At 39.5% G+C, this 101,233-nt stretch overlaps 2 protein-coding genes across 8 annotated transcripts; one reads left to right on the top strand and one right to left on the bottom strand.

Moving 5' to 3' along the window:
- Positions 1-1,404: 1,404 nt before the first annotated feature.
- Positions 1,405-2,897, bottom strand: LOC124802415 (gem-associated protein 6-like). Of its 3 annotated transcripts, none has more exons than XM_047263174.1 (3): positions 2,860-2,897; positions 2,509-2,626; positions 1,405-2,434 (listed from the first exon to the last, which is right to left on the bottom strand). In XM_047263174.1, exons 1-3 carry the CDS (start codon positions 2,888-2,890, stop codon positions 2,077-2,079), a joined length of 507 nt encoding a protein of 168 aa, XP_047119130.1. In that variant the 5' UTR covers positions 2,891-2,897; the 3' UTR covers positions 1,405-2,076. The 3 variants fall into 3 exon arrangements, with proteins under 3 accessions (XP_047119130.1, XP_047119131.1, XP_047119129.1); XM_047263175.1 differs by lacking the exon at positions 2,860-2,897 and adding an exon at positions 2,822-2,840; XM_047263173.1 differs by lacking the exon at positions 2,860-2,897 and having other exon boundaries at positions 2,509-2,853.
- A 125-nt stretch (positions 2,898-3,022) lies between these two features.
- On the top strand, positions 3,023-87,790 carry LOC124802416 (transmembrane protein 62-like). 5 transcript variants are annotated; one of them, XM_047263178.1, is made up of 15 exons: positions 3,023-3,324; positions 3,408-3,519; positions 3,596-3,733; positions 12,861-13,075; positions 13,409-13,647; positions 23,554-23,709; positions 23,791-23,938; positions 39,007-39,129; positions 39,232-39,313; positions 52,065-52,193; positions 69,331-69,452; positions 69,551-69,606; positions 69,691-69,912; positions 74,364-74,431; positions 87,427-87,790. In XM_047263178.1, exons 1-14 carry the CDS (start codon positions 3,100-3,102, stop codon positions 74,428-74,430), a joined length of 2,034 nt encoding a protein of 677 aa, XP_047119134.1. In that variant the 5' UTR covers positions 3,023-3,099; the 3' UTR covers position 74,431; positions 87,427-87,790. The 5 variants fall into 5 exon arrangements, with proteins under 5 accessions (XP_047119134.1, XP_047119136.1, XP_047119133.1 ...); XM_047263180.1 differs by lacking the exon at positions 74,364-74,431; XM_047263177.1 differs by lacking the exon at positions 87,427-87,790 and having other exon boundaries at positions 74,364-81,407.
- Positions 87,791-101,233: the final 13,443 nt, after the last annotated feature.

Here is a 101,233-nt window from a genome sequence, read left to right on the forward strand (position 1 = left end):
TCCTTACTTTCCACGTTGTATAATAATGATCTTATTACCATAGCAGTGGGTCACAACTGGAGTCACTCAACTCATACAAATAGCTGGATGTGACAATTTGCGGGGATGTGAAATGGAATGATCACATAGGTTAATATTAACACTTACAGAAATCTCCTCTCTCGAGCTTGAATGTTGTTATTTATGTTGTAACACATTTTGTCCAATCAGCAGTCAGCAATTAATTACAGTGACTGAAAGTCAGCAAAATACAACCCCTGCCAGTTACCACAGATGTTTCATTGGGCTCTGTTCAGGACTTTCCTCTTCTAGATTCTGAAGAGTGATTTCTACAGTTTTTTTCTTCTATAAGTACAAAATTTGTTGTATTCCAAAACTGTTGTTAATCTGAACAAGGGAAAGGAAAAATCGCAAATTATGGTCGAAAGTTTGACTTCTGCCTCCACAATTTAGGCTTGAACAGTAACAAAGCAAACTATTTATTTCTACCTCCATACAACAATGACAAGACTAATTAACACTACTTGTATGTAAGCTTTTGGGTTCAGAGGCTGCGGTTGATGTAAGATACTATTTACTGACATTTTACACTCTGCAGGAGATATCTGCAGAGAAACACTGTACAGTGGAAAAACCTCAAAAGGTCCCAGCTTTATGGGCCATTATGAGCTGTACCCAGGGTATTATTATTGATCATGTGATGCTAGTGCATCTCTGATAAGTGACATAAATTTTGATTGCTTGTCCCTAAAGATGTCTCCTGCAAACAGGGCTAAAATATCCACATGTACGGAAGCGAAACATGGATGATAAACAGAATAGACAGAAAAGAATAGCAGCTTTTGAAACATAGTGCTACAAAAGAACACTGAAGATTAGATGAGTAGATTGCATATGAACGAAGAGGCTCTGAAAAGAATGACAAGAAGAGAAATTTGTGGCACAACTTAACTAAAAGAAGGCATCGGTTGATAGGATACATTCCAAGACACCGAGGGATTGTCAAGTTAGTATTGGAGGGAAGTGTGGGTGTAAAAAATCATAGAGACTAACAGATGAATATAGTAATCAGATTCAGAAGGATGTAGGTTGTTGTAGTTTTTCACAGATGAAGAGCCTTGCAAAAGATACAGTACCATGAAAAGCTGCATCAAACTAGTCTTTGGACTGAAGACGACAATAACAGTAACAACAACAAATAGTTTTTACACTGACCACACCACACAGGCTGGAAGTTTGAATAGAAGTAAGCACTGGCTGTGAAGGCTTTTACTGTATTAATTTTTTATTATTATTAATCAAGTCAGTCAAACTGCTACAAGCACACGTGAGATGTAAAGTATACTCTTAGCAGTTGCACACCAATCTACCCGATAAGATATAGGGTAAAACAAAGCCATTTGCTAGAAAACAGCAGCTTCTATTTCACCATACAGAACATTTGCTCTACAAAAGAAAATTACGTGTATCACAATAGCATAACCAAATCTGATACATTTTGAACAACCAACAGTATATTCTTTTTACCTTGAAAGTTAGTCAACAATCAAGAAAAAAGGAGGTACAGTTATTAAATTATCGTCAACCCACAAGGACACACAAGTAGTAAGAGGAAACACAAAATAAATACTTAGTAGTTCAATATCTACAGTAACAAGAAGCTCTACAGCAAATTAACTTCACAAGTCCACTGCCACAATGCTGCCAGCAGACCTTACACTAGGTGCAGTGGCTTGCAAATGAAACATTCATCACTACGCATATGGCAATCAACATGTTAACCTTGCACAATCCAAATTGTATGTATTCACTATGAGTATTAACCAAAGAGTAATTGCCAACACGTTACAATGGCTGAGCATCTTCAGAGTTTTCTAATAGCATGCGTACAGTAATATCAAGGACCACACTGGGGCTACAAGTAATGCATCCCAGTGAAGTTACTTCAAAACTTGAGACATTAGAACATTGAATAAACGCATATTTTAAAATTCTTTCACAGTCTACAGTAAAAATAATTTAATGACAACATCTCATCTTTTACACCTGTTTCGCTGTTCATACTAAAAAGAGCGTTCATGTTCCCAGATCGTAATTATCTGGCATAGATAACATCAGTTTCTGTATGCGGTCCAATATAATTTCATTACTGCTTAAACAGTTATCCACTCCGTACGGTGGGTGTATTTCTACAACACTCCCAATTCGTAAAATCTGGCCGTCTTCTTCTACTGGTGTCCTGTTCTTTTTTAACCAACCTGCCAATCTTCCCTTACGTCGCTCGATTTCACCTGATGGCATTTCTTCATGCTTCTTTAAGAACACGTCAACTGGTGCTTCCTCACAACTTTTTTTCATTTGCAAAGACTTCACAGCATGTCCCATTATGATATCCATACTCAGTTTGTCTTCATTTTTATTTACGAGAACAACGCTGAAGGAAATAAAACTGAGATTACTTTCAACATAGATAATAATTACAACGAAAAGTAACTGGAGTTATCATACCTCTCGGAAACAGGATCAATGGTATACAGTGTTCCTTTATGTAAGTCGCCTTCTATGGTTTCCACTTCCACATATTTATGGACGTAAGACCGGAACTGAATCGGATTGTTTACGAATACTGCGTGAGAAAAATCACACTTGTTTTCACCCATAATCGCGCCAACTCGTTAAATGCTAATGCTACAAACACTCAGGTTAACCAACATGTGTAAGCGTGTAAGGCTTTTCTTTCAGAAGTATTGAAGTCGTGGTTGTGAGGTTTGTACTGATAATTTTAAATAATGACACAAGTATTGACAGATTAATTACTGACACATTAGCAAACACTTAGACACAATATCATATCACTACCACGAAATTCAAGATATCTTAAGCCAAGCATAATTTCATAGAAAATCTACCTACGATAAATGAAACAAAACAACTACTTGCAGGATGACAACATTAAGACTGCGGACATGCTCGGTATCATTCGTATATACTATACAGGTGTTGGTCAACCTGATGGTGACGGAGATTGTTTCAGTTTCTGTGTATACTGTTGTAAATAAAACATAGAATACGTAGGAAACTCAGAACTCACAAGGAAACATGCCCGTGTTACGGAAAGCTTTAGTGGCAGTTGTAATGGTCCTAATTTTTTCTATATTCCTTTCTAATCTTGTTAGTGTCATAACTGTAGATATTGACCAAGTTCTCGAAAACAACAAATTCTCATTCAAGTCCAGGCGGCTGAAAGACAAGGAAAGAGGTGGCACGGATACTGACACTGTAATAATAGGGAACTCGTCCGAAAATTTGATGTGGTTTTTGCAGGTCTGTATTAGGAACGTTAATATGGGAAAGTAATTTACTTTCTTAATTTTAACTGAGAAGGTCAATGACTTTGACGATTACAGGTGTCAGACATACACATTAGTATTTTCCACGATGAGACGCGGGTCACGGAATTTAAAGAGTTTTGTGATATTACAGTTGATGCCATTAGGCCATCAGTTGTATTGGCATCAGGTTTGTATAGTTAATGGCGACATGTAGTTGGGACTTCGCTTCGTATCTAGACTTTTACGAATGATTTTTGTTGAAGGTGATCTAACAGATGCCAAATCGGAAGACAACATGGGATCACGCCAGTATGTAAAGGAATGGATGGTATACAAAAATGTTTTAGATGAAACTAAAATAAACGAAAAGACGGTGTGGTTAGATATCAGAGGCAATCATGGTTGGTTTATAGATTTCTATATCATTTGACTCTTAGTTCCAGATGCCTAAATAGCGTATCTACTCGTATTGAATTCCTTGCCTATCTGTGTTTGCTGCATGCTGCTTCTCAGCACAACGAACTTAACCAGTTTTAATAAGCAGTTATCTGGCTTATGATGTTCCTTCGGTCTTGGTGCACGTATGTTTTTTGACCATCACTTTGCATTTGGTGTAGTAGTCATCAGAGAGTCAGTATATAATGTCACATTTTAAAGTTGTTTTTTAGCTTCTTTCTCATGGTATGAGAACAGTTCCTAACAATACGGTATGGTTTAACACTTATTTTTCCATTGCTAGACTCTGAACTGTAGTTGTTCACTGTTTACCTTACACACTTCTTTTCTTGCCTTAATAGTGAGGTGGTATTCTGCCACTGGTTGATGTTCGATTTGTCAGGAATTGCTCCATGTAGTTCATAAAGGCTAAGCTGCTATTTAATTCCCTTGAAAATGACTAGTTATTAATATCAGCTGTATAAGTTACAAATAAGAAGATAAAAATGAAATTTGTGTATTTAAATGTATGTAAGAAGCCAATTGTAATTAAGTAAAACTTAAGAATAGGGTAGGTGCTGCTATTTACATGTTAGATTGGTTTGTTGGCAGTGCTCAAAATTATGTGAGGATCCAAGACATTGTGTTGACAGCTGATCTTAAGCAGGCCTACCTAATGAGAATACAGCAGGCAGGCAACACATTTAATAGAGATAAACCAAAACCAATCATTTGTATAATGACCTATCAGATACTTCACAGTATCCATGGAATTTGAGAAAGAATGGGTTTTGTTCTTTATGTACAACACTTTAATCTAAAACCACTAAGCAATCCTGTAGAGGAAAAAGAATATACTGCACTAATTAATTTAGCTATTCGCACAGATTATTGTGGGACTACTCGAATATTTGGTTCTCGAATGTGTCTTACCTGGCTGCCTGCTGGACCCGGGCCCTCAGTGTCCCACGTGTCCTAAGCAGTACTTCCTGGGGAACAGATTGCACCACCCACCTCTGATTGTACCGATCCCTTGGCCATTCGAAACTGGACTATGCTGTGTTTCATTTATGCATCTGTGTGTCTGTCCTCCTTATGCCATCTAAATACAATCCACCACCGTGGCATTCGTTTCGCAACTGGTGCGTTTTACAGTAGCCCAGTTGAGAGTCTCTATGCAGAAGCTGCTGAACTACTGTTGTCATACTGGTGTGATGTTATCCTCAGTGTATACTCATGCCGTTTGTCTGCCATACCTGGCCACCCATCCTATGCCTCTGTCTTCAATGATTCCTTGGACCGCCAGAATGGACTGCGTCCCTCTTCTCTGCTACCTCCAGGAGTTGCCTTCAGCTCTTGTTCCGGCAGCTTAACTTCACACTACCTGCCACTTTACCAATGAGTGTGAACCTTTCACCATCTTGGCTTCATGCGTCAGTGGCCCGTGTTCACCTTGGACTTCATTCACCTCCTAAGGAAACTACTCTTGATCTTCGCACAGAACTTAGCAATAGCACGCTTGTGTACACTGATGATTCTCAGACTGACCATGGTGTTGGGTGTTTCATTGGCACTGATGATTTTCGGTATTGGCTTCCAGAACACTGCTCAGTATTTACAGCAGAGCTCTTCACCTTCTATAAGGCCACCCAGTACATCCAGCGACACAGGCTTTTCAAATGTGTCATCTGCTCTGAGTCTCTTAATGCCCTTCAGAGTCTCTGTGTGCTGTACACCATCCATCCCTTAGAGCAACAGGTCCAAGAAATCTTCCACTAGCTCACTCTTGAGAGAGCCACTGTAATGTTTATATGAGTTCCTGCTCATGTTGGTCTGACAAGAAACAAGGATGCTGACGCTGCTGCCGAGGCTGCAGTCCTCCTGCCTCAGCCTGTTAGTTCTTCCATTTCTTCCAATGGTCTCCATGTTGCCGTCTGTCAGCAGGTGGCATCACTTTGGCAACACCACTGCTCTTCCCTTCATGGGAACAAACTCCAGGGATTTATACCTCTCCAGCGACCTGGCCAACCACCTCTTGGCCCTCTCGCCACGAGGAGATCATTTTAGCTAGGTTGCGTATTGGACACTGTCGTTTTAGCCGTCACCATTTGTTAAGTGGTGATTCCCACCGTTTTGTGCTCATTGTCATCAATCTTTGATGGTTCACCATTTCCTGACTGAATGCCCTTTTTTACCACTTATAATCTAATATATGTTTGCCGTCTGAGTTATCGCCCATTTTAGCAAATGACACACAGGGTGTCGATTGCATTTCACTTTTTATGCAGTATAGCAATATGACAAAAGACGTTTAATCTTTAGTTCGAGACCTCCATTGTCTTTATGGCATATTTTGTGGGCTTTTCTCCATGAGGAAGTCCTTGTTCTTAGCTCTCTTTCCTTCCATCAGTTGGGCTCCTTTTCTGCATTAGTGTTCTAAGGTTCTGACATGGGTTGGTGTGATCTTAGTTGTTCTTGAACCCTAAAACAAAACTGGCTTAGTCTGGCTTTGGACTGGGTTATATGGCAAGTCTGGCATGTTCCCATCAGAATGTGTGCTTGAGGATCAGCGCCATCTGAGTAGTGGCACCACAGTGGTTAATAGTAATGTTGCAGCAGCTACTATGTTTCCATGGTAACATCAGCTGGTACCAATACAGTGTGCTTCTGTACATGCCCTAATCTCTCTTATCTTATTCTCACCATCCCGTAGCTAAGATATATAGTGATGACAACAGAAAGAGTGCACAGTCTGTGTCAAGTCCAAGTACTTATCCAACAGGGTTTGTGAGAATCAAGCCATCTTTCTTCCAAGGGTTCACATTTATGTTCCCCGTACATTTCTCTCACCGTTTCATAGGGGCTATACCACCATTTTAAGATCTTTGTTGCGCATCTCTCAATTTGTTCAATGTCTATTATTGTGCTTACTTGATAAGGTCTTGGTCGCACTAGTGGCTTGTATGCAGTTTTCTTTACAGATACACTGCACTCTTCTGACAAATTTAAGTCTGTACTGTCAGGGTTCTTTCTCTTACTGCATTGTCTTGCATTTATTCACATATAAAGACAACTGCCAATCATTACACAGAGTGGAAATTTTGGTCAAAGACTTTCTGCATTTCCATACAGTCGTATGACAATGATACTTTCCTGCAAATAACAACATGTTCAGTGAATAGTCTTGCAGTGCTGCTGATTTTATCTGATACAACATTTATATACACGGTGAGCACTAAGTCTTGCCCTGATTATAACAATTTATTACAGAATAACCGTTTGACATAATAATTTACATTTGATGCCATTACATGAATAGTGTTACCACTTTTTTAAAGAACACTTATGTTAGTAAACCTCAACTTGTGCTCCCTTGATAGCTCAGAGAATGTCGAGGCAGTATTCCAGTTCCTGCCAGGTGTTTCATAACATTTGTTCTGTCACAGTATCCACAGCAGCTTGTATCCTAGCCTTCAGTTTGTCGATGTCAGCAACTGGTGTGGTGAAGACTTTGTCCTTGATATAGCCCCAGAAAAAGAGTCAAGGGACGTAATGTCTGGAGAGGGGAGTAATGTCCAGATCGGTGGATTGGAAGGAACGGTTCAACACCCTGGCCACCCTGCTCTCCAGACATTATGCCCCTTGACTTTTTTTCTGGGCTGTATCAAGCACAGAGTCTTCATCACACTAGTTGCTGATGTCGACGAACTGAAGGCTAGGATACAAGCTGCTGTGTGTACTGTGACAGAACACATGTTACGAAACACCTGGCAGGAACTGGAATACCGCCTCGACTTTCTCTGAGCTACCAAGGCAGCACATGTCTTACTAACGTAAGAGGTCTTAAAAAACTAATAACACTAACCCTTGTAACGGCATAAAATGTAAATTATTATGTCAAACGGTTATTCTGTTATAAATTTTTATAATCAGGGCAAGACTTCGTGCTCACCCTGTATATTGAGAGCTGTGGAATTCCTATTGTGCTTCTTTTACACACACTCAGTGATACTTTTATTTCTGTTCCAACATTTGCCATCCTATATAACATGCTGGGTTCTATTACTCAATCGTTCATCAAGCCTATCATATCTGTCAAGATACTCTGTATGATTGTGTATTGGTTAGTTGTCAGCAATGTGGTGCAGTATTTAATGCAGTCTTAAATGAGTCCTGTACTTGCAATTTTCATCATCTTCCGGGACAAGGTCATCACCTGTTCCATTAGCATAAGGATGACCATATACATAAAGTGTGTCATCAATCTAGATATGTGTAGCCACAGTTCTGTGCAGAGGGATATGAAGGCCTGCATCCATTCGAACATACAATGCCACACACAGACACTGCCTCTTCTGCAGGCATTATCATCCTGACTAATGGATGATGATTGGTACTGGCTTCTTCTCAAATCAAAGCATACCTGCCATCACTTTACAAGATAAAATCTCACTTCAGTTGGTATGTAGTTCAGCATGCTCCTGAACTGAGCAGATGAAACTTCACATGAGGTTGCCACCTTACATACATACATACTTTTGGCAAACCTTTTGCACAAGGCAAGTTCAGAGAGAAGAAATAAAAACTGTAAAATCTGCCTGTGACAATATTTCTGCCAGTGAAGCTAAAGCTTTTTTTGTGGCAACTGGACTAAAAAAAATTGTAGGTTGCTGGGGCACACTGTGAGGAATAGAAAAATAGTTAATTTGGTAATAGAGGGAAATGTGGGGGACAAAAACTGTAAAAGAAGACCAATGCTTCACAGCACTAAACAGGTTCTACTGGATTTGGTTGCAGTAGTCATGTACAGATGTAGAAGCTTGCACAGGATAGACTAGTGAGGAGAACTGCACCAAATGTGTCTTCAGACTGAGGATGAATGTTTAAACATTTGGCCAATGCAGTCCGATCACACTCTTATTTGCAGTGCACTACCATCACACACCACCCAGAAAATTCAATCCAAATCAAGTCAGACTGCCTTCCCTCACTCTGCATGATCTTCCAAATTGCAGATATCTGCCGTGTACAGAGAACACAAATTTATCACAGTAGCACTGATTTTCATGTGATAGGTTTCTGCAGCTCTATCACAATAAAACCTATTGCCAAATGTTTTCCTAAGCTGTTGCAGTTTTTGTGATTTTTCTGTAATTTATGGAAACCATTTTATTACTTATTGCTTAAACTCACATCTGCTTGCGTAGTTACATTTCCACTTTGGTTTCAAGTATGTGTGTTGTTATTCAGTTAGCTTTCTTGCCCTCTGTCTTTAACGCTCATCATTTATGTCTGTAGCATCTATATAGTGTTCTTTGCATTCTTTCTACACAAGCAAGCCCAAATGGCCTAAAACTGAGACAGTACTCACTGTGTGTACGGAAACTTGGATGGAGTGGCATAGCATGTCTGGTCCAATTGGATTTTTTTGTACGTCCAAAATCCACATTACCAAGCCTCACAAATCCATCTGAGTTTCCCAGCACACAGTGAATTAAGGGCTGCTAGATCGCTAGTGTGTTCAGTTGTTAAATTACTTTCTCCTAAAGTAACAGTACAGCTGCCTGCCTATTAATAATGAAGACATTTTATATACCTGGCATTTCAAAAAGATTCATTAGTTTCCCTAAGAGTATGTATTGCACAAGAATGAAAATAGAAACTTGATGTGGATTTTAACTTATGCACAGGACTACAGAGTTTCTACTTATAAAGGAACCTTCCAGTTTTGTGAAGGTACATCTTTTAAATGCATGCACATATAATCTTTGGAATACTTTTTTTCATTTAGGGTCAATGTTTTGATTTATCTTCCACAAACACTCAATGAGCATAACAGTCATCCAGATATTGTAGTAAAACTTGTCCCTTACTTGTACAAGCGTGAAGTTACTGCATTCACTGCTGCTGTTATGTTCCATTGCAGTCCACCAAAGATTGTCAGAAGGGGAGGCACGTAGGTGAATTCTTAAAAGAAAAACCTTGCCATCATATCAGACAGTCTTAGAGGCCTATGTTGGAGTAAGAGGTCTTTAGGCCTCTTATAGCTGATCCAGCACTGAAGGACTTAATTGTTAAGATGTGTTTGCATGCAGGTATCAGTGCGATGGTACATAATCGTGTTGAAAAATGAAATTTTTTGCATCATCTTGCCATTGTGGAAGAAGCCAGATCTACAACTTTACTTGGTACGCTATTCATGTAACTGTTTCTTCTCCACAAAAGAAAAGGCCATAAATATTTTCTCAAAAAATGGCTCTGAACACATGAAGCTATGGAAAGTCTCTCTCGTGCTCAACTGTGGTATATGGGTGTTGCGTTCCCCATAGTCTGAGTTTAGTTTGTGGCTGTTCACTTTTCCACTTTAATGAAACATAGCCATATCAGTGAACACCAAAAATTAAAGGCAATTGTTATGTCCTATCTCCACACCCAGAATGCATGTGCAAAACTGCACTTATTTTTATCACCATCATTAAGGACTTGTAGCCGTTGAATCTTGTATGGTTAGAAATAAAAACATTGCCTGAAAACACACCAGATAGACATGTGAGGGATGACTCTCTCTTGGCTGGCACGATGACTAAAACTTCATTGAATGTGCTCTGTTTCTTGAACAAGCATATTTGGGAAACCTGTAAAATTCCTCATATAAAAGCAACCAGTGTCTATAAACTACTGTTGCTGTTATCAAATACTTTGATCTCTGGAGGAAAAATTGCAGCACACAGTTGTAACTGAATTGCACTTGTTGACATGGAGAATGCAACTCTCATTTTCTTGTGCTGTTGTCATTATCCCACTTCAGTGCACATTGGGCTAAGAAATAGTGATCCAGCTGCACCATGTAGATCTCTAATGGCAGTAAAATGGAAGGCAACTTAACAACTGCTGCCGATGTAAGCATTTAGTTGTGGTCGTAAGTTAAAATTTACTCCAAATTTCTATCCTTGTTAATGTAAATTCTGTAGTCTTATGAAACTGTATGAATTTTTTGAAACACACTTTATTATGGGTGATATTTTACTTTTATTCTTGTTTTCTGAGATTGACCCATTCGATGATGATCTGGTGAGCATAGTCAACACCCATTCCTTCTTGTACAGGTCAACAACTTTCAAATAACCTCAAGTGTAAACAAACCAAGTGTCAGAAAAATAGCCAGAGGAATAAAACAACCTATCTCCGTCCCCACACCGTATGTGGATAAACAAAAATTACTACATGATTCTGTTGGCAAACAGCTTTAGTGACACAAACTCTTAACTTAAGCAATGCACAGTTACTGAGCATACCATTACTGCTCTGTCAACTACAAATGAGAAAACAGCTGTGGCAGCAGTTTACATTTCTGTCAGTTCAGTTAGCAACAATAATGATTGAAAGGAATAATTGTGAGAAGCAAGAACATTTTATATATATTGTTTATGATTTCTTAATAATTTCTTGCAAACCTTTTTTAATATTTAAATAATTTAAAGTTTTATTGCAGGTTTTTCGATATATGCCTACATTTATATGGTGTTGTAAACAACACAGAATCAATTGGCAGCTGTCAGGAATTATCTGATAAAAACCTGAGGTGAAATACCTGTAGGGAATTTCAGTTCATCATAGGTACATCCATGTGTGATCTACCAAAATGTGGCAGTCTGTCTCTCAAGTAGGGTAATGGCTTATCTTGTATTTGTATCCTTTGCCCTGATGATTAGGGGTGGCAGTTTGGAGCAATGTAATGTACTTATTCACATCCATTTGTAAATACTTTCGCCGATCAGCAGGTGTGAGTAAGAGTTCTCGAACCAATTTGAAGTGACTCAGCTTCCTTCTAGCCGAAAGCGACATTTTCTGTATTTTCCTTTTCAGTTTTCTTTAGAGAAATATGAATAACATTAGTGGCCAAATTAACTGATTCCTCCTCAGTCGTAATCTTAGCCATTTATTGAGAAGATTTCACAGTCACAAAATCACTGTGAACCTGCAGCGTGACTCAGCCATTTGCGAGTGTTGTCTAATTTGGAATCAGAATAAATTCACTGCTCCTGTATAGTGGTGTTTAGTTTCATGCCCCACTGGTTTATGTCTTTCTCTCATTCAGAGAGACTTCTTATTTTTAACCATTCTTTTTGCTATCTCCATATACACTGGCTTCTTCATATTTGTTTTTAATTCGTGGGGAAGTAGTGTAGTTTTAGTGAACTATTCATGCCCAAATGCAATTTACTAATGTTTCGCCAATTAAATGGTGATGGATGTCCGTCTTGTGTACATTTTCCTATCTTGATTTTGGCCCACTAGAAGCATAATGAAATTGCAAAGTAGTTCACACCATGAATTATTACTATTATTTTTAAGCGTATGTGTTGTATAAAGGTCTGCCTCATACTTGATTAGTCAGTGTGATGTACAACCATACAGAGGACCCAGGTTTGATTCCTGGTAATGCCAGGCATTTTTCCTTGATGGGAGGACTGGAACAGGGTCTACTCAGCTTTGTGATCCTGATTGAGGAGCTGCTTGAATGAGAACTAGTGGCTCTGAGGTCTAGAAAGCCAACATTTGCTGAGAAAGCCCCCCCTTGCCCCTCCCGCCTCCCCCCCTCCCCCAATATTGCATCAAAATTACTTCACTTGTAAATTATAGATTGGAGCAGTCAGTTGTCCTTTTTAAATTTTATTGTGCAGATCTAGATTTCAGCTAGCCTCTAGCCGAAATCTAGATCTGCACAATAAAATTTAAAAAGGACGACTTATCGCTGCAATCTATAATGTACAAGTCAATATAGCACTAAGTGCAACAGCTTTCTGAATGGAAGGTAACCTGAAAATGACTTCATATGACAGAGGATGACAAAGTGTCTGGTCAACGTTGTGCAATCCTGTGAGCTTGATTGTGGAATGCTTTTGTTTCTTATTTTATTTATTTGTTTTAATGAAGAGATCTGGGCCTAATTTCAGAGCACTTAACATATTTGCCACATTTCACTTAAGAATGTTACATACATCAACTACGTCTGTTACTTAAATAGTCACCTCAGTATAGTTCTTTCAGAGCTATGAGTTTCATATTTCAAATAATATACATCTGTTACAGATAATTTTAATGTCCCAGGCATACAGTCAGCTAGAAATTACTATCGGAACTATTCAGTACAAGGACCAGCACACCCAAAGTCTTACTTATACCGACTGAGGCACAACGGAGAGACATATTCATTTATTGCAATGGATGCATGCCTCGATCCTGGTCCCCGACGTCCTTTCAACTTCATCGGTGTGCTGTCTGCCGAGGAGATATCACATGTTAAGGTTAGCTGTGGTTTTTTTGTAAAATTGCATTTTAAACGTATAACTGTTTCATTTTGGATCAGAACCATTTTTCATTCTTCGTTTCAAGTATTGTGAGTAAAAGATCTTTCAGAACAGCTATCTGAAAAACTCATGTGTTTATGGAAACATTAATGGCATATAAAATTAACTGGGGTGCTACATCTGTATTGAAATAATATTATATGTATTGCATGTTTGTTATTAATAGTCAGAAAAGAATTTAAAGTGGTAGATTGGCATTACATTTTTAATTTCAGGAAACTTTCTGATCATATCTTTACATATTTCTCATTTCACATCCTACTGCAACAGGGTTTGGCAGAGGAAGCATCCGCTACTAGTGATGCGGTGATATGGTTTGGTCACTATCCAACATCCTGCATTTTAGCACCATCGCCAGGTGCACGAGCATTGATTGGTGGACCACCTCAATCTGTGGCGTACCTCTGTGGTCATTTCCATATGTTGGGAGGTGTTGTTCCAAATATGTACACAATACAAAATGATGGCTTTCTAGAACTTGAACTAGCTGACTGGAAAGATAATCGCATGTAGGTATCCCAAAGTACTGAGAAATATTGTGTGCAGAGTCATTTGTACAATATTTGTAGTACCTCTCGTACTACTTAAACTATAATATTTGTTCATAGTTCATTAAGTGTAAAGAATTTAGTGAAATGTATTGTTGCTATAGTGTGGCACTCACCTCCATGCTGGTATACATTTGTTTATGTTAGCACAAGAGTTGGTTTATAACAAGCAACAGCAATCCAAAAATCATATGATAAAATATTAAATACAAGTGTAGAAAAGAAACTTGTTTGTGAATTCTGTTTGTTTCACTTATCCTTGTTTTTAACTTTCAAGCACATGAACAATGACTGCAAGAATTTTGTTGCTCATAAACAAATGGTCTTACCTGCCATGTCAAAACCTAGTTTGATATTTTTTAAGATAGTAAATTTTACATACAGAATTTTAGAGGTTCCTATGACCTGGGAGTTACTCATAAAAACAGGTAAATATTTTTTCACACATTTTCTGCTTAAGAAACTATCTTACATGCAGCTTTGAATTTTCATGCTATGCAACTCCAAGCTACTACATTATACTGGCGTTGTAGCTCAACTAAGGTGAGGGATTGTGTTGGGTTGAGTGGGAAGAAAGGTGTCACGGAGAGAGGAAAGGGTGGCTGGCAACGTGAAGGGAGACACAGCAAGTGGATGGAATAGGAATGTGGCATCAGTAAGTCAACCCTGGAGCAGCTAAGGAGTTGTATGTATCACACTGTGTACAGTGGAGTGGAGGAGTGGATTGTAAGGATGATTTAGAAACAGGGAGGGAGGGGAGAGAGAGAGAGAGAGAGAGAGAGAGAGAGAGAGAGAGAGAGAGAGAGAGGAGGGTGAGAATGTAGAGAAGTAACGTTTGGGGTGTGAGGAAGGGTGGGGGTGGAGGGGCAGGTCAAGGGCTGAGAGAGATTTACGCCAGGAGAATTGCACCTCGCAACACATCTGTCAACCCCACAGTCTTACAGGACTCAACTCCAATCTGAGCTAGACCTTGTCTCACACTGACCTCCACCTCTGTCCATATGCCCCCCCCCCACCGCCACCAGTCTACACATTGTCCATTCACATCTTCCTCTCTATGTTCACCCTCTTCCGCCGTTCTGTCTCCTTCCCAACTCACTTAATTGTGAGCATGCAGCTCCCCCTGCCCAGCACAAGAGCAAGCTTATCTCTACCACGTTCCTATCGTATCTACTTGCCAGATATGCAGTGAGTGTTTCCATATCATGAACTACTGAAACAAGAGTGTAAAAACAATAAACTCAAAATACTCAATGCAAATATGTGTCAAATTTTTATTAGTAGAGTGGAAAAGTGTCTGCTAACTTAGGTCCAGGTGGAAGGAAACACAGATTTTGGAAGGACAAGTGAATAGCCGTAAGCAATGTTTTGTTCATGTAAAGAGGGTCATTTCAAAAATTCTGCACAATGTAAGATTATGATTAAATTTTTTTTAAATTTTTTTTTTTTTTTTTAATTTCTCAAAATGACTTTACAGGTCTTCAGTGTAATCTCCAATGTTCTGATTAATAGCGTCTCATCATTTCAGCATGTCTTTTATTCCCATTAGGATGCATGTTCATTGATATCTTTGATTGTGTTGGTCACTGCATCAGAAGCCTCTTCAGTCATTTGATAAATTTCCCTTGGAGTGGTTTCTTGAGTTTGGAAACAAATCAAGGTCTAGTTGGGCCATTTCAGGACTGTAGGATGGATGGGGAAGGTTTTCTCATCCATAATTCTGTGAAACTGTGCATATTTCCTAAGCAACACACAATTGTGTGTGGTAATGAAGAATCAGCACTCCAACTGGAAAGTGTAGGACCTTGTGGTGCAAAACATTTCACAGAAAATCCACATAGTATTACTCCGTTACAGTGGTGCCCTGGGACACTTTATCTGTTGCTATCACTCTATTCTCGTTGTATATCACAGTTATCACCATCTTGTCTTTCACTGATGGTGATGGCATTTTTTGGGCTGAAGAGAATCAGAATGTTTTCAATTCTTGCTCAAAGTCTCAGATCCTGTTTTCATCCCTGGCAACTGTCCAATTTAACAACTGATCTTCCTCTGTCTCATAGCATAGAAGCAATTGTGTGATTCTTGTGCAGTTTGCTTTTTACTCTTCACTCAGATGATAAGGAAGCCACTTTGCAGTGACTTTTCTTTTCTGTAGTTTCTCAGTTAAGATTCTGAACATCAAACACACATTTGCTTCATTTGTAATTTCTTCACATTTTTTGTCGGTCTCCTTGCAAAACATGGTCAGTAATGATGAGGAATGAAATAAATAGGAAGAGCAGGCAAGTTAAGACGAAATGGCTGCATGAAAAACGTGAAGAAATCGAAAAAGAAATGATTGTCGGTAGTACTGACTCAGCATACAGGAAAGTCGAAACAACCTTCGGTGACATTAAAAGCAAGGGTGATAACATTAATAGTGCAGTGGGAATTCCACTGTCAAATGCAAACGAAAGAGTGGATAGGTGGAAAGAATACATTGAAAGCCTCTATGAGGGGGAAGATTTGTTTGATGTGAGAGAAGAAGAAAAGAAGTTGATTTAGAAGAGATGGGGGACCCGGTATTAGAATCAGAATTTAAAAGAGCTTTGGAGGACTTAAGATCAAATAAGGCAGAAGGGATAGATAACATTCAATCAGAATTTCTAAAATCGTTGAGGGGAGTGGCAACAAAACTACTATTCACTTTGGTGTGTAGATTGTATGAGTCTGGCGACATACCATCTAACTTTTGGAAAAACATCATCCACACAATGCCGATGATGGCAAGAGCTGACAAGTGCAAGAAATATTACACAATCAGTTTAACAACTCATGCATCCAAGTTGCTGACAAAAATAAAATACAGAAGAATTGAAAAGAAAGTTGAGGATACGCTAGATGATGATCAGTTTGGCTTTAGGAAAGGTAAAGTCATGAGAGAGGCAATTCTGACATTGCGGTTAATAATGGAAGCAAGACTAAAGAAAAATCAAGACATGTTCATAGGATTTGTCAACCTGGAAAAAGCATTCGACAATGTAAAATGGTGCAAGATGTTCAAAATTCTGAGAATAACAGGGGTAAGCTATAGGGAGAGACGGGTCATATACAATATGTACAACAGCCAAGAGGGAATAATAAGAGTGGACGACCAAGAACTAAGTGCTCATATTAAAAAGAGTGTAAGACAAGCATGTAGTCTTTCACCCCTACTGTTCAATCTGTGCATAAAGGAAGCAATGATGAAAATAAAAGAAAGGTTCAGGAGTGTAATTAAAATTCAAGGTGAAAGGATATCAATGATATGATTCACTGATGACATTGCTATCCTGAGTGAAAGCGAAGAAGAATCACATGATCTGCTGAACGGAATGAACAGTCTAATGAGAACAGAGTATGGATTGATAGTAAATCGAAGAAAGACGAAGGTAATGAGTAGTAGTAGAAACGAGAACAGCGAGAAACTTAATATTAGGATCAATGGTCATGAAGTAGATGAAGTTAAGGAATTCTGCTACCTAGACAGTAAAATAACAAGAAGTGACGGACGGAGCAAGGAGGACATCATAAGCAAACTAGCAATGACAAAAAGGGCATTCCTGCCCAAGAGAAGTCTACTAATATCAAATATCGACCTTAATTTGAGAAAGAAATTTCTGAGGATGTTCATCTGGAGTACAGCATTATATGGTAGTGAAACATGGACTGTGGGGAAAACCAGAACAGTAAAGAATTGAAGCATTTGAGATGTGGTGTTACAGACGAATGTTGAAAATTAGGTGGACTGATAAGGTAAGGAATGAGGAGGTTCTGTGCAGAATCGGAGAGGAAAGGAATATGTGGATAACACTGATAAGGAGAAGGGACGGGATGATAAGACATCTATTAAGACATAAGGGAATGACTTACATGGTACTAGAGGGAGCTGTATAAGGCAAAAACTGTAGAGGAAGACAGAGATTGGAATACATCCAGCAAATAATAGAGGATGTAAGTTGCAAGTGCTTCTCTGAGATGAAGAGGTTAGCACAGGAGAGGAATATGCGGCGGGCCACATCAAACCAGTCAGAAGATGATTGCACCCCCCCCCCCCCCCCTCCTGCCGAAAAAAAAAAAAAAAAAAAAAAAAAAAAAAAAAAAAAAAAAAAAAAAAAAAGTGGAAGCATTGTCTGTTACAGTTTTTGGCCACTCAATCCATGGTTTGTCTTCAGTACTTGAGTGGCCTTTGCATTTATGGGAAGTCCACTATAACACTATACTTTGATCCAGTACACTATTCCTGCACACTTCGCCTAGAGCGTTGTGAGTTTTGGTAGGCGTTATCCCTTCAAATTTCAGTGTTGATATAAGACTGCTGGTCACTAGCTAAGATTTGACTTGAGTCATTTCTTCCCTCCATTTCAAATTAGAATATCTCACTCAAAACAAGAATTATTACTAAATATACATGGTGGTAGCTGAAAATGTGGCTCACAGCTTACATTTTTCACATGGGTATCATTCAATAGTTCCACAGTTACAGATGCTTGTGCACTTTGTGCAGAAGTTTTGGAGTGGCCTCTGTATATGAAGAAAAGTGAAGTACCATATTTAAAAGCAAAGCAGTGTTTTATTGCAAATGATATTGTGGCTGCCTTTGGCTGTAAATTTATTTGTTTATAAAAGCCAGTATTGTAATTTTGGATGTGTGGCCATTATCAAGTGTAATACTGCAAAATTGTGCTTTAGCACACGTCAAAACCAAAATAATGTCTGACGTATGTGCATATGGACATGTGTACAAGTCGGACATTTTTTAAGGCTTTGACATGTGCTAAAGCACAGTCTTACAGTATTCCACTTAATAATATCCACACAGCTGAAATAACAATTGTGGCTTTTTACATAAATAAATAAATTTACTGTCAGAGGTGACCATGATGTCATCCACAAAATTTTATGTGGCTGTGAACCCCAGCTGTGTGAATTTAATCAATACTGCATTACACCAGAAAAAAATCCACTGAAGACCCCTTTAATATACAAGAACGAGTAAGTCTGGAACATAAATAAATACTGAATTGCAGTCAGAAAATGTTGTTTGTATTTATGAAATGAATATTTATATACTTACTGCAAAAAATGACCTCTCCTAAAAACTAGTTGATTATAAACACATTTTGTGCAGTATCAGATGCTTCACTTCCTGGTTTCTTGTTTGAAAACAGCTTCCGTTTTTAAATTTTCAGTTGGCCACATTCTTATGACATCTATTATAGTAATAAAAACTAATGAACTTTTCATTTCATTTTCTGGTTTTCTGGCTCACTAATTTCCTGTGGCATGCGCAACTTGCTGGCTATATATTACTTTGCCTAATGTATTATACAACCAAGTGTATGTCTACAAATTATGCATAAAAGTAGTACTCAACAAATTATATCAGATTATCAGATTATATATTAGTACTTATATGTAATCCATATCACTAAAGAATACAAACACCGTAATTTTCTTAATGAAATTTGTTGTAAATAATGTATACCTCTTTTTCAACCTCCATCCATTTCACAAATTCAACACAAGTAGTAAGAGAAAATTTGCATGAGACTTAAAAGTACTTACATTAACCTCAAAATGTGCCACAATTAAAAAAAAAATTTTTTGGATTATTATACACCACACTGGGGGGGGGGAATGGAAAGGCAGCTTCTACAGCACAATGGGTGAAAACAAAATACATTTGAACTTTCCCAGAAATACATAAAAAGCCTGTTAAGTAAGAAAGATGAGCTTCTTACATCACAAAAGCAAACAGAAAAATGTAGAGGTATTCTTACAGATTAGCTATGCATAACAATATATCATTCAGAAGGCACAAAAATTGAACAGATGCATCTTCATTGATACAAGTTATTGTCCCATTACTGTAGACATAATATAAGGGAGGCTATATTTACAGGAAATGTGGAATGATGTCTCAGGGCAGAGCCCTTAATGTAAATTGCATGAACTGCTCTTTGAGTGCAGTACTTCGGTACAGATTTAAAAATATACAGTATTATGATCTGGCTGCATACGGATGCCACAACAGGAAATATTTTAAACTTAATTTAGCAATTAGGTATAGTATAATACTGACTCAGTAACACTATTGAGGGAGACTTTACTCAGCAGTCAGTGGGAATAGTTTACCTTGGATTCACAATTCCGAATCTCTGCCAGTGGATGTCTCAATAGAGGCAGATGAACTGGCATGGGTAGAACAGCGGAAATGTGGGAGAATTATCTTGCTGAACTGTTAAGTAAACCGTGTTGTCTATCCAGCTGATAGGGTCATGTTGTTGTCGTTCAGCAGTGTAGATTTATTTGAAGTTGTCCAAAATTTGAAGCCTTGCACTTAGCCAGAGAAGATTTCCTTTGATGAGCTTTGTCGGCTGCTTATGCTGTATTTCAGCCATTGAACCTATGTGGTATCAGACGGTTACAGCTTAAGTAGCACCTGCCATGTAGGGCACATGTTGTGTCATATGGGTAGACCTGCTGATGTCAAGTTGCAGTAAGCGGAGCAGTCCGGTGGTCCTGCAGAGTTAGGCCATCGCAGACCTAGCCTGGTGCTCGTGCTGAGAGGTGTCGTGTTCAGTCACTGGCCATCCATGCCAGCCAGGTGCTGAGTTATTGTCATGTACATATCCCTGTGCATATAGGCACTCTACTTCCCATAGTTAAATTCGTACTGTGAGTTGGTTCCATTCACAGGGTTCTGTTCCCCAGTTGTCGCCTAGTCACCAGCGCACCAGTTGTGTCAAGTTGCAGCATTGTCGTGTTTTCTGCAGATACTAAAGTGGTGATAGAGGACAATCTTAAGTGTGTGATGCCCCTGTTCCATGGCCCCCTCCCCCCCCCCGCCCCCCTGCCCCCCTCCCTCCTGCCCCCCTCCCCCACCCCACCCCCATAGAGTTCACAATAGCCAACCTTCGACCTGGCATTTCTGCAATGCTGACAGGAACAGTTGTGCCTATAGAAGAAGCAGATGCAGGCTTCAATTACCCAGAATGTAGACTTGCTTCACGCCCTTGCCCCATGGGGAGGGGGGAGGTGGTCAGTGGCCCAGCTTTCTGCCTCTGAGGCCATTTGCCAGCTTTGGAGAGCCTACAGAAATGTGGGAGAATTATCTTGCTGAACTGTCAAGTAAACCGTATTGTCTATCCAGCTGATAGGGCCATGTTGTTGTCGTTCAGCAGTGTAGATTTATTTGAAGTTGTCCAAAATGTGAAGCCTTGCACTTAGCCAGAGAAGATTTCCTTTGATGAGCTTTGTCGGTTGCTTATGCTGTATTTCAGCCATTGAACCTATGTGGTATCATACGGTTATGGCTTAAGTAGCACCAAAAGTGCTCTGGGCAGTCGTATGCAGTGTGGATTACATGTTTACAAGGTATCTGGTACAAGTGTCATTTTGAGCATTCCAAATGTGCTACCACTTATGCAGGCTCACTAATTCAGGATGTAATTGTCAGGTTAGCTCCTAATCGTGAACTTCAGAGTAAGACATTGACCTTGTGTGACCTTCCTTTAGCCCACATTTCCCAAATTGCGCAATCACATGAGATTATGGCAGTGGCGAGGGACATCCTTTCTGATAATTGGCAGGTGGATGAATGAGGTGAGTGTGGTAAACAGCCATCTGTGCCCAGAGGGATACCCAAGGTGCCTCGCCTCCTTCAGAGTCACCTTGTATTGCTGCCATTGATGATGCTTTTGGAGAGGCACTGTGGCATGGCCTGTCCTCGTCCATAGTGAGCTTGGTGAGTTCATGCCACTCACAATGTAGTTACGCCAGTGGTGTTTTTTGGGTCCTCGACATCATTCGCCCATCATTCGTTGGGCGAGCCAGTTATCCTGCCCCCATTGTCATTTGTAATTAAGTTCGCTGTGACTTCCAGCACATGGAGGCCATGTGTGTGGTAATAGACCATTTTGTAACTGTTTGTGACAGTCAATGGGCCGTGAGTCAGTCCTTGGATGCCTCAGTGTTCTCACTAGACTCTGGGGCTGCTCCTGACACCCCGTGCATGTTGCCCTACCATATTTTTCTGACATTGATTGTGGATGGGTGGCTGGTCAAATTTCAAATAGATCTAGGAGCCTCAGTGAACCTCATTAATTTGGATGTAGACAGGACCTTGGGGTATCTGGAGTTGCAATGGTCATTCTGTCAGGTTAAGTCTTACAGTAAAAAGTGCATTCTCTTGCAAGGACGATTTTCCATCTCTCTGTGTTTTTCTGTTTTCTGCTTTCAGATTGTAATTGGAGTGCATTTAATGCATCAGTCCACTTCCTTTTCATGATTTAGAATCCTTACTGCTGTCCTATGGCCTGCTGTGTAGGAATACCTTAGGCAAGGCTGAAAATTTTGAGACAGATGTTTTTCTTAAGCTGTCGGCAGTTGCAAAATTTTGCCTTTGCTTTTGCCTTTACAAATGTCTGCTTGTGTCTGTGTATGTGCGGATGGATATGTGTGTGTGTGCGAGTGTGTACCTGTCCTTTTTTCCCTCTAGGGTAAGTCTTTCCGCTCCCGGGATTGGAATGACTCCTTACCCTCTCCCTTAAAACCCACATCCTTTCGTCTTTCCCTCTCCTTCCCTCTTTCCTGATGAAGCAACCGTTTGTTGTGAAAGATTGAATTTTGTGTGTATGTTTGTGTTTGTTTGTGTGTCTATCGACCTGCCAGCACTTTCGTTTGGTAAGTCACATCATCTTTGTTTTTTTTATATATCTTTCTCGCTAATTCATTTCTAGTAGAACTACCATTTTCTGTGATCTTTCCAAGGCCTCTCTGGATGATACAGTTCTACTAGGGGGACTAAAATGGTGTGGGTTTAAAAGCAAGGATGGAGTCATATATTAATAGTAGAAAACATTGTGTCACATTAACGAATGATACAACAGGAGTAAAACTGAATTCAAAGTAGAGAAACATCAAATATGGTGCCATGCTTGGTTTGGTGCTTGGTCTAATCCTGTTCTTGGCTTGCACAAATGATTTACTTGGAACATTGGAGGATCTTTAAAAATTGTGATGTTTGCTGATGATGCATATATACTGACAAAAAGGCCAGACACGTCCATATCAGACACAGGAGAATAATGCTTAAAACTGGTTCTCAGCAGACAGCTTAACATAAATATTACAATGATTAGAAATAATATAATTCCAAACAAACAAAAACAACAAGAGGTGCTAGAATTGGAGATCAACAGGAACACGCTGGATGAGGCTCCATGTCTGATGTTCTTAGTCATCTAGATGGATAACAAACAGAGATAGCACCAGCATATGAAGAAGGTAAACAAAGTGCTCCAGCTGACTTTTATATGAATCTGCTAGCGTACTTTGAATACTTACACTCAGTATTGCACTGTGGCATAATCTTCTGGGGGAGTGCAGCTAAGATAAAAAAAATAGTTATTCTACAGAAGTGTAAAGTAATAACAGTAATAATATTCTGTACAGCTGATACAATAATAATATTCTATAAAGCTGATAACTGAAATCTTGCTTAGTCGCATGAGGAACTTGAGGATTCTTACACATAAGTGCCAATACATGTATTTCATAGTATATGTGTGGGTAATGAAAAGAGTGAAATTAGACTGAATTATTTTGTATTAATCATTACAAAAAAAAAAAAAAAATCCACATTTTCCTTCCTTTATAGTATTATTTCACTTACAAGTTGTCACTCTGCTTTTTTTTTTAAATAATTTGACATCCAACTTGTTATTTGCAACTTCACGGATGGCAGTAAGTAGACTTTTTGATTACTTTCACATGTTTTTGTTAACTCGTTGTCAGGATTCTTTCCTGAAAGTTTGAAATAATTTCACTACAATGTTGCAGATATCGTTTAGGTGTTATGGATCATGGGTTGTTTTCTTTTGTTGATGTTGTGCATCGAGACTGGCCTGTTGTGTTGGTTACCAATCCAAAACATCTCTTATACACACTACCAGGAAGAGAACCATTAGAAAGGATACACACTTCAACACATATAAGGCAAGACATTTATACCTAGAAATTATGATGCTTAATAATTTTGTTGTTACATTATAACTATAATGCATTTTGTTATTTCAGAGTATTAGCATTTTCTTTGGCACCTGTTGAAAAAGTACAAGTTACATTGGACAAGGAAATTTGGCAAGACTGTGTACACATAGAGGGCCCATTGTTTGTTGCCAACTGGAGTCCTGACAAATTTAACTCTGGAATATATGAGATAACAGTAAGTCAGATGTAAACTAAATGTATCTGAAGTATAGACAGGATTTATTATTACTGTTATAACAAACTGTAAGTTTGTAATAAGTTTGGCTCTTTAAAACAAATGTTTTGAACTTTTACTGTCAAGTGTATCTATCAACTGCAAACACTGGATAAATATAAAGAAATAAAAACAGAGTTAAATGAGCAAGGCTCTGTAGATATTGTTAATTGTAAAAATATGATTGTTGCAGTTAATTGGGAGATGAAAAACTAGCAACCATTTCACCCCTCTTGCTGTTGGGGATACTGTGTTAGTCCAACACGGGGCTCTTGTCTCATTTCCTCTTTGTGCAGTTATCACTGTCAAATCTCCTCCCTGGACAGGAATTTTTCTAGTTATAGAGACAGTTAACTCTTAACTCATGTGGTGACTCTTCTGTAAAGTATTCTACGAGGTGTGGTCTCTGGGATGTCTATGTTTAAACTGAGATTTAAAGTATACATCATTTGAAAATTTGAATTTAAGTTATCAAACAATGGAAACTCAAGGTAGGAATGTCAACAATGTAGGAAAATACAGATAGCTACTTATCGAAAAGAATACACATCAAGTTGTAGACAGGCACGATAAAAAGACACTCACTTATAGCTTTCAGCCGCAGCCTTCATCAGTAAAAGACACACACATATGCACCATTCACACACACACACACACACACACACACACACACACACACACACACACACACACTTGCAAGGAAGCAAGTACACATCACCTTCACACGACCGCCAACTCCAGCACCTCGGGCCTGGCACAGGCATTGGCGGTCTCGTGTGTGTGTGTGTGTGTGTGTGTGTGTGTGTGTGTGTGTGTGTGTGTGTGTTGCTGATGAATGCTGTGGCTTCATTGTTGATTTTATTGCACTAAATAATTTGTGCAGTATATAATATGTTTTTGTGTGGTTTCTTGAATATCATACTAAACATACTGTTACAAGTGAATTTTACATTCAGAGAAATTGTATTAGCTCTGTAGCAAGTAAATGTTCACACACAACTGAATTCCAGACATTAAACATGTAAATAAAACTCGCACCTCCTAAGTACATCTACATCTACATATATACTTCAGTAGCCACCAAGTGGTGTGTGGCGGAGGGCACAATTCGCGTCAAAGTCATATTTCCCCCCTTCTGTTCCACTCGCAGATCGCGCGAGGGAAAAACGACTGTCTGAACACCTCAGTACAATCTCTTATTTCCCCTATCTTTGAATGGTGATCATTGCGCGATTTGAAAGTTGGTGGTAATAATATATGCTCTACATCCTCGGTGAAGATCAGATATCGGAATTTAGTGAACAGCCCCTTCCATTTAGTGCACCATCTATCTGCAAGTGTGTCCCACTTCAAACTTTCTATGAGATTTGTAATGCTCTCGCAATGGCTAAACGTACCAGTCACGAATCTTGCCACTCTCCTTTGTACCTACTCAGTCTCTTGAATCAGACTCAACTGGTAAGGGTCCCATACAGACGAACAATACTCCAAGACTGGACGAACTAACGTATAGTAAGCTATTACTTTTGTTGAAGGACTGCATTGCTTCAGGATTCTACCAATAAACCGCAATCTAGAGTTCGCCTTACCCGTTACTTTTGTAATCTGATCATTCCCTTTGAGATCATTTCGAATAGTCTCACCCAGATACTTGACGGACAGTACTGCTTCCAAAGATTCGGCATTTATTTTGTACTCGTACATTAATGGGGACTTCTGCCTTGTTATATGCAGTAGGTTACACTTACTAATATTGAGAGATAACTGCCAGTCATTGCACCACACATTTATTTTCTGCAAATCCTCTATTGATTTGTTCACAACTTTCATGTGAATCTACTTTCCTGTAGACTACAGCATCAACGGCAAACAGTCTAAGGCCACTGTCAATACCATCAACCAGATCGTTTATGTAAATTGTAAAAAGCAGAGGACCTATTACGCTGCCCTGGGGCACACCTGAAGTTACGCTTGTTTCTGTTGAAGTCACCCCATTCAGGACGACATACTGCTCCCTGTCTGTTAGAAAACTTTCTGTTCAACTGCATATGTCATCGGATAGACCGTAAGTGCGCACTTTTTGTAGCAAGCGACAGTGAAAGAACTGAGTCGAATGCCTTTCGAAAGTCGAGAAATATGGCATCAACCTGGGAGCCGGTATCTAGAGCCTGTTGTATACCATGCGCAAAGAGGGACAGCTGTGTCTCGCATAACCGCTGTTTCCTAAAACCGTGCTGGTTTCTGCAGATGAGCTTCTCCGAGTCTAGAAAGGCCTTTATGTCTGAACACTAAATATGTTCCATGATTCTACAACAAATCGATGTCAGTGAAATTGGCCGGTAATTGTGTGCATCTGATTTTCTACCCTTTTTATAGAGTGCTATTACCTGGGCCTTCTTCCAGTCCCGTGGAACTTTCTGCTGTTCCAGTGGTCTCTGATAGGTGATGTATAAGAATGGTGCTATATTTGTAGCATAGTCAACATAAAATCTTACGGGTATACTGTCTGGACCAGATGCCTTCCTGGCATCTAAGGATCTTAACTGTTTTACAATCCCAGATACACTAAACACTATGTCAGCCATCGTTTCATTTGTTCAATAATTGAAAGGTGGAATGGTTCTGCAGTCCTCTACCATACTACCGTAAACGAGTTTTTGAAAGCTAGGTTTAGAATTTCGGCCTTCTGTTTATCATCATCAGTTACATTACCCGTACTGTCAGCAAGAGAAGGTATTAAATTATTTTTAGCGTTTATAGATTTTACGTACGACCAAAATTTTTTGGGGTTACTTTTAGAAACTGCAGATAATATATTGCTTTCAAATTCGTTGAAAGAATCTCTCATTGTCCTTCTGACAGCTGCTTTCATTTTGCACAATTTCTGTTTGTCAGCGGGGCAGTGACTACATTTAAAATGACTGCGAAATTTTCTGCTTTCTCAGCAACTTCCTAATATGTTTGTTGTACCAAGGTGGATCCTTTCCCTCCCCTGTACTTTTGCTAGGCACACATTTCTCTAGCACATGGTGGACAATACCTTTAGATTCCGACCAAAGATGCTCAATATCTTTGTGTCCTGCAGTGAATGCTTGGAGCTGACTATGAAGACATTCATTAATGACAATTTTATTTGCTTTCCCAAACAAGAAAACTTTACACTGTTTTTTTGCAACTTCCACTGACAGAAGCCACAATGACATTATGGTCACTAATCCTTTCTTCTAGATTAACTTCCTCCAAAAGATCAGGTCTGTTTGTCACCAAGATATCTAATATGGTCCAATCCCAAGTTGTTTTTCTAACCAATTGCACAAGGTTGTATGTTGAGAGTGCTCCTAGAATAACTTCACATGAATCTTTGCTTCTGCCACCTGTGATAAACGTGTAATTTTCCCAGTCAATGGATGCTAGATTAAAGTCTCCACTTATAACTAATGGATAATTTGGATATTTACTTCCTATGTACTCAAGACTTTCCCTGAAACATTCTGCGATGTTTGTTGCGGGTGCTGGTGGTCTATAAAAACATCCTAATACAATTGTCAGTCCTTGTCTGATTGACAGCTTTATCCAGACTATTTCACAGTATCGATCTCAACTGTGTTTAAACAGCTTTTAACTGCAATGAACACACCATCTCCCATAGCATCAGTCCTATCCTTCCTAAAAATTGTCCAATCCGAGTCAAAATTTCACTGCTTTTTTATGTCTGGTTTCAACCAGCTTTTGGTACCTAATACAAAATTGGCATTGCTACTCTTTATTTTGGAGTTTAACTCTGGGATTTTGCTACAGACCCTTCATCCTTTGGACTGACCTGTTTAGGCGAACTAACAATTTTTACAGTTGGCACACCCACATCAGTGCCATGAACTGGTAATATTTCAGGCCAGCGGTTTGTTCCCCGTGGGGAGGAACCTAATCTAAAAAAAAAAACCCTTTTGCATGCCACAAGTACTGTGCTACCCATGTAGCTGCTTCCTGTGTGTAGTGCACCCCTGATCTATCAAGGAGCATCCTACAACCTTCCACCCCATAGCGTAGGTCAAGGCATCTACAACCATTTTCACCACAGTCGATGTAGCCTCTGGTTTATATTCTCCACTTGACTCTAAACCAGAGGACCCTGGTCCACCCTGGGTACGATGCTGCAGATCTTCAGCTTGGCTTCCACTCCTTGAGAGATGGAGGCCCTTTCACCAATTTAGCCAGCCGTCGAAAGGACCCAAGGATTTCCTTGGAACCTCGATGACGGGCATTGTTGGTGCCGACATGTGCGACAATCTGCAGCTGGCTGTAGCCTGCACGCTTCATAGCCGCCAACCTCTTCCACATCCCGGACAAGCCCCCCCCAGCAAGCACACTGAGTGAACGTTGGACTTCTTTCCCGCCCTAGGCTCTATGTTCCTGCGGGGCTCCATGACCCGCCTAACATTGGAGCTCTCAATAACTATAGTTCAATTCTTTTATCTTGGCATCTCGCGCGTGCCTGCCCAGACACAGGAGATTGCTGCATTGCCAGTTTCAAATGACGCACGCGCCAAAAGAAGCAGCGCCATAGTATAGTAAGTTCGCAGACTTACGTTTAGGGGGAGCACGCAGTTTATGAGGTAAAGCCACCATGGCCGCATTAACCCTTTCGCTGCTACAGAGACGTGCTCCCTGCATTCACTGTCCCGCTCGCCTGTGCAGACACATGGTGTTCCGACTACTTTGACACACTTATCATTCGATTTCACAAAAACTATTTGGCCCAAAAATTTGATTTTTACACGTCTTCTTGACTGATACCTTCCCCCTACAAATGACTTAATTTTGTTTCGATGTTCAATGCAGTTATTGTGTAGCATTAAATGTAGTAAACCATTGCACGAAATTTTGAAGAGTTTGCAGAGGTAAAAGTCCATAGCGTATACTTTCCGTAATTTCGATTTTAGTTGCCACAATGTTGAGAACGAAATGTGGACAAGATACCTAAATTTCATATACAATTTACTGTATAACAATATCTCATTTAAGTACCAGATAGGTGTCATATGTAATATTCAGAAATATTCCGTCTTTCGCGACTGTAATAAAAGTTTTATTTATACCAGAGTCATTTCACTTTTTTCTTAAAAGTTCTGATTAAAACAAAGTTGGTGAAGTACACAAAACTGAATTGTGGATGTAATAAAACATAGAAACTAAAATATGTTGTCAGTGAGCAGGGTGTATATGACCCGGGACAACCAGGAGATCTGGGAAAAACCCGGGAATTTTTTCATCCGGGGAAAAACCCGGGAATTTTTCATTGTTTTAGTTTTTGGTTACATTTTTGTAATTTTGACTAGTAAGAACCAATACTCTAACAAAGAATACTACTGTATCTCGCTACTGCAGAATAATACTGCAGCAATAAAACACGAACGAGAGAAAAAACGAACATAAAACCTAAGTTGCAAAGGAAATACGCAATATACAGGAACAAAACACAGTGCTTATATGAGCGTCTGCCAACAGCAAAATGTGTCAAGGCTTTAGGAAGACTATGCAATGTTTTATAACAACAAATTGCCTCCGATGAGCGTGACATCACAACTGTTTACATTAGATTCGTTTGAGCGGTTGCAGGCGAGTTTATGCGCACATGCAATTGAGTCGTGTATGAGTAGTACCTTATCCCACTTCTCGCTACAGAAGTGTGGCAGTTAGCTGTATAAGCAATAGCAGCAAACAGCCAGATGATATCCAGAAAAAATTTACTGGTGCACCTGAATAAAGCCGAAATGGTGAATGACAATCGCTGTTTTATGTGGTTGACTGGGTTTTCAAATCATCAGCGTTGTTATAATTACTAGCGAATTCCATAGATTCAGGCTACCAGAGAGGAAATAAACGATTAACAGGAATAACAGGCAACTAAGATTACATGTTGTCTTCTCCGTGTATCCAAGAAAATGAAATTTTGACAGAAAATTTTTGACCAGACCAGTACACTACAGTCCCCAGCTAGCAGCCGCTAAAGTTCTATTCTGGGAGTAATGCGGAAAAACGCGTTGTACAAGCACTTAATATCGCCTAACCGGAAAACAAATGCGGGACAACTAAACCGGTGATTGTGGCAGGATTAGTGAGGTTAACCAGAGAATAAATTTTGACACTGGCAGGAATAATTACAGAATTAGTGATGACAAGATTGTTTGTTAGAATGAGGAAGGAGAAGAAACGGAGACTGTCACAAATTACGGAAGTATATGATGATTCAAAATTTATATAAAAATTACATACTACTACTTTTCGATCTCATGCTTCAGAAGCTAGAAAGTATGAATGAAATGTGAAACTATTTCCTAACATAAAACTTTTTGCTTGTAGTAGGTCTAATGGGCTTTTGATGTTGGTACTTCCTGAATTATATTTTGTCGTGTTATAAAAATGACCATTTGTGCCAAAACAGTCTCGTTTATTAGGTGTGTATAACAACTGCTGCAGTATTAGGCAGGCCTATTTCATTTTATCTAGCAGACAGTGACAAAATACATGTAATCAGATCGAGAAACCACACCAGTCTTGGGAACTATTTGTATTAACAGCTTTTCTGGTATTAGACGGTTTTTCATGTAGCAAAACGTTGACAAACTTTGATGGCATAATAGAGTCTTTCCCAGAAAGGGAAGTACGCTATATAAAGCTGTGGCAAGATTAGAGAGAAAAAAAAGCTGGGACTTAAGGATTGAAGAAATGTGTGCTGTCTTGCTTGTCTCTTGTCTTTACTCGTTTTATGTATCCTATATATAATTTTATGTCACACAGAACAGCAAGTTATTAGCTAATAGGCAGTAAAGACTGCAAATTTTCTCAAGAGTTCTTGTTCTCCCGGTTACAAATAATCCCATCCACTATTAATTGCGAGATTTTTTTTAAGCGGGGCTGGATGACAAAACGGCCGACTGCAGGAGAGGCACCACCAAACATTTTAATTTCCACTGTCCTGAATACAGTTTGATGGCACCCATTGCAAAATATTACACGTTTGAATTCCACAGAGCAAAATAGAGAGGCATGTGATGGAAGAACGCTGTGTGAGGAGGCGTGGCACTGCACTTCGGCACACTTGTGACCAAATAACATGTCTTACATTGCCTTGATCATATATGTTTTATGTATCAGACACTTCATAAAGACGTGCGCTACAGTATGTAGATATTTTTGAAAAGTCGATTTTTTAAATTTTTGGCGTCATACCTCAAACGCTCGAGGGATGGGGAGTGCCACTATCTAATATTGGCCCGGTTCGGAAATATTGTAGATCCAGACCTGGTGCAAAGAGCAGTCTAAGTTGTAGTGGGGAGGTGGTAGCCTCCACATGACCCGTGTTTACGTTAAGTAATTTTGCTGTTTCCTCTTCATTTATTGCTCTCACGTCAAATGAAAACAAAATGGATTTCTGTGGTCAGGAGCTATCAAGTGAATTAAAATACATGCTCATAATTATGGAAGGCTAAAATAAGTTATTAGTTTCAGATTTTAGTTTGATTCTACCTTTCTGACAGTGAAGCGTTAATCGCCTTGCAGAACAATGAAGTTATCTTTGTCGGTTTGTTAAAGAAATTTGACTTTTATTAATCTTTTCTGCGGAGGCAGTCAATTTACTTGAAACGAAGTGTTTAATTCCACACTATTGCCTAGTTTCAACTGCTCGCTACATTTCAAGTGCATGTTTTCATCGTCTAGCACGTATGGCATTATGCCATAATAAAGAACCAAACATGAGATAATGCGGTACTGATACATCTGAATCTGGACATACGAATGTGCACTTTAAGCCGAATTATGCATTTAGTAGGGTTCACAAAATTCCCATGCCCTTGGAGTATCCTCTAACGTCTTGTTTCTTTTATGACATAATGTAAGATCTTTTAATGTTTTACACGTACAAACGTACGGGCATCCTGCGTCATCATAGCTGCGCAAGCGCAGCGACGCCTGCCATCTGGCGCAACTGCTAAAACGAATCTAACAGGTCGCGGGAAAATATTCCGAATGATTGTTTGAAAAGTATTACTTTCAAGTAAAGCAAATTTCCTTTTACACAAGATGAGAGCTGTGCGCGAATGTCCGATGAATTTCTTAACTCACAGAGCGTTTGACTCTCATTCTGAGAATGACCATTTAGAATATTTTCGAGCCCAGAAGATCAGACATTTATGTCGTTAAAAAATTTGCTGGCACATTTCTGTGATGTATCTTGAAGTGTAACACACGCAAAAAGATCAACATTACGTGTCAAAGCCTAGCTTCTCTTGCAGCTTATTAATCTTAGAGACCAAAGCTTTTCTTTTCTTGTAGCAAACACAATGTATATCAATTTAAACCATTAACTTTTCCAGCTTGTGTGTTCGCGCTACTTAACAGTGATGTTGTTATTGGCTGACTACATCGCGTGTCCTGTGGTCTGAATATCTACTGTCATCGGCTGGCGAGATCGCTTGACATGAGCTACGATCGGCTTACAAAAGCACATCGCAATCTTGATCTCAATCCTTCGGAAAGTAACATGGGGTGTTTGGTAGAATTCCAATGTATACTTTCGTAATATGAAAATACGCAGCGCACATGTTGCTGCACATCAGACATCTTTCCAAAATGTGTTTTTTCCCCCTGAGTTTAGTTTTCTAAAGTGTTGGGAAATTCTACGCCAGTGTGTAAAACCACAACCATTGAAAGGATTGATAAGTTTTACAGTTCCGAGGAAAAGTAGACTGTTACTTAACACGGAAAAAGTGTATTTTCATCAGGGAGAAAGTGTATTTTTAACCGGGAAATCCGGAATTTTTTTTTTCTTCGTGCACATATACACCCTGGTGAGGCGCATGGCGCAAACAATTTGTGTTTGTCACAATGGACAGCAAATACTTGCTAAAACATAGATCAGTCAACGAAAACACTGAATATGGTGATGTTGCCAAAGCAGCGAAGCAAAGAATTGTGTCAGACAATCAAGTAGCTCGGCAACGTACGAGCCAAAATTCTTATCTAAATAATACTTTTAATACTGTCGCAAAAGAATATATCTCAATATGAATAGTAAAACAGTGACTATGGAAGAGAAGATATACAAACAAAACAGATAACATGAATATTGTATGTGTGCCTTTTCATTGTTTTTAATTGCTGTGAAAAGAAATATTGGAGGACAAAATTAGAAGAACCGAAAACTTATTATGATTGAGACAAAGCACTAGAAATTTCAAAAAATTACATTCAAACGAATAAAATTCATGAAGTAAGACACTTCGGCATTGTTTTTAAATAAAGAAAATACTAAGCACCGAACAAGGTTTGAACTTAGAACTTTTCACTTAGCAGCCAAACACCGTAACCATTACACCATCAGAGCTCATTGTTCAACAGAACTCCTCGACGACTCTAAAATATCACACAAAATACCGACAAACACTGTTGGTATGACTATGAATTGCTCACGTTTCGTCGAAGTACAATAGGAAATAAACAATTACCGCTGTTCTTTATGGCGAAAAAACGGTTCATGAGAATGAAACAAACACCTTTCCTCGCTATCGCCTGAATTAGGAAGCTTATTGCTTGTTTAGTTTAATTAATTAATAGAATATAAAGCAATTGGTATAAAGAATGCTTTTCCAAACTTTCTGTAAAAGAAAGTCTGCTATCAAGACATTGCTTTTGTTCTATTACCTTATTTATGACTGAACGTTTCTAAAACTGAAGACACTCATCCGTGCTCTGCACTGCAGTTGAGCTCTGGCAACGAAGCTCTCTGTTCATTGGCTGACTGTGTTTTGTGACGTCAGATGCACAGAACGAACCTAAACTCAGCCGCCGTCGAAAATGACGCGCACTATAACAAACCCCTACCCCCACGTGCCTGTCCGGACCTTGCCGAAGGAGTGGCCACTATCCTGGCAGAAGGTGCATTCTGATCTGGCTCAGCCTCCCCCCCCCCCCCCTCCCCCAGCATCATACAGCACACTGAATCTATTAGCAAAGTGCATGGGATTTGGCAGGAGCCTGCGTACCCCGTGCAGCCTTCGCCTTGAGGCTCGAGACCTCGACACAGTCTGCCACCCACACTGAGGTGAGAGTGGGCTGGCTGGCTCAGTCGCTCCTGAGGTCGGCTCAGTGACAGAGATCTGTGACATCCCCCCCTGCACATCTAGTACAGCAGAGGCCGCCCCAAGCACCCCATCCCCACCGCACCTCAAGGAGCTTATTGATTGTGGCCAACAAAGCTTCCAGCTGTGTTTGGACTGTGACCAACTCCTGCTGCATCCGCACACAACAGACACAGTCCCTATCCATCTAGCTAATAACTGATTTACTATTAAAAAACTTAAGGAAACCTACTGCCACACAAGGTTAACAGCTGCACTCTAGTTGGCAGAAAGGACACTCAATAATGAAAATAAAAATATATGGTTGAAGCGAGATCTGGTGCTTATTTTTCTGCTAGGAGCTACTTAGTGAATACTAAAGAATAAGACAGTGACCTACAGCAAACTGCTAGGGGCTATCTAGTGAATATTATAAACGAATTAAACAGTGACCTACGGTAAGCTGCACCTACTGATTATCCCCCGTATTTGTAATTTAAACATGCGTTTACGTACACGCGAAAGTGACCTAATAAAACTACAAAAACTGCTACCTTAACTGTTCCATGTCTGAATGATACTAATAAACATAAACACTGGGCATTGTAGACTTACAGATGCAGGTACAAACCAAAACTTTTAGCTAACCATAAGAGTTCAGAATGAAAGCACAAATACGAATTCTACTTTATAGGAACTGATGGGCTTACAGTACGTGATCACTAAAGCCCACAACAAGCTAAGGTATTTATGCAGATGGCAAAGTGAGTCTTAGCTTTCTGCTAACTAACCCGTATTAAAGAAGGGCTCAGAAGTTGTATTGTAACACTGATTTACTCAGATATTGTAGTGTAATACTAATTTACCACGTATTTTACATTTCCTTAACTGTTAACGGTCGCAGGTTGCGCTAGTCAAACGTATACAAGTGAGGTTAGAAATCACTGTCAGTATCACTATTCATAATAAAATGTGTAAAAACTGCTACCTTCAGTGTACCGAGTCTAAATGACGCTAATAAACGTGAATACTGAGTATTGAACACTAACTTAAGCTGATTAACCCTCGTATTGATAATGTAAACAAACTTTTATGTTTATGTGAAAAATAACCTAATAAAACGTATAAAAACTGCTGCCTTCAATGTATTGAGCCTAAATGACACTAATAATCGCAAATACTGGGTATTGTGCACTGAATTAATTGATAATCCTGCGTATTTAACATCAGTTAAGAATGTAAACAAACGTTTGCGTACTCCTGGAACTGTCCTAAATAGAAACTTCGCTTATCTTATTCAGATGCAAATAAAAACTGAAACCTTTATCACATGTGTCTAACACTAAAGCATGTAAATACTATAGAATAGACAGCAAAAACAATTAATTACTAACTAAATTACTTATTTTGTAATACAGCAAGTGAAAAGCGCTCGTAGCTGGCGTCAGGGCTGCCTCGTGACCACAAAAGATAGTCTGAAAAACTGACTTTCAGTGATGAGGTCTACATTTTTCTTTACAACCGTTTAAAGCACATTTGATTTTAACCAAGACATTAAATGTTTTCTTGGAGAACCAGAAAGGTGCCCATCACCATTGTCCTTCAGTTCTTCCGCTGCATGCTAGTGATCACCAGCTACTGTAAAAATCACCATCTTTTTTGTGTATTTCTTGATCTATATCGCTGACATCTTCCTCCTCCCACCGAAGAATAATTTCATCAAATGTAGGATCATTAAAATTGACACATTCCTGCGAACACTTTTTGTAGTATATTGAAGAACAGCTATGTAGTTCTTGAGGAACTGACAGCAAAAATGTATAGTGGTGGTGATTTAAGGAGGGTAGGTGGGGGAGGGGGTTATAGAAGGAATTCCATTGCCGTCTGAAAGACCACTCCTCATGAGTTATGGGTTAGTAATTTTATTTTAGTGAATAGTGCACAGATTTTTAGGCTAACTTCTCTAACTTTATTTATTTTTCAGTGACAACTGTGACACTTTTGCTGCTAAGTCTGATATACAATCTCTCTATCTCTCTCTCTCTCTCTCAGAATGTATGCTGCCGTCATCAGCTCTCACAGTGTTCTTTGTCATCTCTAGCCATCATGAACTTCACCCAATACAGCTGATGATTTGCTTTCTTGAGTAGCAAAGATTTATTATTATCATTTTTTTTAAATTCTGATGCTAAATTTCTCTGCTGAACTGTGAAAAATCCTTGGGTGTGATATCTGAGGATTATGGAGACCATTCAATAGTACCCTGTCTGCTGATAACTCCATATGGTGGGGGAACTCCATCTTGTTGTTGTATCAACTTTTCCTGAGCTGACTGAATATGTTAAAAAAGTGGACTATTTTCCAATTCTGACAACACTTCTTGAAGCTTATCTAGGTCATTTATAAAATTGAGAATCCCATTGAAAAATAAGGCCTGATTAGCCCACCACTGAAAATTCCTGCCCATATGTGCGTATTCACCCTGCCATTTGCCTTAATAGTCATTTAATCATTCCGAAGAATGTTTTTGTAGAACTTTTGATAAGCTTCTTGTCAAATTGTGTACAATGTGCAGCATTCCATATGCATGTCTGGATCATCTCCATTTGGGTCTTGAAGTAAAGTAGGCATACATTGTCTCCGTTTCAGCTTTTTCTGAATCCTTTGTGAGCTTGTTCTTGCTATTCCATACTCCCTGGACACTTTTCTTTGAGATTTAGTCAGCGACTGCCTAAAACATTGTGTGACAACATTAAGATTCTCTCTTGGAGTAACAGACTTTGGTCTGCCTGGGCGATGAAGCTCCGCTACCAACCCAGTCACTTTATCTTAAATTTAATGTGCAGAGACCATGTCAAAATGGAGGATAGATGTTTGGAAAATATTCCACAAATGAATCACAAGTATCACTATAGTTAGTCATGTTTCCACAGTATTTGCAAAACAAATACACGGAGTCAACTGACTTATGGATGTTGCAAATCAGTCAAGTTTACAACTGACTACCATTACACTAGGCTAAACGAAGTATAAGGCTTGCTAGTGACTACTGACTGATGGCCCACCTGTATATAGTTCCTTCATTGCATAGGTAAAGAAGAAAAAGAAAATAAGAATTAAGAGGGAGATCACCTCAAATCCTAGATTAGGAGAGACAGAAGGTGCAAGAAGAGAGTCAGAAATGACAAGATTTCATCATGTTTTTCAAATCACACTCTTATCTAATAAGACTTATTTCGGTGGGTTGTTGGTAGGTGCTCATCTTCTTTCTGTGATGTTGTTATCATAAAATGGTAATCTTCATCAAATGTCTGACATTTGGTGAAATTAAACTTTGAAACCTGAAAGAAGAATATGGATAAAAGCTAACAGCTTCTAGATGGATGCCATTCACTTCCTTTTTAACTTTTCCAGAATATAAGTTAATGAAAGTTCCCACATATTACTTTCGATACAAAACAGATACTGATTGAACAGTTTTCTGTAAGCAATTGCAAAGCTTCCTACATGCTTCGGTGTTTTTATGGTGAATCATTTTTAATTCTTTTTATTCAGTTAACTTACTTTTAGGTACTTAAAATCTAAATTTGTCTCAATTTTTGTGTCATGTTTACTGGTTGTTTCAGGTAACATCTATTTTTGTTTAACAAAATGTTGTTTCTCATTTATCCATGGGTTTGACTTTCCTTTCTTCACTGTGTTAAAATATCACTTGTTCTTGGTAGGTAACTTCTACAGGTGATGCAGGTACCCAAATAAGTCTTATGTCTATGTTTGTCAACTTTTTACAGGAAATCGGTGACAATTTGTTATTGAAAAACACTATAATGATTGGGATCACATTTGTGTGTGTTTGACATATAATCACACAGGTGACTTTGATAATTATTGAAAACAGTGCCTGACTGAATATTAGTGACAGCCTGTGTTGTGCTTAATATACGTTGGGGAAAATGCTAAGCCCAATCATGGTTGGTTGGTTGATTTGGGGGAAGGAACCAAACAGCGAGGTCATCGGTCCCATCGGATTAGGGAAGGATAGGGGAGGAAGTTGGCTGTGCCCTTTCAAAGGAACCATCCTAGCATTTGTCTGAAGTGATTTAGGGAAATCATGGAAAACCTAAATCAGGATGCCAGACGCAGGTTTGAACCATCATCCTCTTGAATGTGGGTCCAGTGTGCTAAGCACTGCACCACCTTGCTCGGTAAGCCCAGTCGCACTGTAGTTGATGTTCAGTACTGAACTGTATGTTTGCTACATGAACTTTATTTTAGGTGAGAGAGATGCAAAATCACTACATTCTATGAGATTAAACCTGTTCCAAAAGCCCTAATTTATGTATGTACTTAATACACATGAATTGGAGTGGGAGAGGGGGGAAGAGAGAGAGAGAGAGAGAGAGAGAGAGAGAGAGAGAGAGAGAGAGAGAGAGATGCCACATTAGACAAATGTGGTTTACATTAGCTATTCTGAATCTCCAGGTACGGTTCTCAAGCGTCTTGACGTATGTTAACAGGCAGTGGGGTACAAACCATTTACACAGTTTCAGATGACATAGGGCTTAGAGTAGGCTAGAGAGCGCCTAACCTGGACTACAAGCAATGGCCAACAGTTCTGTTTAGAAGTTAATTGCACTTTTATCTCAATTGTGATCTGCAATCTCCATTAGTTTAGAGAGGTACAAGGACAGATTAGCAGCCTTTTCATAATTCCTGGAAGAAAGAGAGTGCATTCTTTAAGACAGTGAAGCCCATCTTTTAAAATTATTTTGTTGAATAAGTATTACTTGGGTCCAGAGTTTACAGCATTGTATTGTGTGCTTCTGATGTTCACTGTGTCTCCCATAAGCCATGTGAACTAGAATTTGTTGCTACTTTTTGCATACTATAGTTACAATTTTTCTGCTCCAGGTTTTCGTTAGAGACACAGAAGGAAGAGAAAAAGTGATAACTCAGCCATTCTCATTGGATGGGTCCCGCATCAGTTTCAGACTTCTTCCAAGAATAGCATTAATGTGCAATGTCAGTGTTGTGGTAAGACTGACTTCATTGTGCATAGTTGTGTTGTTGATACAAGCAATTTAAAATTCATTGACTATGAGATTACAAGATAACAGAGTTTTGATTTTGCTTCAGTTTCAGTTCTTGTTTGGAGTCAGCCTAGTGATTTGTATTGTTCCCCTCTGCGCTGCGAAAATCTTACATGTTCTAGTCAAAGGTGAGTTTCTTTTTGCCAAAAAAGTATGCTATTGCTATTGCTATTGCTGTTGCTGTTGCTGTTGCTGTTGAGACATATGACTATTGTGTATATGACTATTGTGTGTTTCTACTTACAGAAAACGAGGACTACACAGGAATTAAGTCTGCAAAACTATGTCAGTTAAAGAACTTTGTTTCTTGAAAGCCTTTCAGAGACTCTTTCTGATGCAATTGTGCAGGAGAGGAATTAAGGTTATGTCCATCATCCTCATTTTTTAAATTTTTTTCCAACTTCTTCATCTCGCAGGAACACTTACACCCAGAGTCCTCATTTATTTGTTGGATACATGCCAGACTCTGTCTTTCCCTATGGCTTTTACCCTACACAGCTCTCTATAGTACCACTGGGGTTATTCCTCTGTGTCTTAGCACATGCCCTGTACCTCTTTGCAGTGCTTTCCATATGTTCATCTCCTCGTGATTCTGCAACAAACTCCTAATTTCTGATCTTATCTGTCCACCTAATTTTCAGCTTCCTTCTATAGCAACACATGTCAAATGCTACGATTCTCTTCTTTTCAGGTTTTCCCACACAATTGACTGCCATATACTTTCAGTCCATAGTGTGTTCTCATTACAGTGTTCATCCCATTTAACAGATCCTGTAATTCTTCCTCACTTTCACTGAGGATAGTAATGTCATTAGCGAATCATGTCATTGTTGTAAATAGTCTTCATGGGTTTGCCGCCAGATCATGTTGTGCAAATTCCACAATATTTCCTCGGAGCAACTGTCTGACATCTTCAGGTGGTTCAACATTGCTGGTGGGTAGGTACGAAGGATGGTATCTGCACGTCGACGCCCTGTTTCTAGAACAGGTGAGCAAAGAATGTGCAGGTGTGAAAATGGTGCATGTGCAATGATTTGCAGATAGATGGTGCCATATGTAAATGCCCTCTGCCAAAAATCGCAGAGCAGCTCTCGTGTGCGTGCACTGTTTGTTGCATATGCAAACAGTGCAGCCAGACGTTACTCACCAAAGACTGTACTAGACCAATGTTATGAAGGGGTCTGTTATCGAAGAATCTTGATTTTCGCATCGTGATTTTATAGCAGCCAATGCAGGGTTCCAGGCTGTGCTCAGTTGAAATTCCACGTCCCTGTTGATGAGATTATTGGCTGTACGGTATGTATTGCTTCCTTAATGATGCAATGCTGCGGATAAAACTTCCCTCTTTTCATAAATCATGAGGTCCTGTCTGTATTCAGACATTGTTCCACAATTGCTGACTTTTCTGGTTGACGAAGACATGTATGACACTGATGTTCATTGCAGTGTTCTTGTACTGTGTGACATGCCTGACCTATATATGCTGCCCCACATTGACAAGGAATTGGCCTGAAACCCAGCATTGGCTGCTATTAAATCATGATGTGAAAATCAAGATTCTTCGATGACAGACCCATCATAACATTAGTCTAGTATGGTCTTTGGTGAGTAACGTCTGGCTGCACTATTAGCAAACACAGCATACAATGCACTTGCAAGAGAGCTGCTGTGTGATATTTGGCAGAGGGTGTTTGCATATGGCACCATCTATTTGAAAATCATTGCGCATGTGCGATTTCTGCATAAAAAAAAAAAAAAAATATATATATATATATATATATATATATATATATATATATATATATATATATATATATTTCTTTATTTCAGATCCCAAACCAGACATACATGTGAATTGTCTGGTAATTATTATCTAATGATATAATTTAATTTCTTTGGTTCACACCATAAGTAAAAGAAATGTTTAAATCACACACACACACACACACACACACACACACACACTCTCACTCACTCTAAACATTACTTTAGTATGAAAGATTTCATTATTTGCATTATTTCGCATCAATTACATCTCACCTTCCTTGCCAAATCTAATTATTTGTAGCGTCTATTGATTTCCCTCTCATCTACAGTGTTCCATAAAACAAAAGTCCTGGGGAAATTTTAAATTAATTGATTATCCAACAGCCATATGTACCTAAAAACTTCTTCCCTTTTCAACATTTATAAATTCCAAGGTGTAAAGTTTGCTATATCTGTAAGTTTTTATTCCTTTAAATCATCTCCCACCTGGATATAAATAGTTTCTATTGTGAATGTTGTTTTATTAGTGCATTTTTGTTAACATGAGTATTTAATAAAAGTAGTCATATTTACTAATAGTGGAAATCATCCTCATTCAACATAAGTATCAACATAAGTCTGCTTGTGTCTGTATGTGTGGATGGATATGTGCGTGTGTGCGAGTGTATACCTGTCCTTTTTTCCCCCTAAGGTAAGTCTTTCCGCTCCCGGGATTGGAATGACTCCTTACCCTCTCCTTTAAAACCCACTTCCTTTCGTCTTCCCCTCTCCTTCCCTCTTTCCTGATGAGGCAACAATTTGTTGCGAAAGCTTGAATTTTGTGTGTATGTTTGTGTTTGTTTGTGTGTCTATCGACCTGCCAGCGTTTTTGTTCGGTAAGTCACCTCATCTTTGTATTTATATATAAGTTTCAAAAAATATGTACATATGAAAATAAAGAAAAATGAGCAAGTAACACATGAACTTAAATTAGAATAAAGAGAAAATAATAAAGATAAGATGATTTTATTATCCCCTGCAGTGTTGGGGCCTTCCTTGCCTGTTGTAAGTGGCGGCCAGTAGGAGTCTTTTATTGGGTCAAGTTTTTACCTTGGTCTTGTGACTGCTTTTGGACTTTTTTAACACTTTTTTCCTCACATTTTTTGACTTTTTAAATTGTGGTCCCCTTTTTGGCTCTGATCTCCACTTTCCAAATTTTACCGATTGTGGGCGGTCTGGGAAGGACACCTTACTATGGTGTACTACCTCTCCATGTGCGCTGTTACCTATTGCAGCTACCAGTGAAGTGGATCTACCTCTGCATCCAAAATCCAGCATGGTAGCCAGTCTGTCATGGTGGATGTTTTCATGTACCCTCTCGGTGGTAGCCCCCTGACAATGCAGGGATTGCACTGCCAAAGCAGTCCGCAGCTCGTGGTCTTGCAGTAGCGTTCTCGCTTCCCGCGCACAGGGTCCCGGGTTTGATTCCCGGCTGGGTCGGGGATTTTCTCTGCCTCCAGATGACTGGGTGTTGTGTGTCTTCCATCATTATTTCATCCTCATTCACTCGCAAGTTGCCGTAGTGTCGTTGAAGAACTTGTGCGGCGGCCGAACCGCCCCGCGAGGCGTCTCCCGGCCACCAATGCCATACGCTCACAAGACAACACACACTGCCAAAGCCTAAGTTGTGACCTCCCCATGTCAGCCAAGGAGTAGGTGCCTGTCGACTACAGGGGGAGGGGGCATGGGGAGAGCCTCTGATCAGAGTGTGTGGCATCGGGATGGATCATCTGCAATAGAACGGATCTAATTTAATGGTGGCTGAACCAACATGGCCATCTCATCAGTCAGGAACAGTGATTTTAATACATAAGTTTACAATCCTACGGTATTTCCATCAATAACCACACACAAGATGAGAACCAGGCAAGGAGAAATGAAAGTAGTCAGTTTGTCGAGATCTTGCTTTGTTCCTGTACTGACAGTGGCTCTTTAGCTTCAACGCAGTATATGTTTTTCGTTGAAAATATTGAAGATCAGTTTGGGGAGGTTGCGGTAATAGGGAAGATGAGAAATGGACCTTTGCTGATCAAAACATCACACACCGACCAATCATGGGCACTTCAGGCATATGTCAAGTTAGGTGATATGTCAGTTACCATTTCTCCTCATAACAAGCTCGATAGAATTCCATTGGGACACAACACTTCAAACTGATGAGGAGGTGGATACTAATCTGGCATGGTGTGGAGTCCATTTCGTTTGCCCCATCCATAAGGGACCCAAGGATAATAGAGTGAACATTGGAGCTCTTATCCTAGCCTTTGATGGTAATATTTTGCCTGAGAATGATTTATAGGTGTAACCTCAGGCCTTACTTTCCTCCTCCAATGAAATGTTTTAGGTGCCAAAGATTTGGATACATGTCCTGCCACTTTTCTAATGAGGCTATCTGTAGGGCATGTGGACGGGCATCCCGAGAGGGCAGCCCTTGTGACCCACCCCCTCAGCATGTCAACTGTCAAGAACTGCACCATCCTCATTCACCATGATGCTCAATGTTCAGGAGGAAAAGAAAATTCAAGAGTATAAGATTCTTGACCGCCTGTCTTACCAAGATGCAAGGAAAAAGTTTGAAAGACTTCTTCCAACTATTATGGTCTCTAATTTTGCGACTGTCATGTCACAGTCCACACTTCACGCAATGGCAACATCTCGCAAGACACCTCCACACCCTGGTTGTGTTCCAGGGCCTGCCCTCAAGTTGGGGGAGGTAGTATCAGCTCCTTCATCCCCTACACCTATAGCACTGGTGGTTCCCGCACCATTGGTGTGGCCAGAAATCCTGGACCACGACCTGGGAGCAAAATAATCACACCCATATTTTCCATTTGCCAATTTCTCAGACCTGACACTAATGCTCCTTCAATGGAACTGTAATGGGTACTATCGACATTTGAATGACCTCAGTCATCTAATGGTTGCCTATTCTGTAATTGGCATAGCGCCTCAGGAAACATGATTTACGGCAACACACCTCCCTGCTCTGGAAAATCACCACCACTACTGTACCAATCATGTTAATGTTGAGAGATTGTCCAGTGGGGTCTGTGCCTTCATAAGCTCTGATATATTCAGTGAGCAGGTGCCCCTTAACCACTGTACTAGAAGACGTGACCTAACTGTCAATTCAGATGACAATGTGTAATGTTTATCTAGCCCCAGAGTAGATTATCACGAGCTGTTAGAGTTAGTGGCTCCCTGCCTTCTTCCTCTTATTGGTGGACTTTAATGCCCATAATCCTTTGTGGGGCAGCAACGCTATATCTCACAGAGGCCAAGCACTAGAACACCTTTCAGAATTGGATGTCTGGCTGATCAACACTTGAGCTGCAACCCATTTCAGTGTGGCCCACCAAATATTTTCAACTATTGATCTCACAGTTTGCAACCCGAGTATCTTACCCCTGATTCAGTGGCATGTCCATGGGGATCTTTGTGACAGTGACCATTTTCCTATCGTTCTCTCCCTCTCGACTCACAGATATCTAGAACATGCTCCACGTTGCTCGCTTCGGAGAGCTGATTGGCAGGCTTTCTCCTCTGCAGCCACTTTTGCAACTCGTCATGTGACAGATATCGACAAATTGATACAGGATACCATTGATACTATTACTCATGCAGCAGCAGCAGCAGCGACGATACCCTACTGCTCTGGCTCATTCCAGTGACCGCCAGTACCAATGTGGTCTGAAGATGTAGCCAGGCAGAAGCTGGTGTCCCACCGCTGCGGGTCAGACAACAGCAGCTCCTGGCAATTTATGCAGTCACAGTCTATCAGATGCCTACCCACCCGTGTCATTCAACACAACCAACAGTTCAGACTGTTGCACATTGCCCAAAACTGGGAAGACCAGCTGGGATCCGACTCTGTTTTATACTGAAAGACCTCTAACAGCCTCCGTTAGTCTGTATTCCTAGAGCTCCCTCTCCTCTTCCCCTGTGCGCTGGATGGACCTCTTTTGGACCCTCTCTGACACCTATTTCTTTCAATCCTCCACAGTTATTCTAATTTGGTATGCATCTACACAGATGGATTGAAAGTCAACATCAGGGTCTGTTACGCTTTTGCACATGCAAGGGTACATGAGAAGCACTCTCTGTCAGCTGCCTGCAATGTATACATTGCTGAATTGGTTGCCATCACTCAGGCTTTGCGGTACGTCAAATCCAGGCCAAGACAAACTTTCTGATCTGTAGTGATTCGGTGAGTTGCTTAAAGGGCACAGTCCTGTGCTGTCCCAAAAACTTTTTGGCTGCAAACATCTAGGACCTTGCTGACCTCTACAGCTGTGGGAAGACAGTGAGCTTCATCTGACACAGAGCCACATAGGCATTCCAGGAAATGAACTCACCGATTGTCTAGATAAAGGCGCAACTACAGGAGATCAACTTGACGTGTGAATACTGGGCGCAGACTTAAGATTACAACTCCGACACAATATTTTGAAGCTCTGGGAATTGTAATGGTAGGCTACTATGACCCAAAACAAGTTGAGAGTGATTAAAGGGTCCACTAAGGTGTGGCACACATCTTTGCAGTCCTGTCGGAAAGATGCCATTGTGTTGTGCTGACTACTCATTGGCCACACGAGACTTGCTCATGAATTTCTTCTTCCTCGGGAGGATCCTCCTCACTGCAGCTGCAATAGTCTACTGACTGTAGCACGTGTTCTTATCGAGTGCCCCCTCCTGGTTTATCTGCAGCACGCTCTCAGCTTCCCTACCTCACTACCTCAGATGCTTGCTGATGACATGACAGCCACTACCAAAGTGTTGCATTTCTTGAGGAAGAGCGTATTTTACTCTGACCTATAATACTCTTCCACTTCCAGTATTAGGGGTGGTTGAGGGGCAAGAGTCTTCCTCTGTGGCAGGTATCCACCAAGCAACCACTGATTCCTGTCTTCCCCTCTCACTGTGTTGTGCTTTTAGCCACCTTTGTGCAAGATGCTGACTGTTTCTCTCTTTTCTTTTACCTGTTGTACAACTGCTGTTATGCCCTTTTAAACTTTTTGACTTGCTTATATAGTTTGAGCAGCCTAGTCCCCATCGTTTTCACTTTTTACCTTTTGACATGTTTCTCTCATGATAAGGAGGGACCCCATTGTGTAATTCCATAAACATGTAATCATCAAGAAGATTTTATTGCAGAGTATTTACAGGATAAAACTGTAGTTTTAATGTACTGCTGTCCAGACATCAGAAACACACCAATAATGTATAGCAAAGAAATATAAATTAAAAGAGAAAATAAATAGATAACTTCCCAATAAAGGAAGGGCAATACAAACTATTCTGCATAGGATGGGATATTTCTTTCCTGCTTTCACAACCTCAGTTCTTGTTGCACATACTCAAATCATTTATTTTCTTGTAATATCTTTTGCTATTTTTCTTTGTTACATTTCATCACTTTCTCTTATTTATTCCTATCTTACTCAATGAGTCTTTTTTTATTTTATTTTATGCATTTTGCTGATTTCTCTTTCATTCTTTTTAGTCTTTCTTATATTTCATTTCTCTTGGACCCTGTTCTGTTATTGTATTGAAAAGTTAAATGTTGCAGTTTAACACTGAATCTGATATTCTACTATTTGTCATTAGTGATTTCATTGCTATTGTTACAATCCAGTCTGACTGTGGCCTGTACGCTTCCATTATTAATGTCTCATTTTGAATACCTTGCCACTACCTAAAGTATACATATACATCAAACCTGAGTGTTGTGCAATCAGTGGCAGTCTTCCTGTAGTAGCCACCAGAAAGATCGCGGGAGGCGCACATTGGCACGGCGCGTCACGGACGGTAGTTGCCGCAAGTAGAGTCCCGTCCACCAGAGGGCACGTGAGAATTCGGACGCCACCTCTGCCGGCATGACAACAACAACAACAGCAACTCCGGCAGCACGGGCCGTGCCCAGTCAGTTAACATCGGGCATGCCTAGGACACAGTCCCGGTCTACGCTAAGTGAAGTGCGACGTAAACGTGAACAGTGTTACTACACAATTGGCGACGAGTAGGGTCGTTCTTTCGCGTGTTGCTTCGTTGTTCCGGTTTCGCAGCTTCTCCACGGCATGGAGGATTTGGTGTGAGTTTTGGTTGCACAGCAGACGGAACTCATGGCTACCATGAAACAAGTGCTTCCGGCGTTGCTCTCCACGCCGTCTGCTCCGGTGCCGTTCCCTCCTCCCTTTCCCCCGTATGATGAGACGGCGGAGGATTGGGACGCATATGAACATCACCTTCGGCAGCATTTCCAGGCATTTCATGTGGCCGATGTGGAGGTATGTCGTGCTCTCTTCTTGTCTTGGATATCTCCCTTGCTGTATCAAGTTTTGCGGCAGCTAGCGCCGTTGCAGGAACCCTCGTCCTTGTCTTTTGACACATTGTGTTCATTGCTGTCTTCATATTATCGCCGCCGCACGCATGTTGTGGCGGCTAGGGTCGAGTTCTATCAATGCAAGAAACAGCCCCATCAGTCTTACCGGACGTGGGCCGCTACCCTGCACGGTCTTAGTCGCAAGTGTCATTTTGTCACGGAGCAGTCGCGAGAGTCGTACGCCCACGTTATGGTACGCGACGTCATTGTTCGTTCGGCCCCTGATAGGGAGGTCCAGCAACGGGCCCTGCAGTTAGAAAACCCTTCCCTCGAGGAAGTCCTGTCCATTGCTCAATCGTATGAAGTCTCTCACGCAGCAGGTCAACAGCTGGAAGCGTGGTGCGACGTTGCGGAGGTCAGAGTGCCCCCAGCATTGGGCTGTTTGTCGCAAATGTAATAGAAGAGGTCACATTGCTAAAGTTTGCCGCTCAGCCTCAAAAGAATCGAAGGAAGCAGGTACAGAGGACAAGGACGTTGACATTCAGGAAGTTTCATCGGGCCAGGCTCCCGACGCATCGGCACGCAAACTCTTTATCGAGGTGTCGGTTCAGTCGCGCCGGTTACAACTGCAAGTCGATACGGGCGCGGCAGTTTCGTTGTTGAATGCACAAACTTATTCCGACCTTGGATCGCCCCCGTTGGCGCCAGTTTACCGGCGTCTACGCGGTTATGGTAAACAGTTCATTCCCCTACTGGGTCAATTCACTACCGACGTGACTTACAAATCAGTCACTCGGCCTATTACTTTTATTGTTGTCAGTGATGCGAGCTCAGCTAACCTTTTTGGCCTGGATGCCTTTCAAGCTTTCGGTTTTTCTATCGCTTACTCCATACAGTTGGTCTCCGAAGACGTTCCCTATCAATCATTGGAATCTTTGATCTCCGACTTTCCAGATATTTTTGAGGAGGGCCTGAGGCGTGTTTAAGATTTTGAAGCTCACTTAACGTTGAAGGCATCGGCTTGCCCGCGTTTTCTCCGTGGGAGGCAGATCCCCTTGGCTCTCCGCCCTCAGGTAAAGGAAGAGCTAGACCAGCTGACAGCCCTAGGGGTCGTTCTTCCCATTTCTTCCAGCGAGTGGGCTTCGCCCCTCGTTATTGTAAGGAAGCCCTCGGGAAAATTAAGTCTTTGTGGCGATTTCAAGGCCACCATTAATTCCCAATTGGTGGTGGACACCTATCCTTTGCCTCGTGCTGATGAATTGTTCTCCTCCGTGGCGGGAGGCCAATATTTTTCGAAAATCGATCTGTCGGATGCTTACCATCAGATACCACTTGATGAGGACCAAACGGTTGGCGGTCGTCAACACCCCGTTTGGCCTTTCCCAATACCAGCGGTTGGCCTTTGGAATATCCAGTGCCCCGGCAATATTCCAGCGTTATCTTGAGCATGTCACGTCGACAATTCCGCATTGTATTAATTACCTGGATGACATAATTGTCACAGGCCGCAGCACGAAGGAACATTTGCACAACCTTCGCACCCTCTTTCTCAAATTCAGGTCTGTGGGCTTGCGTTGCAACCTGCATAAGTCAACCTTCTTTCAACCATCCATTGAGTATGTGGGCTACACCATCTCTCGGCACGGTATCCAGCCATTAGGAAGTTTGGTCCAAGGTATCGTCAACCTTCCTCAGCCCGCTTCGCTGAAAGAGTTACAAGCTTTTTTAGGCAAGATAGCCTATTACCACCGGTTCATTCCCAGGGCTTCCACTATAGCCCACCCCCTGTACTGCCTTCTGCACAAGGGTGTTCCTTTTGATTGGTCCCCTGCATGCGAGCGAGCGTTCACCTCGTTGAAGGGCCTCCTCACGTCAGCCCCTTGTTTGGCTGCTTTTGATCCCCATAAGCCGTTGGTCCTGGCTACTGATGCTTCGCAGTATGGGGTGGGGGCGGTCCTGACCCATCGCAATGCAGATGGTTCCGAGCAACCACTGGCATTTGCGTCTAAAACGCTTAGTCCCGCGCAGGCCCATTACTCCCAGGTGGAAAAAGAGGCTTTGGCCATTGTCTACGCTGTTACCAAGTTTCACCCTTTCTTGTATGGCACGAAGTTTCAGTTAATCACTGACCATAAGCCGTTAATATCGTTATTTGGCCCCGCCTCTCAGATTCCGGATAGGGCGGCCCACAGACTACAGCGGTGGGCCTTGTTCCTCTCTAAGTACCATTATGACATTCATTTTCACCCTACAGGACAGCATGCCAACGCCGACGCTCTTTCCCGTCTTCCGGTGGGCCCGGATCCTACGTTCGATCGAGAGGAGATTGTGTGTTTTCATTTGGATGTGGCATCCCGCCAAGCGGTTGATGGCTTTCCGATCACTAGTTCTCGAGTCGCCAGGGAAACGGCAGCTGACCTGGTTCTCCGGCAAGTAGTTCACCTCATTCAGCAGGGGTGGTCATCCAGCCCTCCGGGCCGGGCCTCGGACCCTCTTCATAATTATTTTCTTCTACGGGACCGCCTCTCGGTCTTGGACGGCGTTCTCCTTCTGGCTACCGATGATACAGCTCCTCGTGTGGTTGTTCCTGCAAGTTTACGACGAGAGGTCCTCACGTTATTACATGCGGGGCACTGGGGTGTTTCCCGTACTAAAACCTTGGCTCGCAGACATGTGTACTGGCCCGGTATTGACAGAGAAATTGAGCACTTGGTGGCCGCCTGTTCCCAGTGTGCGAGCCAACAAGCATCTCCCAGGGCAGCGTTCTCTTTATGGCCGCCGGCAACCCAAGCATGGGAACGTGTTCACATTGATTTTGCGGGCCCGTTTCTCAACGGTTTTTGGCTCATTGTCATTGATGCTTATTCCCGATTCCCATATGTGGTTCGCTGCTCCTCAACCACTTCAGAAGTTGCAATTCAGACACTAGCAAAAATCTTTTCTGTGGAAGGTCTGCCAATCACCCTGGTCTCGGACAATGGACCGCAGTTTATTTCGCAGACCTTCCAGGATTTTTGTAGGCGCTTCGGTATTCGGCACGTTTGCTCTCCCCCCTTCCATCCACAATTGAATGGGGAAGCCGAGCGCATGGTGCGCACAATTAAGACGCAGATGAAAAAGTATGTGCACGAATTTCCTGCGGAGGAAGCATTGACGTTTTTCTTGACGGCATACCGGACCACACCAATGGGAGAACACAGCCCCGCAGAGCTCCTCCATGGGCGTCAACCTAGGACTCTGCTGCACCTCCTCCGGCCTGGTCCTCGCCAGTCTTCACAAAATGGAGTACCTGGCTTTCCACTGGGTATGTCGGTCTGGGCCCGTGGGTTTGGTCGCAATCCACGTTGGATACCAGCGGTGGTCCTGCGCCGCAATGGCCGCCGGCGGTACGTCGTCACCAAAATCAGCTACGTCCACGTTCGGGCACCCATCCTCCGCCCTCTCGGACACCGGCTTCCCCATTGCCGGCACCTGTGTTGGTTTCACAGGGGACGTTGCCTCCTCTCCCCGCTGTGCCTCTGCCGCACTGCGATGGTTCTCAGCCTTGGCAGCCTCCAGTAGCTCCAGCACCGGCATCGCCATCGTTCGAGATGCCCCAGCGAGAGCCGGCCCCCCTAGCAGGCCCGGTTTCTCAGGAGGTTGGTTCACCTGGAGTCGTCCCTTCCCCTTCATCCCCGCCACTGGGTCTTGCCCCTCCCGGGGTGGAACAGGATCCGGAGTTCGACAGCTTGTCGCCCGTTCTGTCCCGGGTTCCGGTTGTGGGACGACAGGGGCCTCTTCGTGTGGGTCACTTCCAGCCGTATTCGAAGGTTCCGGCTCGAGGGTTGGCAGATCCCCTCGACTCCGGTCATCCAATGGATGTGGAGGTCATCGCTCCTGCCTGACGCTCCACCTTCCGACGCAGTGGATCACAGTGGCTTCACCCCCCGAAGGAGGAGGAGTGTAGTAGCCACCAGAAAGATCGCGGGAGGCGCACATTGGCACAGCGCGTCACGGACGGTAGTTGCCGCAAGTAGAGTCCCGTCCACCAGAGGGCACGCGAGAATTCGGACGCGACCTCTGCCGGCATGACAACAACAACAACAACAACAACTCCGGCAGCACGGGCCGTGCCCAGTCAGTTAACATCGGGCATGCCTAGGACACAGTCCCGGTCTACACTAAGTGAAGTGCGACGTAAACGTGAACAGTGTTACTACACTTCCCTTAGAGTGTCTCAAAGTGAATCCACAATCAGTTTCTGCCTCTGTATCGGTCACACCAATCTGATTCACGGATACATCCTGTGACATCATGACAGTTGCCCATATCTTGTGGAAGTACCACACCTACACTGCTATGCAGTGATCTTCGCAGATGTCCAGTCACTCCCCAAAGTCCAAGATGATAATGCCAGAGTAGATTGTATAATTTTACACAATGTGCTTATTATTATGCTTCCCTTAAAACCCCATAATCCATGATCCTTAGTATTGTTGCTTTATACAGTGAAAATAATCTATACTTCTTGACTTTATGTAGTATTATATCAGCTTCTTCTCCAAGTGCTGGTACCGTGGTAATAGTTTTAACAACAAGTGAGTCAGTCTTTTTGTTTATTTAGTCCTCATATTTTGCTTTCTTCATGATCATTTTGTTTATAGGGCTGGAATTTCTGTGAGAATATTGATAATCTTGATACCCTTTAACATTTCCAGTGTTTTGTTTAATATTAGCACAAACAGTATTTATGGTGTGCTTACCTTTTCCAGCTCGCAGAATGCGTAAACCCACATGGAATGCATGGTGTTTGCGTATATGGGTACAGAAGTTATGGGTTTTATCGACTGTAGACCGAATATTCTATCCTTTGGTGATTTATCCTCTGTATTTAACTGTTGGTAAGTCCATGTATTTTTCTTGAAGTAGGAAAAGCCAATAGATTCATGAGATTTTTTTCTGTAAATATAATAGACAACATTATTGCTGTACATTGTAGTGATGCAGTGTAATTATTTAATAATGATAACACTGGCCAAAAAAAAGTTTTTTTTTTTTTAATATTTCCTGCACTTCATGAGTCAATTCCTATTGAGTTGAGAAAAATGAATATGACAATGAAAAATTTTCCTTAGCTCTAGTTTCTGTGTTACACACCAGGTGGAAGTACTATTAATGGATTAAGAGAAAAAGATAGATTTTAATTACAAATTGTAACAACTTTGAAAGTGTATTTGATTTTTTTTTAAATGGTAGTTACATTTTAAGAGTTCTAAATTGCTGGAAGAATACCTCAGAGACAGTTGGGTCTGAAGAGAATCATGTAGTGGCTGAATGAGATCGTCATCTTTTAGCTTGCCTCTTGTAACGGAGTCCTGGAGCATCCCTACAGAAAGACCAACAGTAATCTACAATCATTGCTTTGTTGCAGTGGCTCTGATATCTTTCTTCCATAACAGAAATGTCCTGATGGAATCTTTCTCCATGTTCATCTTCATCACTGACAGCTCCACAACAAGAAGGGAAAAAGTCTAGGTGGGAGTGGAGAAAATGGATTTTATGGGACATGTTGCATCCAATGTTGTGGTATTTTTGCAGGAGCATTGTCAGCATCTGAGCGTAGTTATCATCTCCTTTGTCGCCAAAAAACCCACGAACAACTCTCTTGAAACTAACGACCTCAGATGTTAAGTCCCATAGTGCTCAGAGCCATTTGAACCAACTCCCTTGAAGGCTTCCCAAGCTTCCTTTTCTTTCCCATCCAAAACTTGATCCAATGCAGGATCCTTTACAAGTTCTCCAATTTGTGGCCTGATAAAAATAGCCTCCTTAACTTTTGCAGAATTTCTCCCTTGTGTACTTAAAGGCTTGCCGTCCTTGGTTTGTACCTTTGACAAAATTTTTCATCAAATCCAGCTTGATATACAGGGGTAGAAGAAGAACATCTTTTGAGTCCACGAGAGGCTCGACAATGACATTTTCTCACTAGGGCTAAGATTTCTTGCAGGCCGTTGTGCTTAATGTAATGTGGTTTCCTATCCCTACTGTCTCACAAACATAAGAAGCAGCAATCTTTTGCATGCCCCTGGTGCATTCCTAATAGTATGGCAGTGACTTTTGGATCACCACACATTTTCCATTTGTGTTCATGATATTTGATTGAGTCAAGGGGGATTGTCATATTTGCATACGTCTCCTTCATGTGAACTGCATGACCAACAGGAATAGAAGCAAGACGGTTGCCATTGTGAAGTAACACAGCTTTTAAAGTAAACTTGGAGAAGTCTATGAATAGCCTCCATTCAGTTGGATCGTGGTTCATCCTCAAAGATTTTATCAAGCCATTAATGTGGCAGCAAACTACAAGATTGTTTTTCTTCTCCAAAAAGGGAAGCAGTTCCATTTGACATTTTCTGTATTGTGTGACTGAGACATCACTTTTGATAAGATTCCATTTGACAGATCTCTAATTAAATCACTCAATTCCGCTTGACTCAGTTTGTGAGGTTTATCATTTTTGCCCTCAAAATCAGGGTCATGGGATGTGGAAGGCTTGTTTGGTTCTTCTTCTTCTTGTTCCACACTGTCTTCATTTTCTACTTCAAACACACAATTTTCAGGTGGAGTAGGAACTTGTAAACTATCCGAAAGCAGAATGGCTCGATTAGCAGATCGGAGATCGGAGTACTGAATTGTTCTTCTTGTCTTCATAGACAATCCTGCCTTTATAGGTGGAATCAAGCAGGCTTACGCCAATCCATAGGCACAACAAAAGCCATAGATTGTTTCTAATTTTTCAGCCATTCTCTAACTGAACATGTGTTGCAACATATATGTGGAGCCCAAGATTCATCCTGGTCCCCTGTTTCCTTACCAAAATAATGCTGATAGGCAGTCTTCACAAGAGATGCCAGGTTGTGTTTCTGTGAGGAAAATGTTACTTCACCACAAATGTAACAAAAATTATTCACCTTATTTACACATTTTCGTGGCATTTTTATGAATTTTCCACTACAAAAGCACTCTCAAACCAGAAATTCTGCTTTAATTGCAGCAGAAACTATATGAAACTCACAGTCACAGCAACAGTATCTATGTTGATGACTTGCGAACAGCTTAAGAGCATTTGTGTTTTGTTATTAGACAGGTGTACCAACTCTGAAAACAAATTTTCGTCCAAACTGAAAATGTTGACTATAAAAATGAAATGTCACTTTATCTCCAAAGCAAGAGCTAATCTGTTATTTTTATGGTGATTTTTTAATTCAGTAGATGGAACTACATAAGAATTAACTATTTTTGAGCATGAAACATTTACATTGTTGGCTAGTGTAATTATTTTATGTCAGTAATAAGAAATGTTAATATTCTGAACAGTTCCTGTACTAAACGTGTCAGAAGCCACTCAACAGATGCTAACTACCTTGTAATGAAGTTAGTCAATACTGAAAAATTAAATAACATGCACCATCTCATCAAACTGAAAACTTTGAAAATGTGAAACAGCAAAGTGCGAATATTACTATGAATGAAACCAGTCTAATATTGGAAATAATGTTTATGCATTATGAAAATTCTTGCACAAAATAGAGTGATAGTCCCTTAACACACTACAATTTCCACAGTTCTCAACCTCATTAACAGTCGGCACAAATTTTCCCAAGCAAAGTCTATTCACATTCAGTAGGCACGTATTCCAACACATGTTACTGTACAGATAATACACAGTTCAAAACAATTAGGGGAACACTTGTAGCAACATCCTTTATGTTAAATCTATTTTGGTACAGGAGCAGCTTGAGATCTCTGCTTTCAATGTAGACAACAATTAAAATCATTTGCCATCTATTGGCTGTACTTTGCATTACATTGTCAGGTGGGAGGAAGTGAGTACCAGTGTCCTAGTGTCTTGTAATGATGTAGGCAGATGGCAGTTGTTGTTTGCAGACATTGTATTGAGCCAAACACATGGAAGGCAATATCTTAATGCAGTGTAAGTTGCAAGAGCAGTCTTTTTGATCCAAAAAGGATGGACTATCAGTCATTTTGCTGCAAATGCCAATGCCTCCCTGTGTGTCATCCATAGGCTGTGGGCGTGCTACAGAAGACAGGTCAGAACACAGTGCGAGTTGGACAAGGTCGCCGATGCATTAAAATCCCATATGAAGACCAATATCTAACCATCTCTGCATTTTGGCGTTGCACAGATACCACCAGAGCACTGAAAGGCAATCTCAGAAGGGCCACTGGAGCAGATGTATCCAATCAGCCTATAATGAACAGATTATGAGAAAGTATCTTAAGATCCTGCTCGACACAGAAATGTCTTGCAGCTCACCTTCAGTTCTGCTGTTTTCATGTCACCTGCCAGCTTCTTCATCACTAGCGAAACATATTATTTACAGACAGGTCCCAATATCCTCAGATGCAAAGTGATGGCCATGCTCATGTGCAGAAGCCCACAGTGAGCAGTAACTGCCAAATGTTGTCCAGGAAGTCAACATATTCCCAAGGTTCTGTGATATTGTGGGGAGGCTCCAGTGTTGACAGCCATATGGATCATATTGTCTGTGGTTGCCTTACCATCAGACAGTACAATAAACAGATCCTTGTGGGCTATGTGGTGGCTACTGCATGTGGTGATGGCCCTGAATTCCTTCTGATGCCAGAGTCTAGGTGGCGGGTGCCAGCAGGGATGTCTTGCGAAGCCTGGACATTGAAGTAATGGAATGCATGGTGGTGAGTCCCTACCTAAACTCCGCTGTGCATATTTTGCACATGTGACAGACATGTTTGTGGTCGTCCTGTTCCACCACAGATTCTCCAAGAACTCTCATGGGCTCTCATTGAAGAATGGTAATGGATACCAAAGGATGACTTCTGTATACTTATAAGGAGCATCCCATGTAGGTGTCAGGCAGTGATAAACACTCATACACATTATTGCAGCTTTCAATGTTCAATGAAGAGCACCCAGGGTGACGTTATGACTGATTGCACTTTGTTTTCGACGCCTGTCTGACATTTCAGACATATTTATATAAACTATTGAGGATGTAATGATGTTCCATTGTGTAGTTACTTTGTGAAAGATGAAGGTCTAAGTTGGTAACATATCCAGTCCTCAATTATTGCTCAATGTAGGATGGCAGACGCCCAAAGTCATATTCCCCTAATTATTTGTAGCAGTGTAGTTTACTTTCCGTAAAATTGAACCTTTTTACCAGTATTTCATTTGGTATGTAATATTTATTTCAGTAAATGGGCAGCACACAACAAAATGAGAAAGAATAAAAAGACAAAGTTCACAGAAGCTACTTCCTCTGAAATGTTGATAATATTACAAAAATCTGACACCAGTTCATGTCTGTCCAAAATATCATTTTTATGTTGCACATGTCATGCAGTCTGATACAATTACTTTCCATGTACAGTGCCATATTAAGTGGCCCAAGTTCTCTCCAGACACTAAATCTGATAACACAACCCCAGCATATGAAGCATTGAGACAAAAGGTGTATTTATCATCTCTCTGCGCTACTACAGACTGATTTAATGCACCCAAAGCTTAAATTTCATCATTGTTTGTCACCATTCTTGCGAATACATGCCATTCAGCAATAAGCATTCACAACAGACAATCTTACAGAGCAGCCAGAGCACTCTTTGTTCAGCAGGTGAAAAAAATGGACCTAACAAAATAAATAAAATATTTGGACAGTCTGTTCTTTGAGTTGCCTATCTGCGGGTCTGAAGTAATTTGATGTGACAGTACAGAGTGGATGATCTGTGTACATGTTCTGACACTCCTGCTCACCAGTGCAAATATGCCAAAGCTTGTATGAAATATGAAGTCTTGCACTTTTTGCATATTCGTCAACCCGGTGCATACTAGAAACAGTAACCAACATTGTGATGATGATAGCAGCAAAATGGAAAATCACGATCCCTTATCCTGCATCTGAGTGACTTCCCCTTCCTTCCATAACTTCCATAGACTACTCCCTCTTTCATCTCCAAAGAAAGAACTAATAGTTCTGAATGCTAAGATAGTTTCTTAATGTCATGGCAGATTACAACTGTGTGCCGCACTGGGACTTGAACTTGGGACTTTTGTGTGAGCAAGTGCTTAACCAACTGAGTTATCAAAGTACAATTTATAGCCTGGCTTCACATGTTTACTTCCACTAGTACACCTTTCCTACCTTTCAAACTTCCCTTTTGTCATACAGGACTGCAAGGTACGCAAGATAACCGTGAAGTTTGGAAGGAATGAGAGACGTACTCGTGGAACTGAAACTATGAGTGCCAGTCATGAGTTGTGCTTGGGTAGCTCAGTCAGTTGAACACTTGCTCTCAAAGGCAGAGGTCCCAAGTTTGAGTCCTGGCCCTGCACACAATTTTAATCAGTCAGGAAGTTTCAAATCTGCACACAGTCTGCTGCAGAGTGAAAATGCATCCAAGTTTCTTGCATTTTTTGGTATATCTGTTGGCAGTACTAAGAATTTGACCCCCTGAATGTAAGTATGAGGGGTAGGTACAATTTGTAGTTGCAATTATCATCTCAACACATTAGTTATGTTATATTTGTTTGTTTGTTTGCAGGTATGTGTCTGCAGTCCTAACAGACTGAAATTCCTGTACCACAGTACCACAGAATATCACTAAAGAAGTCAAACAAAATGGCGTAGTCCACTCATAAGGTGGAGTATTGTTTGGCAATTCTTTCTTGTCAATACCGAAAATGTGGAAACTATATCAGACCAATCTAGATAACTTTTTTAGCTGTTGGGAATGGCGTAACACAACCACAAGATTTCTGCTGCTGCCAAAAACGAATTACCTCATGCTGTGGTACTGTGGCATGGGGATTTCAGTGTTTGCCTGGTTTACTGACATTTACCTGCAGACAAACAAAAAATTAATTTTGTAACTATATTGTTTCAAATTGTTGATTAATACTTTGAGTACCCCTCATACTTGTCAACCATTCCGCCTCATACTTTTGTATTTAAGAATGTATATCATTACCCTGTAAATCCAAGGACCTTCTCTCTGCTAACTATATAAACGAAAAAAGTCCACAGGCACCTTTACTTCAAAGTTAGACACAAATATAGCGACCTAACATTCCATCAGGCCTATAATAAACATCAGAATGTCTCAGAATAAGATTTCTCCACAAGTACTGACACTAAAATAGTATGGATGACTAAACATTGAAAAGCAAATTGGAACTAATTGACATATGTATTCCTCACATTGTGATAGTACTAGTAATATTACTACATCTACTGTCAAATGACCGGTCAAAATAATGCAATGGCTATGGGTCTGGAGTTGTATTGGGAAGGATGAGAGTCCAAATGTGAATCCAACTATCCAGGTTAACATTCTCTGTGGTTCTAAATGTTTTTAGGTAAATGTTAGAATGGTTTCTTTTTAAACCAACCTCCAATTTAGTGAGTGCCCCATCATGTTTCATCCAAGTTTGTGCACCATCTCTAATTAAATTACATAACAGGAAGGGCAGTAAAATAAACTTCTTTCCTTCCATCTGTAGGTAGGTCAAAGATAATATTTCATTTAAATTCTATACACAGGAAGTTCAGAAGAGTTTATTAAATACAATCATGAAATTACAGCTCACCATTATGTATTACTGATTCCAACTAAGATTACAAAATGGTTCCTAATGTTGGAAGCTGCCACTGTATTATGAGTCTGTACAGCAGTACACTTGTAATGCCAGCATCTTTTTGAGTTTCTGGCCTTAGATGTATATGTTTGTCCTCCTGTACTTTAGGTATATTATTATTTACTTGTTGAATAGAATCCATAAATTGTATTTTGTACAAAACGGAGAAAATTTACACAAGATTATTAAAGTAAATAAAACATGACCTGTAGTTATAACTTTTTTATACACTACTCTGTCATAAGGGTCAGGTTTCAGTCTTGTCACATTCGCTGTTTGTGCTATATATTGGCCTGTATGTCTTATAAAACTTTCTCTAAAATATGTAGTTGAAATATTCTGGATAAATTATTTAAATATGATCAAATAACATAGTTCACACAAGTAGATTATAATTTGCAGCTCACTTTTACTCGTTAATTACTGAATCAAGCTTAAATTAAAAGATTGTTCATAACATTGGAAGCTGCTGTTGTACAGGATGGTCATATAGTATTGATCCATTTCTATGAAATAATTGATGCATTTATGCAATATGCATGAATTTCTGTTGACACTGTATATATATTTGCATCACAATTCAGCAGGGCCTAACTTCATTTCAAACTGTTGTTCCCATCACTTAAAAGCACTGATTTAATTCTGTAGTATATCTTGTCAAATTGCCAACAATGAATCCCAGATTCAAGCTCTTAGATCCAGGAAATGCCTTACCTCTGTTTTTTACACCATTGCCTTTATGTACTCAAGTGAAGAAATTTGAGGATGTTAAATCAAGTGATGAATGCAATGGCCTTGGTCTTTGCTAAACCTCTGCCTGTCCATCTGTCTGTGAATCTTCCATTAGATACTCCCTTAATATGAGAGCAAAATGAGAGGGTGCTCCACCTTGATGCAACACATCAGTGTCAGCAGTGTCTTCTTGTTGAATCTGTGGTTCCAGGAATTGCTCCAGCATATCAGCATAAATGTTTCTGTAATTGGAGGGGCCGGACAGCTGTAGTAAAAAGCCGCATCAAACCAGTTTTGAGATACAGAAACTAAAAGTTTCATGGAAATCTAAAAATATTTAATAGAAAGTAGAAACCTTATTTCTGCTTCAAACACTTTGCTTAATACTCACAAACCATGTAGTGAAAAAGTCAACTCTCTTTCTGCTACATAATATTAATTTTGGAGTCAGTTTAATTAAGATATAGTCAATAGTAGCTTATGTATATATTTCCCAGAAACTAATTTAAAATATAAAATAAAATTTGTAAGGGTGAGTGCAATCCAGGGGCACAAGCATATGTGAATGGCATGACATTGATGGCACTGTGTGGCTCTGTACATCATTTTACAGATAAGAAGTAATATTGGTCCTAGACTATTGCATTGAGGTGCTCCTGTTTCCACTTTTTTTCCCGTCTGAAACTAAATTGATTTTGTGAATGTAGTAAGGTGATATCAGTCCTACAATCTGTATTCAGCTTGGTTTGTGCAATTCGAAGCACTTTTTGCCAGATCCTTGATTTGCTAGTGCTTCTGTTATTTTTTTTAAAGGCTCCCATGATTGATAGTATCTAATGCTTTGGAGAGATCTAAATTAACTGCTACTATGCTATTGTCTTTCATTTTGTGTGTCTGAAAGCAATGCTGATTACTGTTTAGTAACTTGTGGTCATTTAGGGATTTGTTGATTTGGTGTGTCATCAATTTTTCTACTGTTTTGGAGAAAACCAGTACTTTTCTGCCTTATACTTGCCATTTTTAATAATGACTTCAGTTTTGATATTTTCAACCTATCTGGGAACTCTTCTTCAGTAAATGATAAGTTGACAGTATATGCAAAGGTCCCTCAATCTATGGAGCTGTCATGAATATAACAGGGTACAAGAAAGGTACACTTAATTCAGAACTTGTGACAAACTTGCTTGAATGATTTTCTTGAAAGAGAGAGACTGTGGATATAGAGATTAAACAAGTGGAATGAGAATCATGAGTACACAGGGGGAGATAGATGTGGAACAGGAACTGGCAGAAATTCAGGCCAGGAGGATTGCAGAATCAAAGAATGTGCTGTAAGAACAAACCCCATCTATGTAAATCAAACTAGCTGGTATAATGGTATAGGGGAGTGGAGAGGATAGGGAGATATGAATTGTGTTAAGCAGTGGCTGAAGTCAAGCATGTTGTGCTCAACATGTTCTTCCATTGTATGTTCAACTTTGCTCTTCCCTTATTATTCAGAAAGGTATTGATACAGTTGCTGGCCGTGTGAAATCCTGCCCTCATTTACACACTGGCACTATGCCTTTGGAGCCTACTTCTGATTCTCAAGCACAACAGCTGCTTATACTTCGCTCCTTCATTGCTATCGTGTTCGTGTCAAGGCCCATCTAATGCTGCATTCTTCTCATGGTGTTATTTGCTCTAGGCTGCTTGATGATCTGACCGAGGCAGAAATCCAAACATGATCCATGATCAGGGTGTCATTGCTGTCCATTGCATCCGTAGTGCCCACATGCACTCTTTTTCTCACCTTTGATAGAGTGGTGCTCCCATTCAAGATCAAAGCAGTCTATGATGTTGCCACAGTCCGACCATACATTCTGAACCTGATGAGCTGCTACCAGTGTCATTGTTTCAACCACACTCAGATGTCTTGTCGACACCCAGCCAAATGTGTAACCTGTGGCAGGGATGCACACGAGGGCAATTGTCCGCCTCCTTCTCCCCACTCTATCAACTGCTTTGGTGACCATGCCGCCGCCTGTCAAAATTGTCCTGTGTATCTCAATAAGCATCCAAGAGAGCCGGGTAAAGGAAAAAGTGCCTTACCCGGTCGTTGGTTAGTTGGAAACCCTGTGTTCTACCAACCAGTACTTACAGTACTGTTCTTGCTACATCTTGCTTCACGAAGGACATAGCCATGCAGACATGTGATTTCAAATTCAGCACTGCAGTTGTAAAATTGTCTATTGTCATTGTAGCACCCCTGTCTCCTCCTCCATCTGTCCAACAAGCCACCAGACTTTCGCCTCATGAGACGAAGTCACCTGCTACACAACCAGCAGGCAGGAAAGGACAGAAGGAACACTCCTGTAAATACTTCTTATGTCCCTCCAGCCAACAAACATGTGAGTCTTCCTCTGCCAAGGCCCGGAGAAATCCAACAATGCCAAATGGTCATCTCCTTTGCTGACTGGGAGATCCTCTTTGACGGTGTCACTATGTGATACCCTCATCTGGACAACTTCCATGTCACTAGGGCACACCGCTAACCATTTTTCTGCCCTGGACTCCACAGATCAACAGAAGGAGAAAACCGATGCCTATGTAGATCTCATGGACCAGGATCCTCCAGCCTCTGTGACTTGTAACAGTGAGCCTTCAAAGGCTGGCGCAGAAGCTGGAGGATCCTCTCCATTACACCCCTTCATTTTTTCCCTCCTCCCCTTTCTTCATCGTGACTCTCCCCCAATGGAACACTTGCAACATTCAGTCCAACAAAGAGGACGTATGGCTGCTCTTGGAATTGCAGCGTCCATCTTGTTCTCTACATCTAGGAAACAAAATTGCATCCTCGTGACAATTTCGAGCTCTCTCATTTCTTCCCGATCTGCTTTCACCTTCCCCCTCCCCCCCCCCCCCCCCCCTTCCCCATCTGTTAAGTAGTGTTGCCCCACCACTTTGTGCTTATTGTCATCAACCTTTGGCAGTTCACCATTTCCTGACGGAATGCCCTTCTTTTAACCACTTACATTCTCATTTATGTTTTCTGTCTGAATTATTGGCCGTTTTAGTGAACAACCTGTGGGCTGTTGACCACATTTTTCTTTTTATCCATCGTAGCAATATGGTGAAGGACATTTAATCTTTAGTCCAGGGCATCCGTTTCTCTATGGCATATTATACGCATTTTTCTCTTAAGTGCCTGATTTTAGCTGTCCTCCTTTCCATTGATTCGGCTTAATGTGTAGTCGTTTTTAACTCCTTTTTTTGTCTTTGTGTTCTGCGGTTCTGACATGGGCACATACGACCTCAGTTGTTTTTGCACCCTGAAAAAAAAGAAACAAACATTCCCTGGTTGCCTCTCCTTCCCAGTTGTCTGCCTCCCTTTTGCTTTCTTTCTTCTTGTTCCTCTCACTAACTTCACCTGACACAATCTCTATCCTAGTGCTTTTGTTAGCTAGCTCTGAGGAAGGTCAGTCTTCGTTATGTGCCTGTCAGCCACCCAAAGCCTCAGTTAGAAAGTGAGTGGATAGCATACAGTGAGAACTTTCCAGTATTGCAGAGATTAATTAGGTGGATAAAAGTCACTTTGCTGAGTGGAGACTTTTTGTTTCAGGGCAGACTTGAGGAACCTTAGCTGGGAAACTGGAGAATAAGTACATGTCAGTGATACATATCTGCAACACCTTTGTTTTTCTGTTGAAATTGTACTATTGCCTCTAGCACAGATAAACCATTACAATTCATAGAAGAATTTAACAAAGTTGTTGTAAAAAGCATGCTTGAAAATCAGTTATAATTAAACTACAGTAGTGTACAATCAGCACCTCAAAAAGAAAATTATAATTAACATAGAACCAATAGTAGTGTGTTTCTGTTAAGGTCAGTTATAGACTAGATTGGCAGCAGCAAATAAATATGTAAGTAAGTAAACAATCAGGTAAAAACAATACAGACTGCATATAATAAGCTAAATAGGTTTTCCAAAACAAATATTCTGATGTGTCTGAAATGGAAAGCTGATAATCACTGAGTATTACGAATTTTGACTACTGGCAGTGATGTATAGATTTTTAATATGAAAACATTCAAAACTCAGTGGAGGGATGCATGCTGAAAATTATTAGGAGTTGTAGGAAAACAAACCAATGGATTAGGGAATAGACTGGGATGGAAGATGTAATTATGACTATAATGAAAATCAACCAAGAGATAAGAAAGGATTGTGATGACCTAATGCAAGGTGGTTAGATGACACTATAAAATATGCATCAACCCAACCTTACCACCTAATGGTGGCTTGTGCACCTGTATGTGCAAATGCACATGCAACAATTGCTCCATCTACAGTTTCCTCTACACCATCTATGTGTGTCATTGTACTAAGGCTCTGCAAAACTGAAAAACTCGGTAGGAAGAGGGCTAGACATGGTGGAGCCATATTCATTAGTAACACTAGTTAACAGAAAATATGTGTTCACTATTTTTGTTTGGTAATTGTTTGATGCTACAATTTCATGGCCACTGAATCCATAGATGATTTAATTTTTTTTTTCTATCACTCACAGTTTTTGTCACAATGTGATTTCATTATAGATTAGAAAATTGGCAAACATATGTAATTAGAATGGAAAGTAATTGATTTATTCTGTATGAAAAGAGGTTTCTTTCTACATCTATATCTATTTTCCACAAGCCATGTTATGATGTGTGGCACCGGGTACTTTATGTACCAATATCACTTCCACACTTTCCTGTTAGTCATGGGAAGTATTTTTGATAAGTCTCTGTGAGAGCTTGAGTTTCATTAATTTTGCCTTCAAAGTCTTTCCATGAGATATACATAGGAGGAAGTAATATATCAGTTGAGTCTTCTAGGAATATTCACACTAAGAATTTTAATAGTAAGCCACATTGTGATGCACAGTGCCTCTATTTTAGTGTCTGCCACTGGAGTTGAGTATCTTCATGATGCTCTTATGCTTTCTAAACAAAGCTGTGACAAGGTGACAAGATGCTGCTCTCCTTCGGATCTTTGGTAATTTCGTCTATCAATCCTATCTGATACGAATCCCAGACATACAAGCAGTATTCAAGTACTGGCCAAATGGGAGATTTATAAGCTACGTCCTTTGTTGGTGGACAACACTTCCTGAGATTTCTCCCCCCTGCCTTACCTGCAATTATTTTCTTGTGGCTATCCACTTTAAATCATTAAATCACTCTACTTGCGTGTTCACTGATATTTTATTGGTGTGACTTCTTCCAGTGATTGTTCTACAGTCATGTAATCATACAATAATGAGTCTTTCTGCCTGTTGTAACTGGGAAACCAAGTAGGCCTATGTTAATTTCAAGTGTTGGTTCTCTGATTAGCCGCTCAGTTTAATTTTCGGCTAAGGCATTTAGAAAAATTTCACGATTCCCTGTCCATACTACCTTCCTTAATCACCTGAAGCCTCCATTCTGTAGTTTGTAAGTTGAAATTTCTACCTAATACTATAACATGACCAGAAATGTACATGAAATATTTCCCAAGTTTCCCCTCAAATGTTCCATCACTACTGCTCCTCAGGCATCGGGTATATAAAAGCATACAATGACCATGTTTGATCCATTTCTAAAAATTTACCTAAATTATTTCACATTCAGAATCTGCACTGACCTCATTAGATATTATCGTATATTCCAGTCAGAATTTAGAATTTCATTACTTTTACTGTCTGATTTCAGCCAGCTTTCTGTCCTCAGTACGGGCGTTGTTATTGATTAGAAGTGAGACTAGTTCTGGAACCTTTCTGTAGATGCTCCTGCAATTAACTAATTAATACTACATAAAGGTTTTCTTTATCCCGTCTGCTATCATGAATGCTGCTTTCTTTAATTAATAGGGATAGTATTCATCCCTGTCTAAAATCAGAATATATCTTACCATGCCTGTGGACTGATTTCTCAATATAGTGCAACATGTATGTTGCTGTCATTGTTGCCTCTTCCTTGGTGTAGGGCATGCCTGACCTATTGAAAGGGGGGGGGGGGGGGGGTTAGAGAAGGCAGGGTTCTACAATTTGCCACCTGATAACGGAAGCCGAGAAATACACATCTAAAATTGTCACAGGACCTTCTGAGCCCTGGTTTAAGCCCTCCACCCTGGTCCAAACCAGAGGATCATGATTGGTTCTGGGAACAATGCTGCAAAATTCTAGTTCTGCTTCCACCCCAAGAGTAAGTTGTCTTTACCAAAGCAGGCAGCCACGTGTAGGAACCAAGGATGGCCTGTGAACACAAATGGCAGGTATCATTCGTGCTGACATTAGTCATGATTTGCAGCTAGGTGCACACAACGAGCTCAGTTCCTGCTGGAAGAGCCTCCTCCATAGATGTGTCTCTTAGCAAGCAAACATCATGTACACAGGGCTTCTTTCCTGACCTGTCCTCTATTTCTCTAAGGGGATCCACCATTCGCCTAATTTTGAAGCTCCCAATGAAAAACTGTCCCACCCTGTGCACTCGTTTAGATCTTTCAGTGAGATCGGCCCCAGATCCAATAGACGAGGCATCTCATACTCACTCAGATGTACTTTCAACAGTGAGCAGTACCTCAAACCTGTTTTTGAGGTGTAGGGGACAGCCATATGACCTAGTACCCACTTTTGCCTGGTACACAGGCCACCATTGTTCACCATTCAGCGCCAGTTAATGTTGACCATCCAAGATGAGTGAATTGAAATGCACTGTACAGTCAGGAATCTCAGGCAATGGTATAGGCTCTGGAGGTGCCAAAGTATTTGCCTCAGATGTCCCAGTGCCACCGCACTCCAGGGCAGCAGCCTGAATCTTGCTTTTTGTAACTAACACAGCTTCCATCTGTTTACAGTCCATGGCCAATTCCACCTGCATCTGTAAACAACAGGTACACTCCCCATCAGTCATTAATCAGATTAATCACTTTTTTTATACCACAGAGAATACAACACTAACCCAAGCAGTCGTTGGACACAATTTAAAGTATTGCTACTACAGTACTTCTAATTTCTACTGCTCTCAAAAGTTAGCTCACATAGTGCAAATGCTCTAAAATTTATGCAAAAATTTAGAGTAAGTTAGTATACACATTTCAACATAGTAAGCAACATAGATACAATTCAAAGACCAATAACTAAATTAAATTCTTTGCATAAACAGGAACTACTGCGCTGCTATTGCGTCCACTGGGCTCCACAGCTGTGGCTACACTGACTATGCAACCATTGTATTCATTGATCGTGAGACTCAAAGTGGATCAGATGACAGTAGTGCTAATGGTGGCATATAAAGTCACACTAAAAAGTCAGCTCACACAATGCAAATGCATTAAAATTCATTCAGAAAGTTAGAATACGGTAGTATGTGCTAGTCAAGAAGCAGACACAATTCACTTCTTAGCAGAGGCATGTGAGAACAAAAAGTAGACTTAATCCTATGTATAAGTAGAAACTCTGCTCCTGCTGGGTTCTGCAGGTGTGGGTACTTTTGAGGTATAAGTGTGAAAACACCTCTTTATTACAAAGGAATTGTGTGTCCATTGTTTCATACTTCTTTTCTCTCTTCCCCTAAAAACATTTAATATAGCTTTTGCTTCAATAAACTGCCAATTGTATATCTCTTTTGAGTGATCAGTATCTTATGATATTGGCATTCTAGCAGCTCTGGTATCATATTTCCATCGCTTCTGACTTCTTGGTGAAAGTAGTCACTTTTTTTCTCACTGACCTCACACAGATTTTCAAAGGAAAAAAAAAAAAACAAAATCAAGGTGACTGTTCAAAAAGTGGTTGCTTAAGTATTGCTCATCATTCCAGGGCTCTTACTAAGTTGGATTAATAAAACAGTTAGAGCTGTGCATTATGTTACGTGATCATTTAGTTGGCTTGAAAGTTATGGAAATGCCCAGCTCCAATGGCAGTTGCTATGAGAGAGGTGTTGCACATCACGGAGAGGCTTACTGTTGAAAATGCGATAATGTACATTCCAAGAAGTGTTGGGGGCAGGACAGTGCTAGTACACATTTGGCATGTGTCGCTATGAACTGTCTGTATGATGTTGAGGTATTCTTGTGGCTAGCGAGATCCCCAGCTCTTTCCCAGATAGGATATGTGTGGGACCAGCTCATACGTCAACTCTGTCCCAGTGCCAGTAGATGATGTACTGAGGACCAGTTACTGCAGTTGTGGGCCAGCTTGTCTCAGGAGATGATCCAACGGCTATGTGACACCCTTTCCAAACGAAGCAGTGTAGCGTACAGGCGAAAGTGGATGCTACTTCTTACTGATAAGTGGCCTCGTACTGCTGAATTCTTTGTAAATATGACTTACTTTTATAATTACTGTAATAACATCATTTACCCTCTGAAACCGTGTAAAGTTTCATTTAGTTTCCTGCTCCTCTTCTGGATGCTTCACTTTTATTATCAAACATCATATACCGCTAGATTAATTTTATTAGTCTCTATATAGTGTTAGGATTGACAAGTAATCTATGTCACTATCTTTGATTGTGTGGGGCATGTGGTATAATAATAAAGATTTGATTTAAAATAACAAAGATTTGATTTAAAAACACCAAGGCCAAGATATTGATGTCTTTGGATCACTTAGTGCCTCTGACAACCATACCTGTGGTACACTATCCTTCCAGTGTTCTGTGTATTTGACTAGTCATATGAATGGTATTAAACCTCAGCACATTTATACCCACAGTAATCTCAGCACAAGCCTGACTCCCAGAGCCTGGGATCAACTTGGCCAGTTAAGTCTTTATATTTAGCTTAACATTTAATAAAGCTTTATGTGCCATAGAATATTCTTTAATGGAGCATGTACTGGCTGACACCGTTGAAACTTCCAGTATGGCTAAAAGAGAATAACTGAACAACTACTTTCTGGTATTTCTTGCTTTCTTGTTCTTCTTCTTCTTCTTCTTCTTCTTCTTCCTTTTCCTTCTCTCTCTCTCTTTTTCCACTACCTGTAATTCAGCTCCTTTGCAAACCTGTCATCTCTTTTGGCCTGGCAGATGCAGTTCAGTCATTACATCTCTTCAACAGAACACAATTCTCCCACAGCCGTCTGTTGCTGCACCCACTCTCAAGGTTCCCACACAAAACAACCAACACATAATTATTGCAAATCAATACTAAACTATTACTTAACAAGCCTTTACTTACTCATTTGTACTAATTCCATTGTCCCCCTCTCCCCCAATTTCACCACTTTGCTAATAAAAATAATCACATGAAAAATTTTTGAGTTACTCTTTTAGACATTACATGGCTTTCTCTCTCAATGGTGGCTAATATAGATGCCACAAGGCATTAAATAAAATGAGAATTTAAGATTAGTTGAGATAGTACTCAAAGTACCCTCCGCCACACACCATCAGGTGGCTTGCGGAGTATGGATGTAGATGTAGATGTAGGAAAAGACCCTGCAAGACCCAGCAGCCATCTCAACCCTGCTCCCTCCCCCCCCCCTCCCCCCTCCCCCCTCCCCCCAGACACTTGCAGTTACTCCATACTTTATGATGAAAGTGTTTTTGCCCCTCCAGGACTTACTGTTCTCATAATATTTTTTTCTGTTTCTAATGAGTAGGTCCGTGGTCAGTGGGTGAAGTGATAGAAGGCTACACTGGCGTAATTTTTGCATGGGGTATATTCATCAATAAGAGCTATCTCCCTGGCTCTTTCACTTACGCTTATGGATTTTTGCAGGTATTTTTCTCATTGTAATTAATTAAGGCAATATTCTTAATGCCTGTGTACAATTTCTTGTGTTCTGAAGACTGTTTTTTTCTTTTTTAATGTTTCAGATGTGTAGTTTTCAGCTTCCACTTACCCTCTTCCTTGCACATTATCTGGAAAGAAGGTACACTTTTAAAAAGAGTTCTTCTCATTGATGAGAGTAATACACATGTTGGTTGTCCTTAATTTCTGCTCTTTATATTTTCAGGCTTTATCATAAAGTCACAAACAAATCGTGCACAATAATGCATACATTTCTTCATCATTTCCCATTTGCTGTGATAGTGACATTGCAGATGATGTTTGCATATTTCTTTTGGCTTGCCTATGGAACAATGGCTTTTCTCTTGGGCCCTTTACGTACTTGGTCCGTGATTTTGGCTCTAATTTTGTGGTGTTTAGCTGTAAAACTTCCAGACAACTGTCTAAGGTAAGTGTATTCATAGTTCATATAAGAAATTCATATTTAACTGAGATAAAAGAGATGTTTACAGTTTTTTTCTCTTGGTTCAGTGATAAACCTAAGAGCAGACAAAAAAAGTCATAAACAATATGGAAATTTTCAATGTCAATATATGAAACAATACTTGTAATAGTAGAGAAGTCATGACAAAAGTCATTTATTTGACTAAGCACATGGTGAAAGAGAAGTGCAAAAGTGGAAATTTTAGGTAAGGAATAATTCCATGTACTGAGGACGAACCACTTTTGCACAGACATAGAAAATTTCTGCTGCTTTACAGATTTTTGAAAGAAAGAACTGAAAGTAATGTACCTCGTCATAAGCCCTGAAACAATCAACTCTTTCAAAAATAAAAGCTCATGTGAAGTTGTGCACTTCTTTAAATTTTAGTCCGAATCACATTTATAATATGATAATAGTCATTACCAACTTCAGCTGTAGATTAGAGATAGTTTATTCTATATGTTATAGTTTGGATGGCACTTGGTAGACAAAGCATATTCAGTATGATTGTCATCATGTTATAAATATGACTTTGTTTAAAATAAAAATAAGTTTGATAAAAATAAGTGAATCAGTCAATTTTGTCCATAAAAAGGGTGTACCTTTCTCCTTTTCATTTGGTGTGGCTGTTATTTTTAGAATACCAAAGTGTTGTGTTGAGAAGTAGTAACAAACATTAGTTTTGATATATGTAATGCATTACAGTCTTGGCGATTTTTTTCCAAAAATATTAAAATCAGTCATTGTTCAGCCCATTTTTAAGAGAAGTAATAAAATGTATCTATACTTATTAACGTTCATTCAAACAATGGATAGGCGAGGTTGGATTATCAACAATTATGGAAAGGATAGATTGCTACTAACTGTAAAGATGACATGCTGAGTTGCAATCAGGCAGAACAAAAAGATGTACATATTAAGCTATTGGCCAAAGCCTTCATTGGAAAAGAGAAACACACACTCATTCGTCCAAGCAAGCATGCCGCACCCACACGACCACTATCTCTGGCTGCTTAGGCCTGAGCAGCCAGAGATAGCAGCTGTGTGTGTGAGGCATGCTTGCTCGTGTGAAAGTGTTAACATTCATTCATTTACGCAATCAATCATGTTCCATAGATCATTTCAGGAACTAAAATCTTTAGTGTTTTCTCTCTACGGCTCCCTCTAGTACAATGGAAGTAATTTCTGGATATCTTAATGCATCTCCTATCGTCTCTCGCCTTCTTGTAGCCAGTATTTTCCACATATTACTTTCCTTGTTCATTCTGCAGAGAACTTCCCCATTTCGTACCTTGTCAGTCAACATAATTCTCAGCATGCTTCTGTAACACCACATCTCAAATGCTTCGTTTCTCTTCTTTCTTACAGTCCATGATTCACTTCCATGCAATGCTGTGCTCCATTTGAATGTACTCACAAATTTCTTCAAGGCTTATATTTGATAATAGCAAACTTCCTTTACCAAAAAAATAAACAAATAAATAGAATAAAAATTTTGAAAAATGTGATAAATGCTCTTTTTGTATGTGCTAGTCTGCATAAAAGAAATATGCAATGAGATGAACAAATATGAGACTTTTATTCAAGGACAATAATTACATTGAAGTCTCGACAATTCTTGATGGTTCACAGGACAATGTAAAAGGTAGGACATGGTTTCTAATAAAATGTGTGATCACCAGCGACAGCAGTGCATGCTCTGCAACGAGCTCCTGTGCTGGCCTCAAGATTGATAAGGAATTGTTATGATAGGGCATTCCATCCTCCACCAACATGGCTGACAACTGTTGGATGGTGATTGGTGCATGTGGACATGCTGCGGTATTTCTCCCGAATGCAACCCGCACATGCCTGATGGGATTGAAGTTGGGGGAAGAGGCAGGTCAGACCATTCACTGTATATTCTCTAGTTTCAAGAGCTGCTCTACCTTTACTGTTTGATATGGTTACTCTTTGTCATCCATAAAAATGAACTGTGGACCAAATGCACTCCTGAAAAGATGCACCTGAGTAGTAGTGTAGTGTCATAATAATGTTGTCTGGTGAGTGCACCATGTTCAAAGATTTAGAAGTCAGTACATCATTGCAACATAATGTCTCTTCACATCGAACACCTGGACCACCAAAAACAATCATGTTCAACAATGCTGGATGTACCTTCATGTTGAGAGGTGGAACACACAATGCACGGGGAACATCCTTGTACACGATAGTTTTGGTGGTCCAGGTGTTACAGTGTGGAAAGGCATAATGTTGCATGGACAAACTGACATCCAAATCTTGGAACACAGTACACTCACCAGTCAACATTATTATGACACTATACTCCTTCCCAGTGTGCATCTTTTCAGAGATGGTTTCAGCGCTGACTTCATTTTTATGTATGACATTGTGCAACCACATCAAGCAGCGCAGATGGAGGAGCTCTTGGAGCAAGAGGAATATTTGGGAAATGGACTGGCCTGCCCTTTCCCTTGACTTAAATCCCACCGAGCATATGTGGGATGTGTTGGGGAGATGTACTGCAACACGGCCACATGCACCAGCAACCACCCAGGATTTGTTAACCACCCTTTTGGAGGAATAGAATGTCCTACCAGAAGACCTTCTTACCAACCTCTGGCCAGTGTGGTAGGACTCTGCAGAGCCTAAGTTAACATTAGTGATGACCACACACATTATTAAGAAGCATGTCCCACCTTCATCATCGTCCAGAGGACCATCATAAATCACAGTGACTTCAGAGTAATTATTGTCTTTGAATAAAAGTGTCATTTCTGTTTGTCTTATTGCGTATTTCTTTCAGTTACATTCTGTACTATACCGTAGCAGTTCTTTCTAAGTGTGGTCCAAGTTTCACTGAGCTTTGTTACTTGGCAGCGACAAAGTGTGCAAAAGTTACTTTTGTCCTTGAGTTTTGCGCATCAGTGTTTATCTTCCTTGCTTCATTCATCACACAGTATTTGATTCTAAAGTAGAAGAATCCCCTCACCTGATGATGAAGAAACAGAAAGAATTTTGTTCTGACTACAAGAGCACACACATAACGTCAAACAGAACAGTTCATTACTTCAAGAAGACTGCTACAGGAAAACACTTGCTATGGAGTGGCTGCACTACTAGTCCGAGACACGCAGACTAAATGCCAACGTATGACTAAGAGGGAGGCGGGCCGGGCCCGACTCTATAAGCCTTTGGCCGGCCTGTAGAGTGTGCACTACAGAATGCTGTGCTCGCAGTCAAAAGTGGGTGCCTCTGCCGTCACTAGCGTTTGTGACTTCTGTGGCATTCCATACAGCTGTCCGAATATGGTGGTTGCAGTATCTTACACAGGTCGCTACAAATTTTATAGTGTCATTGTTTATTACTTACTGTGGCTGTACATAAGAACTATTCTTCTTACATACATTTTTTTTCTTCTGCAAAATATTTTATGCTCCATTTATTTCTATATTTATTCTTTGCTCATGGACTCTAGGTGATAATTTTCAGCTGTGAGTATTGAGTCCACCATACAATTTTATGTGCAGACAAATGTAAAATTACTTCAAGGATTTATATATGAGCAATAAAAGAAATAGGACTACACATAAAAAGTTTATTACACATTTTCTGTTACAATGTAACACCTGACATCTACTTTCGTATCAAACAATGGAATATCCAGGATGGAATGTAACTCACCATATAGTGGAGCTGCTGAGTTGCAGATAGGCATAACAAAAAGACTGTCACAATTATAGCTTAAGGCCTTTGTCTACAATACACACACACACACACACACACACACACACACACACACACACACACTGCAGTCTCAGGCAACTGCCACTGGTAGTGTAGTTTCAGTTTTCTGAGACTGCAGTCGTGTGGGGGGGGGGGGGGGGGGGTATTGTAGACAAAGGCCGTAACGGCGGAAAGCTATAATTGTGAGAGTCTTTTTGTTGTGCCTATCTGCGACTCAGTATCTCCGCTATATGGTGACTAGTTTCATTTTAACTACTCATTTATACTGTATATATATTTCTCTCTGAGTAACTTCAAAAAAAAATGTTTAATTGGTTTCGTTCATTCATGTAGGTAGTTTGTTAAGAAAACCTTTTGCCAGCTACTATCACTGTCTGCTATAAATGTTACTGTCTTGTGTAATTTTCTTTTTTTCATGTAATATGTTTTAAAAATGGAAAGGTGTTTTTATTGCTTTTCATATATTTATAAATCTTCTTAGTTGTGACAGTACATTTACTAAATGTTTCATAATATTTATTTTAGCTTGTTTGTTGACCTTTTGTCTCACTTTCATGTGTATATTCAGTTGTAAACAAAAACAATTAATTTAAGTCTAATCACTCTCATGTTAATTCAAGGTGAAGTTCTTAACAAAGCATTAATTTTTATCCATTGAAATCTTGCAGGGAAGCTGCTTCAGTGTGGAATATAAGAAATCTTCATAGTGGAGTTGGGGAAATAAGTGCTACCTGAAGTTAGTTACTACTTGTACTGCATGCAAATGTACCTGTTCACTCCAAAATGTTTAATTTATTCCTCCATGTAGACTTCTGACTGTGATTGTTAAGCTTTTAGTGAGTATACAGTAGATGCATTTTAAAGAGTTCCTTTATAGTAATTGTTTAAAAGAAATAAGTTACTTTTATATATCTGTATCCATTCCCGTGTTGTACAAGTAGTTTATATCCACTATAGATGCTCTGTGTACTTCCAAAGAATAGCATTTAAAGAAAGAATGTATTTTTGTATTTTTATTAATTTTTTTCCTGCATGTTGTGGATAATGAAATATTTTCTAACAAAATAATGAAATATGTATTACTATATTTATAAAGTGATTCCATTCCTACTTGTGCCAAACATTTATTGCTATTCTGTCTTACTGCGCGAAGTACTGAACATATAAAGTCTATTTTGTTTGACAACTTGTTGGACCACATTTCAAATGTACTCTTCTTGTAGAAAACTGTTTGTATCCCTAAATAATATCTAACTATGTACCTTAAATTGGTGACATTTGTTCATTTGCATAAGACAGTTGATCAATCAGCAGATCATGTATTGCAATGGAAGACATCACCAGTTACATTAGTTGAAGTAGAAAGGATAGATATTACAACATTAAATAGAAGAATTTTGATTTTTAATAATTTAGTGGGATTGTATCTGTCTTGTATATCCTTATCTAACATTAACCTATATTTATGTCATCTGCTTTGTGCATTCACTTAAATGTACTTGTTTGTTTTTATGTAACTATCATTCATTGTATTCTGGTTACTCTAATAACAGAACTCTTTTGAGTGATTTTTGAGGTGTTCCATGGTATAATTAATAGACAATATTTTTCTTGATGTCAAGCCAGGTTGACAATACCATTATTGTGCAATCTGATCAGAGGTCAAACAGAGGGTGTGTGTAAGACCATAGTCAGAAACACCTTTCAAAGATTATTAGGTAATCCGTTTTATTATGCACAAAAATGGAGTCTCAACCTGGCTGAGCATCCAAAAATATACCTTCTGCAAACAACTACACTGTCTTAACTGAGTTTTTAGGTTTCTCCATCTAACTATTTGTTATTGTGTTTTCCATACTGCAAATTACATGAACACAGCAGACAGGTATGTCAGTGAAATATTAACTTTTTGTGTGTACACCATGACTTCGGTCAGAGAACTGTCTTCAGTTGTAAATTGTTTAAGAAATTTGAACAAATGCTACTGCTGTTCATAATTGTGAAACTGATGGTAGTTGTACTTATCTGTGATGAAACTGTTGTGCTTTCAATGTATGTTATTAGTCATAAGTATATGAAATCAGATTTTACATGTAATCCAAGTACATTTGAAGATAAAATCCTGAGAACTGTATCAGTATTGTAGACAGTGAAATGAGTGCCTGTGCATCTTATCTCATGACACGTGCGGTAATTGTGCTTTTACTGAGAGCATGTATTGTAGCTGTACGTAACTTCTGTTTGTAATTCATCATATTTTGTCTGTTTCCATATACTGAATGTCATTGAACTAAAATGTTATGTACATGGGTGTTGGCTGGTAACAATTATATATGTATATATTTTTGACATTCTGGTCATTTGTGCAACATTCATCTTAAACCAGTGGAAATTCAGCATAATACTACAGAAGTTGTAAGGTGATTAATTTTGAAATTAGTAACAGCAGGAGTCCTGACATATTTACAAGAAATGTTCATTCTTAGAAACAGGTGAGGGAAGGAAACTTCACTTTACAATATGCTTGAACATGAGGGAGCCTGATTGTGACTGTACTGAGTACTTAAGATTTTTTAGCAAGTACCCAACAATGCCAAACTACCATCTTTTGCTCTATTCCCTTCCTCTTTATATACTTCATTGTTTAGTTCGTATGTAGTAAACACGAGAAAAACTATTATTGAATAACAGATCAAAAAATTAAAAGCTGTAGTATCGAACAATTTACTAAATTACTTTGTCTTCAGTAAAAATTCCCAGCCATGTATCTGTGTTGGAACATCTACATTCACACACTTATGCAAGACACAGTTTTCATGAACTTCCAGATTTCATAGTTTTATGTTGGACAAAAGTCTTGGTAATTTATAATTCAACCTAGCCCATGTAACCTGTTGCTAACATCTTGACTTGCTGTTGAAAGTTTATCTTTGTTCCAAACATCTTGGGGGAAAGTTTTCTCAATAAGAACAAAATTTGACTGTCCTGGCTGTGTTCTTTTAGCATTTCCAATCATTTTGGTTACATGGACTGTGAACCACTTTTGGCCAGTTTTAAATTATTAGAGCATGATTTCCATTAGAATTTTATATTTTAAATGCTTGTCAGTTCTAAAATAAGATCTTTTTCACCAGCATCGCGCTGTTGAAAAATGACTGAATACACCAACTTATTGAATAGTTCCCATCAGCATGTCACTGCCCTTGTGTAATAGCTAAGTAACATGTGTTATTCAGCAAGTAATATTTACTGGTTTTGTCAATTTTTCGATCTAATGGGACCATTTTCACTATCACTGTTGGTAGGGGGCTTTTTACTTGGCAATGGGAGTACACAAGGGATGGAATGTCGCATTGATTGAATGCAAGTCTATCAGTGACCAATTAATACAGTGAAATTCAACATTAGACCTTTCAAGTTAAATGCTATACATACATATGCAGCAACTTCAGCAGCTGGTGATGAAGAGTTAGAAGAATGTTATAAAAAGTAAGTTACCATAGTCCAAGGAGATTTGAGTGCTAAGGTAGGGGAATGAGACTTGTCAAATGCAGTACTTGGTTGTCATGGTTTGGACAAAAACAAAATGATCACAGATATCAAATGATTCAGGTCTGTCAGGAAAATAGGTTTGTTATTATCAACACCTGCTTCCAACATCATCCACAAAGACTTTACTCCTGGAACTTACCATTATCAGATTGACAATTCTCTGACTGGGTTAAGATGGAGATCATCCTTTAAAAACATCAGGTCTCTTCATGATGCTGACTGTGGTTCTGACCATCAGCTTCTATATCTTGAACTGAGAATGAAACTGTTGGAATGTAAATGGTTCCCTCCAAAAGCAAAAGGCTGAAATTGAAATTTTTAGGAATCAAGTCCACAAAATACTTTTGACGGGTCAGTCAGTTAATGTGACATCCGCAGAAAAATTGAATTTCCTGAAGAAGACTTTAGTTAAAACAGTTGAGGAATTAGTCAAGGATACAAAAAAGTGAAGAATAAATGTAATTGGCTTATTAATGAGACCACATAAATCATTAAGGACAGAAAAGTAGTGAAGATGAGAGAATTACAGGGAACTCCACTGTGTGACAACTTAGCAGTGTTAATACAGAGAAGTTACTGAAGATACAAGAATAATTACATGAGTGAAACATGTGATAGAACTGAGAAGTTCCAGGATCGCTCTAAGACCAGGTGCATGTTCAGTGAAATAGAGAAACTAACAAGATCCTTCAAACCAAGGACATGGGTTGTAGATTTTGAAGATGGCACACACTGACTGATATAGAACTAGCTGCTCACCAGTGGAGAACATACTACATGAATAAAAATGGAAAACTTGGTAATGAATACACTCCAGTAGAGAAGGAACATAATATCTTAGGAAAAGAATAAATCTGAAAACCTATAGGTAAACTGAAAAACAAAAAAGCATCTGGATTGACCTTATTAATGCCAAAATTATCAAAGCATCTGGAGATCTGAGTTAGGAAATCATTGTGTGATTTATGTAACAGCATGACTGGACCATGTCAGTAATGATTCACTTTCATAAGAAAGAAAACACATAGCATTGTGGGAACTACAGAACCATGTCCTTGATTCCACATGCCAGCAAGATTGAGCTGAATGTCATCCATGAATGCCTGAGAACCTACTAAGATAAATAAATACCGCCAGAGCAAGCTGGGTTTGTGCATAAAGAAAGAACACTAGAGCAGATTCTCAATGTGAGACAGCTAACTGAAAACGTATATAATTCAGTACCACTTTAGTTCTTTGATTCGTAGAGTGTAGCAAGACATTTGACTGTTTCTGATGGAAATAGCGTACTAGGAGAAATGGACTTTCCTTATCATCTTACCCTTATCAGAAATCTCTGTTCTGATATCAAGAGACTAATCGACCTAGGTAAGATTTTCAAGTCTCTTTGAGCCATGTAAAGGAGTTCAACAGGCATACATTCTGTCACTAGTTATATTTAACTTCTGCTGAGAATATGTTATGAGAAAAAGTCTTCATGGTTGGACTGGTGGTATCCAAATTGGAGGGCAAAGAATCGAATTTAAGATTTCTGTAGAATCACAAGGGGAAATGAAGGAACTACTAGATAGAGCGAACACAGAATATGAGAAACTTGGATTGTAAGTTAGTAAGAAAAAGGTCAAGCTCATGAGTCAGTACCAGCTACTGATGTATTGTCGGTTTATGAAGAAGTTGATCAGTTTGTCTACCTGGGCTCGGTGGTTCTGAAAGAGAGCAGCACTACTCAGGAAATATGATGTAGAATTGTTCTTGGTTGGGATGTTGCATCAAAGCTGACAGTGACTTGGAAGGACTGAGCCACCAACCAGACACACTAAATTAAGAGTGCTGAAATCTGTAGTGTTTCCAGTTCTCTTTTATGGTGCTGAAATGTGGACAATAACTGAAGAAGAAATGATGCTTTTGTGATGTGGAAATACAGAAGGCTGCTGAGAATATCACAGATGGATGACCAAACCAACAAATCAGTCCCTCAAGAACTCGGGGATCCTGCAGTTCTTTGGACACACAGTTTGGTAACGAGAGAATAACTTGGGAAAGATGGTCATTCAAGGCAAAGTCAAAAGGAAAATATGGCGGGAAGACCACATAGTTGATGGATGGACCAGTTAAAGGGGAAGGCAAACCAAACATGGGCGAGCTACAAGATCAGAAAGCATGGAGACAGATTGTTAAGAGGCTTTTGTGATCGATCAGCAGTGTTGATGATAATGGACAAGAGTAATGAACTTCACAGAAATAGTTTTCTTCCTCAAAAGTGTGTTTTAAGTTTGGATTTGTTTGTTCTTTTTTATTCCATACAGCTGACATGATATTTCATTTCATATCATGCACTCCCTTTTCCAATATGTGACATTGTTTTCATTGTTAAGCATTTGAAAAATATCCATTGTTGAAATAATTTATTAATTATCATATTCGAGTTCAATGTCATTGCAAAGTAGGTATACTGCATTACAAGTAAAGACCGCATCCACATTTCAAAACATCTTTATTTCATTACCAGTTTTGGAATAACAATTTTGTTTTAGATCATTACGTGCATCACCTGGAAGCATGTATCAGCTGGCATAGTAGTGGTAATAATTAATTATGTAATTTGTATTGATATGTATTAACTATTACAAATTTTTATGTATAATTACAATTGATACACATAAGGTTTTTTTTAATTCCAAAACTGTCGTAAAATACAGATATTTTGAAATGTGACTGTGATTGGTCCTAATTTAGTATATGTACTCCATAACTGTGTTGTTGCTACCTGTCGTCCACTTGTAGTCAGAGCTTAATTGAAGGTAATATCATTTGGACCATTCTAACTTCTGACAGTTGTTGAATTTACTACTTGGGAAATGACTCTTTCTTTGTGACAGCAAAGTGAAAGTGAATAAAAACACTATGCAGAACTTAAGAGGAATATCTGCTTACTAAATGTCAAAACTCTTTTGTCACTGTGTGTGTACGGGAAGGAGCAGATAAAAAATTGTCAGAAGTCATGGAACAGATGTATGGACATGGTTAAGAGGGAAAAGTTGCTCTACTTGAAATTGAGAGGAGTGCAACTTGTATTACTCCTAAAACACTGTTTGGCACTTCACAACATTCACTTTTTTGCCCCTTTCTTGTTATAAAATAAGTTCTTTGAAAATTGCAAAAAAAATCCAAAATATTGGTTATTTTGTGTGCGTTTAGGCTTTTCCTCACTTTCTCTCGTTTTGACAGCTGTCACTTGACAGTATTTACTTTCAGTTTTTCCTCCTCATTGTAAATACAGTGTCCCATAATAAGATTTTAATTTTTGTCAATTCAGTCAAACCAGACAGTTTGAAGTTGTCCACCTTATTCACTGGTTTTGAGTCTTAATTCCACAGTTATTGCATATTTTCCTCATATTGTAATTTACCACTAAATTGTTGCCATATCGTATGTTTTGCAAATTTTGGGGAGTGGTACTTTTAACCAATATCTCCATCTCCGATTCTACGCAGAATCGAACTCCTATGTGTAAAACAGCTTCAGATTATGTTTAGTTTGATAAGTTGCTAAGTACGCATGTTATCAAACACTGGATGAGTACAGACTCTGGGCAATTTGTGTTTCGTTTTAAGAAAAACTAATTTTTTCTTGCATCTCAATTTTTATGATGTGTTAGCTCCTAAACCATATGGTGGTATGTGTGGAAACTGCAAAATGTTTTGTGAATACTGTTAGTAGTAAATAAGTAACATAATAAAACAACATGTGTGAACAGTGAAAATGTAGTAAGTGATAATATTTTTATTTTGTTTTTTGTTAATATAGAAAAATTTCTTTGAAGTCACAAAGTGCTCTCACTATCAAATACTGGATGAATGTAGTGTGGGTGATTTGCTCATCGTGAGTTACACTGCCTTAAGATAGATGTGCAGTTTTTAGCTTTAGTACTTGATTTATCGTGTTAAACCTTTAATGTAAGATTATACCTACTAAAGAGCAGATTATGACAGCATTGATCAATTATTACATGACACATGGAAAATAAAATTTTTGTTGCCTGGGGGATCCATTAAACCTACAACGGGGACTAGTGACCATTTCAGTTGTTTATTAATATAGATGATTGTTTTGTTTTGGAATAATGGATTAATCCAAATATATCAAATGTTAATTTTAAAGTCTTTATGTACATTGATATGCTTATAATTCTTGTTTAACCCTGTAACATAGTATTTTTTTCAAATTATGTTCCAAAAAACATTTTTTTATTAATGAAAAACATCCTGTAATGAGCCACATTACATATATAGACATATAAAGAGACCATTAAAAGCTCAAAATAATGAGTTACAAAATTTTGAAGCTCACCGATAATAAAATTGCCAGTATATTCGTTCACTGGACTTTGTGTAAAAATCTTGAAACTTGAAGTCCTTTTTTAGTTTCTGTGTAGGTATGAAGTCTAACCATATGTTTTACAACTGTCTCCAGTGAACATAAATCTTGGAGCAGCTGGCTAAAGCACAGTGAATGTATTTATCTTACACCACTGGCAAGAAATTGTAACTCAGCTGATGAATTGTCATCACTTTGTCTATAATGAAGTAACATCACATTCTTTTTCACTTTCTAAGCAGCTAAATTCAGTGTCAAACTCAGAATCACTATAGCCATCCTTTCTTGAAACCACTGTGTAAAGAAGAATAGAGGAGAGGCTGAAAGGGTGCATTTTGTTGCCAAGTATCGATGACTGCACACAGTAAAGACGAAATCTAATGGCAACCACCTCAACCAAAATAAATCAGCCAGGTTACAAATGTAGTACCAGATGCTCTCTAGTGGCTCAACACTTAACTATCAGTGCCAAAATGCATATAAGGGGGGTTTTATTATTTTCTAAGGCCTGTTCATAAGTTGCCTGAGTGTACTCAAGATTTTAAGTTTCTGTCAAAATAACAAAAATTAGATAACTCAGCGTTTCATGTTAAGGTGCTGTTATCCTACGATGCAATGTGCAAAATTACTTTCAATAAACCCAATCTTACATTTTAGCCCCTTGCAAATTTGTGCCCATGTTTATTACAGCATGCTAGCTCATCTACATCTACATGATTACTCTGCAATTCACATTTAAGTGCTTGGCAGAGGGTTCATCGAACCACAATCATACTATCTCTCTACCATTCCACTCCTAAACAGCGTGCGGGAAAAACGAACACCTAAACCTTTCTGTTCGAGCTCTGATTTCTCTTGTTTTATTTTGATGGTCATGCCTACATATGTAGGTTGGGCTCAACAAAATATTTTCACATTCGGAAGAGAAAGTTGGTGACTGAAACTTCGTAAATAGATCTCTCCGCGACGAAAAACGTCTTTGCTTTAATTACTTCCATCCCAACTCGCGTAACATATCTGCCACACTCTCTCCCCTATTACGTGATAATACAAAACGAGCTGCCCTTTTTCGCACCCTTTCGATGTCCTCCGTCAATCCCACCTGGTAAGGATCCCACGCCAAGCAGCAATATTCTAACAGAGGACGAATGAGTGTAGTGTAAGCTGTCTCTTTAGTGGACTTGTTGCATCTTCTAAGTGTCCTGCCAATGAAACGCAACCTTTGGCTCACCTTCCCCACAATATTATCTATGTGGTCTTTCCAACTGAAGTTGTTCGTAATTTTAACACCCAGTTGAATTGACAGCCTTGAGAATTGTACTATTTATCGAATTCCAATGGATTTCTTTTGGAACTCATGTGGATCACCTCACACTTTTCGTTATTTAGCGTCAACTGCCACCTGCCACACCATACAGCAATCTTTTCTAAATCGCTTTGCAACTGATACTGGTCTTCAAATGACCTTACTAGATGGTAAATTACAGCATCATCTGCAAACAACCTAAGAAATAAGACACCATTAAGTGCTGTTACTCTCAAATGCTGAACCGCTACCTCTCAAAATTCTGTTCAGATAAAATGATGTAGTTGTTCTTGACGTGGACTACTTCTTCACTTCAACTATTCCTGTGCTGAAAACTGGAAGCTATAAGCAATTCTCATATCTCTCTTTCTCTGTCTCTACCAAAGTAATGGAAAGCTCTTCTGGTATATACAGTCACATTGCTTTTCTGGATACAATATCATGTAAGAAGTAACACTTCATTTACTATTTGTGAATATACATCTATCTGACATTAATCCTGTACAATGTTCATCAATAGCAGTTCTGTACAATCTCTACAACAGAATGAATCTCATTTTTTTCTTCTCTGATGCAAGCACTATTGTCATGGCACACCCACTTCTGCGAGTCACTGCGCAGCACTGGAATACTTAGTGAAACTGCTGTCATCATCCCACCTTGGGGATGTGCGCATTCATCAGGGCCAATGTACACGCACACACGAAACAACTTTCCAACAGTTTACAATTCTAAACAAATTAATCAATACAACACACACACACACACACACACACACACACACACACACACACACACACACACACCGAGGTGAGGTGGCGCAGTGGTTAGCATACTGGATTCCCATTCAGGACGATGATGGTTGAAACCCACATCCGGCCATCCTGATTTAGGGTTTTCCATGATTTCCCTAAATTGCTTCAGGCAAATGCCGGGCTAGTTCCTTTGAAAGGGCACGGCAGATTTCCTTCCTAATCCGATGGGATCGATGACCTCACTGTTTGGTCCCCTCCTCCCAAATCAACCAACACACACACGCACACACACACACACACACACACACACACTCACACACACAGAGAGAGAGAGACAGATATGAGTTTTTGAAAGGTAGGCCAGTATGTTATTGTAAATAATGCTTGTTGAGTCTATGGTGTAATTGCCAAGTACACAATTTTGAAAAAAAAAGCCTGTATGCTTGACCATGGTATGGAATCAAAAAATTCTAACACCATAGTAAATACCAGTATCTCTACTGAGACATTTGAAGGCATCAGTAGCTGCCTTATTTTCTCATGCCCTTTTATTATTGTAATGCCATTATTACAGCCTTCACTATTAATTCACATGAAGCCATTACTTTCCGTCCGCCCCGATAGCAGAGTGGTCAGCGTGATGGATTGCGGGCCTGGGTTCGATTCCCAGCTGGGTCGGAGATTTTCTCCACTCAGGGACTGGGTGTTGTGCTGTCTTCATCACCATTTCATCCCCGTCTGGCATGCAGGTCGCCCAATATGGCGTCGACTGTAATAAGACCTGCACCAAGGCAGCTTGACCTGCACTGCAAGGGGCCTCCCGGTCAATCACGCCAAACACTCATTTCCATTTTTAACAATTTATTTTCTGAATGAGATGTATATGATTATATGTAAAGTGCTTGGTGAGACATGTGTAAAGGTGAGCGGATTTGAGGTAGCGGAAAAGACTTAAAGCTATGTGTGAATAAATTACATACTGTTTACTGCACAGCAACAAAAAGCGAGACTTTTTCTATTGCATCAATCAGAAAAAATTACAGCAATAATTATATCACCCTTTACTCCTGCCTGTATTAATAATGTTTATGTGATGAGTGAAAATACATTCCAAATAATCTGTTAGACAGGGAATAACTTCAAATCCTACTGATTATGAGATACATTTGCTAAAAGAAAAATAATAATAAATAAATAAAGCAGATATGTGAAGAACTCTGTTCATTTATAGAATACAGTTAAACGTGAAGATGAAAATTGCTTGCAGTTACTGTGTCTCCTACTCTGCTTACCTAATTCATACTTAAAGAAATGTTTTTTAGTGGTATCAGTTACTCCGACTACAATATCTACAAGCAAGCAGTGTGTTGTTTGCTACTGCCAGTGTTGCAGTCAAATGACTTTGTGAATCTATTAACTGAAAGCAAAATATTATAAACAATGTCAAATTAGACACTCTTTCTTACGCAGTTCATCCACTTGATTTTTAGTCCAGTATTTTACTAGGGTTTAGTTTTTATATCGTGTGGCGTTCTTTTAAATAAAATGGTTATGTTCTGAAGCATGATGTTCAACTGACATGGCCAGAAAATGAATATTGCAATTCTATACAAATGTTCTGTTGAGATCAAAAAGGAAGGAAGGTTAACAGTTAACCCTATGAGAATGATGCGGTCATTAGACACTGAGCATAGGCTTAAGTTGTGGAAGAAAATTAGCTGTTTTCTTTTCAAATGAATTATTCCACCACATTTGTCTAAATCAATTTAGGTTATGGTAACTAAGAAAAAAGTAAATCTGGATGTCTGAATGGGAATGTGAACTGCCATCCTCCTAAATGCACTGCCAGAAAAAAAATAGTACATCTGGAAAGATGACATCGATTTTCATCCGACGGCAGCATATGCCACCTGGAGGATAGTAGATGTACTGATAATGGTTTCAGTGTCATCTGCTAACAGATAGTGTAGGTGCGTAGCTACCAGTGCGCCATATGTGACTACCTTTTCATAAGGAATGCTCACAGCCAGAAAGCTCAATGTGTTGCAAACATGTGAAGCAAGCAGGCAACCAACCATGCCACAGAGAAGCACTCGTGCTTCTTACAGCCAACTGCACAAGTTTGAATGGGGGCAAACTGTGGCCATTCCTGTGTCAGGATTGATCCTTTCGGTGAACTGCCACACAAGTTGAACGTACTGTATCATTTGTGAAACAATGCTCGTACCAGTCATGTGAACATTCTCACACCAGTAAATGCCCACCAGGATTGTTGTATTCTAAGGGCGACAGTGGCAGATCATACAGCTATCACAGTGCAGATAAGAGGGCTTGTAAGCCCATATGTGTCAACACTGCGAACCGATCATTAGTAGCGGGACTATGGGCATGCACATCTCTAGACCATCTTCCACTCAACGTGCATGGCTCGACTGGTGCTATCAGAGGATCACTTTGAAGATGGAATGGTGCAGTATGGTCTTCACCAATGACAGCAGATTATGCCTGCATACAAGTGCGAGTTGTGTACATGTACGATTTACATTTGGTGAGCACTGTCTCATAGAGTGCATCCATCCCAAGCCTTATGGTCTGGTGTTCAATAAGCTACAACTCTTGTTCACCTTTGGTGTTTCTGGAGAGGATGCTAACCAGCAGTCAGTACATGCAGAATGTTGTTAGATCTGTTTTCTTGCCATTCTTGCAACACGAAGATGACGTGTTGTTCAAACAGCGTAATACTCACCCACATACTGATATGAGAACCAGAAAGGTTGTTGTAAAGAAGATTAATTCTATACCTTTGTACATTAAGAGATGCTTACACTCTATAAATAAGATGTTATTAAACATAAAGCCACAGTCAGTCCCTCGCCTAGTGGAACAGGTTCTCTCATACAAGTCTCCTGTTTTGTTGTATGAAGAGCAACCACTTTCAGTAAACCGTCATATATTTCAGTGTTAATTCTTAGGTAATTCTGGTAATTTTCAGCTTCACCACACACCGCAAAATAACATACGATGGTGAAATTGTCACTTTAATTATCACCATCTTCATCACGTGGGTCATTCTTTGTGCATCAAATTCTTTGTTAACATTTTTTCATCACAGCAAATAATGAAAATATGCCACGGCAATTGTCCTCCAAGACGAAGTTGTGGGAGTAAGGGTACAAAACTGTGCTGAAAACAGCATAAAGATTCCTCCCCGCCATGCAATTTTGAGAGAGGAATCTTTCTGCAGGTCTCTCCTTGTCCTCACCGTTGGTGGTTTCCTTTCATCTCTGGGTTTGAGTGACCTGCTCATCCTTTTTAACCTTCCTCAAAAATAACAAATTGTAGTGAAAGTTAAAGTGGTTTGTTATATGTGTCTGTCAACAGTACTAAATATTTCACCTCCTGTAGGAAAGTATTACACCGTCACCCTACCTTTCTGTCTTCCTCCCCCTCCCCTTGAGTGAATTTTGCTTTTGATACAATACAACGGGAAGTTTTATATACCAGATCTTTTCAAATTTAGATACCACAAGACAGAATTATTAGGAGTATCTGACCACACTGTACTAATTTCACTATTCACACTTTTACAGTGATACAGACAATTCTTACCTAGAAAGCAAATTTCTCTGTGAAAAACTGTGCAACTTTATCAATAGTCAAAGAAGTAATGAATTATTATCAGTAATGTTGCCACAAACAACTACTATAGATGCTTACAATACTTTCTTTTTGTTCTTCTAGAAAAATTTTGAAAAGGCATTTTCCAAAGGACCTGACCAGATGCATACAGCAATGAGGACAGTTCCAACCAGTAAACATGCAGTAGTAAGGGCAAATGAAGCACTAAAAATTCAAAATGACATCTGGTGTATATGAAGTTCCAGTATAATTTTTAATAAAAATTGTGAAGACCTAGGTACATATTGTAAATCAACCAGTTTGAGGTGTTTCACCAAAGATTAAAAACTTCAAAAGTGATGCCATTATTCAAATGTGTAACATGCATAAAGTTGAAAACTATCACCCTTTTCCACCCATCTCAGCTAATCAATAACAGAGTCCCTCTTGTTATTCCACCATAAGGAAACAGCATTACACTACAAACTTTTTTTGAGTCACCATGTCTGAACATCAATAGAAGTATTGAAATATGAAGAATCAAAGGATTCCTTATTAGCTTTTTCATTAGATAAAAAAGTCACATTATCCCTTACACTTGGGTTTGTAAGTTACTGATGTAAGTTTACATTCTTTCTTAATATGTTCTAATAAATTTTCTTTGTTTGGAATTGCGTGTCATTTTTGTTTACTTTCAGAAACTATAAGAACAGATTTTCAGAATGTTCAAATCAAGCAGAGGTGTAACTAGGCCGAGGCAACCTTTGCAATACCCCAAGGATAAGGATCTTCTGGCACCCAAATGAAAGACAAGTAAAGAAGTTGTAATTAAAATGGGAAAGAAAAGTGGAATATGTGGCATGCATCAGTGTATGTGTAGAAATATCCTTACTGTGTTGGTGATCAGTACCTTTATCCAGAAGTAGTTCTCTTAAAACACGCCAAATGGATTTTGATCCATTCAGATTGTGCCAACTGCTCACAGCTGCTGACAGATATACATCAGGTGCTTGATGGCCACCAATACTCCATCCATTAATGGAAGGAAAAGGTCAGGTGTACATAGACTGCTAAGCTATGGTTGCCTGCCCCCAGAAGAAAACACAGTCCATGTAATTTCTTGCAAACATTTGTGTAGGGAGGAGAACAGTATGGAAAGAAGTCACACAGGTGATTTCTCTGACAAACAGAACACTTTCGGCCATTTACGTTGTAATCAGTATGAAAGACTACAAACATAAGTCACTTAATTTGTGTGTTGCTAATTCTGGCCCATGAACTTCCTGAAAAGTAAGCTGCATACTTTTCACTCCACTGCCTGCTACTGCCCCACACTATGCATTATTGGTGGCTCTGGGCATGAAATGGTCAGCATACACTTGTCCATTATACAAGTCACTATTTAAATTTATTCCTTAAAGATGCTATCGAAGCTAATCAAGATACAATCATATTTTTTTGAAACAGTGGAGAACATCTATACATTTCTCCATCATAGCATGCTACGGTGGCATAATTTAAAACTTATTCTGTATTTACTTCCAAGGTCACACTGAGGCTACTAATCCAATGTGCTGAGATGGGAAGTACAACACCATCTATGCACGTCATTGAAAGGCATAATTCTTATGAATAAGAAATGTATTAGTAAACAGATCCCAAAAAGAAAGCTGAATCCTTCATCATTGTTATCAAAACTAGGAATTCAATGCAAAATATGAGACAGATTCAATATACGAGGGCTATCCACAAAGTACATTATGTTTTGGAATTAAAAATAAATAAAGTATTGGAAATTTTTTTAATTATATACAGATGAAAATACTACTTTTCTACATAGTTGCCATTTAAATTAAGGCACTTATCATAGCGATGGACGAGCCTGGAAATTCCTTCGTCGTAAAATTTGGCCACCTGCGCCTTCAACCACGTGACAACTGTCTTTTGGGACAGAAAAGGTGTGATTTTTGTGGATTTCCTGGAAAGAGGCACTACAATAAACTCTCAAAGGTATTGCCAAACCCTGCACAACCTCAGAAGAGCAGTACAAAACAAGCGCAGGGGAAATTTGGGCTCAAAGATCTTTCTGATTCACGAGAATGCCCGGGCCCACACGGCAAATGCCACTCGTGAAGTTCTCGAATCTTTTAAGTGGGAGTTGTTTCCTCATCCGCTGTACAGTCCCGACCTGGCACCGAGCGACTTCCACTTATCCCCAGCAATGAAGAAGTGGTTGGCTATGCAGCGTTTTGATGACGACGCACAGCTTCAAGAAGAGGTAACCACGTGGTTGAAGGTGCAGGCGGCTGAATTTTACGACGAAGGAATTTCCAAGCTCGTCCATCGCCATGATAAGTGCCTTAACTTAAATGGCAACTATGTAGAAAAGTAGTATTTAAGTGTGATAGCCCTCGTAGCTCCTAAGGCCTAGAATTGGTGAATGTGGACTGTGGAGTTGCATATGGCATCTTATGAATGGCCCTGATAGAAATGGCTAATATCAAAGGATGATTCAACAAACTGCTTGATGAACCTTTCAACATTAATTTATGTAGTCCATGTTATCTGGCATTATACAGTGTGCCTCAGAAGTTCAACGAAAAAAAAAAATGCATTGGCTAGGTTGTGGTTTACGATGCATCACAATAAGTTTATATAAGATTTGTTGTTTCAGTACAGAACAGTTCAGTGCTTCACTTAATTATAACCAGCAGATTTACTGTTCTGCTCTTTTATACAGTAAAAACAGTGACACACCCAATAAGACTTCATAGCTTACAAAACTGTGTATTGTATTCTGTAGACTTATACTTGTGTGGAACTTACTGAACAGCTGAAGACCAGTGTAGAATGCTGCTTTATGACAAGTTGTATATTACATACAATACATACAGGTTTGAGTTTATTCAACAGTAATCATCTGTGAAAGATGGGAAAAATAATATAAACTTTTTAACAAACGAATAAATATGGTAAATAAGCACTTTGGTGATGTGGTATCAATAGCTACGCCGCCACAGTGTAGGTGCTAATTTGGCACTACGAGAGCAGATGATCCATGCCAACCACAGTGCCCTCTGGCTGACACTGTGGAGCTCAATGAGCTTAGCTTGCTATAGAGACTCTGCATCAGTTACTACGGGTCTACAACGTCGCACCTACGTACTCATCACCTAAGTTATTTAATATGTTTGCATATGCTTATACACTAGTAAAGATGCTTTAACTGTATGTGCAGTGCCAAAAGCTTTACCTCATCTGCTCCTACTTGCTTCCTAAATTCGGCCTATGTTACCGATTTCAGGAGCAGACCCACACGCAGCCTTCCAGGCGGGATACAAAAGGTGAGACCTATCAGAGCCAGTAATTAGATTGACAGCGTGTAGTTTCCAATAGATAAGAAAATTATATACGCATACAGGGCAATGCAACCTATGTTAAAAATCAACCACATGTGTTGAACATCTTAGAAATGAAACACTTATGGATTCAGTTGAAAATGTAGATCAATGGTATCGAATTACCATGATGTATGCACAGACACCCTAACGTATCTAGCACCTCTGAAACTGAAGTGACAAGGGGAGGGGGGAGTGGAAGTATGCTGATGGTTTACAAAATGAGTCAAGAATGGTTATTTGGATTGAAAGTGATATCAATAAAAAATTAATGGCAATGAATGATTTTTTAAAAAATAATGTAGATAAGAATGCTTTTTTTAAAATAATGTAGGTAATATTACAATTACTAAAATGAGGAAAAATGATTTAAATAAGAGAAAAATTTAGATAATTAAGATATACATATCATTAGCAGTTTATATTTTAACAAGGATATTCATATTTTCAAATTAACTTTTTGTTTCCGTTTTGTAGTGTAATGTTATATCAGGTATTATTACACTTTTATTGTAATCAGAGAACACAAAAGGAAAGCAGTAGTCAAGAATGGAGGGAGACAGAGCTGTTGCCTACCCCACATGTTTATCAATTTGTGCACTGAACAAGCAATAAAGGAAACCAAAGAGAAATATGGATAGATTATTAAAGTCCAAGGACTTGGAAGATCAGTTGAATGAATGGAAAGTGACCATCAACAGAAATATAACAAGAGTAATGGAGTTGGTTGAATAAATCGGTTGGTTGTGAGGGAATTAGATTAGGAAATGATACAGTAAAAGTACTAGACAAGTTTGTATATTTGGGTAGCAAAAGAACTGATGATGGCAGAAACGGAGAGGATATAAACTGAAGACTGCCTGCGGGAGCATGTCAGACACCATCTCCATATGTTATCCAACCTGCTGACATCCTACTGCCACCTCGGGTCACTGCTATCCTACCCAGAGTTTGTACTAAATTCACACAATAAAAAATAATGACTTTTGAGCACCTTTTCTTTACTGACAATAGTTGCACTCAATTCTGTAGTGAGGTCAAGAATAAAATAACATGCATAAATAGATGATAACTTCAACGTAGTATCACTACAATAAAATTCAACAGTAACAACAGAAATAAGGCAAATTCTTTAAAAACTTACCAACAATATTCTTCATTGCACGGCTGCTTGATCTTCAATAAACTTTTATCTTATTAATGTAGTTAAAGTAAGTGTGTAACATTTTATAGTCCTCTCTGCAGTTTCTATCATACAATCAAACATAAAAGTAATTTCAAATGTATGAATTTTAATGAAACTGAGAATGAATTATCAATAAGAAAAATTTATAAGCTCTAAAAATAAATAAATTAATTAAAAAAGTGACAGTATAGATAAAAAAACAGTAAGTTCCATCAGCTTTTTCCTTAATCTGGCTTTCTAATGCTTGAACATCTTCTTTCTTTTTATGACCCTTTTTCCTTAGTGCATTAGATTGTGAGCAGTAAGAGAGATCATTGTCTTTTCTGCAACCTCTGAAAGGTCATCAACTGATTTGTGTAATGAAGAAATGTCAGAATTGAGATGCAAATTTTCTGCTTTAAACCTTCCAATTGCTCTGCAATTTGCACTTCCTTTCTGGTTGTCTTGGTCTTCTACACTTGTTTTTGTTCCTCACGATAAGCCATGTATTTTTTTCTTGCAGAAGATGCAGGCTCCAACAAACCCTTAGCAATTTGTATATTTTGCACTCCCCTGCAAAAATTTTAAGGTGGTCTTTAACTTACCACACGGAAAACAGAGGAGCTTTTTTTTCAATTTCCCTACTCCTACAGCCTAGTTGATTGAGAATCCATTCTCTCAGGTTGCCCTGACCATGTCAGTACATTGAAATCTCCTTGCGAGCCTTCCAGATTTTTTTGAAACCTCTTGAATACATATTCTTGTACAGAATGTCATCTAATACTGAAATTTTAATGCCAAAATCTCTACATTCTTGATATGCAGTTTGCTGTACAAAATCTCCAAACACCACTAGGAGGGAATCGTGATTTCCCACCAAATCATGGCCACTTTCAATCAGACTATTCATTATTAATTTCATCTTTTTCTTGCAAGTGTCTTTATTTTCAAGAATAACTTTTGGATCAAGACAGGCTGAATTATGAACAAAGGACTATTGCAATGGAGATTTTTCAAGAATACTTTTAACCATTTTCATAATATGTTATCATCCCTGAAGGTACAGATGAAGCGTGTTAACAACTCATTCACGATTTAATGTATAACATGTATTTAAGCCCATCAAGTCAAGTCATTCAAATCAAGTTACATAAAACATGAAATAACACTTACCTTTCATTTACACTTTTAATGCTGCTTCCCCCATCATCGCTTTATCAATGTGCTTTATGCAAATCTTACACTTCCCTTTGTGAATATCTTTCAATAGCACTAGCCAGTGTTTATACTCATCTTGTTTAGCCACAGTTGGCTAAACACACAGTTTCCAGGCTTTTTAATCAATATTTTAAAAATATACCTGTTCTGTAGTGTTTTCATCAGACATGTCTTACAAGTAGGGATGACCAATAAATCGCAGACTGATACTTTGCCACGGTTATTTTCTTGTCACAGGTGTATTATTTAGTTAAGTTTCCCTTGCCATTGCTGCCAACATATAGTATCTCCCACTACCAGCATTGCAGTAATGAATTTACATACATGAAACAATGTCAGTTGCCAGTACTGTGTGTAATCATACCCCCTCTCAATTCTACATTCCTGATGCAAGGATAGCCTTATCCCTCTTGCCCTACATGTCACGCAGCTGAGTGACACTCATAACTGCTTCGGCCTTCAACCTATACATGCAGTCCTTTTTTATTCACCTTTTTAACTTCAACTGCTAAATTACCTGAATAAATATAATCTTCTTTCCAATGACCAATTTGGTTTTAGGCCCGGAAAAGGCACACAATATGCTATAGCACAGTTCACTAAAGTAATTTTAGAAGCACTGGACAAAGGTGAAAATATAAGTGGTATCTTTTTAGACTTGTCCAAGGCCTTTGATACAGTTGACCACAAAATCTTACTTCATAAATTAGGGCAAATAGGAATAAGAGGTGTGACAAAGAAGTGGTTCAAATCATACTTGGAAAACAGAGTTCAACGAGTTGAGATATCACAAGTTTCAAACAATTCCCTTATAAAACACCTGTCTGACCCAGAAAATGTGAATATAGGCGTCCCACAGGGAAGTGTATTAGGCCCAATATTGTTTCTTATATACATTAACGACTTCCCACAAAGTATCAGACATGGCGAAAAAATACTTTTTGCTGATGACAGCAACATAGTAATAACAGGTGAAAATCCAACACAACTGTCAGAAAGAGCAAACGAGGCTCTCAATGATGTCCACAACTGGTCATTAAAAAATAAAGTAACCCTAAATGTAAAGAAAACTAACTATATTAACTTCCAATTGAACAAAAAAACACAATGCCACTAGAATAAAAGTTAATAATAATGAATTAGAATGTGTAACAATTACCAAATTCTTAGGGATGAATGTAGACAGCCAACTGAAATGGACAAACCATGTCAACATTTTGGCAAAGAAATTATCCACAGCATGCTATGCTCTTAGAATCCTTGCACTGGTATGCAATAATACCTGTCTTAAAATAACATATTACGGATATCTACACTCAGTCCTCAGCTATGGGATCATGTCTTGGGGAACAAGTGCCAGTAACATACAAACTGTGTTCAAAGTACAAAAAAGAGCCATAAGGATAATAACAAATAGCGACAACAGGGCCCACTGTCTAGAATTATTTAGAAAGCTAGGAATTCTAACTGTTTCTTGTGAGTATATCTTTCAGAACGTAATGTTCATTAAGAAAAATGTCAACATCTACAACACAAACAGCCTAATACATGACCATGAAACAAGAGCTTGTCACCACCTCCATCTAGATAGAAAGAACAAGGCAAAGACGCAAAAAAGTATATTTTATAATGGGATAAAACTGTATAACAAATTACCACAAGAAATTAAAGAAATAAATGAGCCCCTCACTTTCAGACAAAAGCTTAAAACCTTTTTAGTAAGTAAAAGTTGTTATACTGTAAAAGAATATTTAACATAGATGTAGATTATTAGCAACATATGACATTATCACCAAAATATTAAGTAATTATAAATATGTGTATGACTAGTTATAAAAACTACACAAAATATGAGAAACCTGTTTAATTGTAAATGTATGTGCGCTCATGTGTTGTAATCTGACGACATCCATACAATATTTATTGTTCCACGGATGAATAAATAAATAAATAAATAAATCGTTTTTTAAGTTTGAATATAATTGCCAAGACAAAAATAAGGACTTACAAGGACAATGATTCTTTAAAAAAAGATTGAAATAAGCACTTATAAGGACTTTTATTGCACAGTTTAAAAATAAAGCACTTTTAAAAAGTGTACAAACCCTGTAACCCATATCATACCCACAGTGTTCCTCTTGTCCACCCTAATAGCAGCTAAACCCTGTCAAACTGACCTCTTCAACTTGCCACACACCCCCAAAACTCCCTACCAACTCTTCACCAAACACAGAGTAAAAACATTCATGTAACACTGTTATTAACCTTTCCATCAAAACCCTCAGTCCCACAGAAGATTCAGTCCTATCCACAGACCTCACCTTTAGCCCTATACTCAAATTTCACCAGGCTGAACTTGTCAAAGACCTACTCTTCTTCTCCCGATCCCTGCAATGGAAGCACTTCTTTGCTGCCAGTACCTCCAACCAAAACCATTCCAACACTGAATCCTGCCCCTTCCAGTTCATACCACCATCCAACTGTGATCCTCCTCCTCTCCCACCTAATCACCTGCTAGTCACCTTCCACGAATTCTTTACCTCCAACATAGCCCCTCCATCCTTTCTCAGGTCCCTTCCTAAAAACACCAACCTTTCAGCAGAAGAAAGAGCAGCCATACACAACCTCAATACAAATTCTGACCTAATCATCCTACCTGTAGACTAAGGTTCCACCAGTCTTGTTATGAATTGCAGCGACTATCTGGCAGAAAGCCTCCGCCAATTATCTGACTCCTCAGCCTATAAACTCTGCCAGAGTGATCCCATTCTAGAAGCAAAACACAAACTCCTATCCCTGCTTAAAGCCTTAGGCCCTTCCCTGAACCTCTCCCATAAATCCATTTCGCTCCTCACTCCTACGGCACCCCGCACACCTACCTTCTACATGCTCCCCAAAATCCACAAATCTAACAATCCTGGACACCACCTTGTGCCTGGTTATTGTACCGCACTGAAAGAATTTCGACCCTCATTGCCCATCATCGCCAACAAATTGCTCGTAATCTATCCTCCCACATCAAAGACACCAACCACTTCCCTCTTTGACTCTCCACCATCCCTGCCCCTTTACCTCCTGGACCCCTGCTCATTACTGTTGACACCACCTCCCTCTACTCCAACACTCCTCATGCCCATGGTTTTACTGCTATTGAACATTACCTTTCCCAACATCCTTCAGACTCCAAATCCACTACATCATTCCTTATACATCTTATTAACTTCATCCTAACCCACAACAGCTTCTCGTATGAAGGGCTAGATGTTGACCTCCTCCTCCTCCTCCTCTCTGATGGCTCCGTCAACACCTCTGTCCACATTAAAACCACCAACAGTACCCATTCACACCAAAAAATCCCTCCCGTACATCCTGGCCACCCGGGGACTGCACTGAGGGTCTCAAGAAGTCCTTCACAGACAGGCATTATCCCCCAGCCCTAGTAGGCAAATGGATCTCCCATGCCATTATACTTCACACCCTCAATCCTCCCACCACCCTCAAGAACCAGCCACAAAGGAGTGTCCCTTTCATCACCCAATATCACTCTGGACTGGAACAACTCAACTTCATTCTTCACCAGGGCTTTGATTACTTATCATCATGCCCTGAACTGAGAGATGTCCTACCCAAGATACTTCCCAGCCTCCTAAAGTGGTGTTCTATTGCCCACCCAACCTCCACAACTTCCTAGTCCACACATAAGCCACTCCCAGTTCCAACCACTTGCCACAAGGATTGTATCCCTGTGGAAGACCCAGGCACAAAACCAGCCCAATCACTTACCCAGCACTTCCTATTCCAATCCTGTCACAGTTTTATCCTACCCCATCAGGGGCCAGGCCAACTGTGAAAGCAGCTACATCATTTACCAGCTCTGCTACAATCATTGCACAGCTTTTTACACTGGTACGACTACCAACCAGCTGTCCACCAAGATGAACATCCACTGCCACTGCCCAAAAGCAAAGTAGACAACCCTGTGGCACAACATGCAGATGAAAATAACACAGTTGATTTCAATGGCTGCTTCACTACCTGAGCATCTGAATCCTTCCCTCCATCATCAGCTTTTCTGAACTGCACAGATGGGAGTTATCCTTACAACACATTCTCCACTCCCATAATTATACCACCCTCAACTTAAGGTAAAATGCTGTTCCCACACTCTCCACCTCCTCTGTCTTGTCATCTCCTCCCCCTTCTCATCCCCATCCTTTTTATTTGCAGCTCTCTACCAATGCATCCACCCATCTCTCCCTACTCCTCTCCTTTTTTCTCCACCTCCCTGCCTTACAACCTCCTGACACTGCACCTGTTGGCAGTCTAGTCCCTGCACACTCCATTCCACCAGACACCGTTCGTCTTTCTCCCCATCCGTACACTATCCTTCTCTTTCCCCACCCCCACCAGATTGCTGCTTGGATCCCATGTTATAGTTGCATTCGGGCCCGAGATGCTGGAGCTTACAGTCGTGTGTGTGTGTGTGTGTGTGTGTGTGTGTGTGTGTGTGTGTGTGTCAGAGCGCGCGCGCGTGCGCTTGCACGCGCGCATGTGTGTTACTAATGAAGGCTGTGGCCGAAAGTTTTATGCGAGTGTCTGTTAATTGTGCCATGCTGCGACCTGATGTGTCTTCTTTACAGTAAGTAGCAATCTGTCTTTTCCTACATTGTTGATATTCCTACCTGGAGTTTCCATTGTTTGATATTCTGGAAAAGAGAAATATATTAACATCTAATATAAATTTTGAGTGTTTAAACAATTTCTGAAAGTATTTGTCTGAAGTGTACACAAGTGAAACATGGGTGATTAACATTACAGACAAGAAGAGAACAGAAGGTTTTGAAATGGGGTGCTATAGAAAAATGCTGAAGATTAGTTGGATAGATCAGATAACTAACGAAGAGGCACTGAACCAAGTCATGAAAAAAAGAAATTTAGAACACAACATCGCTCTATTACCAAATTATCTATTCATGATGCCTCAGGATGTGTCCCATCAGCGTATTCCTTCTTTTGCTTAAGAAGTACCATAAATTTATTTTCACCCTGTTTATTTGTCTGCCCATTGGATCTTCAGAATTCTTCTGTAGCACCACATTTCTAAATCTTCTATCCTCTTCTTGCCTGTATTGTTTACTGTCCACATTTAGTTTTGATATAATGGTTCACTGCAGACAAATAGTTTCAGGAAAAAATTCCAAAAACTTAAATCTGTATTCATTATCATATGTGTCTTTTTCAGAAATGTTTTTCTAGCTGTTGCCAGTACATATATTCTCTCTACTTTGTCCATCATCAGTTATTTGCCGCCCAAATAGCAAACTTGTGTAGTATCTATAGCGTCTCATTTCCTAATGTATTTCCTTCAGTATAACCCTAATTAATTTGAGTACATTCAATTACTCTTGTTTTACATTTGTTGATATTCATCTTATAACCTACTATTGAACACAGCAATGCTTCACTAATGGCTAAATAATTATAGGAATTGGATGTGTGTCCTAATCTCCATCTCCCTCTCTCTTTGTCCATCTCCTCTTCCTCCTCGCTCTCTCTGTCATTCTCTTCCTTCCTCTCTTTCTCTGTCCATCTCCTCCCTTCTCATGCTCTATTTGCATTTCTTCCCCCCCCCCCCCCCCCCCCCCCCCCCTCTCTGTCCACCTCAATCTTTTCATGGACTTTGAGCCTTGTTCATTGGTGTTGCAAAGTAAACCTTGATTGAGAACTGAAGTGTCTTAAAATGAAAGGGTAAATAGTTTGGTATCATTGGTACATGGTGTATAGAGAGACCTCTCCAGGTGTTGGCTCTGTCAGGATAGTAGCTTCAATGACGGTATTTCACATGGTTTTAATCTGTGAACAAGTAGCATTCAGATGACTCAGATTCCATAGCAGTATTCTAATGATAAGCAGATAAGCCATAAACACCACTTTCCTGTTTTCTATTAAAACCAATGGTGAGGAATAAAAAGGACAATGGAACAGCACATTGTTGTGTATACAAATCTTGTTTAATATTTTATATAAGGAGTAATATAGGAGAAACAATTTGTCTAATGGTTTAAAAACCCCAATATCGTAGCTAAAATTGACTGTAAGAAAGAAAATTAAACCACACATTTTCACACCACAGCATCATTTTCTCTTGCTGTCAGTTGTAACAGAAAACTGTACCATGTTGATTAAATAAATTTATAGCCTACGCCCATCCAAATACTTATTAGAGTAATGTATAAAAATTTGAAGTATATCAGTCAAGAACTTTCAAGAGTTTTGCTAACAAAGGTTCTCCTTTATATATTATACATACATATATTTATATACTGCATAAATTTACAAAAATATGTAGCCTATGTCTGTCTAAATGTAATAGAGAATAGTGTAAAAATTTGAAGTAAATTGGTCAAGAACTTCTCAAGATTTTTGCTAACAATGTTTCTCCATTATATGATGTATGTATTAGTAAATTACTTATATTAAAAAGAATATAGCCTATGTGTGTCCAAATTTTTGTTATAGTGTCATGTAAAAATGTGAAGTAAATTGCTCACAAACTTTCTGAGATTTTTGTCAACAACTTACACCCTTTATATAGTATATGGATGTTTATATACCACATATATTAAAAGGTGTGTAGTCTATGTCCATATAAACATTTATTAGAGTATTGTTCAAAAATTTGAAGTAAATTGGTCACAGACATTTCAAATTTTTTACTATGTCCCGGGTATTTACACACCATATATACTAAAATAGGTAGTCTATGTCCATCTGAATGTTTATTAGATCATTGAGTAAAACTGTTCAAGAACTTTTCAAGCTTTTTACTAACAACATTTCTCATTTATACAGTATGTGCCATCTCTGTCAGAATTGCAGCAGCCACTGACAAACCATAAAGTTTTTATTTCTTCTCACTGGACTTAAATAACACTTCAAAAATTTTTCCTTGCTTTCCTTTACTGCTTGCTCAGTATAAAGATTGTATAACATAGAACTGAAACTTCCAGGCAGATTAAATCTGTGTACCGAGCTGGGACTCAAAATTGGAACCTCTGACTTTTGTGGGCAAATTTCTCTACCAAAAATGAGTTATAATGATACAACTCACAACCAGCACTCACAGCTTTACTTTGTACATATTTCTTCATACATGAATTTACATACTTACACATCCAGTTTAAGGAGGATGGGACAGATAGTCTGCCGTGGCATTATAGTAGGAATCATCCTGCAATTTGTCTGCAGTAATTTTGGGAAATCACAGAAAACTTATATCAGGTTGGCTGAGTGGTGGCACCAAATTTCTCTTCTCCAGAAACACTTGTCTTGTCACTGCCATTCTACATTTCATATCCTCTCTACTTAAGTTAGTTTACTGCCCAAATAGCATAACTCATCTACTACTTTTAGTGCCCCATTTTCTAATCTAATTCCTTCAGCATCGCCTCACTTAATTCAACTACATTTCTTTTCACTTGTTTTGCTTTTGTTGATGTTCATCTTATACCCTCCTTTCAAGAAAGTAACCATTTCAATCAATTGCACTTCCAAGTCATTTGCTATCTTCAACAGAATTAAAATGTCACTGGCAGACCAAAAAGTTCTTCTCTCTTAACTTTAATTTCCTTTCTTAACTTTAATTTCCTTTCCAAATTTCCCCTTGCTTTCCTTCACTGTTTGCCCAATGTACAGATTGAATAGTGCTGGGAATAGGCTACAATGCTGTCTCACTTCTTTCTCAACCACTGCTTCCATCCGTCTCTTATAACTGGTGTCTCGTTTCTGCACAAGTTGTAAATAGTATTTCACTCCCTATATTTCGTCCCTGCTACCTGCAGAAATTTAAAGATTGTATTCCAGTCAACATTACCAAAACTTTCATGTCAGAGCATCAGCACTGTCTTACAGGTTCAAACGTTAGTCTGGAACCCAAACTGATCTTCCCTGGGGAGAGCTTGTAGCAGTATTTCAATTATTTTGTAAATAATTTGTCTTGCTATTTTGCAACCATGACATATTAATCTGACATTTCGGTAACATTCACAAATGTCAGCATTTGCTTTCTTTGGAACTGGAATTACATTCTTCTTGAAATTAGAGGGTACTCCCGTTGTCTCATACATCTTGCACACCAGATGGAAAGGTT

Source organism: Schistocerca piceifrons, chromosome 6 (assembly GCF_021461385.2).
Source record: "Schistocerca piceifrons isolate TAMUIC-IGC-003096 chromosome 6, iqSchPice1.1, whole genome shotgun sequence".
Taxonomy (NCBI): Eukaryota; Metazoa; Arthropoda; class Insecta; order Orthoptera; family Acrididae; genus Schistocerca; species Schistocerca piceifrons.

Excerpts from the sequence above, each read along its gene's own strand:
- LOC124802415 (XM_047263173.1), bottom strand. The coding sequence starts at position 2,660 with ATGGGTGAAAACAAGTGTGATTTTTCTCACGCAGTATTCGTAAACAAT. Across the intron at positions 2,435-2,508 it reads ATTGATCCTGTTTCCGAGAG|CGTTGTTCTCGTAAATAAAA; the intron begins GTATGATAACTC and ends TATTTCCTTCAG.
- LOC124802416 (XM_047263178.1), top strand. The coding sequence starts at position 3,100 with ATGCCCGTGTTACGGAAAGCTTTAGTGGCAGTTGTAATGGTCCTAATT. Across the intron at positions 13,076-13,408 it reads AGGAGATATCACATGTTAAG|GGTTTGGCAGAGGAAGCATC; the intron begins GTTAGCTGTGGT and ends CTACTGCAACAG. Across the intron at positions 69,453-69,550 it reads ACGCTTATGGATTTTTGCAG|ATGTGTAGTTTTCAGCTTCC; the intron begins GTATTTTTCTCA and ends TTAATGTTTCAG.